Raw genomic sequence first — 140,959 nt, 5'->3', positions numbered from 1 at the left:
TCAGTGAGTTTATCTGAAATGTATCATTCTGTAGCTTTAAGGTTGAATCCAACTCTAGGCCTTCATAATCCAATACTCAAAAATATGAGTTTCCTGTATCTTTCTACACATTTATTTGGACTTATTTTAAAGTTTGAATCTGAAGACTTTAGTAAGGTGATTGATAGGATTTATCATATACTTATTTTATAGGAAATAATGAGATGGAGGGATGACAAATCTCAAATCCTCTTTCAGCAGGAAGGAGGAATGCGTCCCTCTCTTCCACTCAGTCAATCACTTACAGAGGTCATGTGGTTGGAGGCTAAAAGAAGAAGTGAAACCTGTATCACTTCCTTTTCTCTTCTCCGCCTATTAAAAGATGAATACAACAACGCTCTGGTCGGTTCTAACATTTAACACATTCTCCTCAGAGGCGATCCACTAACAGGACACGTTTCAGGCTGTTCAGTAGGATGTGCATGTTTGCTTTTGGGGTAAAAGTAGAAACGTTTGTCTGGATGCTGCTGACTGGGTCATCGGAGGCTGAACACTGAGGAGACATGGACGCTGTGGTCGGACTGTTAGTGATGCTACTTGGAGTCTCTCACGGTGAGCGGTTTAACTTTTAACACCAAGTTGGGATTTTCGGTCAAATACTGTAGAAAGGACCTGTTGGTTCTGCGGAAAAAACTCCTTTATTGATCAACTAAAAGATAAGAGTCTGCTGTTTAAAACTAGAATTTGAGCTCTTTTGGGGTTCAGTAGCTTAAAAAATACATAAATAAATTCGAAGAACAATACCAACTAATCTATCTCAAGTCATTGCGCAAACTTTCTAAATATTAATGTATAAAATACATTTTTCCATGCTTGTGATCTCTGAGTTTTCTCTTAAAGTCACTTGAAAGCGTGATATGACTCATACCACGTCATAGGATTATATCACGCTAAACATAAACTATGGTTTTATGTGAATAACAAAAGATAATATTCTCAATGTTTTTATTTTTTTTTACATTTTCAAATAGAATTAGGTATTTCTTAAAAAAACATGTTGTTAATAACTGGATGGGGTTAACTACAATATGACAAACTGTATTACGGGGAAAATATATTAGCTGAACCTAAAAGGTTTTGCAGTCACCGGCCATGTGTAACACAGCAAACAACAACAAAACGCCTGTTTGCACAATCCTGTCCGATAGAGACACAACCAAACCCACTATTGTTGCTTCAGATTTGCATTTGCCTAAAAGACTTTCATCTTTTTGTTCCGAAATGTCCAGGTGTGGAAACCCACTGTGATGGCAGACAGGACGGAGCTCAGTGTTTTGGAGCTTTGGGAGGAACTGTGTTCCTCCAGCTGATGAACAACGTCTCAGAAATACATAGATACCGATTGTTGAAGGAAACAACAGTAATACTGGATGGGAGAAAGAATACCATTTTGAATGATCTGATAGCAGACAGATACTTCTTTACTCCCAATAATGGAATATTTAGGATCAATCAACTGAGCAGGTTTGATGATGGTGAATATAGACTTGAGACCTATAATTCACGGGGACGTCTATCAGAGCGGTCTCTGCAGTTGACCATTCAAGGTAAATAACTATTTATTACATGCATCTCATATTCTACGTGCTGTATATGTGTATCAATGTCTGGACTGCTCTGTGTTATAAACTCTACAGAATGACTAAGAGTACGTTGATATGAAAAGTCATCTGAGTGTTTCCTGCAGCTCCTGTGTCCTCTGTCCGGCTGGTCCCTGAGTGTCTGTCCCAGGGAGAGATGAAGGTGTCCTGCTCCTCTGAGGGAGCGGACAGTCCTCAGTACAGCTGGACTCTGGATGGAAAAGCTCTGACAGACTCTGAGCTCCTCTCTGGAAACACTGAGACGAACAACATCACTCTGAAACAACACGTCTCAGGACAACTGGTCTGCTCGGTCAGGAATAACATCAGTAGTGACTTAGAGGAAAGGAACATATCTACCTGTGGTGAGTGAGAGAGTGAGTAGACAAAATGATGATGTTAACAATGCTAAGGATTAGCTACAAACACACACACACACACACACACACACACACACACACACACACACACACACACACACACACACACACACACACACAATATTCAGTTATGACGCTCATGCTGATGTTGCTCAGTCACAATTACAACATACTGTTCCACATGAAGTACAAAGTATTCAATAACTAAAAGTACTCACTTTAAGCAGAAGGAAGTTTGTGCACGAGGTCTTTGTGAAATGTTTAGTGGTTACATCTCTATTTTAATGTAGAACATTTTTATGTCCGCATCAAGGAAGTGCAATTCAACCTTACATTCTTCATTTACATTTTTGTTTTTAATGGATTCAAATAATTGTATTTATATTTTTCTCTCCCTTGTTTTTAAAACATTTTATTTAAACTAATTAAATCTAATCAATATTTCACTCATGTTGTTTATAAATCCGGTGAACCTTCATTTCCGAATAAAATGTTTCTGAAAGTTGCTTCAAAGACAAAAAATATGTAATTTATGACATTGTACTGATATTTCTTTGGAGGTAAAAGTGTTTACCTTCAAAGAAAACATTAGGACATCTTGGTTTTATGGCTGCATCATGACTTAAATTCTAAATATTCTAGATGACATCTATGGTGCATCAGTACTTGCTATGTGATATATTTATTTTTGAAACTTTTCCTTTTTATTATTCCCAGGTGTGGAAACCCACTGTGATGGCAGACAGGACGGAGCTCAGTGTTTTGGAGCTTTGGGAGGAACTGTGTTCCTCCAGCTGATGAACAACGTCTCAGAAATACATAGATACCAATTGTTGAAGGAAAAAACAATAATACTGGATGGGAGAAAGAATACCATTTTGAATGATCTGATAGCAGACAGATACTTCTTTACTCCCAATAATGGAACATTTAGGATCAATCAACTGAGCAGGTTTGATGATGGTGAATATAGACTTGAGACCTATAATTCACTGGGACGTCCATCAGTGCGGATTCTACAGTTGAGCATTCAAGGTAAATAACTATTTATTACATGCATCTCATATTCTACGTGCTGTATATGTGTATCAATGTCTGGACTGCTCTGTGTTATAAACTCTACAGAATGACCAAGAGTACGTTGATATGAAAAGTCATCTGAGTGTTTCCTGCAGCTCCTGTGTCCTCTGTCCGGCTGGTCCCTGAGTGTCTGTCCCAGGGAGAGATGAAGGTGTCCTGCTCCTCTGAGGGAGCGGACAGTCCTCAGTACAGCTGGACTCTGGATGGAAAAGCTCTGACAGACTCTGAGCTCCTCTCTGGAAACACTGAGACGAACAACATCACTCTGAAACAACACGTCTCAGGACAACTGGTCTGCTCGGTCAGGAATAACATCAGTAGTGACTTAGAGGAAAGGAACATATCTACCTGTGGTGAGTGAGAGAGTGAGTAGACAAAATGATGATGTTAACAATGCTAAGGATTAGCTACAAACACACACACACGCACGCACACACACACACACACACACACACACACACACACACACACACACACACACACACACAATATTCAGTTATGACGCTCATGCTGATGTTGCTCAGTCACAATTACAACATACTGTTCCACATGAAGTACAAAGTATTCAATAACTAAAAGTACTCACTTTAAAGCAGAAGGAAGTTTGTGCACGAGGTCTTTGTGAAATGTTTAGTGGTTACATCTCTATTTTAATGTAGAACATTTTTATGTCCGCATCAAGGAAGTGCAATTCAACCTTACATTCTTCATTTACATTTTTGTTTTTAATGGATTCAAATAATTGTATTTATATTTTTCTCTCCCTTGTTTTTAAAAACATTTTATTTAAACTAATTAAATCTAATCAATATTTCACTCATGTTGTTTATAAATCCGGTGAACCCTCATTTCCATATAAAATGTTTCTGAAAGTTGCTTCAAAGACAAAAAATATGTAATTTATGACATTGTACTGATATTTCTTTGGAGGTAAAAGTGTTTACCTTCACAGAAAACATTAGGACATCTTGGTTTTATGGCTGCACCGTGACTTGAATTCAAATATTCTAGATGATATCTATGGTGCATCAGTATTTGCTACGCGATATATTTATTTAAAATTTGTTTAAACTTTTCCTTTTTACTATTACCAGGTGTGGAAACCCACTGTGATGGCAGACAGGACAGAGCTCAGTGTTATGGAGCTTTGGGAGGAACTGTGTTCCTCCAGCTGATGAACAACGTCTCAGAAATACATAGATACCGATTGTTGAAGGAAAAAACAATAATACTGGATGGGAGAAAGAATACCATTTTGAATGATCTGATAGCAGACAGATACTTCTTTACTCCCAATAATGGAATATTTAGGATCAATCAACTGAGCAGGTTTGATGATGGTGAATATAGACTTGAGACCTATAATTCACGGGGACGTCTATCAGAGCGGATTCTACAGTTGACCATTCAAGGTAAATAACTATTTATTACATGCATCTCATATTCTACGTGCTGTATATGTGTATCAATGTCTGGACTGCTCTGTGTTATAAACTCTACAGAATGACTAAGAGTACGTTGATATGAAAAGTCATCTGAGTGTTTCCTGCAGCTCCTGTGTCCTCTGTCCGGCTGGTCCCTGAGTGTCTGTCCCAGGGAGAGATGAAGGTGTCCTGCTCCTCTGAGGGAGCGGACAGTCCTCAGTACAGCTGGACTCTGGATGGAAAAGCTCTGACAGACTCTGAGCTCCTCTCTGGAAACACTGAGACGAACAACATCACTCTGAGACAACACGTCTCAGGACAACTGGTCTGCTCGGTCAGGAATAACATCAGTAGTGACTTAGAGGAAAGGAACATATCTAATTGTGGTGAGTGAGAGAGTGAGTAGACAAAATGATGATGTTAACAATGCTAAGGATTAGCTGCACGCACACACACACACACACACACACACACACACACACACACACACACACACACACACACACACACACACACACTCAAGTGATGTCCCCTGTTTACTGTTCCTGCCACAGCTCTAACTTGACAAGTGATTTTTGTGTCTCTTAGTCGGGGCAGATTTCTCCGTGCTCATATGTGGAGTGCGTGCAGCTGTGGTGATTCTTGCGTTGATTGGGATCACCGTCTTTTTTGCTTGGAAGTAAAAGAAAAAAAAGATGGCTGACGGATCTGTTTTCTGTCGACAGATGGACCACCAGGAGAACTCTGTGATGATGGTTGAAATGAGAAGTTCTGCATCTGAACTCTAACTTTGTGAAGACAGTGTCGTCTGACTCTTTTCACTCGGTCGCTGCAGTTGTTGCTTGGTGAAAGAAGGAAGCTTTATTGTGAATTAATTCCCATGAAGAGATGGTCTTGTGAAATGTTCAGTGCGCCGGGGCCTTTGGAGAGTGATGAAGCATCCAGAGGTCCACAGTGCAGTTTAATTGTCATATTAGCTATGCAACTATTTCTGATGACGTTTGGAAATTATTGTACAGTAGATTTCCATATCGTCCCTCTTTGGTGAAAACAATGTATCTATGAATATGGTGACCTCTAATTTTTCAGATAGTTGAAGGATTAAACATTTGTTCAACCCACTTATGAGTGTAAATCAGATATTTAAAACACAATGAATTATCTAAAAAATGCATAAAAATTGATATTTTTCTTCAAAGGTGCAAGTTTACAGATTAAAAGGTACTTGATTTAGAACCTATGCATATTCCAAAAATGTAGACTTCCCGTTCAAAGTGTGTATTAAAGACCAAACCATAAGTTACAGATTCAGTCATAAAGTGTTTATCTCCTAAAGAATGACTTATTTAAATTACAGTTTTGTGTTTTTCTCATCTACTAATGATTACAAACAGAGGTCTGTTTTTCTCACATGTTTATAAAGAGTGTTTTTTCTGCAAGCGCAATGTCAGAAGTCTTTCATGTTTTAGGTATTTGTGGTTAATCAACAGTCGCCAGGAGAGAGCAACAGAGTCTAAAGAGACGTTTTGTGTTTTGATGCTTCTGCAACATTGTTCTTGGTACTTTCATGCTAATAAAGTCAATTTGCAATTAATTTCATTTCATTTAATGAAGTTAAACTGAGATAGGAGGGTAATATCATACATTGTTTAGGTGAGCTCCAAATAACCAGAGATTACAGAGATTACAGCATGACTTTTAGATCACTGTGGCCAGACATCAGTTTGATTGTAAACATATTTGAGCATCTTGGAGTGGCTTATCGTCATATTGTTAACTTTGTATTATACACCTGACAAAACACAGACCACTCTTGTCACAGGAATAAGAAGTAGGGCATTTTGGTTGTTTGTATTTCAAAGACCTTCTGTATGCTGAAAAGACAGCAGCATTAATTGGCCAAAAACAAACTCTAAAGCTGCATAATGCTGCTCTACCATTGAGGCTGACATGTAAAAATGTAATATTGTATTAACTATCATTTCGTTTTAACTATTCAAGATCACATGATAACAATTAATATGATTGTCCACTACATTGATTATATTTGCTTCACTGTATTTTAGTGGATCCTAACTCTTTTTTTCCACATATTTTTCACTATTTAACCTTCAGTGAGTTTATCTGAAATGTATCATTCTGTAGCTTTAAGGTTGAATCCAACTCTAGGCCTTCATAATCCAATACTCAAAAATATGAGTTTCCTGTATCTTTCTACACATTTATTTGGACTTATTTTAAAGTTTGAATCTGAAGACTTTAGTAAGGTGATTGATAGGATTTATCATATACTTCTTTTATAGGAAATAATGAGATGGAGGGATGACAAATCTCAAATCCTCTTTCAGCAGGAAGGAGGAATGCGTCCCTCTCTTCCACTCAGTCAATCACTTACAGAGGTCATGTGGTTGGAGGCTAAAAGAAGAAGTGAAACCTGTATCACTTCCTTTTCTCTTCTCCGCCTATTAAAAGATGAATACAACAACGCTCTGGTCGGTTCTAACATTTAACACATTCTCCTCAGAGGCGATCCACTAACAGGACACGTTTCAGGCTGTTCAGTAGGATGTGCATGTTTGCTTTTGGGGTAAAAGTAGAAACGTTTGTCTGGATGCTGCTGACTGGGTCATCGGAGGCTGAACACTGAGGAGACATGGACGCTGTGGTCGGACTGTTAGTGATGCTACTTGGAGTCTCTCACGGTGAGCGGTTTAACTTTTAACACCAAGTTGGGATTTTTGGTGAAAAACTGTATAAATACTGAAATACATTTTTCATGATTGTGATCCCTGAGTTTTCTCTTAAAGTCACTTGAAAGCGTGATGTGACTCATACCACGTCATAGGATTATATCACGCTCAACATAAACTATGGTTTTATTTGAATAACAATACATTATATTCTCAATGTTAATATTTTTTTGCATTTTCAAATACAATTTGGTATTTCTTAAAAAAATATATTGTTAATAACTGGATGGGGTTAACTACAATATGACAAACTGTATTACGGCGAAAATATGTTACCTAAAAGGTTTTCGCAGTCACCGGCCATGTGTAACACAGCAAACAACAACAAAACGCCTTTTTGCACAATCCTGTCCAATAGAGACACAACCAAACCCATTATTGTTGCTTCAGATTAGCATTTATCTTAAAGACTTTCATCTTTTTGTTCCAAAATGTCCAGGTGTGGAAACCCACTGTGATGGCAGACAGGACAGAGCTCAGTGTTTTGGAGCTTTGGGAGGAACTGTGTTCCTCCAGCTGATGAACAACGTCTCAGAAATACATAGATACCGATTGTTGAAGGAAAAATCAATAATACTGCATGGGAGCAAGAATACCATTTTTAATGATCTGATAGCAGACAGATACTTCTTTACTCCCAATAATGGAACATTTAGGATCAATCAACTGAGCAGGTTTGATGATGGTGAATATAGACTTGAGACCTTTAATTCACGGGGACGTCAATCAGCGTGGTCTCTAAATTTGACCATTCAAGGTAAATAACTATTTATTACATGCATCTCATATTCTACGTGCTGTATATGTGTATCAATGTCTGGACTGCTCTGTGTTATAAACTCTACAGAATGACCAAGAGTACGTTGATATGAAAAGTCATCTGAGTGTTTCCTGCAGCTCCTGTGTCCTCTGTCCGGCTGGTCCCTGAGTGTCTGTCCCAGGGAGAGATGAAGGTGTCCTGCACCTCTGAGGGAGCGGACAGTCCTCAGTACAGCTGGACTCTGGATGGAAAAGCTCTGACAGACTCTGAGCTCCTCTCTGGAAACACTGAGACGAACAACATCACTCTGAAACAACACGTCTCAGGACAACTGGTCTGCTCGGTCAGGAATAACATCAGTAGTGACTTAGAGGAAAGGAACATATCTACCTGTGGTGAGTGAGAGAGTGAGTAGACAAAATGATGATGTTAACGATACTAAGGATTAGCTGTACACCCGTCATTGATCTCTGCCTTTACCACAGGCTTCATATACATTAACTGCACCTCTCCCAATGGGACACACATATCAGAGTGGGGGTTTGCAGCCAATAAGACCAAGCTGTGTATTGAGCCAACACCAGCTTCCACCACAACCACAGCAACCTCTCCTGCTGGTAAGGAGTCTGGCATCACAGTGTCAATTAACCCCTACACTAATATCACATCCTCCAATAACACCGTGACTCAACCCCCCAGTGGTGACTCATGGGACATTATGAGTAAGTGAAAACTAACTCTGCTGCAATTAATTCATTTTGGTCATGTCCTTCATCTTTGTTTTCTAAAGATATGTGTGTCTCTTGTGTCTTTTATTACAGAAAACATCTTGCAAATAACAGCTTATGTACTGGCAGCACTTGTACTTCTGTTGGTGGTCGGGGTGGCTGTAGTCTGTGCTCAGAAGAAAAAGAAAAACATCAAGCCTAAAGGTATGAAACAAAACTTCCTTTTCCCAACCTAAACCTTCCCCAAACCTTTAGTTTTAATAGGAATAAATAAAACTCTATTACAAGTGTTGAAAATATTATACTTAAAAATAAATAATAATCTGGAAAATCTACATGTAGTAGGTCAAAATATTCAATGCAGAAACATGTCGTTATCCCATTTTACCAATAGATTTAGCATTATTATAAAAGCAGGATTTCACTGTTGTAGTTGATTGAATGAAGTCATTGAAAGTGTCATGAAAGATTCCAGTAAAGTACGAGTACCTCAAATGAGTATATCTTAGCATTAAATATATATTTGTACCGCTCTTTCCTTTCGTTCTGCAGAAGAAGGGGACCGGGAATTGATCTATGCGGATGTCAGAATCGAGCAGCGACCGCGGAGGCAGCCGCAGCAAAGAGAAGAGATGGAGGTGGAGTACGGCCAAGTCAAGTTTTCAAAGCGACCTCGACAGACTGCTGAACTGGCAGAAGATGAGTGTATGTACGCCAAGGTTCGTAAAGGAAGATGATTCCCAGCGCTTAAAGACTGCACTACTGAAGGGAAATGGAGATGTGTGTCAAGAGGCCAGAAGGCTTTTCACCTTAAGGCTTTCCCCCTTAATTGAATGCGATTTACAGTTGGAAATATCTCATATCGCTCAGAGATGTTATTTATTCTAACATGTTCACTGTTGTCTTCTACAATTTGGTAACATTTTCTTTAGAAAATATATATTTTTAAATATTCCAATTACAGTATTACATTATATTTTCTTGTATTGCAATTCTCTTTCGATTATGTAATACTTGAATACCTGAATTTCATTGTTAAAACCCTGTAAACTTGCAATAATGCATACATTTTAAAAATGTCTTTAAAATGTATGTCATTCGATTACTCACCTGATCTCAAAGTATTTTAAAGTTTGGGTTTAAAATGTATTCATGGAACAAACGTGGGTGGATTATTTGAGGGTCGAAGTACAAAATATTATTACACGCAAATGTAGTGCGGATTAGTTCAACGTTTGCAGAAGTAAATGTAAAATTAGACAACGCAATCTTCCTTTGGCTGTCTGGCATTGAGTTATGTCTCTCAGGAAGTTTGCAGTAACCGCCTGTTTCTTTTCAGGGTGTAACACTTCTGCTTCTTCTTAAACTTGGCTTGAGTTGCCACGGTGATTATCAAGACAAACTTATTACGATTAATAGGAGTGTGTGGTATACTTTAAAGCATGTCGCCTATTCTAAAAGTTAGTGATGGAATTTTTTTTTTTAGTAGCCTCCGACATACATCATACAGTTGAATTACATTGCATCTCAGAATTGCCAGAACTGCTACATGCAGTTCCTTATTGTTGACTTTTTCTCCTTTTCCGAGAGGGACTAATATTGTGTTAGACACTTATTCAACATGTCCTACTTTCACCAATGCATTTATCGTTCAAGACCATCAAGTTTCTATATTTAGTTCTACATGTTTCCTCCTCTTTGTGGTTTCCAGTTTAGTCAGTTGAGCACATAGAATTAAATATAACCTCATGTAACTTAGGACTAGAACAATATGTAATTTACCGCCTTTTTGTGTGCCATGGGCAGGTGAAAAAGGGATAGATGGTAAAACAAAAGCATGTTAAAGGATAAGGAGTTTTTTTGTTAGAGAAATACAAACATTAGATCTTAAAAGAGGTACAGGCCTGACATTGCTCTAATCACAAACCACAACATCACAGGCTTAAACAAATCTGTAATGGATAATAAGGGTGCTAAATAAATATTGCTGCAAAATAATACAAGAGGCTCTTTCGAGATGAACTACTTTATGTTTAAGTGTTTCACAGGCTGTGAAACACTTTGCTGCCCGCTTTGATATGTGTTGGATGAATATACTTTGTTATTATCACAATATGTTTCCAGAATAAACCTTCATTGCACAACATGGTTAGCCATCAATCGAGCCTTAAGTGTTACAACGACACAGAGAAATCACAATCGGTGATCGATAGGTGATCGGCGCAGGACTAGCTCATCTCGAACGAGCCTGTTAATGCACGAGAAAATCCTAATGAAGTTCTAAAGTCCTTTGCATTCAGTTACTACTTGTTTAAACCCATTTGACATTGTCCGTGAAACTAAAAAATAAAATAAAGAGGCCGTTACATCTATACCAGCCTTTTGCTATGAGCTTGTTATGAGGTCAAGACGTGTAAACCAAACCTTTGATCCACAGGCATTCTAAATTAGTTATACACACACCCACACACACACACACACACACACACACACACACACACACACACACGAACAAACACACGCACACACACACACACACGAACAAACACACGCACACACACACGCACGCACACACACACACACACACACACACACACACACACACACACACACACACACACGCGCGCGCGCGCACACACACACACACACACACACACACACACGCGCGCGCGCACACACACACACACACACACACACACACATATATATATATATATATATATATATATTTATATATATATATATATATATATGTATATATATATATTTACAGCAATGTTGTGCCTTGTGTACAAAAACATATGCATTTGTCGGTATTTTAGCTGTGCATTTAATCAAAGAGAAAGAAAGGTTTGGTTTGATAGCTTGAGGTTAAAAGTTGACAAACATGGACTTCCAATTCAGATGATTCACAGAGCCATAAAATGTGCGTTTATGGTTCATGATAGTTATAGTGTCCTTAAACAACCACCTGAGATCATTTTTTTGTTGAACCCTCTCATTGAAATACAGTTGAACTTCTGACCGACATACTCGAGTGAGCAAATTATTGACAACACAGGAGGAGTGTAATAAAGCTGCTCCAACAATCCAGTAGCATTTCACTACTCTGTTCAAAACAATAGTTCTACGTCCCAAAATGACCAGTATTGCAGCAGCGAGCCTTTTAAAATGTGGATACCGGAAAGCCAAAGAGATTTACTGTTACACCGTAGCTCTTTATAGATTTGGTTGGACCACAATTATACATCTATGTTTTTCCTCATAAAAAAAGGTGATTTAGTCATTGACAGGATACATTCATGTGATGTTACCCAGCCATGCCAAATGTATCTAAGTATAAAACCAAGACTGGTGGCTGATGCCAATTCTTCAATCCTGAGCATGTTAGTTTTTGATTAAATTTTTCCAACAGGTGACTGTTTTAAAAAAAAAAAATTTCATTAATAATTGTTAAATTTTTAGTTGGTATTTTTATACATAATTTGTACAGTATTTGTACAGTACAGTACGTTTCTGTGAAAATGACTCTTGCCTATTTTAATGTAAGATTTATTATAAAGTCAAGGTCCAAAACAGATGTGATCGCGGGTCACACATTTCCTGTATTTATTAACAATGATTTTGTGGGCTGTATGTCTGAGTCTGTGAGTCTGTACACCATTGCTTCACTTCCTCATTGGCTTCACGAACCTATTTAAGAAGCTTTTCTCTGTTGAACTGGTTCAAACGATTGAAAGCCGATGCTCAGTGCCAATTAAAAGAAAATACAAACCAGATCAATATACACCTATGCTTTTTATTTCATGTGCGGGACAACCAACATAAACTTGAAAATAAGTGAACTTTCACATGATGAGTTACACAAAATTAGTGGTACAGTGGTATTTAAAAAAAAAAAAGGTTTTGCAATTTCTGACCGACTCTGCCAGTATACAATTTACATTTCCACATTCGACACTTTTCCTTCCTCTTTTTTAACATGCGAATAGGAACAATGTGAGAGTGTGTTAACATGTACAATGTAGCACATAGATAGATGTAGCAAGTTACAGAGTAAACTACTCAATATAAACTTATATATATACTTTAACATTTCATACATACATATTGTGTTTGTGCATGTCGGCATTTATCTGAACAATGTCGGTGGACTGTGACTCATGGAGCAGCTGTTTTTCAGGATGTGGCTAAACTCTGCTGTCTTAGCATGACACGCTTGCTCTCAGTTCCTTGCTGCTATCAAAATGTTGTAGCTAAAAAAGTTTGAAAAAAGCAAGGCAAAATTAAAAGTGTTTCAACAAAATGTTTTTTATGTCATATTATACATCTGTCCAATGCCAAATGACGACATTTGTTTTCATATCAAGATCATGCTGCTTTTATTTCTTAAAAAAGGAAAGCAATTCTGTTCATCCATAATTTCATTCCACCAAACACAGCTGCCATCCTCCCTAACTGAAAACCATTGGTTTGTACTTTTGAATGATCTATTCTCATGTTAAATCATGTTAGAACTATTTTCCTTCTCATGAAGCAGATACTTGACTATCGATGGACAAACACATTGTCCCTCTTACCCATCAAGATTTCAGACATATTTCAACATGTTCAAGTTCAAGAAAGAAGCACTTCTGAAAGACTTTTTCATTGTGGATTCAAGCAAGTACTTTTAAAGAAGACACTCAAGTTTGACAAATGACAAGTTATCCATTGATTCTTTGTCCTTATTAAAATCAGTATCTTAGTGCTGAAAAGTATCCATATAAACACACTGAAGTCCTGTGATTGGCATCAGTGCAACTGACACGTGTAGTGCCTGCCATTGTGAAAGCAGGAAGTGCAGGATTAAAACAGCATGTTGATGTGAATCATCTTCATTAATTGTGTGGTAAAGTTATAAAAACAAAATAAGGCTATGTACATATTTCACGCTGTATCAGTCTTCCATATGAAATCCACCTAGTACTCCTCTGATATAGTGTTCGACAAAATGTTGTTGCTGGAGCTGGTGGTGATGTGGCCGTCTGCAGGTCCACCCAGAGCTGGCGACGTGGGGGTTGTTGTGGAGGCCTGCTGGGAATTCTGCAGCTTCTTGCGGTTTATCTTCCTCTCTTTGGCACGTCTGTTCTGAAACCAAATCTTCACCTGAGATATCAACGTCAGAAACACATTTATTAAGGGCCTGTTCCAATATGATGGTTATAGGATGTGATAGGAAATAGCAATCATGCATTCTGTTTTTACGTTCACTTTCCTTTGAGTCTTTGTCTGTAATCATGTGTGTTATTTTCAGGCTGCCTCCCCTACTTCTGATTAAGTTTAGTAATTTCCTTTATTCCCAGAATGACTTTGTTGCGTTGAACTGTGCATTCAACAATAAGTAGGCGGGGAAAACAATAATAACAATATTAGCATGATGGGAGAGAGAATGAGGGATTCCCTATTAACAGTACTTATACAAGATAATATACAAGTTTAAAGAGGTTTTGGCTGTTTGTTTTAAAGCTGATTCTCTAAAATGGGGTTGTTGAAAAACGTTCTGCTAATGTGTGCTGTGCTAAAATTAAATATATCAATAGCAATGGGAAAAGGACAGTGCAAAGCAACTGCATGCACCAAAGGTACTGTGCCATTAGTTTTTTTTTAGGAATTGCAATTTTTGATTTTCATTTATATCACAAAAATATCAACAATGATATTAAGAAAATTCAGCTTGTTCTTCTTTCATAACTTCCTCTCATACGACACAGAAACAAGAGGGGTCAAGCTAAATAAGCAAGTGGCTGTCTTAAAACTCAATCTTTAAAAAAAGCCATCTTTCTTTACAGCAGGGGTCTCGCAATGTGCAAAGTTACATAACTTCTAAGAAGAGCTAACACATTAAACCTTTAACAAATTAAAAGCTGTTTTCCTTACTTGGTCTGGTACGAACTCTAGCTATTGAGGCATTAACAAAAAGCTTGTAACGACAACTTGTGGCCACGGTGGCAGCTGTTCAGCAAGAGTTACAGTTGAATAAAGGAAATCTTAAGTTGACTTTTACTGGAGCTTTAAGCTGCATCTCCAGGTATTGCTCAGATGTTTTTAGGATGACCCTAACAGTGTGTCTACACAGGAGGCCTTTGTGGCCCATGAGCCCAATTATCAGTTTGTGGATCTCACCTGGTATCCTCACGCTACATAACAGACCCTTTGTGTAGTTCATCATGCTTCTCAACAATGCTAAAGAGTTTGGTTTGATTTGTATTTTACATTCGCTTCTGCCTTTTTCAGTAAGGCCTCTTGGTTTCTAACCTGTTCTCTCTGCCTCTCACCTTTTCAGTCAAACTTTAATTAGTTCCAAGCTCACCTGTCTCTCAGAGAGGCCCAGTGCCATTGACAGCTCGCTCTTCCTCCTCATGGTGATATATCGGTTGCATTGAAACTCTTTCTCCAGCTCTAGGCGTTGCTGGTCGGTGTACACCACCCTGTACTTGTCTTTAGTGCGTGTCTTCGTTCCTGAATCACACAAAATAATCCTGATTTAGTAAATCAACTAACACCAGATTGGATGATTGACTGAGTTAGTGAATGTAAGTAAAGAGATTATAGAAGTGATTGTAATGCCAGTGAGTCACGTGTGGTGTGAGCTATGTCAAAACAGATGACTAATATGAAGACGTCTGGTGCCACGTTCAAGTTCAGGCGCCACTCAAAGCCTCATTAACTCTATTAATCACGCTAACTATAAGTAATGTAAAGACTCCCCTCTGCATTGCATCAGTGGTTCTCCTTATCACTGTGAGTGGTGTTTACATAGGTGTTTACACAGGCAGCTATTCATTGACACTCACTCACACACTCACTCACACACTCACACACACACACACACACACACACACACACACACACACACACACACACACACACACACACACACACACACACACACACACACACACAGGGTAGTCAAAGTTATTGATCTAAAACCTTACTCATGTGACAACATCGATTGAGGCACACACACACACACACACACACAGTATGGGCCAAAGGTTTGCCTTAAGAGGACATTCGGTTTGACATCTGCAGACTTCCTCTACCCGTGTTATCTAGCAGGTTGTCACCCTTTTGCTCTCACGCAGTGGACAGAGAGGGTGGGGAATGACGTTTCTGCAGACTTCCTGTGGACTGTTAGCTTTGCATTGACATCTCAAACCATGCTGGCGGAAGGGAGAGGTGAAAGGCTTGATGAATGTGTGTGTGCAGCCAGTCTGACTTCTCTCAGTGTACATGTTGAAATTGTTCCTGTCTATAAATATGTGTTTTACCGTATCTGTCATCTGTACACCCACTCAACTCCTGGGGTTTAGCTTATCATCATCTTGTGACTGAACTGGGACTGCATCTAATACAAGTTAAGCTACTTTGAGTATCCTTACCCTGAGGGTAAGTGTTATCAAGATGACACTAAATTCGATGATTAAATTAAATTAAACCGCCCGAGATAGATCAGAAGATGTGTTTTAAAACAACATCAGATAAAACTGTTTATAAAAAACAAACAAATTATAATTATCTAAATGTATCTTCATAACATTAACAATGTATCATAGGCCACTGCGCCACGCAGCCTATAATAAGCCTATAGTGACCTCTTCACCATGAAGTCTTAAAGTCCCACCTGAAAAAGAAGGTCTGAGGAGTTCCTGTGGTCTCCTCCTGGAGCTGAAGGGGTCCTGTCCGGAGATGAAGTTGTACGCTCCTCCAGCGGCGTGAGTAGTGACGCTCAGCTCCGGGGAGGAGAAGCTGACCTGTCCGGTGTTGGGGCTTGACCCCGGGAAGCTGAACGGATACACCTCCGGGGGAGTGTAGACGGAGTTCCAGGCACTTGTCGACGGCTCGCCAACTCCCGGGACATGATGATAACTGGTGAAGTCATACGATGGCGGAAAGTACTGACTGTTCAGTGACAGTGTCTGAGCCGGTTGTGAGTTCGGGTACATACCGGTGCCCTCGACCGACAGGTAGGGGGACTCTCGGGTAGACCTCGGGGAATCAAACTACCTGGAGCATGTCAGATCGCCTTGTTTATTCCCAGCATGCACGAGCGCTCTGTTTTCACTTCAGTCTAAGGTTCGGTTACCTGTGCAGTCGTACTACACACACCTTTATAGATTTACTGCCGTGGAGTTCAAAAGTATCACCATGACGTCACGTTTTGCCTGAGACCCACCTGCCTGCTCGTCTTGACGACGTGAGGACATTGACCCTGATCTACCGAGTCTACCCTGGTGGATCATTTTGATAAGGCCAACACGCAAAGTGTGGGCGAAATGTGTGTACACTTGCACGCACGTAGACGTGCAGTTGTCATGTGATTTCCAGCACAGAGATCGTAAATCAAGATGTTAATTTGCTATGTGGTGGTAGAACTTTATTGGATGTTAAACCACCATGTGAAACACAGTCATAATCTCACCAAAGTGAAAGTACATAAGTATTATTAGCAACAAGACCAAAGAGGCAGGACAGTGGCCAGGAATTAAATTTGCCACACTCATACAAACCAATGTGACCATGTTTTATTTCATGCCATCTTCTAAATAAGTAGTCTCCCACAGTATTAACACATGACATCTATTGCTTATGTCGATCCAGCGAGAGAGATCCTCTTCTGTTGCTCTCCTGAAGGTTTCTTTCTTTTTTCCCAGGGATTTTTTTTTGGTCATTTGTGATTTTGGGCTGTACAAAATCAACTGATTCAAATTGAACCACACAACCATAATTTCAGAAGAAGCTTTAAGAAATCCAACTGTGCATTCATGTAATGGCAGAATATACACTTTATTGGATCACATGTAACCTTCTTGCTGCTATGTATAGGGTTTGCAAGAACATTTGATATCATAGCTTTGTAATATCCCAAACAGTTGGTTTATACACACATACATAAACTCAAAACAACATAAAACAGCCACATGGGGGCAGCAAAATACGGAAAATTGTAATTCATGAATTACCAGGTCTGAAGTCCTGCAGATACACTAACCTTTGCATTATGATCCTTATTTTTCAGATTCAATTGATGTACTCAGTATATCATGGCAAAATACGTATATTGTGTCATCCACATGTTGAGCTTGTCTGTGGGCCTTTCTGCATCTGAGTCCACCAAGCAATCATACAATATTCATATCTCAGTGACAACAGTCAATATAAGCTCTAACAGATAGCAGCTGTACCATGAGGCAGGGACATGTTAATGGAGAGAAAAGGGCAACGACAAACATATATCGCAAAAAGCTTTAATAATAATAGATCACAGCTAACTTGGCTATAAAGTGAAGAAATGTGGTTTTAGCACTTACAGAATACATTAGAGCATGTGTTGATGTACAAACTGTTTAGTTTTGTTGAACAGCGTGTACATGAAAAAGTAGATAAAAAAAAGTGGCACTAAAATGGTTTCAAACAATCAGACCTTTATTCAGATATCCAGAGGAGGTTTAGTTTAAATGTAAAGCCCTTGAGTTTTTTTTTGGCCGTATGCATCTTTAATATTTATCTAAATGACGGGTTACTGTACTGTAATGAAACATGTATATAGATCCAGTTCAAACAGTTGAGCATAAACAATGTTCTCACTGGTCTCCTCGTAGTCGTTCTGACGTTCAAGTGCATCAAGGGGGAACTAATAAGAGGCTTGTCACCAATTCTAAAACTTCACATGTGTTAAAATGAGAGCTGCTATATGTGCCCAAACACACCCAGAGCTTTCATCTTCCACAGTCAGGTCTCTTCTGAGACCTTTTACAGTCCACAAAAAGCCTGCAAACAGTAGTTATCAAGTGTTAAAAACACCTTGAGCATGTTCTGATTTACCGTAAAAAAAATGTAGAAAACTGGATGATGCTTTGAAATGCTGCACAAGAAGCTATGCATCATCATTTATCATGATCAACTGAACAACTAAATCTAAAAACTGTTGTTGATGCACAAAAACATCTTCCGTTTTTTATGAATCTTTCAAAAAGACTCTTAAAGCTGAATCATAATCTGCTTATTCTGAATCCAACCCGACCACTCAGATGATAAATTGAATCAAAAAAGTAGCACATGTGTAGTTAGTGCTTTTGTCCCCTACTTTCTCTTTCCTGCATTTTATTAGACAGTATGCAGTAGAGAGCTGACAGGAAATGAGAGTCAAAGAGAGTAATGACGTGCTACAAAGGTCCTGAGCCAGAAATGTTGCAGTCACATGCTCAGTGTAGGTCACCAGGACATCTTTATCGTCTCTAATTTCTCCTGCTGGACTTTTTAATTTATCTCATGATGTTTTGTATTAAATGGAGTTAAACGGATTAAATGGATTTTCAGTTTGGGTCTGAACATCATCTGAATCGAGTCTTTAAGGGGCTCTGACGTCCCTTTATGCCTACAATGTATCTGACTCCAGATCAATCATTGAATGGCTTCATCCATCTTCATCTATCAGAGGCGTGTTGGGTTCAGCTCAAGGTCTCCTTATCCCCAGAGTTTCCTGGTTCCAACTAATTTTTACTTTGCACCTTTGCTCTTAAGTGTCCTTTACCCAGAACCCCATTAGATACACATAATAGCTCTTCCCCATGATTCTCTGCTCCCACTTGCTTGACAGGTTGCACTAGTTGCACTCCAGCGATGGAAACAACCCAGATTAGTGGCGAGAGAAGCCACTCTTTAGCTGCACTGATCGGCTGAATAGGCTGTGTATTGTTGGAGGAGAATTATTCAGAGTCCAGTTTATTGTGTGGTTTGCGACTTCATCAAGCTGCATTAATAAAGCCATTGCTATATCCCTGTGTGTTCTCATTCTCCACCAACCCATTGTGACAACATGCTGCAATTATAGAAAACAGCAAAATGGCACATTAGACATGTCTTTCTTGGTACTCTTAAACATGTAGAGATGTTACGTGTCCTGTTACAGCTGCAGGTTGTTTAGACAGAGCATGTGTCTTATCTCAAGTTGATAAAGGACTGTGTGCCTTGCCTTATGTTGATTTTTTATTGCTGGATTATTACTTATTATCTATTGTAAACATTTTAATTGACTTTACAAGAACTAAAATGTACTCAAGGGGATTCATGGGGCGGTGAACATGGCGCAGATTTATAGCAAGGTGTTAATTACATAGTTATAAATAGATTGATTTTAAGGTGGCACAGTCCTGTGTGGTGTTGCTCCCCTCCTATCTAATAACTGGGGCTTCACTGGCTCTCTAATTAGTGCGACCAGGGCTTTTAGATTTATACTCACAATTAGAGGAGAACATGGTTACTGTCCAATTTACCCCCTATCCCCTCCTGTCTGCCTGACCCTTTCAAGAGAGAAAAGTCCTTCGTCAGCTGCAGGACTGCGTTGTGAATTTTAAGCCATACACTCATATCCTGTGAAAGGAAGAAATTAGGCTGAGAGCCAATATAGATGTACTCGTGCATGGCGTGTGTCTGATGGGTTTATATAAGAGAGAAAGTAGAGGGTCAGAAAAGTGTCAGGTAAGAAGAAGATGTTGAATTATGTGATGTGGGATGAATGAAAAAAGAGACGAAATAAAAAAGAGACAGAGTATGACATGTCAGAAAAGTGAAGGTATTTAGCTGAGAAACTGAGACTTCCATGTTTGTTTCTTAAGCAGGCCACCCTGGGCTTTGCCAAAACTCTTTTTTTCTCCCTGTTTGGACCCCTCACTCACTCTCCCCCCGTCTCTTCCTTTTTATTGTGTTTGTTGCTTTATGAAAGCGTTAGATGCGATCCAGATTCCTGCTGCCAATAGAGACTGTCTCATTTCACCTCCAGTTGTTCGCAACTCCATTCATAAACAAATCACACCAGCGCGGGACCTCTGAGCCGCTATCGAAGAACAACAAGCAGAACCAAACCTATGTTTTAAACTTTTCTCCCTCTGTCTATTCTCTTTCTCCCTTGACTATTTTTCCCTCTGTTTTTTTCAAACTTCCCTATATTGCTTTCTCCTCAACTCCCACTCACAATTCCCTCCCTCCTCTCTCTCCTCTCCCTCTCCAACTCACTCTTCCTCTAGCCTCAGCAGCTTCTCTGTGTGAATCTGTCAGGGAAGCAGTGTGTATGTGTGTGCGCATGTCTCCATTGAGAACACTTCTTTTTCAACTTAAAGCACTCTTTGGGAACGGTGGACAGGCTTGTTCAGAGTGTGGGAGAGGAGAGGAGACCCCTATGGTGCTGCGATTTGACTAAACAAACAGCCAGGCTCAGAGCGGTACCTCCTCCAGCGGACTCCTGGGACAGCAGAGATTAACCTCAGCCTCTGAACATCTGAGGGATCTATACATCTGAGGCAGCAGTCCCTGTAGACACCCAGCTGGACATCTCTCCTCTGATTTCAGAAGGAGGAACAACTGCTGTACGGCAACATCCTCGGGCAGAGAGGGAAGACTTATCTATGCTTCTAGGATCACCCTAAAGGTAAGAGGTTTTACTTCACTGTCAAGGATTTTACTTTTACTCATGGCTGCTTTGTCAGCTTTTGACAGAAGTGAAGATGAACTATACCAAGCGGTGAATATTCACTTAACCTGCATTGGAAGCCCTCTGTGACAGATTCAATTTCATAGCTGTCAGAGACAAGATGCACTTCATCAGTGCACACTTCAACACTGCACTGTTGGTTTATGTAATTTAAACAGATACAATAATCTGATGTAATGCCTCAAGGCAATGTCTAGTTTTAACACTTGAGTCTTGTTTTGTTGTGTGACGTTAATAGTTGGAGGTAATGTGTCTTTGTTGGTGGTATTTGTTACCCACATACTTGAATGTGTACACACCAGGAATTACAATGTGAAAGAGTGTGAGCAACCTGTTCAAACACCAACATGAGGATGGTTTGCATTTCTGTACATAGACACCTTTTCATTCTTTTCATAGCGCAACTTCAACTATGTTTATCTTTGCACTAAGAGAATACGTTTGACAAGGTATCCCGGGGTCTCACACATACACACATACACACACACACACACACACACACACACACACACACACTGGGCTTTATAGCACAAGCTGTTTGTATACGCTCCACTTTGTGCTTCACTGCTAAAGAGCTTGTTTATGCAGCTCTCTTCAGTCACCCTGAGTGAACCGGTGGTCCTCACTGCGAGACCATCAGTTTCTTTCCTCCCCTGTGACGTCCCTCACAGAATCAATCTTCTCTGCAATGCTACATGGAGAAGCTCATTGATACTGGACCTGGCATCAGTCACTGTCACCAGCATCCTTTAGATCTCCTTTAAGTTATAATACTACCACCGTCAATATAATACTTAATTCCTTTGTCACCCTTTTACATTTAAATTTCTTATAAAGCTGTGATTCAATCTCATCTTAGAAACGCAGAGCCGAGCAGACACAATCGGTTGAAGCATCTCCTCTCATTCATCACAGGAGAATGTTTTAGTATCTGGAATGAGTTACATTATAGCAATGCAAGCTATTTCATGGCAGACACATGTGTCACGCATGTCTTTACATTCTAAGGCGCCATATGTTTTGCACCTGAAAGCCTCCCCATTTCCACGCTATGAAAAGCTGCTGCATTGTTGTTGGATTACTTAACTGCACATCCATCTTCTTTATTTAGATGATCTTTTTGATATGGCGGCTTCTGAATTAGCATACACTGTAATCAGAACAATGTTGGCATATGTTTTGTGTCTGATGCTCTCCTCCTTTACAGTTAGTTTCTTTTGAAAGGTTTGATCTTCACTGGCTCTGTGGATATTTCCGTCCAGGCATGTTCAAGTGACGTTGTTACAGATGAGCTGTTGGAAAATTGCATTCATCATATTTTTACCATCAACGGTAATAGACTGTATTTCATAGTTTCACCATCAGCTGGATGTGTCCTGCTGAACATTTCACAGCACCACAAAGCTTTACAACTAGGATTTGTAAAACATAAGGAAGTTTCATTTGTGTCCTGACCCGTGGGGATGTTCCCCCTGTGCGTCAGGCTGCTGGTATGTACTACAGCAGAGCTCCTCTCCCCGGCCTGATGCAGCGCGGCCCAGTCGGCTGCACTCCCCTGGCCCAGACCTAATCCTTCGTCATCAGCTGTTTCCTGGCTCTCCGGGCTCTCCGCATGCCATTCACTCTGAGAAAATGTGCTTCACATTATGACCATGCAGAAAACATGCCAGGAGTCTGATTTGGCTCACATGTGCCAATATGTAACAGCCTGAGAGTTCGGCAGCAAGTTTTCAAACACATTGATCCCATTTTCTCCTCTTGTGATTTATCCCCCGTGACCTGAACATACAGCTGTTCAGCCATCGTGCTCTGAAGTGAGGCGTTGTTTAGATCGGGATGAAGTATAGTTTGGCGAGTGCAGTCTCGGACTCAGTCACTTATTGGGTGATTCATAATTCATCCTTCATACTTTTGAGCTGAGCTGTTGCTTCTTTGGAAGTCCATCAGTCTCATGCTCTGGCCTATAGACTCTTGCACTTTGACACTCATCATATAGTTTTAATGATAAGAACTAAGTGCTGCTGCGATACAGCATCCTGTACGACTGCCCGTCCATCTGGCCTCCCCCTCGTTCCCTCCTTCTCTCCCTCCCTCCCACTCACACAGAGCTATAAGGCAGCTGCATCTCATCTTCAGCCAGAGAGCCACTCCTACAGGACAACTCCTGGAGAAAATCTTTCTTTTTGAGTTATCCTACCAAAGGGATGGACAGTTAATTCACTCGGGAAATAATGTCCTGTTTACTCCATCGCATGTACTGTGCGGGACCACAACAGTTGCTATTATTGTTCATAAACAAAACCTGCAAAAACAAAGCCCTTTGATATTCACTGTCAAACACATCTGATCGAACCATCGCTGAGTTTTTGAGTGTTAAACTCTTTATAATCGATAACTAATGATGTTGTTTTCCCAACCTTTAACTTTAGTGCTGCTTATTTCATCACACATATGTAATGCCCTGTTTCTAGTCCTTGTGTTAGACTCAGCTAACTGGCTCCAGGTTCATATTCAGAAATCAAACATAAGGGTATAGTTACAAGAAAGCAAGTGTCCAACTATTCCAAATATGTGAAACCAAGTTTAAGTAAAGTTTTTCATTTTGCATGTAACACGTTATTTTTACACTGTTGCATTACAACCTTTACTCAAGTCAAGAATAGGACTACTTTTTCGACCTCTGCGTAACATTAAAGGATACGACAATCTTCTCTCAGAATTTACTGCATCAGGAAAAATCCAGATTTTAAGCAGGAAGTTTTTCTTCCATCATATTTTTTTTAAAGCACCACTCTTTAACTCTGGCATTTGTGCTGTCCTAAGTCCAACAAAAACAGGCTGGAATTGACGATACAGTGCAGTGAGTAAGGAGGATGAAAGAAAAACAGCCTTTGCTTTTACAAGATATAAAGATTCCACAAAATGGAAAATGGAGACTTTATTTGTATTTCTCTCAGTTTATCTCATGGCTTTAGTTGCTTTCAGAGAAGGTCTGAACATCATTGAGCTACAGTGATATTGATTAGTGGCGTTTTTGAAAAACATGTTAATCATGCAAAGAAAACAATACCCACGAGAGCTATTCCAAGATTGTTTTGCTGCAAGTGTCAAAGACAACATAACTTAACTGCACACGTTGCATAAATTATCACCCTGATTGATGCTTCTCTGTCACTCTTTCCCCCTCATTTCCAACATTATCAAATTTAGGGAAACAAGTAGAATTTAAAGCCGGTCCGGCCTAATTGTATTCAGCTGTTTCTGTTTATTTATTTCAGGGGGGTGTGGGTGTGTCACAAGCGGAGGCTAGAAGTGTGTGTAGGCGTCTGCGATTTCTCACGGGGAAGGTTTGGGGGGCTTTACTCTCAAGTGTTAGTGTGACGGCCGGTGTGCAGGAAAAAGGAGGGTGCAGAGGTCTCTGAAGAAAAACGTGGGAGGATGTGGCGCTGCTTATTCGAGTAATATATCTGGTATCCTTGTATTCCCTATGAGCAGTTTGAATTGGGGCAAAGTACCCAGATAATTACAGCCTACTTGTAATCAAAGGTTCACTGCTCAAGAAATTGGAAAAATTACTTTAATGACAACAACTGTTTTAGTTTTTTGACATCTTAATCATTTTCCCCTCATTTAGATTCCCAAATGAGTAGAACATTAGATCATTAAACTGAAATCAAACACTAGCCACATCTAAAGCTGTCATTCTTCTACAACGCTCAGTTTTACCGAGAAGCCATTTACACCCCCCATCACCACTACAAACACCATTTACAACTCTGTTTGAAAGAGAGCACACCAAAATCCCCAGTTTCCCAAACATGTGTTGCTTCAGTATGAGCAGTAGATTCACTTTGATTGCTGAGGTAAGACCACTCACAGTCACTGTGTCTCAATGCTGAACCAATTTAAAGCAAAGGATTCATGAATAATGTTATTTATTGTTTTTGTTTTAAATGCACCAGAACCTGATATCACAAACTTGAGACGGCTTCAGTGCAGCTTCAAGCGCTCAAGTCACAGTGTTTTTGTTCCTGCTAATGCAGAAGTCCTGCTTCTAGCTGTGTAACTACAACTTCTTTTGCAACGTCTGCATTACTGAGCCACAACTATGACATTTTTTGTCAGTCACTACAATATCTATTGAAATAAAAATTTACGACCTATTTTCAAGCTCAATAAGTTCTGCAACCAGCTACTTAATATTGCTCAAACTATTATGACACACATTTTTGGAGAAATATGTGGTGGGTTTCTATTTTGGTGATGTATATTTTTAATTTGTTGACTCTGCAGCTCTGATAATAGAAATGTACAGGAAGCATGTGCCTTAAACGTCAGAGAAGACACAAATAAACAGTCTCCCAAATTAATACATGAAATAAACCAAAATGCCATGTTCCCATCATGTTTTCGACATATTTTTCAACTACTATAGCAATCATTCTCAACTTGTTTTCAGTGGGTCGCGGGCTTTCACCTGGGCAAAAAAATATAATAATTAAAAAAAATTCTCTCTCTCTCTCTCTCTCTCTCTCTCTCTCTCTCTCTCTCTCTCTCTCTCTCTCTCTCTCTCTCTCTCTCTCTCTCTCTCTCTCTCTCTCTCTCTTTTTCTGCAGCCGAGTGTCTTTTTATTGCTGGCTTTAGTTTCAACTTGTTTTGCACTTGTCCCTCCATGTTTATAGCAGCATGTGACAGGTTGGGTTAAACCATCCTGATATGGGGGAGACTCTGGGTTTTTAGGATAATTAAATTAAACAGCCTACTGAATATAAAATTCACAACTGGTGGCGCTGCCTGCATGACAGTAAAAACATAGGGGTCGTGAGGAGAATTCTTGACAAAGCTTCTCAAGACAGTGACTTCTTCCATAGTAAAGTGTTACTCATAGATTCAGTGAGTGTGTATTTTTCTTTAAAGTTAGGTCATTTGTCTTTTTGAAACTACTTTTTAGTTGTTTGTTTGTGCATGAAAGATGTTGAGTCTGTTTAAGAATGGCTGAAGATTTTAAATTGTTATATATGTTATAATACCTCGTGTCCCGGAGATGCACTTTTGGGTTTTTAATTAAAATGCAGCTAACTGGGTGTAAAAGGGAATAGTTCCCTCTCTAGCATTACCACCAGCTTGTTTTGGTTTATCATCAAACTCGTTTTGTGTTGGCATGCACATTCTGAACTATCTTAGGTTCAAACTGCATGATCTTTTCATTAGATCAATTTGAGAAGTTGTCCTCTGTCCTTTTACACTATGAAAGATGGATTATCGAGACACAAACACAGACTCCATAATCAGACTGCACACACTTCCTGTTTACAGTTACTCACATCTTCTGACAGCATGTTGATGACATGTGTGCTCTCCCAGCTGAAAGTGCCTTTTTCTGCATAAGCCTGCAGTTTATCTGTCATTATGACAGCTCAGCTAATGCACAGTGTGGTGGAAGACAACCCTTTTAGTTTCCTTCAGAGAAACAAACATGATGTGAAACACTCAAATGTCTTTAATCATTTATTCGACAGATACTTGGAATAACTCAATTGAATGGATATAGCTCTTTCAGCTCAGATGGTTCACAGGTCTAACCCCAAGAAAAGGTTGAACAGAGTCTTTATACACATTACTTCGTACCCCCCTGCATCAAGATCTTGGCCTTGGTGCATGTCTGGAAGGTGGTTTTATCTACAAGGCTCTGGGGGACAGGGTGAGAACTGGAAGACAGTACAGCACATGAGACAAAACAATAATAAGATACACTTATTATTTGGCCCTGTTAATGGCGCCGACTTGGTGAGATCAGGATGAGCCGTATCTCATGTATGTTCAGGGTTAGGAAACGCAAGTTACATCTCAAAAGATCAACATGATAAATTTCCTCAACACACAGTGCATGTATTAACCATGTTGAGGGACAGTCAGGGCGTCTGGGGTCGGTACAGTGCATTGTGGGTCTTCTTCTAAAGGGACCAGAAGGTTTTCCTCAGGGAGCTTGGGGAAATAAAGTGATAAAAATGGAGGTTTGTTTTAACAAAGACACCCTGGGTCATTTCTTTCCCACAGAGCTCGCCAAAATCTGGCTGTTCAGAGATATGTCAAGAAAACCTGACATCCCTCTTAAAACTAAAAAAGAAGAGTACATTTTTTCTGTCCTGCAGCTATTCTAGTGACGTGATTTAGTACATCTCCTAATGGCGGTCAGCATCAGTCGTAGTCTTGTTTGAGCTATAATTGTGTGCATTGGAAAGAAGCGACCCCTAAATTCAAGATGTTTGTTTTGCAGATCACAGTTTCCTGTGCACTTCAGCAGAGTAAACATCACTGTCTGTGATGCAAGACTCCCTCAGCTGCCTTACTCCATGCTTTTATGTGGCTTTCTCTCTGAATTGCATTCTGTATGTCTACATGCTCCCCTTGTTGTCTTTTCCACTGTCTGGTGCCGTGTGCAGTCTTCTTGTGGTGTGGTGATGGTTTGTCATGCTTTGTCATTGGTCTAATTGGTCTGTTTTTGCATGTTGGTTGTTTTTTCTCTGCCTTTGTTGTTGTTTTTCCTCATTGTGAGTATACACCTTTTTTTGTGCAGCTTGTTATTTAAAGCAGTTTTTCTCTTTGTAGAAGAATCCTTATGTGCAGATTGTCCTCTTCTCATTGTGGCATCTCTTGTTATCTCCATCAGTATTTGGTTAGTGTTTGTGGTGGTCTGCTGTGTCACTGATGAATCACAGCCTTACACCCACACAAGGCCAAGACATTTTCTCATACAGGAAGTCAGAGCTTTCCAGCTGGACATTTTTCTCCCTTTTGTTATAGATTATACTTTCCTCCCCTTCTCTAGATTCAGCCCCCTTGGGACACACTCAAGAAAACAGTTGGCTACAAATTTGGTTCACTAAGCAGTTCCCACCTCATCGAGGAGTCCTTTATCACTGCCAGATGTTTACATAAAACATGCAGCTACATCATATATATAGATAATCCCAGAAGTGGGATTACAAGCTGCTGTGGAGTTGTGCGTGGGCTGTGTGCGTCCTGCTGAGGTCAATTTTGGCATTCTTCCTCATTAGCTGGTGACACTTGGAGTGTAGCAGCATTGTTTATGAAAACCAGCAAGGGTCAATCAGCCACCAAATTCCCAGCATCTGTGGGAATACGTATACAGTGGGATAACAGTTTATCTTTTATGGTGATTACTGCGCCATCACTTACATAAACACTGTTTGTTTTTGACCTCTGCAATCATAGCAGGATTGGAGTATCCCATTTCAAAGAAAACAAAGACAACAATAAACATCTTGGTAAGAAAAATGTTTTCAGATAAATCATCTTTAAGACCCTCCACAAAATCCTCAGAATGAAAGCCACTTTACTTGATTTATGGATATCATTGATGTTTCTTGCTGTAGATTATCTCAAACACAACTGTGTTGTGTCTTTGATTCAAACAAATACCTACTTCTTGTTTTAGTGGTTCTACTGCTACCGAGTACTTTTAATAAGTGGGGAAAAGGTAACGCTGCCAAACCTTCTTGGCAGGTTCACAAGTGTCCTGGCCCTTTTTAACACTTCAATGTATGTTTATTCACTTTCTTGCGCAAAGGCTTCATAAAAGCAAAGCACAAAACAGCCATGTTTTCAAATGTGTTGAGCTGCCCTTAGGTGTCAAGACTATGACTTTGATGTGCTGTGATTTGCATGGTCTTAAATCTTGGAGAAAATCTTGTGATAATGTTCACTCTTCAAACTCTGGCTCCCTTTGGCCCTCTGATCCGAGTCAGCACATCCTATTTTAAGGGTCGGATTCCTTTTCCGTTCAAAGCCCCCTGACAACGATCGGTCAACATAAAACCTCATCGTGTTGCAGAAGCCAAACATTATTTTTCCGACATTTTCAAAGACTTCCAAATAAGATTTGAGCACACTGAGATTCTTGTTCAGTTTTCTGCTGATGTAAACGTATTTCCTGCTGTACCTCCTTTAATGTAGCTCTTTGGCTGGTTGGAGAATAAATAGCACGAGCAGCCAACTACGATAAGATTTGTTAGTCCTCATGCTGTCAAGTGACCCATGCCTTTGGCGTCAACGCATTTGGCTGTTGTTGCTCAAAGTCACTCTCTGACACTGAGGTTACTGGTTCTCATAAGCACTGATGTGTAGTTTCTTCAGAGAACGTTCCTACCGTGCTGGTTGCTCGGGCCCATAGGGATAAGGTGACCCCCTCCCCTGCCGTCATCACCACCAGGGTCCCAAGTGTATCAGCGGTCCTGGGAAAGTTCCAGAGAAGTACTGTGGGAACGTGAACTGTGCATACACCAGTGACAAAAAGAGGAAGAGGGGGAGAGAGATCTGCGTGTGTGGATGTGATGGGTGAAGAAGATGGCGGGGTTAAAGTGTAATAATACAGCGTGCGCCTGAGTGTAGAGTGAGTCTGCTTTAGCCCATGCCAGTAAGGATGTGTCTATGTGCGCATGTCTGTAAACAGAAAGAAAAAAGTCTCTCTCTAGCGTGCACACTTTCTTTCTCTCTCTCTCTCTCTCTCTCTCTCTCTCTCTCTCTCTCTCTCTCTCTCTCTCTCTCTCTCTCTCTCTCTCTCTCTCTCTCTCTCTCTCTCTCCTTTTCTCTCTCTCACCACTTTTTATTAGAACCAGGAGGCCAGGGAGGAAATGGACCAGTCATGTTTTTGGAGCAACTCAAGAGTTTTTCGTTTTGGGAGCGGAAGTGCCAAAGGCAGTTATTAATTAAGAGAGACAACGTGTATCTCTGGTTTGAGGAACTGGCTTTGGGTTAGTCATGGAACATCTTTCTTCTCAGTTATTATGTCTCGAAATAAGAAAAATCTGTAACCCTAATACACTTTTATAGACACGCTCTTCAGGTGGTGTTGCCAGACACGTTGCCTTTATTATTGATAAGCAAAAACTGACAGAAATCTTAAGTGTTGTCAATAATATGGAGAAATCCATAAAACACTTATTACATAATGCATAACTACAGTCTAATTTCTTAAATTGAGATTGTAAAAGGTTATTGGATTATCAAGGACAAATGTTGAAGGGGGTAAGATTTCTCAAGATATATTTCACAATTTTTCCACTACTTCCCTCTCTCACTTGGTCCTCCACCCTCGCTCTTCCCAAGCCTCGCTCTTCCGCCCTCTCTCTCTTTCCCACCCTCTTGCGTACAGGCCTGTGATCCATCCTTAACTGTTTCCAGACGTCTGTTTTCTGCCAGGCTTATCCCCCATCCCAAACATAATAACAAACCATTCCTTCCCTCCTCAAGCTTTCCTTCTGCCTTCTTACTTGCATTGACGAACTTTGGGTAATGTTCAGTATGGGAGGAGAGTACAGTGAGTATTTGTCACCTTTGACCCCAATAGCTCTTGAATAATGGTAATATCACGTTGGTGTACAACTTGATATTAGTGTTACAGAAATCATCCTTTCAAAATCCTGAGTACACTCTCGTGTCAGCAGCTGATGTGAATGCCCTCATTTTCACTTTTGTTTACACCAAAACCAATTAATGGCTCAGCACGGCTCTAGAATAGCTTGGACGCAGCATTGTTGCCAGTGAGCGTGTTGCAAAGCTGCACACAGTGACCCGTTTGTTAGTGGGCTGAATACTGGTGCACCAGGAACAAAAAGAGCCAGACATTGTCGCTCTGTCCTGGTGCAGCGAGGCATCAAATACCTCCAGGGTGAGCTGTATCTGCACCTTCGTGTGCCGGCCAGAAACCATTAAAGAAAGCAGACTGACAGACCACTGAATAAAATGTGTTTCCTTCACGATGAGCAGAGCATTTTCTTTGATTGGAAGCAGATTGTCTTGACGTGCGATGTCAGCTTGAAGCTGACGCGGTGGAGCTTATGAGGCCAGGAATCAATCCATCATGATATTTAAAGGCTTGTGCTAACTGTGGTGGTGTTATGTGTCTCTTGGAGTGAACACAAATCATAATTTCCTGCTGTTTTCTTTCAGTGGACAGGATGATCTGTGTTTTTTTTAGCATGACAGAGGCAATGTGCAATGCATGACATTTCCAAAAAGTGTCGTTATAACTTCTGTTTTGTCAGCAGGATAAAGTCATTGAAGGCTTCCACCATGCGGAGGGTGACGGCATTCACACCCCATTTGACTGTCACAGTTACAGGTGAGGACACAATTTCAATAAGCAAAACTAAAACTAAAAATCTGTAACATATAGGTTCTTGAAGCAAAGAGCATGATGCCAAGCTTAGGGAGATTATTTTATACTTTCTCTTTTTACAGCATATTCCAATGAAACTTTATATGATTGAAAGGGTCATAACTTAAAAAAACAAACAGATTTGCAGTCATGACAAACTTGTGCTTACTGGGGGAGTAGACAATTTCAAAAGTATTTTTTATATTGACAGTAAGACAGTCAACACTTGAAATATCTTAAAAAGAATGGGTTTTTTTTGTGATTATTTATTAGCCGTTCAGCCAATGAGATGACACAAAAACACAATTCTTTGAAGTAAGGACAAGGGATGCATTCAAACTGACCTCTATCATTTAAAGGCATCATTATCCTCCCACAAAGTCACTCCACACAACTCATATCCTTCATCATTCAGAGATTGAACAGGATCTGGCATGTATTGTTGACTTAACCTTTGACCTCATGCTGCTGCCTTTTTGGCCCCCAACCTGATCTTCTTTCTTGTTGTGCCAACCACAGCTCTCCTCTATTTCTGCACCGAGCTGCGTTGTCTGGAGATCACACCCGATGACAAAGAGCACGTCCTGGTTGAGGGCTCCTCTCTCACCCTCACCTGCTCCGGCTCAGAAGACACAAACTGGGAATTCAAGAGGGAAGATGTGCCGTACTTCCAAGCAGAACAACTTCAAAACGATGGTCAAAGCTACCAGATTGTGCAAAGCAACGTCACATCTAGTGTTTTGACCTTGTGGAATATGAGCTGGAAGCACACAGGGGTGTATCAGTGCACCGATCGGACTGGAGAAACTAAAGAGGTGGCTATTTTTGTTCCAGGTGAGGCCTCATTTAACCAGTTCATTATAAAAGCTGTCTGATGTTTAAAGACACATTGAGGTTGACTCACACTGGTAAAGAGACAGAATAATCTACACTTAAAGAAGTCACAAGGCATGTTAAAAAAGTGTGCTGTACATGCAGGTTATTACCCCACGATGCAATGCACGGGAAATAGCTTGGGAAACAGAAGCTAAGTATTCAATGATTAGAAAAAATATTTCGCTCACAGTTCAATTGAGCCAGTTTATATCATCCTCTATCTTTAGAAGACGTGGATGTCATGTAATCTAACTGTAAAAACAGGATACTGTAAAGATGAGTTTCAGAACTGAACACTTTCATTGTTTGATCCACAATTTCGATAATCAAAAGGAGTGGTGTTTCTGCCCATAGACCCTGATGTGTGGTTCATAGAGAGCTCACACGGCATGGTAACAAAGACCAGTGAGGAGAGCACCATCCCCTGTGTGGTCACCAATCCGAACATCACCGTCACCCTGTATGAGAAGGACACGGATCTGCCCATCAGGGGGCTTTATGTTCCTAGTGAGGGGTACAAGGCACCGCTGGAGGACAGGACGTATGTGTGTCGGGGAGAGCTGAACAACGAGGTGAAAGAGTCTCAGGCCTTCTACGTCTTCAGCATCATTGGTAGGTATTTAGGTGAAAGAGTTCGGTTAGAGAAACAACTTTTCCCAAAATATAAATGTGGTCATCATTGATATCACACCTAGATGTGCTGAAAGAGAGAGCTCACAAACACACAGTTGATCCCTACAATTTAATCTCAGGCTACACCCAAACTATTTAAGTCTATTTTGTTAAATCACCAGAAAAACAAGCAGAAAACATCAATCACATTTCTTCAAACAGCTAATTTAACAAAATATGCAAGTTTCGTGACCAAGTCAGTCCAAAAGTGTCATTCTCTAATTATCACATACGCTCTGGTCACATTACAACTCTCTCTTGGAAGATTGGCTACTGGAAGGTGATGCCGTTTTCTATTGTGAAGAGATAATTAGGTACATACTGGACTCTGTGTATCAAAGTGCAATAGTTTGCCTAGAAAAAAAAATCTGTTTTGTTTTCTTTGTATTCCTTTACTTTTGTGGAGCTTTAAAGCGTTTTGTTTTCCCGCTACAGTTTCGTTGTGTTTCGTTTCGACTAATACTGATGAGATAAAGAGAAAAAGAAATCAAATTTCTGGGTTACATTTTAAACAATTCTGTTATTGATTAATAGTGAAGGAGACTTTTCGCCACAATAAACCATCATCATCACTAGCTCTTCCCCCTCCTCTCTCCCACACTCTCTCTTCCCGTCTCAGTCCCCGAGGCCATCGACGCCTACATCAACGCATCAAAGACCATCCTGAAACAGGGCGAACCGCTGACAGTTAACTGCACAGTGTACGGAGTGGAGCTCGTCTTTTTTTCCTGGGATATCCCCAACAGAGAGGTGAGTAGGAGTGGAGTAAAAAAGCGCTTTTGTTCAGCTTTCCCTTCGCGATCACTCTGAGGCCTCATGACCGGGCCCAAAGTGCATCAAGATGTAGAGACACACCTTAATTTCTATCCCCTAGAGAAATGCTACTGATAACATGTGGTGTTGGTATTGTAATAATCTGTTAAACATTTCCTTTTGGGTTAATCTTTGGATCATGTTGAAGATGGAAGTTTCAGCTTTTCAGCTAAAAATGTTATTTTAGAAAGCCTTGTTATGCAGATGTCGTTCCTCTCTCTTTAAGGTCGTTGATGTCGAGCCACTGACAGACTTCCTGCCTGTCATGAACATGCGCTCCTGCCTGATCTTCCCTCGAGCCACGGTGGCCCACAGTGGACAGTACGTCTGCCATGTCCACGAGAGCATCCAAGATCAGAGGGCCTCTGCCAGCGTCAACATCACTGTGCTCGGTTAGACCATACCCAAATATGCACACAAAACTAAAACAAACTGATGCTGGACAGATTATTATTGTGTTTCACGAACACAGAGAAGACTGCTCATTATGTAAACCTTTACAAGTCAAGGTGAAAATGGTGCTTCTTCTAAAGGAAATGAAGATGACTGCTATTTATTTCTGTCTAATGTGTGAAATATACCAATCACATGGTGCGGATGCCCCTGAGGGACGCCTTGAAAAACGGAGCTTCAAACGGGGAGGGGGTTAGGTACAGCAACTCTATATTTAGACTTTTGGGAATAAGCACCAAATAATCAAACATTCGTCATGCTGAACTTCTCCTCCTTTTCTCTCTTGACAGTTACTGAACATGTGTGGGTCTGTTAATGCTTATTCTATCTGCAGCGAGGTGTGCTATGTTTATGAAATCCTTGAATTACTTGAACCGCCACGCTCCATGGAGACTAAAACAGTTTAGTAGTGCTCGCTGGAAAAGACATGATATTGACAAGATATTGTCTGGCCACAGAAGGTCAACAGTGAACAGCAGCAGTACAGAACTGTCGCTGCTGTCCAGTGACGTAACTTGAATATAATAAATTATGTAACTAGGCTATAATCAATGATTTTATATAAACAATGGAGCACATATATACTTATATATGAAAGAGATCCATGCTAAACACAGAATTATATAACAAAGATCTTGAGCAGAAGACATTTACATTAAGTTACTGATGATATGATATTTTCTTTCTTCAGAGCGAGGCTTCGTGGATGTGAAGACTGCTCCGCAAACAAATATTTCGGCCAAGCTGCAAGAGAATGTTGAGTTGAGAGTGGAGGTTGAGGCCTACCCTCCCCCGCAGGTCCGCTGGAGCAAAGACGGCTTCTCAATCAAGGGAGATAAAACTATCACAACCAGACGAGAGCATGGGATCAGGTGAAACATTCAGCCAAACTCAGTGAAATCACCGACAGACCTTAGAGAAATTGTCTCATACAGGTTTATACATTTAGATAATTAGCTCTGAACCTCTGTTCAGGGGGCAGCCTCCGGAGGCATCACCCTCTTCTCAGTCATCGCCAGATAAGGCCTCCGCAGAGAGAAACTCTATACTCTCTGGAGGGCCGGACTCCAATCATTCATCACACGGAAACCATAAACACAAAATACCTGTCACAACTCACAAATGTCTTTCAGTAAAATGCCAAATAGTGTTGTAATTGCAAGACCATGTTTTCACATTTCTGTGCAACACACATCCAAAGTGAAACATCGTCCACGTGTTCGACTCGTATGAACCTTCTGTTAACGAACATGTTATTCCATTTCTTGTTGACATCTTCAGATTTAAACACAAATTTACAATTTGTCCCACTGAGTTCCTTTGATTAAAATAACACTTAGACATTAGTAAGCCCTCCCAGAAGGAGTGGAAACATCTGATCAGTACTTTATTAACAGAGAGAACATAAGCCTGATTGCTCAAGATAAACAGGGTGATAAGCAGCTGTTTGTTGCATGTAAAAGTAAATTTTATCACATCGTTGACCTCTTGAAACCTCTTGATCCCTTTGTAACAAAAAGTTGGCAGCCCATACATGTTGTGGGAAAATAGCATATACTCATATACATTTTATTGTCTCACCTTCTACCTCAGGTATGTCACCCTGCTCACCTTGGTGAGGGTGAGGAAGGAGCAGAAAGGCCGCTACTCTGTCCTTATCACAAACGGAGATGACACAAAGGAAGTGACCTTTGACCTGGAGGTCCAAGGTGAGAGGCTGTTTGCATCCTCACAGTGTACAGGGTGTTCATGTACATTTTAAGTTCCTCGACAATTTGAAAGTGCACACAGAAAAGTCAGGGACAGAAATTGTTTTTATCCACGTCAGAAATGATTAATGTTCGTTGCAACCCATGTGTGTAGTTTCTGCTCAGATTAAAGACCTGACCGACCACCACCTACCTGGGAAAAGACATTTGGTGACCTGTGTCGCCGAGGGGGTCCCAACCCCGACCATCCAGTGGTACAGCTGTGACAGCATGCACCAGTAAGTCACCCATTCATCAGTGAACTGTCACATAACAAACACGGGAGGGCGGATCAATCACAGAAATGTATTTGACTTTCAAATTCTGTACGTCTGCTTTGCCTTCCTTTGACTCCGTCCGCTAATCTCATGTCGTGTTGCAGGTGTAGCAACCAAACAGCGGTGTGGCAGCCGCTGATACCGGAGCTGGAGGTGCTGAGCATCCGGACCAACGTGAGCTACAGCGAGACCCGTAAAACCAGCCAAGCGCGGAGCCAGGTGACCTTCCACAAGCCCCAGCAGGTCACAGTGCGCTGTGAGACCAGCAACCGAGCAGGACTCATCGACAGGAGAGACGTCAAACTGGTGTCCAGCAGTAGGTGTCACAGCAAGAACGTCACGGTTTAGTGTGTTTTATAGTTCAGTACCAAAGGACCAAAGGAAGTGAACATTGTATTGTATCTATGTTTCTCAGTTTCACTGTGTAAATGTGCTGTATACAAGTTAACTATAAGATATCTAAAACATGATAATGATCAAACATACACTTACATCACAGTTGGTTTATCTAAACAAACATAGTGAACAAGAAAAAGTTACATTTTAGAGATACAAGACAAGGTTTCACGAAACAGAAAATAATGTGTATTTGTACTTTGGCTTTTAGTATAAGTATAACTATAGTTTGTTTTACAGAATTATTGCCGACATGTTTATAAAGGGAGGTTTTACGTTTTTATATTTGAGACAACTTGGTTAACTAAATGTTTCTTGTCTTCCTTTAATGCTGTGTCCGTTTTCCTGTTGCAGCACTGTACTCCCAGGTGGCAGTATTGGCTGCTGTTTTAGCTTTAGTGGTTATCATTATCATATCTATCATCATCCTCGTTGCTGTGTGGAGAAAGGTGAGACACAAAGTTACAAACTGAAACATCCATATTTTTTTTTGTTTTTTCACAAATCATTTGTGATTAAAAAGTAGAAGCCTTTTATTTCGGTGTTTCAGTTTCGCTGTTGTGTTTGTCGTGTGTTCTCAGAAACCTCGCTATGAGATCAGATGGAAGGTGATAGAGTCAGTGAGCCAGGACGGTCATGAGTACATCTATGTGGACCCCATCCACCTGCCCTATGACCTGGCCTGGGAAATGCCAAGAGACAATCTGATGCTTGGTGAGTCCTCATGATGCCCATCGAGACACTTTATGTCACATAAGCTGGATGTGCCGTCACTTTATGCAATTAACATTGCTTCAAGAAAAGACAGTTTAATAATAGGTAGATTTAAATAGACAATGTATTTGTGCAAACAAACATTTTAATACTGACAAGACAATTCATAATTTGACAATTATATTTTGTTGATATTACTTTGGCTAAAAAGGGTTTTATTTTAAAAGTATCTGATTAAATAATATCTTTGTTTTTCGTAGCTCCCTTTTAAGTAGTAGTAGTAGTAGTAGTAGTAGTATTAGTAGTAGTCTTGTAGTGGTTGCTAGTTAGAAAACAGAAAATATGTCCATTTCACTTGTTAATCTCAGACTAAACAGACTTAAAGAGCAAAGAAACAAGAGTGTAGCTATCACCGGGTGACTATAGTGCTGTGGGTGGTTTGGGTCGTCTGGGCGTATTTGAGGCTAGAATACTAAGTGAGGTTTGTTAAACTTGTCTTCTTGGCTCTAATCCTGCCTTATTTTTAAAGCTCTTTGTTTTTGACAACGTGTTGTTGGTAGTCAGCTGCCCCGTACAAACAGGACACTTTGCTGGTTAGACTTCTGCTCAGGAATCTGGACCCTCTGTTATGATCTGCTCAAGTTACCAGATAAATGTATTTACAATATTATTTAAATCAACAGAGAAGGATGTCACTTCTGTTTCAGGTCTATCATGTGCTTAGTCCAATTCTATCTAACTGAGCCTTTCTTTGTGTTTTAGGTCGCACTCTTGGATCAGGAGCCTTTGGCAGGGTGGTCGAGGCAACTGCACATGGTCTCACTCATTCCCAGTCCAGCACAAAAGTGGCCGTGAAAATGTTGAAATGTAAGACATACAATGTAAAAACACAGTCTAAAGCCATGTGTGTACTTGTGTGAACAATGTGGAGATCCCAGCCGAGCACACTGCATACCATAGCTGTCAGTTACTGTGAAACCAGTGTCCTATTCCTGCGAGCACTGAGAGAGCAGAAGCCTGCTGAGCTTTAGTTTGGCTGCCAGCCTGGTTGAAGTTTCAGCCAAAGGGTCTTTGAGCAGTTTGACGTCAGTGTCCTGGCCCTCTATGTTGAGTTCTCCTGGACTCATACCTGCCTTATAATGCCCTACTTTGACACATCTTTCTCTCCATCCAGCTACAGCCAGAAGGAGTGAGACTCAGGCTCTGATGTCAGAGTTGAAGATCATGAGTCACCTGGGTCCTCACCTCAACATCGTCAACTTGCTGGGAGCTTGCACCAAACAGGGTGAGCACCGGCACTATGCTGTGCAAACACCTCCCATAATTAGGCCATTTTATAGTCTGTTTGCGCATTAACGGTATCTTATATCAGCAAAACCTTCCTGGTGGTTCTGTAGTCTTTTGTATTTGTCTGTAAATTCATTCAATAAATTAAAAAAAGTACCCTAAAAGGGAATAGCTCACTGAGTGTGAGCTCTGTACAATCGAATAATTACAAATCTAAGGTTATGTATGGTATGAGATGCGTCAAGAAAGACAATTGATATTAACTAATTAACACAATGTTACCAAATAAAAATATATTTCCATATAAATAATAATAGTAATAATGATAAAACATGCAGTGTTTTTTTGCTTGTTTTTCTACATACGATTAAGTTACAGACATCCTATTTGCACTGCGAGCACATCAGAGAATAAAGCGAGACAGTTACAATTTCATGCTAAGGGTTCATGTGGCTTCAGAGGTTGCTGAAGAGAGAAGGAAAAATGTAAACAGACGTAAAAAACATGTTGTGGAAATGCTGCTGTCTACGTTAGTAGTTACTTTTAATGTATGTTTTTGTTGGATTGAAGGTAAATATGCCTTGCCCTATAGGGAAATTAAAGTTTGTTAAATCCCAAATTTTTACTTTTCTTTTTCCACCAATCAGGCCCTCTGTATCTGATTACTGAGTACTGTCGCTATGGCGACCTGGTGGACTACCTGCACAGGAACAAGCACAGCCTCCTGAACCAAGCAGAGAAGAACCAAGACGACGGCTGCCTCATCTCTGGAGGAAGCACTCCGCTCAGCCAGAGGAAAGGGTAAGAAGAACAGATAACATCTTGCATCATGTGTGTGTGTGTGTGTGTGTGTAGTGCTGTCCCATAGACATGTGTGTCTTTCTCATATAAATTAAATTAAATTAAATAATTGTTAAAGTGCCATGAAATTAAATGGGTGCAGGTCTTTTTTTTTTTTTATCACATTGCATTTTCACACTTTGTGCGTCCAGCTACGTGTCCTTTGGAAGTGAGAGTGATGGAGGATATATGGACATGAGTAAAGATGAGCCCACCATCTACGTGCCCATGCAGGAGCATATGGACACCATCAAGTATGTGGACATCCAGCCCTCTCCGTACGAGTCGCCCTACCATCAGGACATCTATCAGGAACAAGGTCTGAGTTGTGTTTCTATGTTGTAAATGCAAACCAGTATTCAGAATTCAGCACACTGAACCCAGGATAGAAGGAAGAATGATATGCAGTATGAGGCCAACCAGTAACCATCATCACCATTGATGTGACCTTGAAAAAGTGCCTTTCATGAACACATGCATTGTTTTCCCCTCATAAATCAATGAATGCAGCTTGAATTTTTTCCGGTCTTTGATCAAAAAAGCACTAACAAATGTTAGAGCATGTGAAGTGCATGCGCTTAATTTCAGGCCATGCAGTCACAGGACAGCCGGAGTTCCCCGAACAAGAAGACAATGTCTTCATTCAGTAGATGCTCATCACCTTCTCTTCTCATTGTTTGTCATCTCACCTTGTCATCGTGTTCAGGTGACAGCAGACTGGACCTGGCCATCAGTGACTCTTCCATTCTCACCTATGACGATCTCTTGGGCTTCAGCTATCAAGTGGCAAAGGGGATGGAGTTTCTCGCCTCCAAGAATGTAGGATATGAGAAATAATTATGCCTAATATGTAATTGATGATATTTGACTGATATATTCCTCTGTATTATGTGACTTTGTTTCCATTTAATTGGATAATTCAACATTTTTACTGGCTGAGGTTTACAAGAGGAGATCAATACCACCCTGCCATATTGATACCATGCCTATACTCCAAATATGAAGCTATAGCAAGCAGCCGTTTAGCTTAGCTTAGCATAGAGACTGGAAACAGGGGGAAACCTCTAAAACTCACTAATTACCACTTTAATTCAATTTAATTGTATTCCACCACAGTGTGTCCATCGTGACCTTGCTGCCAGGAATGTGCTGATCTGCGAGGGCAAACTGGTGAAAATCTGTGACTTTGGATTGGCCAGAGACATCATGCATGATTCCAACTACATCTCTAAGGGCAGCGTAAGTGATAAAATCATGAAGGTTGATAAACAAAATACACGTTATGCCACCTCGCTTTTGTTGCTATCATGTTTAAATGCATTTATAAAACTTCATACCAAAGTACCTACCAAACGAATGTAGTGTAATTGATATAATTTAACTAAGATTAGCGAAATAAAATGCTGCAAATATGATCATCGGTGGGTCTGTTTGACTGTCTAATGTATACATTTTTTTATTCAGACCTTCTTGCCCCTGAAGTGGATGGCACCAGAAAGTATTTTCCATAATTTGTACACCACCCTGAGCGACGTGTGGTCATACGGCATTCTTCTTTGGGAGATTTTCACTCTGGGTCAGTCTAAACGCACACATATTTAACACAAAAAAAGTCATTAACTTAAGTCCAAATCAGAACTGGTACACACACAAGATGGATTCATCTTTTTGAACTGCTTATGTAGGTCACATTTCAAAATTCTCACCTGCTTGACTCCTCGGTAATTATTGAAGCCAAAACAAACATCAGATTTCTGGTAAAACGTAAATTATGAAAACTTGTGTCTAAACTGACAATGAATGTATGCAAGGCAAATTGTCAATGCCATGTCTGATAGAAAGTACATACCATTTAGTTAAAAGACTCTTATGAGGTCTAAACCCTATTAAGCACAGTCAAGCTTTGAAATTACCATTTCCCTCTTCCCACGATTTTGGAAACTACCATGGAAACAAAGGAGACAGTTTATAAAAGTGTTTAAGTGATGGAAAACAAACTCACAATCCAACCTCTGTAAAAAAAATAAATAAAAAAAATGCATTTCCTGGTCTGAATCTGAATTGGACCTTTTTAGATCATTTTCCCTTTCAGACCTGCGTCAGAACAACTAGAATCAATTGGCACAATTCTTCTTCTCAGAAAATAAACGTGCATAACTTCAGATATATGATTTTACTTTCTCAGCCGGTGCATGACTTTATTGATCATCACTTAACTGAATGCCTCATGTTTTCTGCAGCTAAGAAATATTGCAAAAATCAGATGCATTTTGTCCTCGACGGATCTCAAACTAGTGCTCCAAACTTTTCTTTTCTCCCATCCGTCCATGTAATCCCCTCTACACCTGCATCAAGCTGCTCTAAATGCTGACAGCTGGTTCAAAATAAAGCTGCCAGGTTATTAACTAGAACTAGAACTTTGTTTTTGTTCATTCCTTCTGAGACTTCCTGTAACAATCTATGAATAAATGAAACGCTATCTTGTTAATTACAGATAAGGCCCTGCATGACCTTGTCCAGTGTTACATTTCTTATCTCCTTGTTCCAGTTTATTTTTTCCCCGCTTTAACTGCAAAACAAAAGGTGATCACATTGTTGCTGTTTTGCTGTTTCCCTTAGAGATCGTCTGTCAGCGTCGTTGAAAGTTTGGACACTTTATTTATTTATTTTTATAAGGCTTAAAAAAACCTGTCTTTGTAGACAAGCCTTTTCACAGATCTCCCTGACATACATTTGCAATCTATTTTTCACCTACGGTAATTCTTTGATATTTTTCGTGTGTTTTTGTTTTTTGTGAGTGCTTTATAAATACAGCGTTCCTTGCATTTACTTATATTCCTACTTGTGGGATGCTTTCTGCAGGAGGAACCCCTTACCCGGATTTGCCTATGAATGAGTTGTTCTACAGCGCTTTGAAGCGAGGCTACCGAATGGCCAAACCTGCACACGCCTCTGATGAAGTGTGAGTCTCATTGTACCCCGCTTCATTTGTCAGCTCTCCAGTAACCCAGACCTTAACTGCATGTCATCTCTTTTGCAGTTATGACATCATGAAGAGGTGCTGGGACGAGAAGTTTGAGAAAAGGCCTGATTTCTCCTTTCTGGTCCACAGCGTTGGGAACATGCTAGCAGACAGCTACACAAAGGTACATATACAGTTTCTGAACTGGGAGCTTGGACTGTCAACTCTACACCACATACTCCTAATCTTCAAATGTTATTTTACCAATTATTGAATCTCATTAGTCAGCCTATCTGCCTCCCAGTGGCTGGTTAAAGCAATTTGATTTCTCACTGATTCTTAAAGTAGATAGAAAGTGAATAGTGATGTAAAATATTTTGTGTTTAACATCTGCAACCTTTAACCTCAAGCTCATAAACTGTTGACTAATAGATTCAGCGTTGCTTAAATAATAAAGCTGTTGTTCCCCGGCATCAGAAATACAATCAAGTCAATGACAACTTCCTGAAGAGTGACCACCCGGCAGTCACCCGCACCAAACCCAGACTCTCCTCCCCCTTTCCGAGTGCCAACCCATCCTTCGGCACCCCATCCCCCCATTACCTCCCCCCGGACCCCTACACCCAGAGCCTGAGCCCTGGAGAATACCAAGAAGAGGCAGACACACAGGAAGTCATGACGTCATACAACGAATATATCATTCCCATCCCCGACCCTAAGCCAGAGGACGTTTTCACTGATGTGCCGTCAGAAAGCCCTGCAAGGTACGGAGCTACTAAAATATATGCTGCAGATGTATGCCAAATGCTTGTGTCGCAAGAAAGAGCAGTGTTTTTTTTTACACCACACGCCCACCTATCCAGATGTTGAGCTGAGACAATAGCTGCATTATGGTGGCAGACATAAACATCCAGTTTAATAAAGGCCAAATAAACTTCGGACTATAAGAAATCCAGATATATTTACATGTAGAATCAAAGTTTTTTTCCCCCATAACTCTAAACAAACTTGGATTTAATAGTTGTTTAATACGTTTGTTCAAAGAGTCCAACCCTGTCTTTTGGATTTTGAAAGTGATTGTACCTTAAACATTGCGTGAAGCAGTTTTAGTGAGGACGTCATGGACACATCAAGCAGTATTTTAAAATCCAAACAAGAAATACTCACTAAATGGGCCAATCAGTAAAAAAGATTACCAGTCAGCCATCTAATTTTCCTATAAATGTTAAGCTAACATTCATTCTTACAAGAAAGTAATTACCGCCAAATTTATATATAAATCAATTAGATGCAGCCCTATTCAGGGCCTTTCAAAGTTCAAGGGGCTAAAGTATACTTAAAATTCGGAGCATAAATATAGCAGCAAACAACTGCTATCTTTGTCACAATGTAGAGGAATTATGTTTACCTGAACAGAGAATTCTCTCCCTCTGTGTCGTTAGCTGAGCTGGTCCTGGCTTTGTTGACTTAGCCGGGCCAACTTTACATGTTTGTATGCACGTTACTGCACGTTCCTGCGCGTTACTGCTCGTTATGGCACAGGAGCGAGCCCCACTGGTTAGCTCTCCGCCTAATGGCTTTTATCCGATTACACTCGTTTGCTTGTTGATTCTTCACAGTCCCTTCTGTTTGTACGCCCTTTGCCGTTTGGCGTATAATGCAACAAGCAAGACATTAATATGCATGCTCTGAGCTTGAGCGCCATCTGCAGAGCTCGCGCTACGATGCCGAGCACGAGTCAGGCTTTAGTGCCGCGCGCACCGTTAGCGACGAGCGGCCAGCGAAATGTTCAGAGGCGATAGAAACGCTTCCAATCTCGTAGCTCGCATTTTTAAAACATTTCAGTTACAGTTACATCACTTTGAATAGGCCAGATTATCTACTTTCTTCTTGAATGTATTTACAATGTTAGACCATTACTGCTTACCATCCTAAGAAATGAAGTCCTCTCACTTGTATTATTGATTACTCGGAAAAACTAGCGATCAATTTGGCTGCGTATAGGTTCTACCCAGTCGTTAACTTTAGTGCATGTTCAAAACACAGGAAGTACTCATCATTTCTCTATACAAAGAGCTGCATTGGGGTGAACATTTAAATAACCCTTGAAATACGGAAGAACAAAGCATGTAAATGTTCTCTAAATGGGTGAGTATTTTCATTTTTTAGGTGTGACTTGTGGTTGCTGGAAGGAAAATGAAAAAATGAATGATGATATCCGGATTTATTATAAACATTGATAAGTACAGACGCTGTAGTGTATTTCTCTGTCTCCTATGTGACTGAGTGCACAATGTGAAGTTGTGTTTTGTCTTCCCACCCTCAGCTTTCTGGCTGTGGAGGAGGAGGCCGACTCCATTTCGCAGGACACAGCTGACACTCTCCCGGAAGAGGACAGGCTGGAGGAGACCAGTGAGAGAGACGCTCTGCTTGGTTTTTCTGGGACACCTGAGGTAGAAGATAGCTTCTTGTAGCCACACTCGGCGAAAACATCCCCTTTCCTGGTACTTTTTAACCTGACTGAAAAAGGGAATGTGACTAAACTAGAACGTAGCAAAATTAAAACTGAGAAGAAAACATTTGTATTCCCCCTCAAAACGGGTTTCCCTTCTTTTGAGTTTTGTATCAAACTTAGTACCTCTGAAACTAAAATGGTTACAATTGCTGACCCTGATGTTATGATTCAGTCATTTATTAGACACTTGTCATAATATAAATACGGTACTATTCTCACCCTCTGTAGAGAACCAGTTTCCAGTAATATGTTTACTGTATTTTCTATTGTAGCCAGAGACGTATGAGGCCATATGAGACATGTGCTCTTCTAACTGGTTATACACAGTTTAGTTATAGTTTAAATACTGTCCAATCAAGAACAATATGTAATTTCCATATCAGTGGGAATCAATAACATTATATAATAGACCACAATCAGCCATGGAAAGTAGGAAAATGGATTTAAACTTTATGTTGCATTTCTTTTCTTCAGTACGACCTACAGCTGTACTCACTGTATTGTAATTTCTTTGCAACATTTTATTTCTAGGACGTGAAATACAGACATGCACTGTTTTACGATGACAAATACTTTCTTGGCATTGACTTATGCCATAGTGCCAGACATATTCAGTTGTCTTTCTTTTTTTGTGAGAAATATATGAAAAATCTATGTAATTTGTGAATTTTGAATACTTGTTTTGCATACGTTTAATCCATAGCTCTGTGCCAGATTTGCACTTTATTTAGAAATATGCAGATATTCATAATGAAGATCTAAATAAATAAATATACTAAAGTATAGATTCAAAAGTTAAACTTAAAATTGACTTTTGACTTCAACATGTGGCTGTTACAGTAAATCAGTTTCTGTGGTGACAGGTGACTATACAGAGGAAAACACTAAATACAGCATATCACTGCCTTAGCACAAGATGGCACATGAGTGCCTTTGTACAGACTGACAGATTATTGCCTTCCAGCTATTGTTGCTCACTGATTATGAGGGTTTTTTTCTAGAGGGTTTAGCAGATATGAGAGGCCACTGTACTCAAGCAACCTAGATAGACATATGTATACATGTACAACTATTGCTTTTAGTCTTCTACTGCATTGTTAAGCCTTCACTTACACAATGTTTCAACTGTCAGTACTGTAGTATTGACAGTAGTCTGCCATTTAAAACAAACTCCTTTGCCTTTTAAAATGCACAAGATCACTGTATCACAAGCTATGGTACCAAAGCTCTTCGTAACGTTTACAAATGTATTTTTTATATGTGCCATTTTGTAAGTTGTAAATATGACAATAAATGTGTATTATCATAGTAGCACCGGAAGTGTGAGTCTTTTATCAATCATAAGATTTTAACGGCTCTCTTTTAGCTGCTGTACTTCATCTAATATCCCAACAGCTAAAAGATGACTTATGTTATTATAGTTTTGATATTTCTCAGTGCCTTTCTCTGACTCCATATTTCTAAGAGCCCTTTGACTTTCCTTTCCCCTCCCACAAATCCATGCTTGAAAAGCCTGGCAGCCATGGTCCAGCAGTGGTGGAGGTGATTAGTCTCACCTCAACGAATGTCTCGGGAGAATTGTGCCTTTCTGTGGCAAATTGAAACTGGCTCATTAATTTGTTGAGCGTGATGTGCTGATCCGGCCCCAACCCCCACACACACCCACACACACACACACACACAAAGTTCCCTCCACCCTCCACCACTTGCTGTCTGAAAAGAAAAAAAAATCCTGTTTGCTGTGAGACTTCGGTGTTGAAGAGACTGTAAACAAGCAGAAAGGGAGAGGAAGGACAGAGGCAAACAGAAAGAGAAGAGGGGACTCTTGAGTCAGCTCTGGATGCTGGAAACATCCAACCCTGCTGGGGAGCGATCATAGCCCTACCCCTTTGTTCAACTGAAGACATCTGCAGGTGAGTTCTTTGAAAATAAATGACTGATGCCTAATTTGTCTGCTTTATTTGTAGACGCAGTCATCAATTCCCTAATTGTGATCGGGGAATGCTTTTCCGTAGGTTAGTTTGTTCCCTGATTTTAATTTACACTTGTGTTTACGGGCAAAGTCAGAAAAGAGAAGTTGATGAGAGGAATGAGTGATGGTACAACTTCAGAGGAGTTTTTCTCATTTCTCTCCCTAATGCTATAGACTAAAGGGAGTGTATTTGGTAGCACACAAACTTAAACATTGAAACTGCAGGTTTGGAGTTGATCCAGGATGCAGTCCTACCTCGCTCTGCTGCTGGGGATTGTGGCCTCGACTGCTTCAGGTAAGGCCACACAAACACTGCCACATCCACAGCTGCAGTGGATTTAGTGTCCTTTCTTCTCATTATGGTTGTTTTTTGACAGATACGATAGATTTAGACAATCTTGAATAAAACAATGTGATTGAAACAGACATACTCAAAGCATAGCAAAGGGATTCTCTTTATGATTTTAATGTAACTTTGAAAGCTGTTAAGTGTTTGATGTGTAAAAATGGTCCAAAATGTTTGGATACATTTTAAATTTATTCTTTAAAGGACATATTTATTTGCACCACAACTGACCAACTACTTATAAAAACACATACTCTGTAACACAGTAACCTGACTTCTCATATATTACACTCTAATAATTTTATGGTACATTTCATGGCATAAACTCGTGTTCAATACAGAGGAGCTAAGAAACACTGCATGCTTCTTCATCTGAGATCTAACACACACTTTCTTTCTCTTTTTTTCCCATTTTGGTTTGCTTCTGAACATGACATGTGAAAATATCACCCGCCAAGCATCAAATTGCAATTTCATGTATATGCATTTGTGCACACAAAAGCATCTGTTGTTTGGCTTAATTATGGCACAATCAATTAGTTTTGACTTTTGGCGCATTATTGTATGAGGTGTCATTTGGGTCACGTTGACAAAGACATTTACGGAAAGGCAACTGTGTGCACTGACAACCAGGAGGTTCAGAACTGAAATGCTGATTGGTTTAATTCCTAGTTCTCTATGTTATCTACGGGTGAATAGAAAAAATGCTAAACATGGAATCTCAGTTCTGCTTCAAGGTTGAAAACACACTGTTCAAACCTCTAAACCTTGACAACCTTTACCAAGGGTGTTGGCTGAACTTTAAATGAGAGGAGGCTTAAGGTTAACAGGAAAGACATGTCCGTCTCTCCAGTGTTTAAACAAAAGTAGTCCAACCCCCTCAACAGTTTATGAATTATCCAACTTAGTTTCCAGTCATCAAAGAGAGCATTGTTGTTTTTTTTTTATCTCTGAAACTTCAACACCCCCTGAGGGTTTGGGTCTTTTTGAGCTCCCCCAAAGATGACAGAAAAATACGACTCCCCTCCAAATGTTTCAACTGACATCAGTACACAGGAGGGGCGCACTGGGACTGAAATTCAGCCTGGGACCTTGAGGTGGAGTGCAAGCACTGGATGGAGCATTAGAAAAAATGTTGGCAGTAATAGTAACACTAATACAGTTTTTCAGCCCATGCGCATTCCCAGTGCATCAAATACCAACAATTTGTGACACCACTCGGCGCCTGACACTGACGCACAAGGCACGCTAGTGTCTCTGTCAGACTACAAAGTAAATCCATCTGCATCATTATTGAACTATCAGAGAAAATGGTCCAGGAGAGTGATGACGTAGTATAATGACCAAAAGAAAACAACAGAGCCTCAGTAAAAAAATACAGTAACAGATCTAAAAAAAGGAAGTAAGATGGACAGAGGGAGTTTCTCTGGGTCAAAGTGTGACATTTGTTTCCTGAATTCATGCGATTACCAAAATAGATCTGAATCATGGCTCAGGCGAGACAGATCTGCATTCTTATGTTTAACAAATGACCAAAACAGAAACAAAGACTCTACTTATTAAAGAAAAACTGTGTTCACACTATGTTTCCAATGCATGACAAGTTAATTAATTAACTAAATGAATGTTCCTTCTCAGCGGAATGGAGGCGTCCAGTGATCAAGTTCAACTCTAGGGTGGTACAGAGGTCTGAGTTGGTGGTCCGACCTGGGACCCCTCTGAATCTGAGATGTGAGGGCGACGGGCCTGTAAACTGGCAAACGAGGCTCGCCAAACACAGACGCTTTGTGTCTAGAGGCAATGGGAAAGTCCGCACCCTAAAGGTGGAACGGCCCTCCGCAGAATTTACTGGAACATACAAGTGTGTTTACACAGCTGGGTCGCAGAAACTCACCTCCTCAGTGCATGTGTACGTAAAAGGTGAGGATGAATGAATGAGAACAGAACAGTGGGACAAGCTTCCTAATGTTGACTTGTAAGTGCTTGGATGGAACATTGTCCTCACTGGTTATACGTTTCTGTGATCGTTTATTCGATTCCCCTTCCACTGATCTGATGGATCATCACCATGCCTTTCTTTACCAGAACCCAACCGTGCGTTTTGGACCAGCAGCACGTCCCTACGGGTGGTGGAGAAGGAGGGTGAGGACTACCTGCTGCCCTGCCTGCTGACCAATCCGGCAGCCACAGACCTGGGCCTCCGCATGGACAACGGCACCTCCGTGCCACCAGGCATGAACTATACAGTTTACCGGCACCATGGTATTCTCATCCACAGGCTCCACCCAGGCTTCAATGCCGACTATGTCTGCACAGCCAGGGTCAGTGGAGTGGAAATGATCTCCAAAGCCTTTTCCATCTACGTCATTCAGAGTGAGGCTACTTGGTTGTCACAGAGTAATGTTACGTGATCTATGCATCAAGTTTGATACTCACTTATAATTTCCTCTGGTTCTAGAGCTTCGTTTCCCTCCATACGTACTGTTGGAGACAGATGAATATGTGCGCATTGTTGGGGAGGAACTCAAGATTCGTTGCACAACACACAACCCCAACTTCAACTACAATGTCACCTGGAAATACACCACCACGTCGGTCCGTATTATGCATTCGGAGGGCCTTCTTTATTGTTGTGGTAATCGTAATTTTAACTCAGACTTATATTTCAGAAACCAACAATAGAGGAGAGGGTTCGCTCCAGTGGAGAAAATCGCCTGGACATAGAAAGCATACTGACCATTCATGCTGTGGACCTTACAGATACAGGAAACATTTCCTGTATTGGCACTAATGAAGCAGGGGTGAACAGTTCAACGACATACCTGCTGGTTGTAGGTAAGCTACAGAAACAATCCCTCCTGCTATACCTCATGTCAAAAAGCCTGGAGTATTGATCGACCACTAAAAACAAACTATTTGGATTATTCTAAACAGACAAGGCCTACATCAGACTGCTGCCCCAGCTATCCCCTAAACTCGCCCATCAGGGTCTTTCTGTGGAAGTGAATGAGGGAGAAGACCTGGAGCTGACCGTGGTCATTGAAGCATACCCACACATTACAGCGCACAGATGGCACACTCCGACATCTCCCAACGCGTCCACACAGGAGCAAAAGTTCATCAGATACAACAACAGGTACAACAGGAGACAATGGAGAGCCTACCCCCTATGGCAAAAAGTGGTTTCCAAAATCTTCAATATGTTAGCGCAGTTTAAATGTAAACACCTGATAATAAAGAGTACCGTAGGCATATTTTAAAATAGGCTGTCTTGCAGTTTTAGGGTGAATTTAACACCAAGGTCATTATATTTTCTTGGGTCATGCTAGAGGGAAGAGTGGTGTTGACCCACTCAGCAGGTGATTCATTGGAAATGTTTGAAATGTCCGCAGAATTAGTCACTTCAGATTCCTCTTTTTCAGACTTAAAATATCCTTTTTTCTTTCTTTTTTTATTTAGATACCATGCTACGCTACAGCTTAAGAGAATGAATGCACAGGAGCAGGGGATATACACCTTCTATGCCGAGAGTGACTTGACCAATGCATCCATCACATTCCAAGTCCAAATGTATCGTAAGTGACGCTGTGAACACAAATCAAATAAGTCAACACATTCATGCTGTTTAGTTCTCTGGTTAAATCTGCTGATTGGTGTTGGTTACATCTACTTTCTTCTCACTGACAGAGAGACCTGTTGCTGTGGTGAGATGGGAGAACATAACCACGCTCACTTGCACCTCATTTGGCTATCCCGCCCCCAAAATCTTCTGGTACAAGTGCTTTGGAATACGGCCTACGTAAGTATCCCTGCACAAGGAGCAATACTCACCGAAAATGTAATTAAGTTTCAACCATGAAGTTTCAACCTCTGCAGTTGGTCCTTTGCCTGACTGTATGTGTTTTGCTATGAGGCAGGTGCAATGAAAACACCTCAGGGCTGCAGCTGGCGATCCCCATCCAGGCTCCCACCGTGGAGGTCCAGAGGGAGGAGTACGGGGCCGTGGAGGTGGAGAGCGTCCTCACCGTGTGGCCATCCAGCCAGAGGATGACGGTCGAGTGTGTGGCCTTCAACCTCGTCGGGGCCAGCAGCGACACTTTTGCCATGGAGGTTTCTGGTGAGTTTTGGAGCATTTCATTTTTATTTGTTATTATTATTATCATCAATTTGCTTTTGTGGAGTCACATGGTGCTCAAACTAAAGCTAACGTCTTTGTTTGTGAAACTGTGTCGACATGGTCTCTAGATTCCTTATTAGATGTTATGAAACTGCATAGTTCTTTTGTTTCAATTTGTGTCGCTCAAGATTTTATAAAACAATACATATGCAAACAGTACACAACATCCACAGGGGTGTGCTTGTATGACCCGCAATCAGTACATGCAAGTTAAATAGTGAGTTCATGATCTTTCTCTGATTGTGCAGACAAACTCTTCACTTCCACCTTGACTGGAGCAGCAAGCATTCTGGCAATTCTCCTTGTGCTACTGGTTTTTCTGTTGTACAAATATAAGCAGGTAAGGTGTACTAACATCCATTAAATCATAATCATAAATCATTCATTAAATCTAAGTTGTAAATGATTGTGTGGACGTTCCACTATTCCCATAGGATAGAGCTACTATGTTGCTGTGTTTCTGTTGGTGTGGTTTACTACCATTTGCCCCTGTTTTCATCTTCAGAAACCCAGGTATGAGATCCGCTGGCAGATCATTGAGGCAAGAGATGGAAACAACTACACCTTCATTGACCCCACTCAGCTGCCTTATAATGAGAAGTGGGAGTTCCCAAGAGACAAGCTGAAGCTAGGTCTGCATCATGTAACGATTCAGTGAATATAAACATAATAGGATTAGAAAAAAACATATCTGTAATTTGATTGTGAATCACAGACAGGTGGGTTATACTTATAATGCTTTCTCGTTGTATTTTCTGTCCAACCAGGGAAGATCCTTGGTGCAGGAGCTTTTGGAAAGGTCGTTGAGGCCACGGCCTACGGTCTGGGAATAGAAGACAATGCATTGCGTGTAGCTGTGAAAATGTTAAAAGGTGAGCCGATCTAAAGGCCTTTGAGATCACACAGAAAGATTGTTATTGATGTACATAAGCGAAAATCCTCCAGAGTAAATATCACTGTGTGAAATATCTTGTTACTCATGATCAAATATGATCACAATGACAAAACTGTATTTCTGCAGCCAGTGCCCATTCAGATGAAAGAGAAGCTCTGATGTCTGAGCTGAAGATCCTGAGTCACCTGGGACACCACAAGAACATCGTCAATCTACTGGGAGCCTGCACCTATGGAGGTTAGACAGCAGCCTGTGTTTGTTCTGTATCATGTTGGATGACATCAGAATACAGTAAAAACATGTTTATGAAAGTCATCCTGGTCACAAAAAAGCCAGTATGTTGAAATATTTTGCGTTCTTCCTTTTTGAGAGGATCATACCATGGTGTGTCTCTTCATCAGGACCAGTGCTTGTGATCACAGAGTACTGCAGCCTCGGCGACCTTCTGAACTTCCTCCGCCAGAAGGCAGAGACGTTTGAGAACTTTGTTATGAACGTCCCCGACGTTATGGAGGGCTCTAATGACTACAAGAACGTCAGCAGGGAGAGACACTTTATCAGAAGGTACGTCACCATACATGTACAGTATGATGATGAATGGTTTGTGAAAAACATTCACATTTCTGACACCACTCTGTCTTTCTTCTCTGGTTTTCTCCATCCAACAGTGACAGTGGGATCTCCAGTACATTTTCAAGCAGTTACTTAGAGATGAGACCCAGCCAGGTGCCCAATATGGAATCATCTCCAGGTAAAAAAGAGCCCTCTCACCATCCTACATCAAACAAAACACAAATGCATCAATTTTGAAGCCTCTTTACTTCCTGACCCTGTGTGTTACTAACATTATTATTGTGTGATTATTGCCAAGACTGTGTGTGTGAGGAGACAGGTGACTGGCCGCTGGACATTGACGACTTGCTGAGGTTTTCCTTTCAAGTGGCTCAAGGCCTTGACTTTTTGGCTGCCAAAAACGTAAGTAATTTATCCAATAAAAAGCATCTAATGAACACACAACGACGGCAGAAAACATTACATGAACATTTACAGCAGCAGCTGCTGTGCTGGCCCCCAAAAGCAGTTAAATCAACAAGCTAAATCTTCAGGAAAAATGAAAGAAACAGTATCTCCTTTTATAGAATGTGAAGAATGAGTTGTGAGTTCATCCGTGAGGGCCTACAGGGGGTATTTCCCATTACATTCTTCATATTTACTACTCGTCACAGTGACAATGTGTAGCCATCTGTAATCCCTGTCACCGACACAAACATATAGATTGTAATTCTTCATGCTGCCTTGAGATACAATGTTCAGTGATCTTCTTGTCTTTAAATGTGTGAGACTACAGCCCGAGACCAACTGTGTGTGCATATGTTTGCAGTGTATTCACAGGGACGTGGCTGCGAGGAATGTCCTCTTGACCAATCACAGAGTGGCCAAGATATGTGACTTTGGCCTGGCACGTGACATCATGAATGACTCCAACTACGTGGTGAAGGGCAATGTAAGACCCTGAATACATTAGCGCTAAAGTGTTAATCTAAAGTGTTAATCACATTGTAGTAAAATAAACGCTTGCCGTGCTTCTACGTTGTTCATGAAGGCCCGTCTGCCGGTCAAGTGGATGGCTCCAGAGAGCATCTTCGACTGTGTCTACACCATCCAGAGTGACGTCTGGTCCTACGGGATCCTCCTGTGGGAGATCTTCTCTTTAGGTCAGAACATGTGCATATGTATCCTACATTAACACAAATGTCTGTCATGGTTTGATTGCTAAACTTACTGTGTATGATTCTCGATCAGGCAAGAGCCCTTACCCCAGCGTGGTTGTGGACTCCAGGTTCTACAAGATGGTGAAGCACGGCTACCAGATGTGCCAACCAAACTTTGCCCCGGCTGAGATGTAAGCTTGGTCCATTAGCAACATAAAGCCTGGTTCATAAAAAAAAAATGAATGACTGCTTTTTTCCCCCCCTTTTCAATATTTTACTTTGTCAGATAAATGTCACCTGATTATCAGTTGAGTTTTAGTAATAGTAGCCTTTTTATCCACTGGTAAAACATTATAACATTGCTTCAGACTCTGACGAACACGGGGGCAACTGGTGACAATTGAGTTGATATAAGCTTCAACTATGACAGATTTAAAATAAATAGGTGATCTAAAGTTGTGCGTCTCAAATGTTGATCATGACAAAGAACAAAGAGCCCTTATTTCATGTCTTCTGCTCTAACATCTGGAATAACTTACACATGAAGTAACCTCATGAAGTACTTTCAATTTCCCTAATTTTAATTCATTTGCTTCGAGTTGTTTCCTGAGCCCAAAAACTTAACAAGCAAAAAATAAATAAATAAAAATAGTTCTTTCTATTAGCTCAGAGGGCCCAAACGTCTGTGTGTGGTGATTTTGCGTGGATGTCACAAATCCCGAAATAATTGAGAAAACAGAGGGGACTGAATCTGAGTTGGGGCCTAATCATCTGTTGTTCTGCTGTGTGTCAGTTCTACGTTCTGCTTGTTAGCCACATGATCTCAAACTAGGACGCCATGTAACTGATATTTCATGGCAGCAAAATGAGACTGGAGGGTCAGGGGTTCTTATGAAGGAGTCTCTTATCAAACTGCGTCACCACCTCCCTAAGCCTCTTCTTGAATTGAACAGTGCACAGTTTGGGTCATAAACCCCCTTTAAAATGTGTACCATCAATGTTTTTTTGTCCAGGGAACTCCTCTGAAATCTGTTTTGTAAGAATGGTTCTCTTTGTTTCAGCTACATGATCATGAAGATGTGCTGGAATCTGGTGCCCACAGAGCGTCCAACGTTTAGCAAGATCAGTCAGATGATCGAAAGACTACTCATGGAACAGCCTGAGCAGGGACAGGTGAGTTAGTGTGGCGCAGAGTTCAGCTTTGGCAAAACTATGCATGTGACGCTACGGTCAATATGTCACCATTCTTTTTTAAATTCAATCCTCCCTCTGAAACAAATTTAGCTGAACTGTGAAACTAATTAAACCATTTAAATTTTTGGTGATATCATTTGGAATTTGCTCCCTTATCACATCATAATGTTCAGATGAAGCTGAGATTTTTTGCTTTATTCAAGCTAGTCTCACCCTCCTGATGCTGCCTCCCCACAGCTAATCTACCAGAATTTGCAGCAGCAGGTCACAGAAGGTGAAGTGAGTGAAGTGAGTGAGGAGCCCAAATGCTGCGACGGCCCCTGTGACCAGTCTTGTGACCACCAGGAAGAGGAGCAGCCTCTGATGAAGACCAACAACTACCAGTTTTGTTGAATGCCCGAGCATCAACAAGCATCAGGAAAGTGGGATCAGCTGTAGTTCGTGGCCAGAGAACCACAGTTGTTTATAGCCGCCAGGCAGTCGCAGAGAGTCGCCTTCACAGCTATTTTTTGCCTGCTGTGTCTGCTCGCCAGTCAGACAAGCAGCTGCAGCAAGCATGTGACTTGCTTCTTTGCGGACCATGACTAGTAATTACCACGTCTAGGAGGAAGAGGAGGAAACATGTCAACAAACTGCACAAGCATCCAAAGCTGTACCTTATCCTAAACATAGTTCCTTCTGATATGTATTTGAGGTATAATCTGTTATCTAAAGGAGAATTTGTGCGTCCTTTCTTCTGAGAGTGTTTTATATATTGTGTAGTGCGTTTATTCCTATTTTATATTACTTCCCCATGACGCTGATTGTCTTTGTAGAGATTTCAGTCACATTTGTCAGTAGGTTCATGTAGGATTTCTCATAACAATCACAAACACTATGTGACCACTCACCTTCATGTACTTCAGACAAGTTAGGTTTCATTCTCTGGTTACCTTACAGTTATGAAACTTATAAACAGAGCTAGTGGTTTTCCCGGTTTTAACATGCTAAATCCACCATAGAGAAGGCAAAGAATGACCATGTTGTTTTCCTCGTGCTTTGGTCATAGCTGTATTTCTTGTGACACTTACAGCAGATGTCAGTTGGTGGAAACATGTGATTGTTCCACTTCAACCTAATTCATTAAGCAGGGCTCGGTGTAATTCAGGAGCAAAGAAGACAACTGAACTGAGCAGGGAAATCTGTGATTCTCTTATGGATCAGACAAATACTGCACATGACAATGTGAAATCCTTTTTTTTCTTCTTTTTTTTGAGTAGCACAACTTAATCTTAATTTGCTGTAGAATGAGACGAGTGTTTGGATGTAAACTTCACTGATATATGTAGCAGTCAGCCTACACTGCCAACTGTTTGAAGACTTTAGATAAATATACAAAAAAAAAGTCGCCACCAAAAAAAAGGTCACACACACTAATATTTTGTTGGACCGCTTTTAGCTTTACGGCACGCATTCTCTGTGGCATTGTTTCGATGAGCTTCTGCAATGTAACAAGATTTATTTCCATCCAGTGTTGCACTAATTTCTCACCAAGATCTTGTATTGATGATGGTAGAGTCTGACCGCTGCGCAAAGCCTTCTCCAGCAAATTCCAGAGATTCTCAATGGGGTTAAGGTCTGGACTCCATGTGTGAAAATGGTATCTCATGCTCCCTGAACTACTCTTTCACAATTTGAGCCCAATGAATTCTGGCATTGTCATCTTGGAATATGCCCGGGCCATCAGGGAAGAAAACAATCCATTGATGGAATAACCAGGTCATTGCTGAACCTGGTCGTTGCTGAACCTAGACCTGAGCAACTGCAGCAACCCCAGATCATAGCACTGCCCCCACAGGCTCGTACAGTAGGCAGCAGTAGTTAAATCCAGGTGGCGACTTTTTTTTGGGCCAGGCAATGTATAAGCTATGTGAGAGATACACAATGCAGATCTGGGTAACTACGAGCTTCAATCTGAGTGAATCATGAGTGAGATGTCAGATAATGTATATATCTCATGATGTAAATGAAGAATTATCTTTATATTCGCTGGAATGTTTTACAGTAGATGGTAGTTCATCAGTATGTCACATATGTGTTTTGTGTTTTTTTGTGTGCAAATGAATCAATGCAAAAGCTGCAAATAAAATCATTAAAAAAACTGCAGAGGCTCTGAATGAAGCTTTACCATTAAAACTTCAAAATGTAAGGTTTTTATATACTGCAAGATTATGATGTGGTGTCAGATATTTCAGGTTTTTCTTTGTTGTACCTCACTGAGCTGTCTCTATGTTTACCTGTCCTTACTTCCCTTTTTGAATTGGATAACGTCCAATCTGCATAATAGGGGGGTATTCATCCCATCGCAAAAGACTACAGAACGTCTAAATGCTTTTTCTCGGTTGTGTGGTTTCAGATAAAACCATATTTCTATTTTGAAGGAGTCCACCACTTTTGGACACTTTATGGGGTGCCAGTATGGAGACAAAGCCAGGTCAATAGTTTTGATCATTTGAAAAAAGTTTTGAACCAGAAAAAATATGATTTGAGACTGTAAAAAAAATGACATTGAAAGTTGAAAATATAAGACTGAAAAATTAAAACATATATTGTATTTCCCCCCAAAAAACAGAACTAAATAAAAATAATCAACACAAAAAAGTTTTGAGTCGAATACATTGTTGAATTTGTCAAAGTTCAAGACTAAGACTAAGATCTTCAGCTTCAAATCTTTTTTGAAATGATTAAAACTATTGCAATGATTTGGCTCTTTATTCCAGACTTCCTAGAGTACATTTTGAATAACAAAACGGTGTTCAGGTCTCCATCAAGAGACTGAGATGTTCCGTTGCCTCAGAATTAATTATTTCTAATAACTGTGGCATTTTGTCGTCATCATTCAAATGATCTTGTCAGCAACAGCACAAACACATATTCCTGGGCTTAATGTTGACGTTTCTTCTCAGAATTCTGTTTTTCAGGAAATGTAAAGCACAAATCATGAACTCAATTGTACTGCGATACAAAAGTAAAGAATTAAAGTGTAAAATGTATGTGTTTTGTTGGTTGTTCACTTTAATTAGAATGATAAAAATTAAAACAAGCCGATCTGTTAAAGTAGTTTTTCCTTACTTTGAGTAAATATAAAGATGTATTGGCAGAAGAAAAAAGTACTTGAGTATTTAAAACAACTTAGTTAGAGTATGAAATGGACAGCACAGCTGGTTATAGTGGAGCTAACTATAGCACTGAATCATATTTAAAGCAGATTTTGGATACAAAACATTATTCAGCAAAGAACAGCCATATTATTGAATAAAAAAGACACAATATTTCTTTTTGAACCTTAGAGGAGTCAAAGTCCCCCAAAGCACGTTATACAGAAGTCCAGTGTATCCTGACGAGGCTGCGTGAGGGAAACATTAAAAAAGAAATCAAAGCGTGTGCTGTTAAAAAAAAAAGGCCGTTATTCAGGAAATCCAAGTATAAAAATGTTTACAAAAATAATAATTTATGAAATCTCTCTTACTCTTAGCACAATTTGGGTCTTTGACTTGGATGACGTCTGAAGACTCTATTCATACCACATGACTGGAATGAGAATCATAGTTATTCAAGCAGGTAGTGTTGATGAAGGCACATGGATGCAAACTCTCATGTAGTGTTTGATGTTCACTGTCCACGACCTCTAACTAGTTATGAAAGAGTATTTGTGTTCAACGCCTTGCTCAGAGAAGTCTGAGGCCTGTTAAATCACATATTGCTCCTCTTAGTCTAAATGTTATGTGTTTTAGTAATGCTACACACAATTATTTCTTATTATCTGTAAACATGATTTATTTCATTATTTATTGTTACATCAGCAGTTTCATTTACAAGATGATTGTTTTAGACTATTGTCTTTATCTACATGATATACGTGGCTGCTGTGATGTCTTCAACTGTCCTCTCATGAACACATTAAGTCCGACAGATTCACTCATTTTAATTCACTTAAGCAAAGCATCGGTGACAAATGGAACGTTCTTTAAAGCATCTCATGCAGGCAGATCTACTAAAACATCTTCGGTTCATTCTCAAAGGCTGACTGCCGATTGGTTGACAGAAAGGAAGACAATCAATTGTATGCATCTTTGAATGGATTTCCATTGAGAAGAATATATAATATGTAGGTCCATCACCACATTGTGATTCAGTATGCACATTGATCATCACTTCTCAAAAGCAAACGTCAGTCCAAAACACAACCAGTAGCAGGGAAGAGGTAAAAGATTAAATGCTTCTGGAAATAAAAGCAGAAATAAATACAACGTACTCCAGTCATGGTTAAATAATAAATACATTCAGGCTTGAATTAGAAGAGTTATTAAAATCAAGATTACATTATTTGACTTTTAAACTTCTTGGCACCCTAATGGTAAAAAAAAAAAAAAAAAAAAAAAAAGACAAGCTATTGTTACATTCCTTTAATCTTTTGAAATAATAATTTTGACATTCAGTCTCATCTTGACTTATATTACCTCTCACCCTCACTGATACTGTAGTTTGAGATGGTTAAGTATATGACCTACCACAGTAAACACCAGTGATTATTCCTCTCAGCATGTTTTCTCACATCAGAACCACTGTAAAGCTAATTAACTGGGCTGCTGTACAGGTTACTTCAAGAGAATGTCATCTCCAACACTGAAATGCAGATAGCACTGTGTCACCTCCAAATAATTTGCTCCTTCTGGTAGCACTTGTTTCTCTCTTCATTTGTCCTCATGTCTCTGTTATTATCTGCACCCCTGTCTTTGCATGCAGCCATCTTTACATTCAGGCCATCCATGTTGATTGTCCAACCTGAACATTTCTATTCAGGAAGCTCAACCTCATATATCTCTGTCCCTACCTCTTGTGTCTGTCCCTCCACTCCACTTCCTTCATTTTCCACTTTTTCTGTGTCGATCTGTGCCACTCCCAGTCGGTACAGAGCATCCCTGATCACGACCTCTCCCGGTTGGCAGGCCTTCACCACTTGGTTGATCTGCTGGCTCACAATGTCTCTGCTGGTGAGGAAATCTACTAGACGATTGTAAAGGTAGTAATACGCTGTGTTGTTAAACATTACAGGTTGCCGTCGTGCACGACTGACCGAGTAACAGTCCTCTGAGTTCAAGGCGGAGGAGTCATCCTCCGCTTTTGGTTCTTCACCTTGGTCATCCTCCTCTTTCTCCAGCTCACCCATCAGGTGGACGTAAGGCTCCAGATCTCGGCAGAGGGCCATTGAGTGGTGCTCTGACGGAGCAGGAGGCTCCTGGGCCGCTTCAGGAGGATGAACTAGCCAGCAACTGGATGATTTAGTGATGGGGTTGACCTGCTGGTTCTCTGCCACCAACGAAAGGTCAGCGCTGTACGGCTGCTCTTGTAACTCAGCACATGACACAAACTAAAGACAGAAACACAGTATTGGCCTTTATGAAAGAAGCAATTATGTGCACACAGTATGATACAGTTTTCCTAATGAAGAGATGGACTGTATTAGAGGCCTAATCTGTGATTTCTCAAACTGCATGTAAAAGAAAATTCAGAAAACTAAATGTAATCCTGCTTTTACTAGAGCTGAATGGGCAGGTTTAACTCTAAACATTAATGTTAAACTAATGTTTATAAATACAGAGACGATTAAGAAATAAATGTATACGTACATATACCTGTTTTTACATTACAATAAAAATGATCAGGTTGCTTTTAGTTTTTAATTCTAACGATCACACATGGGATAATCGGGTCGAATTTCAATCACTCACCTCTGGCTTTTCAAAAGGGTCAGAGAAGCAGCCTTGGTTCCTGCCCCACATCTGGGTTGCCTGTTCTGGGTACTGCATGTCAGCACAAAGCGCCACCTGACGGGCACAGTCACTAACATAGACTGGGGGCCAGTAGCGAGAGGACAGTAGCAGGTCTACGTGGTCTCGAGCAGTCTCTCCTCTCACCAAGTACTTAGAGCCGCACACCACCTGGAGACAGGTATGGGAGGAGAAAAGATGAGTAGCACGAGTCATTTGAAATCACACGGGACAATTTGAGTTTTCAATTTTTGCTGTTTTTACCTTGTGGGGGCAGACCTTGGACAGCTTGCCAGCGGTGAGGTGTGGAGGAGGTTGTGGGGCCGTGGAGAGGCCACCATGAACAAGTGTGTACAAGGAGATCAGGGACCCCAGCAGCTCATTCTAACTCAGAAGGAGAAAGAAAGGAGGCTTTTCATTAAGCAAGCTCTCAGACAAATAGGAGTACACCAGGGTAAGCGGAACTACAATTAACACATTCACAGGGTAAGAAATAAGGAAATCATCTTTCAATTATCATATCAAGCAAACCAACATGCTGAAATATCCTTGAGCAAGACATAAAGGGGGTTTACTGTTCCTTTCACCAAGAACTTATCACATGACTAGTGCATTTGTACTTGTATTCTCGCTAGTATTTTACATTCAACATGTTGACTTCCAGTCATCTTAAGCCAGGAATTTCTGTCTGTCTATACAAGGACCTATGGGAGTGATTTGTCAAGTGTGGTGCAATTTGGACAAGTGACAAAAAAGAACAAGGGACCCGTGGAGCAGCGGCTTCAAGACTCCTCAGTCTGGATATAGCACGCTAACTTTTCTTTACATCTCTGGAGTCAACAAGCACGAGCGGATAGCCTACTAATTTATAACGACCATAACGTTGGTGCTGGCCAAATAACTCGACGAAGCCGGGCCCGGCCGCCTGTGTGCAAAGTATTGTTTTACTAGAAGACTTTTCCCACCATGGGTTTACTGAATCATGCAAAGGTACGACAGGGCTGATTGCACTGCACTAGGTAACATGCAACCCATTTCTCAATCTCTCTCTCACCTTAGTGGAATCTGGGGTGATACTCGCTGCACAGCGGTCAAGTATTGTCCTCAGCTCGTTCTCACTGTGCTCTTCAAGCTTGTCGAGTCTGAGCTGACCATCATGAATGAGACGCACCAAAACTGAAGGATCTCCTAAAACAAATGAAGAACCACTCTGTTTTTTTTTTAAATGGTCCATATAAGCAACTTGTATTACTCACAGAAACATGGGAGAATAATTAAAGTAACACATAACATACGATACGTTGAAACTGTAACGATTGCATATATCTGCCTCTGTTTACAGCACAGGTAAAAGAGAAAACATGTTTGTTTATTTTCTTTTACACTTTAAGTGCTGTATTGGCAATGTTGTCAGCGACCTGAAGGAACACGTTTAAATGGGATTGTTTATTATTGCTGCTCGCGCAGACTTTGGTGAGGTAGCGCAAGGCAGGGGAACGCGACATCTCGCCGCGTTTCCGCCCGTCGCGGAGCTTTGCATGTCAACTTCATGGGGCAATGAGGGTGTGATCATCATCACACTCTCATTCTCTATGAAGCCACATCTCCATTATTTCAGACTCCAAAACAATTTACTGCACATTCAGCGGCAGCTTAAAGGAATCCTGTACCTGAGGGCGGCTGTGTATGGGACAGGACTTTGTCCTTCTCTGTGTTGATGACAGTCGGACTCCTCATCAGCGGGGGAATGAAGGGAGCGATGATGGAAGCATCTACTCGCGTGACGGGGATGTCCGTGGGGAAAGTTGCTTGCTCGATAGCCTCACTTTCCATGGTCACCCAAAAGTCGTCCATGTGTACCTCATCCGAGACTGAAAACTCAGGCCAAGTAAACTGTGCAAAGAACAACATGTGTGTAAGACAGAGAAGAGGTCACTACATGTTCCATACTGTAGTGACCTCTTCTCTGTCTTACACACATGTTGTTCTTTGCACAGTTTACTTGGCACACAGCTAACATCTGTGATAGCTTACTTTCTGTAGATTTTACATGTGGATACTGTTTCTCAAAATATCTTATTTCCACCTAATTTTCTGACATTAATCTCTCACCTCCACATTCTTTAGCTCCAGTACGTTGCTTGTGTATCGCTGTGCAATCTCCAGTTTGGGGGCAACCCCACAAATGCCGCAGATCATGTCGTTGTAATCCCGCACCGTCAGACACTCGAAGGCCCAGTAGCCACTAAGGAGAAGCTCCTGAATTTGAGACATCTCCTCTGCACTCAGAGAGTGAACTGAGTGACAAAAGGTAGACACAGACTATATAAGACGGCAACCTTTTCAAATTAAGACATTAAGACATGAAACTAACACAGTTGCAGAATTCCTGATGTAGCGTTGAATCCAGTGTTTACCAGGATGATTAGGGGTGTGGTTTAGTATGTTCCTGGCTGCCTGAGGGGGGGCTTGGCCCTGTTTGATGCTGGTCCTGATCTTCAGAAACAGGTCAATACTTACGAGCAGTCTGTTCCCGATGTTGAACAAACCTGTCAGAAAAAGAATCAACTGAGAAAGCTGACCTCTGGCCATGCCACAGTTAAGTGTTGATACAGTGTTGATACACTGCGACTTGCATTGCTTTTACCATGAATACAAGAGCAAAACATATACTGAGGTGCACAAATAAAAGACAACATTGTGGAAAGCTGCAGCCAATATTTACAGAGTCTCACAACAGAAATTTTCTGTTAAAACACTTGTGATAAATGATGATACTAATAGCGGTTTTGCATATAAGTTTGTATTTTGATGTCAAAATGTGTCGTAATGATGGTTCTAAATTATATGTACTTGCCATTGTAAGCAGATAAATATTGCAGTATGTTGGCATCTTAATCTTAAATTCACAATCATTTGGCACTCTCAAAAAAACATTATGAAAACATGTTCCTAAAAATGAAAACAAAAGAGTGGACACGTGTGACAAAAGACTATTGCAAGAAAAAGGGGTCAAGAAGTTTTTTTAGTCAAATGTTACTTCATACACATAGTTCATAGGTGCCCCCTTTTGGCCAATCAGCAAAATACTGAGCGTAAATGTTTAAAAGTTTCAGCAGCAATTTCGTATATGCAGAAGCTTCAACCATGAACCAATCAGTGTACTTCTGAAAGTTATGAAACAAAAAGTTATATAATATTCGTAATTCCCAGAAGGACAAGCATATTTTGATTTGAGAAATTCTGAACAAATTGCTTCAAACACGATGGAGGACAATGAACCAAGTGTAAGCTAACTATGAGGCTTCAGTACTCTTCACTTGATGAAAAATAGTTGTTGGAAGTGGTGCTGTTTACCTGGATGTAGGTCAGTGAAGCTGTGCAGAGCCAGACACTGAACGTTGAGACACACCTTGAGCTGAAGATTGGCTGTCTGGATCAGAGTCTCAGTCAGCAGCCAGCAGTCCTCTTGTCCTGCAACAGTACTAAGGTGCACAACCACACACATATGAGGATACATTAGGGGAGAGAACATCAACACAACATGATAGTACCAGATGCAGGATGGTCAGAATACAGACACCTATCTTCTCACCTCTGACCTCCTTTGAAGAGAGGATAGCTACACAAGCCACAGTGAGTTGCTGCCGACTCATAGAACTGAGGCCACCCAGACTCCACCAGCGTCTCTGTCTCCACACTTTCCCCGTGCTCCTGTCCACATGGTTGAACCAAGACGATCTGGAGACTGTTGAGCTCCTGGATGAGGGTCAACGTTTCCTGAAGCTCAGTTTCACTCTCAGGAATCTGCAGGGAACGGTGCAATAACTGCAGGGTGTTTTGGCGCTGGATGTCCTTTTGAGCAGGACTCAGGGCCTGGTACGGATCGAGCAGAGTCTCAGACTGAGAAAAGTAAAAAAAAAAGAAATCTTCATTAACCACGACATCCGCGGAAAGGATGACATTACTATCTTCAAGAGGTTGTAATGAGCCCAGTCTTAAAGCTAGAGATAATATATTGGTATCATATGAAAATAGATGACCCAAGGAATCCTGTGTGAAATTACTTGTTGTTCCCTCTAGGATCACAGCTTCATGGAGCTTTACAACAAGAGACGTAGGGGACTCGGAAGATGTATGGTTCCCAGCTTTTAGTTGATATACACCATGTCTATGGGACCACCTAGTACTACCACCACTACTACTACCACCACCACCACCACCACCACCACCACCACCACCACCACCACTACTACTACTACGAGGCAAGTGCTCCGGGATCCACGATTGTTCTCAGATTCATAAACGGGTTCAAGTGCAAGAGGAACAGCTAAAAGCTCATCCAATACTTCTGGACGATCTGAAGGAAGTAAGCGTTCACCTTTGTTCCCTTGTCATTCCTCTGGGTCAGCTCACAGCCACATTTAGGGCACAATGCAGGTTTGTGTCTGTTCTTGTACATATAGTCACAGGATGTGTTTTTACAGCGACCTCTTCCTCGAGCTGTCGACAGTCCCAAATCCTAAGAGAACGAAGAAGAGCAAGAATTACCCACAAATAAAGGAAAAAAGGGGATATCCAGAAACAAATATACATTAGGGAGGACCATTTAGTGTAATTGAATAAAATATAGAGAAATGAGAATAGTAGTATACTGACAAAGCTGGAAACAGTGTGTTGTTTGAAAGGCACGAATGACACGATATTCAATCCCTTATCAACCATGGAACACATCGGCTGGCTTCCACCTGCCGGGAAAGAAGAGTCCTACGAAAGACGTACAGGAAAAGACAATATTGGACCAAATCTGAACATTTACTATCTGTCATTGTGCATTTCTAGTTGTGTCAGTGTCTGTGCGAGCTAACCTGCTTTGCTATGGTTGTTGGGACCGTCTGGCCGAGCTGCTTTAAAGTGCTGGGTTTGAGACATGAGAAACTCTCTCGAGGCACTGCGGCTAGACAACGACCACATAAACCTCAGTAAGTGCTGTCACCTATATCACTTCCTCTCTATATAATATGTTATATTATGCCAATGACAAGCACTGACTGAACATAGAATAAACTGTATCCAAACTACAAACTAAAAAATTACATTTAATCAAGTATACGGTAATACAAATGAAATAAAATGATGCACAGTACCAGTTGATGATTTATTGTCGTTTGCACACTTTTCTTTGTCAGGTGGGACAGTTATTATCTGGAACAAAGCCCGGCCTAGTAACACAAACACAAGCCAATATGTAAATCGATATGATAACAGCTTAACAGTATTGCCTGTGTGTCGTATATGTTTAGTTGCACCTGTGTTGTAGTAGGCAGGAAGTATGGGTCTCACAGGCCTCTTCTGACTAGCAGCATTTCTTCTGTCTTGCCCTTGGACAGTCGTGCTCAGAAGACTACCTTTCATGCGTCTACTCAATGACAAAATGAAAGTACAGCAAGTGAGACACACACAATCATCCAAACCTGCAATGGAAACAGCTGCAAGATACTTTAGGAATACATAAATGTTTGTTTAAAATACTTTTGGCTGCAGGTAAGAAAACCATCACAAAAGAATGTTTCTGGTTTGAACTGCCGATTACAAGACTTAATTGAAAATATAAATAAAAACCTATGTAATAGAGAAATAACCTTTTCTGTAACGCTGCAACAAAGCAGATTTCAGTCATATAAGCTGTGCTGATATATTTGCAACAATATATGAAAGAGGGTGTAAAACAAAAGGCTTTGTTGAAATACTCTCAATAAGATTAAAAAAAAACAGCTGCAATAACAACACATACAAGTCTCATAATTGTATTCCCATATTTTCAGGCTAACTTAATGTTTCAATCCCACAGTTATATACAGTTAAGCAATTAAAATAAACAATAATTAAAAACCTGCATCACACATATAGCAAGTAACGTATGTATTAGCACTGATCAGCAAATACAGTCCACATGGTCAACATGCTATCAGGATCCATGTGGCAAACAAAACACAATTTAAAAACTGGCATTACAATTTCATGCTTGCTTGCTTGTTTTTTGCCTGCTCCTTGGTGCTGCTGCCCTCAGGTGGCTTTTCAGCTGGAACTGCACACTTGTTTTTGGAGCGCCGTTGAACTTGCCCTACTTTTTTGCTCCCAGTGATGTTTGTTTCACTGGCATCTACATTCCCCTCCTGAGCCGGGGGAGGTGTGGCTTGGCAGCTTTCATTAGTCTTGCTTTCAGCATTCTGTGGCAATTGCTTGGACGCAGGTTCTTTTTCTTGTGTCTTCTTTGTCTAACATATAAATGCAAACAAAGTTAACTGACTTAAGTTGCAAGTAAAAACTGGATAATGAATCTTTGTACAACTCCTAGATGTTTGTATAAGATCGAGCATCCCAAACTGTTTGTGCACATGTTGTTTGATACTTACAGTAGGGATCCATTTTCCACCCAAGTGGCTCCCACATTCAGGACACTTTGGTGGCTTATGGCGAGTGACGTAAACAAATGAACATCCAGGATTTAGACACCTTCCTCGACCTCTACGGGTGTATGTCTTAACAGACTGCAAAAAAAAGAGCAAATCATGAAGGGTTCAGGCCACCACGATCATCCTAAATCTAAATAATTACATTATTAAACTCTATGCTTGCCAATTTCAGTATTGACATTTGTAAGGTGGATGAATAATGTGGGTGCTTACCATTTTATAGGAAGGTTTGGCACTTTGTTCTGTGCTGGCTCCAACTGAGACCATCATCACCGGGCCCACAGAGCTGACACCTGGCAAAGACTTGGCCTCTAGCAGGTTCTAAAGTGATGGACAAATCATTTCACTGCATAAGTTAAAACACTTTCTGTGATTAAAATGAACAATAATTATTGAGTAAATTAAGCTCATTCTGCTAAGTGGTAGAAAGACATTCGAGTCTCACCTGTGTGGGTACGATGGAAACCACATGTGTCATTTCCCCCTGTATCTGCTGCACTATTGCCCCACCATAACCACAAGCAGCCACTCTTGTCTCATTTACTTTCAGACTGACCCCATTTGCTGTAAGGCCACCAGAGCCCTGTGAGACTTGGGTGTCTATAGAGGACTGAGCTTTGCATGAAAAAGAGGATGAGCAACGAGGGATGCCTTGGGGGTCTGTGGGATTTAACGCCATTTCCGTTTCCTCTGCTATGTTGTCGACAACAATGGACTGCTCAGAAAGCTCCACCTCACTGTCCAACTCAAGAGGTGTGAACTGTGGATCTTGGGGGTGAGGGATGGAAGGCAGGCCTCCCTCCACTGGAGAATCCAGAGCTTCCAAGCTCACCTCTGACTGAGAGCCTGTCAACTGCTGATTTAAGGGGCATCCTTTGGACAGGAGAAAGTAACTGGCTCTGGGGAGGATTTTGCGGAAGCCTGGCAAGTCTTTGGAGGGGCTGAGAGACGACTGAGGAAAAAGCACAATTGAGAATATTGTTCATAGCTATCCATAGATTCATTCCTTTGACTTTACTTTGACACCAGCAAGTTAGACCATTGTTAGGACAAAGCAGAAAAAAATCTGCTTTATCTGTGCTGTAGCTCTTGATATGAATTGTATACTTCTTCCTGACTTCCTCTGCTGTTACATGAGGCAAATGTATTCATTACAAATTGAATCAAGCCAATTGACTTGATGAGTGCTCTGCAGTACTTAATAATACAGACAGACTTTAATATCCTCAGCAGCCAATACAAAATCAAGCACTCCATTGTGGAAAAACGATTAGCATTGATTGTTTGCTTGGCACTATTATTAATTTACTGCCACAGGTTATACTGATGCAACAGCAGGTCTCAGAACGTATTAAACAGGAAAAAGTAGTTTAATTTCTGATATATTTAGATTATCATCAACCATCATACACATCAACACAAGATATGCGGACCATTGAAAGTTATTAAAATATACACTTTTTTTACACTTGTCAGAACAGACAAGTTTATTCTGATGTTATTAAATGGAGTTTGCATCTTACAGTGTCTATGCCCTCTTTCTCAGACTTGGCCTTCTCCAGATAGTAGCCTTTCTCAGCTACGCTGAGCCTTTTCCAGCTCTCACTGATTCTCTTGTTGATCTCTGACTGTGGTAGATTTGGGATTTCCTTTTGCATAATCTGATGAACATCAAAGTAGTATAGCAGGTAGGCAGACCTAAAACAGAAACACGGATAAACACATTCCACATCTTCAATCAGTACATTATAACGGGAGAGACATTTTATTTTTAGAGGTCCAATCCCTGTTTAAGACAGGACCATAATTTGCATTATGACATTGTAAGAGCTGTGAGTGAAGGTCCTTTTGGTCTATGTACATTACCTAGGCTTTTTAGGTTTCTCAACACTGTCTTCTTGAGTTTTGCTCTTCCTCTTTTTTGGAATAGCCACCTCCATTTGGCTGTAGTAACTCTCCACCTCCTCAGTCACTTTGACAACCTCAAACACCTCCACTTTCTCCATGATCCCCAAAGATCTCAGGCAAACTTGAAAAATATTACTAGAAAAGTCTGTTATTTATGTTTGAGCCTTCATGAAAGTATAGTCAATTGCAGGGATGTTGAATCAGACTGCATACATTTTAGCTAAATACAGGTTCATTAAATATAAATTGCTTTGCATAATACTATACTTTTTGCTTGAGTCGCATTAATCATCTAGAATATACACTTCAGAAATCCAGTTCTGTTATAACAGAACTGGATTCTGTCATAACAGAACTGGATTTCTGAAGTGTATTGTGGCTATATTTCACACGATAAGAGACAAACAGAGATACAATGTCAAGTAAAAGCCACATAAGGGCATTTTGACTACGGGCTGTAACTTCATGCAGAGAGAATATAGCTAGCACAAAAGTGTCTTAGTCAAAATTAAATACCATTGAAACGTGGCATTCATGGTGCTCTTGGGAGACTAATAAAGCACAAACATGTGAAATACACCTCCTTCCCTGCTTCAAAAGTAGGTTTAATAGCGTTTGCTCATACTGCCTGCACAGTCAGAGAGTTATCCAATGAAATGCCTTCTTATTGAAGCCTTACCTACGATGACCCGACGCGCTACAAACTGCTCTGAACGACCTTTACAAGTCGCTGACAAAGTCAGGCATCGGGCCGACGGAAAGTAAAGCTGGAATCCACCTGGGCTTCATATTAAATCAATGAGTTACGAAGCATAAATGCCTGTAAAGTAGCCTCCTTTCTCGTCGATTTGTAAAAAAGATGGCGGTTTGTTGCCATGGCCTTCAACCAATGAAATGTCGGAATAAACCAGTAAGGGCCAATCACGGAGGACGTTTTTGACACGTGAAAGTAACGCGTCCGTGCGTCCAGTAGGCGTTTATTCCCCCCACCGGTTTTTACGTTAGCGTTCCATTTGCTGACGCTTTTATCCAAAAGCCTCTTTCATAAAGTTACTTCAACATGTCCGGGGTAGGCAACAAGTCACAGTTGAGGGAGCACCTTTCCTGGGATGAATACATTTATATGTTATCCGACTGACACTAGAACCCAGGCCGACTTAATCGATCTTAAGGAACAATAGATCTCCCAGGCTTATGAGTCGAACGTCGACCATCACACTGAGTAAAGATGGCGAATGACAAAGTGAGTGAGTTATGTTGTGTTTTTCAAATGTTTTAACTTCATGTTTCGTCAGATGAGGGCAACTGCTAGAGGAGGGCGAACAACGGGTCCCCTTGCAAGCAGTCGGCAATACAACTATAAAAAAACAAAAAACAATGATCGTTTCTATATGAATCGATCACTGAGCCGGTTAAGTAATGCTGCAATTAGAAAACCAGCAAACTTCGAAAAAGTCAGTGATCCGTTTTTGGTTTTTTTGCAGAAGCTCTTCAGTGGCTGACTTTAGGATATGTTGCACAGGGACCCTCGCTATCCTCGGTTTGATCCATGGTGGCATTGGTACAATGTTTCTTCATTCTTATGCGAGTCTTTGCTTTCATTATAGGATCCTCTAAAACAGCTAAAAGACCTAACGAAGCTCAAAAACCAGTTGGAGGAGATCCAGAGGCGCGTAGAGAACGAGGTTTCTGTGGGAATCCCTCAGGTAAGTTGTTAGAGGTGCCCCTGCTAATCAGTGGGGAGATGGGTGTAAATTGTTGTCAACTGTTGTGAAAAGAGTGGATGGTTTCAAATATATTTTAAATTACAATTTATTTCCCCCACACTGAAGGTGATTGAGTTTATTTGTCCCCACATGATTATTTTTGTGTTGTTACATTGTTAACTGTTTCGATTGGGATACATGCTCCCCTATTTGTGCTGTACATATGTTAGATATTGTTCACCCATCTGTTTGTCCTTTTTCTGTGCTGGGACTGTGCTTAACATTCTTCTGCCCATCCCTTAATCTTAAAGGGAGCCTCAGTGTTGGGATCTCCATTTCTGAAGGGCTTTCTAGCCGGCTATATGGTGGCTAAGCTACGCTCCTCTGCCTTCCTGGGAGTGCTGCTGGGAATGATCACAGGCATTTACGCGGCACAGAACTACCCAGTGCCCAACATTGAAAGGACGGTAAAAGAATATATAAACAGCATTAAAAAAGGACCAAAATGATTCGGGCTGACTGCTCGTCTGGTCAGTGACTGAAAGGGACACAAGAGAAAGAAATACTGCTGCTGTTGCTGCTGCTGCTGCTGCTGCTGTTTTGTCAGTGGCTTATGACGGACCACCCTAAAGAATGGACAATAAATATAACAATACAACTGGATTGTCATTGAGAATTTAAAGTAAAAGCCTGATGTTTTTTATTTGCATACTTTTTCCCAGGTTCTGTACAATACTGCTGTTTAATTTCAGCTTGTGTCTATGTGACCTTAAAGTGTTTGATGCGTCAGATTTCATAACTTGCTTGCTGCCTGGAGCAGTTACCTCGGCGTGTTTGATTATGAATTAGCCGTGTGTAAAACTGGCAATAATTCTGGCAAATGTCTCCTATACCTTGTATTGTCCTGTTCAAAATATACAGTCAAAGTTATTGAGATAATAATGCATAAGTATTTCAAGATAGATATTTAAATGTTTGATATTCATTTATTTTACAAAAGTTAGTTGTTTTTTTGCATTATAACTACTATTAATATTGTGAGAAATTGTATATTTTTAATCATTTAGGATGATTGTGATCCAGAATGTGAATCCAAGTTCCCCAGCAAGGATTAGGAGACAGTGGAGGAAAAGGATTCTGTGGGGTATCCTGTTTGGGCTGATGGTCCTTATCTATGGCTCTCATGCACCACTCATCGCTCTCACTAAGGTAGACGGCCAAGTCCCTTTCAACCCATCCTCCTGTGTTGTAATGATTGAGTTATCCAAACTCCTGATTTCTCTGGTGACTCTCGTGTCAACCGGGAGTACATCTGCCTTACATGCCGCGCCACCTCTAGTCCGTGTGGCTCCCTACGCAGTCCCTGCGATACTCTACGCCCTCAACAACAACCTGGTAGTTCTCATGCAGGCCTACATGGACCCAAGCTCATACCAAGTCCTCTCTAACCTGAAAATTGCTTCCACGGCCCTGTTATACTCCCTCTGTCTGGGCAAGAGGCTCCGGCCTTCTCAGTGGTTGGCCCTGGGGCTCCTCATGGGGGCAGGGGTGTGTCACAGCTACAGCAGCCTGGATTTAGGGGACCTTGACAGGGCTGAAGCCGAGGAAGGCCCCAGGCTTCATATCACAGCGTGGGGGCTTTTTCTTGTGCTGGTGTACTGCTGTGTTTCAGGGCTTGCAGCAGTTTACACAGAGAAGGTGCTGAAAAGCCAGAAGCTGCCTCTCAGCTTGCAGAATCTCTACCTCTATGTGTTTGGTGTGGCTATAAATGGGATCTCCTCCTCCTCCTTTGGAGCGAGTGAAAAGAGCTTTCTGGAGGGATTCTCTGGGGTTGTTTGGATCATCATAGCAGGGCAGGCAGCTAACGGACTTCTGATGTCCGTGGTGCTCAAGCACGGCAGTGGGATCACCAGATTGTTTGTCATTTCTTTCTCCATGTTAGTTAACGCTCTGTTGTCTTGGGCCATCTTGGGGCTGCAGCTCACACCTTTTTTCCTCGTCCCAGTTTCTATGATTGGACTGGCAGCTTTCATCTACTACAGATAGGCAATAACTGAACCACAAGGCCCATTGAACTCATTAGTCTGTGCATTTGTTTTCTTGTTTTTTCAGATGTGATTTGTTTTCTGCCTTATATCTGCCTTCTGGAATCCAATGCAGAATTTTATTTGTACCAATCATATCGTCTGAACATTTGTCAGCTAAACACTACTTTTGACAAATATTATCTATCAAAAAATGTAATTCACAAATTCTTCCCACTGATGCAAGTAAAATAAATCAGGATTATGATCTTCATTTAAACATTTCTGAAAAATGCTGCTAGTGTAATTGTGTTTGTATTTCATTCTTTGCCAAGAACAATGTCAAAGTGTGTTAATTATAACCAATAAACTGTCAAAACTAGTTTATTTCTAATGATTTACATTAAGCACACAGTATGATGAACATATTTCAGTCATACATTCAATGTTGTTGGGATAACAGTTCAGCCATAGGATCACCCCGCACAGTTAGAGTATCCTTTAACTCTCCCAATGCTGTAAAAGAAAAACACAGTATGTTTGAATGCAGGGAAGAAAACTCATGTCTAGAGGTCAGGGTAAAGCTCTATCTCCAACATGACCAGTCTGGTTGAGTTTAAGGAACAAACACGGACCTTTACGGAGTTGTTTGTTGTCAGCCTGCAGCTCCTGGTTCTGGGCAGAGAGGTAGACTGCATCCTGCACAGCTTCCAGCAACACACTTCTGTATCTGCTCTCTGACATCCTCCTCTGATCCTCACTTACCTGACGAAACACTCTGAACACCTGCAGAAGAACAGAAAATGAAGTATACTGGTGAAGGAGACCAGAAAATTAGTAATACACAAACTAACTGGAAAAGAGGACATTTGAATCTGTGACAGTAAAACTGTGTACTCTCACAACCTGCAGGCTCTCCTCTCTCAGACAATGCAGCTCTGTTTGGTGGTGTTGATATTGATTCTGCAGGTCTCGCTCAGCCTGCTGGGCCTCAGCGCGCAGGGCCTCTATCTGCAGCACTAGGACCCGCCTCTCTCCGGTCAGCACCAGCAGCTCTCTCTGGGGGCCTTCTGTCTAGCAGGGGAATGGATGTAACCATAAAAAATGCAAGGGAATAACTATTGCAAATGCAGTAGTTTCCACTGCCCACTATAAATCCAACCTTGAATTAATTCAAACTGACTCAGCATCCTCTGCTAAGATAGATCACAAACTGAATAATGTTAAACAACAGCGTATCTCATTATCTCACCAGTAGCTGTTCCTGTGCCAAGTCTCTCTCCATCTTCTCCACCTCCTCCTGAATTAATCGCCAGTGGTCCTCCTTAAGTCGCCTCCTCTGTTCTTGTGCTTTGCTGTATTCCAACTGAGACTTAAATTGGCAAAATAAATGACGAAGTGTGGGTAACGCACACATACATCTTGTTAACATGTTTAATGGGGTATCCAGAAAGCCGTGTAAACACAGTATCCAATCAGATATACAGACATACAACATGTTTAATTGATAGAGAGCATTACTTGTTGGCAGAGGTCAGTATGCTCGGTAGCAGCTCCACTCTTGAGTGTCTCCTCTCTGAGAGCATCCCTCAACTGCTGGATTCTTCCTACTCTCTCCTGCACTTTCTCGACATCCCCTTTACCCTCTGTGGATATATGAGAAACACACTCAATATCTTGGATGCCCATATATATATATATATATATATATATATATATATATATATATATATATATATATATATATATATATATATATATATATATATAACTACCTCTGATATGTTCTTCCATTTCTTGTTTCAGTTGGGCTTGTAAGTGTGTCATTGGGTCTGTTCCGTCTCTGTGATCACAGATGAGCAAATTGCCATTTGGAGTCAGACAACTCTGCCAAATCAATGCAAAATGTGTTATTCATTTCAAAATGTTGGGAACACACAGAATCCGTTATTATTTTGTCAAACTTTGTGGAAATGTGTAAGACATGGCTAGGAACCTGTATTTTGCCTTTTATCTTCTTTGACTCGTCCCTCCTCTTCTCCCAAGACTGATTTTTCACAATCTGTTCATAAGAAGGCAGAATGCGTTTCAACTATGATCTCATTTAGTGTCGACAGATTACGGTTAGAAAGTCCCATTTCTTTATAGGTTTATTTAATGAATTACCTGCAGGTTTTGGGTCAGCTCTGCTAGCCTGAAGGTGCTGTGAACGTCGCTTCCTCCCTGCGACATCATCAGGTTTCTTTGGTCCACGATGCTATCTCTTATCTTTTGCTCGCTTGCTCTTGGACACCAGCGATAAACAGTGGCCTTGGTGACCAAACCCCTCGCTTTCTGTGCCAGATCTAAAGCGGAGGGGGTCTCGTCATCTAGAAGACCTGGTGGGTAAAGACAAGTCGTTTCTACGCTCAAGGGATTATGGGTAAATTGGTGTGTCTTGGCTCAAAGGAACACTTACCTTGAGGGTTAACACAATAAATGAGTGTCGTCCTGCTGTTGCCTGTTAAGGCATCATTTAGGAGGAAAGGGAGGATCTTGTCTGTTGTGGCTTCACGTTGGGTTTGGTCCATAACTTTCACCAGTGGGCTGACTCTGGAAAGTGTTTGTGGTAGAACATTTTAAAAGGTGTTGTCTTGGTTCGTTAACATAAAGATGAAGCCCCTGGAGATGTTCAGATTCCCATGATAAATAGTCTTGATGCACATTGTTTGGCCATCTCCTGGTGTGATTTAACATGATCGTGTTTGACAGAGGGCATGCTTTATAAAGCTGAGCAGGTGTAAGGCTACTGTTGTGTATGACTGTGTCCAGGCACACTCTCTGTACCGAAATCTTAATCAGGTTTGTGTTAGAATAAACTTATATTAAAGTCTGGACATGTGAAGCTTATGAAGTGTGTTCTATCATTCTTTATATGTATATTCAATATACATATAAAGAATGTACAATGAATCAATGTACAATAAATCAATACACAGGAAAAATTGCGATATATGCACAGTGCAAAGGCCCCTGCCAATGAAACTTCACAAAACAGTCAGCAAATAGGTTTTCCGTAACCTCAAACATTTTAGTTTTTTGAGGTGTTATTCAAGCTTTTTTTCACCACCATCATCACCTATCAAGCTGCAAGGCTCCTTTAAGTGACTAGTAAACTATAAATGTGATCCAATGTATATGAAATCTGGCTGTAATAAAGTCTCAATGGCAGATGATTTTGCATACTTTTGATAATAACGTTGTTTACATGGAAAGCAAATATCGACTTGATTAATACTTATTTTTTACTGTCGACATTTTTGACTTGTTGTAAATTAACGTTGGCTCTGAGTCAGCATACACAAAATCAAACTCTAAAACATATTTACACCCAGGCTTTTCCGACTGTGATATGTTAAAAAGGCCTGTTGTTGTTTCTTTTGAAAGGGTATACTGAAGAAAAAGAGTTATTAGGTTTAAACCAAGGCTTCGGTTCCATTTAAAAGCGTTTCTTCCTCCAGCATCATTTATTGTACCTATTTAATTCACCAAGAAAATCTCCAGTCTGTCAGAATAGTGATTAAACATTTAGCTGAACATCAGCATATTGTTTTCACTTCTTCCGGCCCATGTAATAGATAGCTGGCTGTAGAGTGGAGTACATGACTGACCCTCTGAGGTCGGTCCTGCTGGCTCCTCCTGCCAGGCTGAACAGCTGTAGTCTGCTGCGGCAGACCTCCGACTCCACCTCCTCTGGATAAAGTTTCCACTCAACAGCCACTGAGAACAGGAAACTGCATCTGAGGGAGGCAAATGTGCGACAATGGACATATAGAGACAATGACAAATCAACTCATTCATGAAGCAACGGACTTGAATGACAACATCAGTGCAATGTCCCAATGACAAAACACAAAGACAAATTTGCTCTGTAAGACAAATAGTTTTCTTTTGGAACTGCCCTTAGTAATTAAACCATTAATTTAAAGTATGTGAATTTAGTTAATGTATTACATTGCCAGAGAGTATTTGACCTTTTTATTTTTTTTTATTCTTAATTTTAATTCTTATTTTTACCTTAAGTCTTAAGTTATTGTAATTCTGTGTGGAATGAGGTCCTAGCAAAAGTATGTTTTTAATTGTACACATGACAATACAAATAATTTGAATCTTGAATCTTTACCTGCTTGAGATGGATCCTCCATCGGCCTTCAGGGTTTTCCTGCATGTTTCATACAGAGTATAGGCTTCTTCCGCTGAGCACACACACACCTCACATAAACCTCCTACAAGACTGAGAAAATAAAAAAAAGACTAATCCTTTGGTTTACAATTCATACTAGGTAAATGTACAAGTGGGGTGTATGTAGTATGTGTTTGTTGTAGTTTGATATATCAATGGTCATCAGCTGCACTCACTTCCCAAGGACGGGGTGATCTACAATCTTTAGGCTCTGTCTACTGGGGCTCAGGAGATCCAGAGCATTGTCATCTGGGTAAAACTGACATTGACAAATATCAGTTATCATGCACTTTGTTGTGTCTAATATGATTAATGGTGATGCTACGAAATACAAGGACAAACCTGAATGAACGACACAGAGATGAACAACTCCTCTTCCCCTCGTGACAAGATATGACGAAACAGATCTGCTAAGACCTATGACGGAATCAGCGGTAAGATAAAATATTTGAGATCAAATCTGCCAATATTAGGAGTAGTTATGTTTTGAGCTCCACCTGTTTGATGATAGTTTGATCAATCAGAGCGCTAATCTTCTCTGTCAAGGCTCCACATATCAGCAGTGATCCATTGACACCACCTGATATGGACTCGGTGAGAGGCTGCAGGAACTCTGGGTGGAAAATCTGTAGATTTATTCAGGCGTTTAGTTTCCAGACGTTCCAAAAAGTTTGCTAATAAAAAGCTGTAAAGAGTGAAGCTCAAACTGATTTAAATTAGAGGTCAGAAGCCCTTCTATACCTGTATGTTGTCAACAGTCACAACTTTGTCAAAAGAGAAGGATTTTTCCTCCTGGTTGAAACACACAGTAAGACAGTGAGACATCACAGAGGTTGCAGAAAGCAAAAAGCTAAATGTTGATTGAAGCAAATCCAAATGTTTTACCTTTTTCTTTACCGACTTGTAGTACAAATCATGTCCTTTCTCATCAATAACTACATAGTCTTTACCCAAACACAAAAAAACAAACATGTAATCACACATTTCCAACGACTGTGTTGCAAATTTACAGATTTTATATTTTTTGTCTTTGCTTTACCTGTGAGTGCAGTCAGAACTACTCCCACTCTCACCGTTTCTCGTCCCTCACACAACTGTAGAAACATCGAAATTGGTCTAAAGTGATCAAATCAAATTCCTTTGTGGGCTTTCCCATCTTTACGCATAAGATTGATAAAACAAGGTACTTACAGGTGCGTTTATGTTCTCAGTGGCCATCCCATGCATATGTGTACCGCGGCCACTGGGTCAACTGGATTTCATTTCACTGCACTGAAATATTTAGGAGCCAGAATCTACTTCCATTGGTCTGGGTGATCATGGTGTAGTCCCCAGACAGACAAAGGGCACAATTGACGTTAACAATGAGAAGCATGGAATATTTACCGTAAAACACTTTTTACAATTTATTTTTGAAATAACAGACTGAGATCAGACTTGTGTATTAATGACATGCATGAATTCATCAGATTCACTTGATCTGTTTTGAATCATTTACACATACGAAATATTGCAAACAATCAATGATCAGTTATATGATGACATTTTTAAAAAAAGCTGTATCGCGTATTCATTTTACATTTTATCACTCACAAGGTTGGCACTTTCCATCAACTATCAATACGAGCTAATTATGACTTGCCAGGTTGTGAAAACCCCTTTGCCTGTTGAACCAGTGTTGGAAATAGCAATATATAACCGTCAAAGCAGCATCAAACAACGATTTGCTCAGTGTCTACCTGAGCAGAGAATGAAGTCGCTCTCCCTCTTTATGGTCGTCATTCATGCGTGTCCTTGCTTTAATGACACAGACGGGTCGGCCGAACATAAGCACCCTTGTTAGCTTGCGGCCCTTTTGTTTCACCAGCTCAGGTAAACAACATTCGCTTTGTTGGCTACGAGCTAACGCGCTGGGAGGCAATAGAATGGGAACCCTATCGTATATCTTGTACGTGTAATAAATGATCAACTAATTGATTTAGCTCAAGATCCTTTGGGAAGGTAATTCATCCAATCAGCCAGATGGATTTTCACAACCTGGCAACCCAAAAGCTGTTGTCATTAATGTCATATAATTGATTAATACATTTATACTAAATAGTATGTTAGCCAACATCCAAACTATTGTTAAATCATATATTGCCATATTAGAAAGTGGTCCAATTTCACAAAGATGCTGTTAGCAATTAATCAACACACAAAAAAACATGTATGACACAAAACCCACAAAGAGTGTCAGGCAGAGAGGAGAGTCATTGCGTTGTGTCCCACTGGTCGGCTTCACGCATGTTCCAAGAGACAAATTCATTATCAGAGTTCCCTGCTGGTCCACTGGTGAGGCACAGAGAAGCCCTTCAGAGAAGTCCACCAGAGACCCGCTGTCTGTGCTGTTCGGGACGGCGCCCGTCTCATTCATCAAGATGCTAAATTGGTTACTGTCCAGGTTTAGGTCCAGGAGCTGAGACAGGTGACCCAGAGAGGGGTGACTTATGAGGTGGTTATGAGACAAATTTAGCTTTTTCAGGGTCAGCGGAGGGTTGTTGAATACCTCCAGAGAATTATAACTTAAATCTAGTTCTTCTAGAGAAGAAGAGTTTAGCAAGTGAATCTCTGTGATCCCGGAGTGGGACAGATTGAGCATCCTGAGCGGCTTCAACTGGAGGCATTGCGGATAGTGAACGGTTGAGAAATTGTTCCTGCTGACATCAAGTACGGTGAGAACCGGGGTGAGGCTCAGGCGCGTGCAGAGGGACTGGAGGGAGGTGAGGTTGCTGCGTCTCAGATGAAGAGATTTCAGATAGTTGAATTGAAGAGGGGGGCAATGCAAGATGTTCTGCAGGTTGGTGAAAGAGATGAGGTTCTCTGACAGATCGAGCTGTATCAGGTTTGCTAATGTTTGAGCCCTGCTGCAGTCAATCTCAACTAGGCCACAACGGACAAGGACAAGAGATCTGAGAGAGCCAAACAGCCACTGCTGTAATGAGGGCTGTAAGAAAACGGGGTCCACTCTAATGTCTTCTAGCAGAAGGGTTATTATGTTCGATGGTGACTCTGGATACTTTAAGGGCTGGACTCCTTTCAGAGTAGATGAAATTATGTGAATTTTGCTCAATTTTGTCCAGGGCAGAAAACTAATCACTGCATTGATGAATGAAGAGGAGATAGTGACGTTATTAAAAATGAGTTTATTCATCCTGATTAACGAAAGAACATTTGGATGCATTCCTGTATCAATCTCAAAGCTGACATCCAGTTTGCCATCTCTCAGCTCCAGCTCCAAAGCCTTGAAACAATTTAGATCTTGTGGGTTGTAAATAGCCATAACGTTGCACACACATCGAGTTTTATCCAATACACAAAGAGAAGTGACCGCTTCTGTAGAGACAGTGAGTCCCAACAGCAGGAACAGAATCAATATCATTGTAGGCAGGACGACTGTCAGCGACACCTGAAAATGTAAAGATCCAGAGTGGAGATCATTTTATAAATTAATGTTTTTGAAGTCCTGACTTTTTTTTTTTAATTTGACCAAACATACCCTTTGTTGAAAAAAACATACCCATGTAATATTAAACAGATTATAAAAAATGTTAAATTTGACCCCTTTTAACTTAAATAAATTCTGCTTATAATTTTAGGGCGAACATCATTTTATTGTAATTAGTTTTTTCCTTAAATATAGTTTGTATTGTTTTCTCGATAGAAATTGCAAAACTGTTAAAACTCCCTGTTTTGTCAGTGCTTCCGTCCATCTCAAGCAGTGTTAAACGGTGCTAAAAAAACATCTCTTTGGTTCAAAATATAAAAGTTCTATGATCTCCAATGATCTACAACTGGACCTCAAAATGCATTGAAAGAACAAAGTCAACAAGTCAAGCACTTACCCTCTGGACAGTTCTCTGTGGGTGTTGAACACCAAATGGTGTCTGCGTCCGTGCCTTTATTCTCACCTAACTTCTGTTTTTCTTTCTTAAAAAAATAAATAAATAAGGAAGGCTTGTGTTCTCGGACATACAGCGCTTCCTCAGAGAAGGAATAAATACCCCAAATTAATCCTACCATTGTGGTTTTTTCAACAACAGAATGGTTTTCTTCTTTGCCCAGCAGATCCTGTTAATTTAATTGCATTGATTTGCTGCTAAGCACTGCCTCATTTAAACTGGCCAATTTGTATATTTTGTACAGTACAGAGAATTTAGGGGATCCAGTTAATTATAGGAAGGACATATGAGGAAGTAGGAACAGGAAGAAAAGGACATGTTTAAAGTGTGGTAGGCCTCTTTGTCTGTCACCTCTTGTTTAAGGAACACATTAAGTTGTAGAGTATGGCTTGTACATATATATAATGTCAGTCTGCCAACGTGACACTATATTTGATGATTATATACAGAAATGTATTTCCTGCTAATGTATGCCATGAAAAGGTCAGACTATATTAATTACTGGTTGATTGTTCCATTTGTGTTGTGACCAATAAACCCACACTGTCTTTATTTCCAGCCAGTGGGTGAGACGTTTATTTTAAGTATGTTTTTAGTTCGTGAACAGCAAATGTCTAAAACATTTATGTTTTTTAAATAGTCTAGTGTGCATCAATGAAAAGTGAAACTTTAAACTAAGAACGGTTGAAAAAAGTAAGTGAACAGTGTGACTGAATCTTATCTGGGCCCTATTCCACGTACGTGGTTTACTGATATAGCTGGATAACTTCCGGGATAAGATGACGTAAATCTGGATTTTCGGTTCCACGAAGCCAGTTTAGATCAGTCACCATAGCAACACATCGAAATAGCCTAACCTGGTCGGGAGCAGGTTTACTGAAAGTTCACTGGATAAGTTGGCCACTCCCACCGGACAAAGCGCAGCTCTCTTCCTCATTGTTGATATTAGTTTCATATTAGTTTTATAGGGAGAGAGTTCTTCCAGATGGCCAAGATCCGTTCTCGCAACATGATGACGTCATATGAGCGCTTTCTGGACCCGTACATTGAACACCGGCGCAGCCGAGCGCTGTCCGTCTCACATGCTGTACACAAAACATACTGTACACAATACATACTGTACACAAAACATACTGTACAAGCAGACTGGATCACAGAAGGATTGTGTAAAAAAAAAAAAAAAAAAAAAAGAGCGCAAGGCACAGCTCGCTTTTTTGCGAGTGCGACACGTTTGTTTCCGCGATGCGGAGAACATCGTTAAAGCCGCTGCGTGCCGCTCATAACGTTTATTTAGCGCTTAAGAAACTTATGGATGTGTTGAGAGCACTCAGACTCATATGACAGTCACGCGCAGTTATCCTGTGAACTGACGTCTGGTTAGAATAAGCGAGACCGTTTGTGGGCGGATCCACCTTCGTGGAACCGACACATCCTGTAGTCAATCATCTCGTTAGGTTAAGCTGGATAATAGGACTTTTGATCGGATTTGTTGAACCACGTACGTGGAATAGGGCCCAGGTATAAAATAACATTGCAAATATTGTGTGTAGGAAAACTTTATTGAAACATCTCATAACGAACATCCTTCCAAGTCGCTATTGCATACTTTCCCAATCTTGTTAAACGCCCACCCAAATTACAAAGAACATATTCTCACTAAATCCGTAGCCATGCAGATCGTTTTAGTTGTATTTATCTGGGGTTAATTTGTGGTGTTCACAGCATTGAAAAACATTTATGTTGAGAATTGGTGTGTTTTTTATTGAAACTACTTTCTATCAAAGAAATTGTTTGAATAAAAACTGTTCAGTGCGGTCTGTAGATTATCAAAGTAGCAATGGAACAAAGATTCGGGCTGTTCACATTTTTTGTTGAATAATTTTAATGCTGTATACTACATAAAATGTGATTTGCCTCCATTGTTGTCGGGTGCAGGCAGACAGCTTCAAAACTGAACTACCTACATGTCTACATGGTAGCGGTCAGAAAGGAATATGTGATTATATATCAAGATTAAAATGTCAAGAAGACTTCCAAACTCTGTTATAAAAGACAAAAACATTGAAGTTTAAAAGCAATACACTGTAACAGGATTGTATTCATTTGATTTCAAGCAGCCAACAAAATTGTTAAAATTAAAAATGACATGCAAGCGCACTAACTGATTAGCTAATCAAACATTAACTGTAGGCGGGTTTGCATCCCGCTTTTTCCATGTCCTTGGAGCTTGATTAAAAGAAACTGCAAATCTTCTACTTCATTTGTTTCACTAATCTGGGGAGGAAAAAAAAGAGAACAACATGTGATGAGGTGTAGTAACAAAAGCTTGTGGTTGAACATCTACACAGTTTTTTTGCAATTGCTAAAATCATTTCTCTAACTGGGACCCGTTTGTCAATATTGTAAACCTGAAAACAAACCCAAAATGTCTAATATTTCATGCAAAACAAATACAATGTGTTTAATTGAGTACGTTTAACTGAAGATCTGTCTAGTACTGTAAACCAAATACAGTATATTGCAGTTCCAGTCCTCCAAGTCTCTCGGAAATTGGCCCGAGCTTGAACTCTTGTTCCTAATTGATGTAATTGGTTTCAGGTGTATTCTGGGTGCAGGTAATTGATGATTAAGTGTGGTATTCAATAGTTGCATTTTGCACACACATGCTTTTAGTTTGAAAATGATGTATTCGATGTAGATAACTGCCTGTAGTTATATAAAAAAAAAAGATGAACTTCAGACGTAGTGTAAGGCAGACAATTGGCTCGCATACCTGGTCAATAGAATTGTTGAGTTAGTGGTGTCAATAATTGTAAAAAAAAAAAAAAAACACTAATATGAGGCACTCACCATCAACGCTGATGGTCTTCTGCATCAGCATGGGGGCACGCATCCTGTGACTTGGAGCTGAAGCAAAGAAAACGGGGTATTTAACATTAACATTAACATTCACAACAGCCTCGTATGAAAACTGTTGAATCAAAAGTCCTTTCATCTGTGTCTTCTACCTCTCTGACAGTCGGGGCGACCGCGGATGCTGGTGCCCTCGATGGGGGTGCCAGACTGGTCCACACACCAGCAGTAGCCGGTGGGGGACCAGCACTGCATGGGCTTGTAGCGGCCCTGCTCGTCACACTGGGGCTTGTAAGAACCGATCTTGGAGGCTCCATGGTCTGCCTCCGTCTGGCATTTGGTCTTGATCACAGAGGCTGAGTGATGGAATTAGTAGAGGACACTAAATATTTTAGACAGCTATGGTAACAAAATACAAAAGTTTAATTCAGACAATTGAATGTTTTTTTAATTGATGTGCACAGTACGAGGATCTTGTTTTCTTTGGACTCAGCCAGGCTAGCTGTTTCCAGTGTTTTATGCGAACCGGTTGCAACAGACATATAGAAGAGTTGGATTGATCTTCTCATGTAACTCTCTTTCAGAGAGCACATAAGCATTCATAAGCATCAAACTGTTCCTTGAAGGCAAAGCTAAATCTTTGCTTTAAGTTTCACCATGAGCAGCGCAGGAAATAACGTTATTATTGTTACTTCTTATTGCAGGATTTAACAACCTCTCCACCTAGAAAATCAGTAGCAAAATTTATATCTGGTATGCAATTGTAACCTTTTTGCACCCAAATAATTAAGATTATAGTACATTTTATCTTAATCAAGCCACTGATATGCATTATGTCAACTACTGAATAAAAAATAAATTGCTCATAACTGTAACTATGACAGAAATGATGTATTATATATACTTGCGTCAATGAAATGTTCTGCGTGTTTATTGTAAATGTTTGTTTGAATGTTGTTCAGGATTGCTGTTTGTGTTTATAATTATATTAACAGATTTTAAACTGTAACATAGAATTTGAATGATTACTTAAACCATCAATGCCCATCAAAGGACTGGGGTTGGAAATTAGCTTCAGCTATATGGAGAGTACATTGGCAACTGTTTCTCTGTACTTGACCCTTACACATAAACATTAATATTGCCACACTGATATAGTACAGCCGCAGGCCTTAAAAGGGGAAAACCCATCATCCACTGTCACAGCATGTGTCTGGATAGGGACATCAACAAAACACTAAAATGTAAATGAAAGGAAGTTGCAGTAACCTGACTCAGGTGTTGGGGTTGCAGGTTTCTGCTGGGCCATCTGGAAGATCAGCCAGTAACGCATCCAGGACTCAAAACTCTGCAGAGTGCAACATGTATGAATGCATGCATGTCAATTTACTCAGGGTAATCTTTGTCTAAGTGGTCTCCCTGTAAGTGTGTGCGTGATGCGTTACCTTCCACTCGCTTTCATTCACGTGCTGCTTCAGGCTCTGCAGGTTGGCAAGGAAGGTCTCGTTGAACTGCGGCAGCTGGGATTCCTGCGCAGAGCACAACCAAAGCTCAGTGACAACATCAGCAACGCAAGGACACAGAAGACACGAGTGCAACATACCTGCATGAGATCCTTCAGCTGGGTCTCCACGCTGACGACGGTGTCCTGCAGTTTCTGATGGGAGGGAAGAAAGGAGTCAAATAATGTTTGAATTCATGTTGAAACATATTCATTCATGATACATCCAGTTCAATATATTTAACAAGCTGGTTGCCACATAGATAGAGTTACATTTATTTGGTAGGAAGCTGGTGTAAACCTACAGTCAGAGGTGTCTTGGCATCCTCATCTAATGTGAAGTCCATCAGCAAAGGACTCTGCATGGGCATCTGCATCCTCCTCATTGGAGCTATAAACAAACACATTAATTAATTAGCAAAGAAAACCAAAACCCCCTCAAAAATATGTCATTGCAAAAAAAAAAAAAATACTTTAGATAGATTCTCTTTGTTTTTTACTGAACACTAATTAACTGTTTTGTTGTTTGTGTTATTAACCACAAACACAAATACTTGATCTAAAATGACAATACACAAGATTAAAGCGCCACAGAATAAATAAATTCCCCGAACTAAAACATATAAACAGAAAAGTTCAAACTGAATAAAATGCAGGCAACACAGAATCAATGCTCTAGTCTAAAGGAATGCGTTTCTTCACAGCAACAGCAGATAAGTATGGTAACTCCACATGATGCTGCTCAAAATGATAAGATATAGTGCGCAGCTATTACTGCCCTCCCACCATGAATTAGAAGCAAATGTTAAATGTTACTTTCATGCTTCTTATTACCTTGGGATGAGCGGGTCAGCTGTCTGCCCAATCTTTCTGCGTGAGTCCGCAGTGCGTGGATCTCCTGCTTCTGGCCAAACAACATGTAGGCAGCAAAAACCTGGCTGGCCAGCAGCAAACATGCAAGTGTTGTCAGGCCTGCCACCTTAAAGGCTCGGCGGTTGGAGACCCTGATACAATAGAATGGAAAACGGTGTGAGGATAAAACAGCAGGGTAGAGGGTAGGACATCAACACAGCCTAATCAAAATTAAAATAATTGCCCCAAAAAAAGATTCCTAAGTATTAAATATATACGCTGATCATAATCAGACATTACAATGAGAGCGTCACTTGTTAACAGGCAGACACATTCTTGGTGTTATAAGGAAGTGCATATACTACGAGTACAAACTAGTATATACTACAAGTTAACGCCTAATAAAAATAATAAAGTGGTGTAAAATATATTTGTTCTCATAAAAAGGTCACAACTGTATATTTTGTAAAGTAGTTGCTACATTAAAACAAAACAAAAAATGAAACTACAAGCTCATTGAACAGAAGTATATGAATATCAAACCGGATGTTGTTATTAGGATGTTGGTCTGTTATCTTCAGATAATATTATTAAAACTGAATACATAAGAAGTTACGCGAGGGAAATGATACGCCTCGTTTATCCCTCACAAATAACAAACATTTGTCAAACATCATTAACACTATTATTTTTGTTATACTCATACATCATATTTATTTCTAAGTTGAAATGTATAACGTTGACCAATGTTTTTTCGCTGCTGTTAATTATGAACCAATAGCAAGACGGCATCACCAGTTACCAGGCAGATGGCTTTTGTGAAGTGGCCGCTGTTCATTTTAAAGTTAGAAGACTGACGATGTTTTCAAAAACGTTTGGTGAATGACAACAGCTTGTTGGGAAGCAACAACTAAATCCACTTATTGTTTCATCAACTAATCTGATGCAAAGCAAATATACGGTTTAATATCACTCCATTTAGGGGGGGAAAAACAGAACATGTAAAAATAATAATAAAGATAGTAAGATAATTCATACGTAATTACTGTAAACTAAATTAGCAGGGCTTAGAGTGTAAAGTGCAATACTTAATATTTAGTTAATATTTGAATTCAGCTACACAAAGAGTAACAAGTACTTTAGTAGCAAAGGTGTGAAGTGTCTGCTACTGCTGAGGAGCAGCTGTTATACGAGTTCATCCGACCACTCACCGCGTGGGCCCCGCAGGGGCAACAAGGACCTCTTCACTGCCCGCCAGACTCCCTCTGGACAGGGGAGCTTCTTCTGCAGACTCGGCCATCTGTTTTGGGAGTTTGTCTCAACGTCTTCACTTCAGAGCAAGAAACTGGTGAAAGTCCGACGAGTCCAGTGGATAAATGGTGTTGGAAATGAGGAAGGAGCACAGGCTTGTTCTTCAGAAAAGGTGAGAGGAGGTGGAAAGTCCCTCCCGGCTCGGTGAAGCAGCGAGCGCGTGCGAGCTGTGATTGGTCAATTCACATCTGGCATCACTTGTTGGTAGAGGCAGACAACAGGGATGAAGTATATTTCACTCAACTTGTCCTTCTGGATATTATCTATCGTTTGCACTAATTCTGTACATTTAAAACAATATATAATAGTGATCCTTATGTTAGTACTTAGATATATTTTACTCGTCAATAGGCTACTTATCAAACCCTTTATCATCTAGAACTTTTCCTTTTAGCAAAGTTACAAAGTGCTATACGGGAAAATGAAATAAACAAACAATGAAGGCAAAAATCTGATTAAAGTACAACTACTACCTTCAATACCAACAATAGAGCAACAATAAATTTACGAAAACTTAATATGCACTTGCATCAGTAGTGACCATGCAAACAGGCATTTCAGTTATGTACTTTACCTTGAATCCATTATTCTTATAAAATGCACCAATTCATGTTACCATATGTTGGACAATGAACATAAGTTGCATAATAATCTACCCAGGGTTATTGTAAACATTAGAAGGACAATACAAAAGTGTATTTTGCTGATGAACTGGCCTTTTCCTGTAATTTTGAGAGATTCAGGTTCTTTATTGTCTCGAAAGCGCCGCAACATGAAGTGAAACCGAAAGACAAACCAAACTTTTTATTCCAGAAATCTCTGCACAACAGCAGACATCATCATCCTGCTTGAACTGAATTGAGAGCTCAATTAAATAAAAGTGTGTTGACAAAGAGGTAGGAATTCAACTGAGAAATGAGGTGAAAACAGATCAAACTATTGAAAAATACAGTGGTGTTTTATTTGCAAATTAAAAAGCACCGACAATATTAGTTACAATGTAAAAATTATTGACAACAATTACAAATCTTTATCATACAGTCCAGGAGATTAGTACCATCATTGCTGTTATGTGTTATCACTTAATACTTTATATGGAGAGACTCAGTACCTGTGTACAATAGTTGGCAGTGAGAGGAATGAGAGGAAACAATCTCAGCGACACACCTCTGCACGATGAAGTAATCCAAACTCCCCTCAGCACGGCACTGACATTTCACACCGGGAATGGGCTGATGACGAGTGTAAACCCAAACACATTCAATAATTTAGGTCTACCGAGGGTTGCGTATTATGTACATTACAAAGTCGGGAAATGAAAGGACCAACATGTGCATTGATATTACATCAGAACATTGTACAAAACTATTGCAATAAGAGCAGCTTTTTTATTATCTATGCTTGACATCTAGTTGCAGTGGTAACACCTTAACCGACAACCAAATGTCTGTATGGTCTCAATGGGCATACTGTTGTTCTGCCCGGCAACTTTAAACGTTTTTCCCAGAGACAGTTTCTCCCCCCCCCCCCCAAACTTAAAATGATCTAATGAATGAAATAAAATATACAGTTCTGACAACAACAAAACAAAAAGAATCCAATGCTAAAAACAGATTTGAAATGCCCAATCTTGATCTGTACACTATCTGAATCTCTGACCACAATGTGTAATTAAACATACAGTAGCTAGCTTATGATCTTCTTCACAGACTGCAGTAGGATCCATTTTGTTAGTGTGCTTTCCAGTAACCTGTATGTTCAGAAGCGATGTTTACTTGAGTGCCTTAAATATTGTGCTTTCAACATATATATTCTACTGCTCCTGCTTGAGCCAATTTATTGGTCTAAACTGACTCCACAGGAGGCTGAGCCGAACAGTTTAACAAACCTTCTGTACATCCGGCCTGCATGAGAAAACTGAGCTAAAATGTTTAGTTTTGGTACATTCTACAATAATGCATTGCCTTTCGCATTATAGACAGGTTAAAACAAAAATCTGAGGAAAGTAAAGAAAACGTGTAACTTTAAAAAAAAAAAGAAAAAAAAAAGGAACCCCTTAAAAGTCCACGTGGTAATATGTCAATGAAGATTCTGTCCTGGCACTTGTAAATGCGATAACTAGATACTACCAAGGCCTATCGAATAAGGCTACAACATGCAGCCTGAGTCAGGACTCCAGATGTCTCATTCTCCTCTCATACAAACACTTATCAACACATACTTATGTCAAAGGCCTTTGCCACCATTGTCTCTCTGTCGATCAGGCCGTCATCCATTTAAGTCAAAGTTGCCTGTTTCCATGTGCTCCAAACACAACAACTCTTTGCTGGAGACACAGGTGAGGTTGTGTCCATCTCTTCCACCTGTTTTCCAGAGCTGAAAGACGGTTTCTTTTTTTTTTCCTTCCTTAGATTTTTAAGATGAAGTCCATGCGAAGAAGAGATGTTTGATTAAAGAGAGCAGGGATGTGATTATCAAACACAGAGGTCCCTCCCATGCACCACTGAGCCTTTCCTTCTTCTGCAGGACACAGCGGAGGCCATCGCGAGGACAACCATGGTCCGGGTTTGTCCTGCAGGGGAGTAACAGCATCTGGAAGCTCAGGGAGGGAGGAGAGCGCTAACAGCTGCTCAAAGCAACTACGCTCTCGCCTTGATCATCATCCTCTGCTGACCTGTTCATTTGGGAAGATCCTAGTTAAGTTTTGAGTTCTGGTTGGGCATCCCATCCTCAATTTTAAATATATATCAGTCCCTTTCAAGACTATTTGAGATCTTCAACATTTCAGGCCCCCCCGGCAGGGCGGAGTTCAGTGTGTGGAGCTGTGGTCTCCCCCCTGTGGTGCTGCTACCTAGTGTGGACAAGCTCTTCTCTGAGCCAGCTGGGCAGCGGCTGACCCATCCTATAGAGCAGCTTGGACAGCTCAATGTTGTGATCTCTGTAGTACTCCCTGAGGACGCCCTGGGACTGAAGGAGACAAGGAGACAAGATTAAATCACCTCTAAAAGCTATTAGCAAAAAAATGTTAAAGGGTTAAACATTAACAGCTGGTAAATGTATTTCTTAGAGCAAAGGCCTCATACCTCAGGGTCCATGTCAGGGTACCTGCGCCCTTTACTCTTCCCCAAACACTTGGTCTTCCCTCCCTCCAGCAGCTGACACCAGAACCCTTTCTTCGGGTCAAACCTGTACATAATACAGGCATAAAAGAATTGTTTACTACAGACTACTTTATTTGGAGTTACCATAACAACCTCCTTATAGTGACAGACACACACACACAAAAGATATTTGTTGAAAAGTGACAAATAACAACTAAGTGAATGCTGTGTCTGAGCCTAAAGCTATTATTCGATCTGTAAATTAATTTGTAAACAAGGCAGTTGAAGAAATGACTTTGCAAGTGATTTAAAGTGAAAGGCGATACTCACGCAAGGATCTTGTGGTAGTTGATGACGTTGACCAGGGCCAGATACTTCTGGATTTTATCCATGATTGAAGCCGGCTCAGTCTTCAGCATCTGTCCATCCAAGACTAACAACTGGGTGAAACACACAAACCGCAACCAAACAGTCAGAACAGGAGCTGGACAGTCTCATCAATACTGCAATCGTTTTATCAATGAAAACATTTTTTCCTGGTTCAAAAATACAGGTGTTCTTTCCTTTACCACAAATGTCACCTGAAAACCTAAAGACTACATTTAATGACCGGCTAATCGGTCGTCTGCCACAACTTTCTTTGTTACAGGAATGAGAACAGGTCATTGTATTATAGAATTCGGGGGCAACAAGAGCTAGTATTTCTGAGACGGGCAGCTTTCCCCCAAAGTTTTGAGGGAAAAAACTTAATACCTGCCAGCCACCTTTAAGGATTGTAACCACATGCTGCCCTCTACTATGTGCAGGAATACACCAACGGTACCTGGCTGGAGTGGTAGAAGTTGAGCCAGCGCTCCAGGTGGATGGCGTACCAGCCTGGCACCAGACAGCGGTTCTGCAGGACCCGTAATCTGACCGGAGCATCGTGGCCTGCGGTGATGACGTCACGGAAGGAGTACTTCAGCGCTACCGGGTCATCGTGGGCTCTTTGGTGCTGTGGGCAGACAGAGGAGTGAGTCAAATAAATCTAATTATATCAGGGTGTTTTTCTTGTGTTATTAGTTTTGGGTTGCCTGTGACAGACCTGGTACCAAGAGTAAGCTCTGTCCGCTGGGTTGATGAGGATGGTGATGATCTTGGCTTTGGGCAGGAGAGCTGCAGCCCTCTGAGCAGCCACCTCAGAGTCAAAGTAGTTGGCACTCTTCTCAAAGTAGTAGTCGGAACTGGTGTTGGAGGGCAGGGGGAAGTACTCCATATACCTAACAGGCAACCGCAACACACACAAAGCGTTACAAGCAGCCGCAGTTGATCTGGTCCAATTTGCTCTCCGTAGATAAGAATAATTTCTCTGTATGCTACGTGGGTAATCGGGCCATGTGCATCAGCTTGTCGCCTTGTATACAGGAAAAATCCATCAAGCAGCACTTATGATATTATTATTATTTGGGCCGCCTGCTCAAAAGCCCACAAGTGAATTTTGTGTTGGACTCTTTTTTGCTGTGCTGCATGAAGCTTCTTGTTGATGCAGGTTTCAAATCAATTAAACCTACAGTGAAGGTCCAACTAAATAGGTGTTGATTGTGCAGCTGGTCGCGCTCTTAGGAATTTCACTAATGAGTATATTTGTTGTTGAGTGGGGTCTTGGCATGATTAGCATTTTGATTCTTGATTTAATTTGCATTAACTTGAAACACCCCTACCACCTTGGGGTTTTAAATGAAATGAGAAAGTCAGAATTAAATCTAATGTTTTTTTAACTGTTCTTTCATGTTTTTCATGTCTGCACAACAATTTCACCTGCAGTCCTTCAGAGATTTAATATTATGAAGTGTCCTGAATATTTTAAGGTTTAGTATTGCATCTGTAACTTGCTACAGAGTTTTACTCCCTCAAGCCACAACAAATCTGTGCTCAAACTAAACTCACTCAATGTCAAAAACAAGCAAACACCCAAACCAAAAAGAAAAAATGCACATAAAACTGTGAAGCTAGTTGAATGTGTTTGGTAGCTAGTGACTGGTGTCATGCACGGCGACATTTCAGAAGTCTGTGAGCTTTCTTACCAGTCAATGCCTCTGTGGTAGTTGTGCCCATTGAAGAACTGGATCTCCTCAAAGGTCTCCTTGCTCGGGTAGTTACTGGTCAGGTCAGGGTGCATGCCAAGAAACAGGTAGAGCGCTGTCGTCCCTGAGAGGAGAATGACAGAATGTGACAAAGACAAAGAGGGCAAGAAAAGAGAAAGGGGGTTTAAGGGAGTGGAGATCCCATTACAAAATGAACACGCAATGTAAACAACAGCAGCATTCAAACCACTCTGAAGATGGCTCGACTTCTGCTTCAAACTCAATGATGCGCTTCTTATCAAATAACTTCTAGATTCCTCCTGCAGGTGGTGCTGAAGCACTGTTTCTCACCTGTCTTCTGGGGCCCGATGACGAGCAGTTTGGGGAAGCGGTCACATGTTTTCTCTTTGGACCAGATGTCCTTGTGCCTTTTGTCCTCACAAGGATCCTGTAGCCACAAAGAGATAAACAATCGTTTTGTTTTATATCTGGTTTCTACAGTTTTTTCACAAATGCATCAATACAAGAAAAAGCAGGTTAATCTTTGTTCGTCAGGGACTAGTTAACAAATGAGACGCATTTAATAAAATATGCGATGAGTAACGACATTGCTCTCCTTCCATCCATTAAACAACGTATTACTCATTACCAAAGTCATTATTGCTAAGGATTCAAGCTATTACCGTTTAATGTCATATTTTAAGGGATACAATGTGTTTTATACAGTACCCTCGTCTGCTACATTGTGTCATTATTGCAGCATTTGACTGAAAGCTGTCAAAAAATGACTACTGGATGCAAATTTAATATGCAATAAATATATAAATAAATGATAACACCATCACCTGCCAGAGTGGATCTCTCTCAGAGGGGAAGAGGCTGAAGTATTTCTGAGCCAGCTGAACAGGTGGCAGGGTCTGCATCTTCAGGTTGGTCCACGTCTGGAGGAACATTACCAGGCTTTTGAAGGTGTACAGGCCGAGGCGATCGTTTCCATAGTTGGACAGATGGGTCATGAAGATACTGATCTGTGGTGGGAAGGACAAGCAGAGAAAGGCTTGGATGAGTGGATATAGGAAAACTCAATATGCTACATGTCGGGGATGGGTGGAATGCATTGTGTCAATGGCTCATTGTCAGAAAAAGCAATTGAAGATGTCACATTGAGATCGAGGCAATCATACTTCATATTTGTTTGCTATGTTATGACAAACTTAACAATGAACGGATTTATCAAGGAAATACTAAGAAGATTAAATCGATAATGACAACAATAAATTGTTAAGAGTCCCACCTAAAGGTGACTGAATTGTCTAATTGTCATCAGAATAAGGACAGCACACCTGCTAAAGGTTAAGATAACACACTTTTAAGTCTGTCTGAAACAATAGTCTGGGGCTCATATGAACATTGCATCAAGAGATCCTTTTGGTGGATGTTGTCCCCATCACAGACAAGGAAATTGCTTTAGAAACAGATCCTGAAGGGCCAGTATGAACAGGAGGAAGTCTGCAGCAGGCAATGTTTATATCCGACTATTGTTTTAAGAAAATCTAGAACCTATAATTTAACTGAGGCAGTGTTACTGACAGGACACTAAAAATACAAGAGTAATTGCTTCCCTTTCACGCTTATACAAATGCTCTTCAAAATAAAGTGGTGGAGAAATTGATGGCAGGAACAGACCAAACAATAATGAAATTGTTTAAACAAAGGGTTCTTATTTCATAGTTTAGTGTAAAAAAGTAATTGAGATGAATACAATTATCTGCAGACTATTCAAGGTGACATTTGTGGCAGATAATGTAATACAAGTAACCTTTTTTTTTTAATCATCTCAAAAGTGCAGCTCCAATAAAAGAAGCTTTCACAGCAGTGTAAAAAGAAAAAGCATGATGCAGACATCACTGCGTGAGTCACTGCAGAGTCATTGTCCCGTCTCTCATTTAGATTTCAATTTACACCGCCAGTTGAATGGGTTTCCAAGTGTGCAAGACAAAAGCTGTGGCTTGTGGATGTGCATTTGACTCACAGGGTTCAGCAAAACAGTGAGGAAGAGTTCTCCTCCATTGATGAGCTTGTCCAGTTCATTCGGACTGCCCGGGTAGTCTTTATAGAAGATGGTGTGTGTGAAGAGACCACACGTCTGCCTGGGCAGCACCTGTGATATAAACACAAAGTCACCAAAAATGACCAAAGAAATCACAAACACATCGATAAAGGAAATCACAAAGAAATGCATTCACACAAATAAAACACAAACACTATCAGCCCTCCGCTGAGAGCAGAGCTGTCAGGACTCCAGGCGGTTACCCCACACATTGTTTGCTCTCAATAACATTCATATTATGCAGCTCACTCTAGCCAAAGCAAACCCCTTATTCACTCCGAGTCTATATGGAAATACATGGAAATGCGTTTACAGTTTGGAGAGTCAAGGGAACTGAATATCAATCATCAGTAAGCAGCGGAGACTGTCCATTCAGACTGCGGCGCTATCTGAAGGACGGTTGTGGAGCTCTGAGACCACACAGGCCGACTGAATGCCAACGCTACAAAGGAACTGGATGGAGGCTGCACTGTTTCCTATCGTCGCTGAAGGTCAACCTGGGAAAGACATACCGGTAGATAAGATTTCTTCTTCGTTTGTTGAACCTCTTGAATGATATCTATTCAACTTTAATTCCGCTCTCATGACTATATTATTCAGCACCGGCTGGCTCTGTGAAGTTAAATGGAGTTAAGTTTGTTTTTTTTGTGATCAGGCATTTGCTATGTCGTGGTGCTGAGGCCTGCTGGGCAGAATGTCTCCGAAATGTGTCTCACGCAAGACTGGTCCACTCGACCTTTCGACACCATCATCTCAAACTTAGTTGAAGAACACAACGACCCAGCTCGACTAATGACATGATTGCCCTATTGATGTACCGTAATGACAATAAGATTCTGCTCAGTATCTTTGGGGGAAAAGACTTAAGAAAAGCAGAGGCGGAGAGAAAAGGAGGATGATGGAAAACAAAAAATCGGGATAGAGAGTAGCCGCTGGCCATGAAAGAAGAATAAGTACAAAAGAACTGGGGGAGGTTGAGATGGCGAGAATTAATGAATGAAGGATAGCATATGTTGATGGAGAAAGAAAACCCTGAAATGGGTTTATTAGCTGAAAAGACAATGGATGCAGAGAAGACAAATGGAGGAAAAGCCACGGGCCAGAAGTAACAAGATAATGAGGCCTTATGGATGTTCGAGGAGGATGAGAAGTTGTCTTACGCTGATGCCGCTGTGGATGAAACCTCGACGGAAGCGGGCAGGCTTCAGGTGTGGGTATTCCTCTGTACTTGTCACCTTAATGCCCCACACCTTCTTCCAGGCGTCGTACAGCTGCATGTGGACAGGGTAGACGCCAGAGTGGTGGGGCGCCACCGCATAACCCATGTTAGTGGGGATCCCATGCTCCTAGAGGTTGAAGACATGAGAATGAAACGTGCAACCCATCGTGTTCTCAACATATGAAAGCTACAATACTATTCTTAAGATTTTCATGAAATCAAACCCCAAAATTATTTATGGTTAGCAATGTATTTTCATACATTGAATGCATTAGTTTTTATTGTTGGTGGTGGTGGTGGAGTCCACTACTCCCACAATGGACTCAGACTGCTTACATTCACAGGAGGGATTCACAAGAAAACCACAATTTCCACACTCTGTTACGGCCATTGCTAATGCTAATTCTGGCAAAACAAAAAAGCCAATGTCACTGTCTGTTATTTTTACAATAAAGATATGAAAGAGGAAGGAGATGCTACAGCGAGCGGTTAGACTGCCCATCTCCAACCTAACAGACCCCACTGGGACTTCCTGTTATGTGCGGCACAAAATCTGACAGCAGTTGCAAATATTTTTGGCCAGAAAAATAAACAGCGTGACTTTGTTTGTCTTCACAGCAAACCGATACACAAGTTGCTCTTTCTGTATTCTTGAGTGTTTACTGTAGCATTCAACTATCTGTTGCCTTGGTAACCAAAGGTTTTGTCAAATCAACGAGGACTCAAATCTTACAGATTTTAGCTTGTATTCACAGCTCGGCTAAGACCGCTATTTGAACAAGGAAGATGATTTATGCCAAGTACAGCTTTGATCGGGCGCTGGCCCAGAGCTGTGATCTGACCTTCGCCACCCGTGACTCACCATGGCAAATTTCTTGTTGAGCAACATCTGCTCGGCCAGCACGGACTGGTTGTGGAATAGATGGGGCTGCATGTGGCTCCACATGTGAGGGAACCACCAAAACTCCTTCACGTAGGACAGCAGCAGGTCGTCTCCCAGGTCCTCCTCATCAGATCCTGGACACGACAGAGGGAGTGTAAAGGACGGAGGAGGTGGAGAGCGACGACAGAGGTTAACAGAAACACAAGAGGAGATGGGTGAGAAGGATATGGAGGATTAAAAAAAAAGAAGAAAAGAACAATGACAAAGAGGCAGAGGTGAAATGGGATCATGGAGGAAATGAAAGGCAGAGAGGCAGAGGGAGACGTTCAAACATTAGAGAGAAGAATGTGGGAGATTAATAACAGAATAAATAAAGCCATGGCATGAAGGAGAATAAGGGCAGTAGAGATATTAAAACATTGTGAATCAAAACATAGGTGTTATCTCTTTTGGTTTAGTTCACTGCTTGAATTAACAGTAGCAAAGGCTTTCTTCACGGGCTGCATCTTACCAGCGTGAAAGAATTTCCCTGAGAAACCCAGATTGAAGGTGAAGTTGGGCACATGGGTGCGCAGCTCCCTTTGCGTCTCCAGCAGGGCCTGAAACGGTGGGAGGAAAAGCAGAGTGAGTCACTACACGTTTTGCTCACAAGTGCATTAATGAGGAAGTGTGAACACCCGCGTGCCCACATACATATTTCATTCTGCAAGTTTCTCTCGGTAAACATCCAACATCCAGTCCCGGTTGCCTCACTCCTCTCCTTCATTCTGTTTGATATTTTTCTCTCCTCTGATTCGGGTGTTTGTTCCATTTGATCTCCACGCTGGAGGAGACTCCCAGCACACACCCTCTCTCACGCTCACTGATTTCTTCCATCTTGTCAGGGTGTGATTTGTTCCTAAAAGCTCGCTGTTGCTCTGCCAGTGAGACTGCTTGATGCTTCATATATATATATATATATATATATATATATATATATATATATATATATATATATATATATATATATATATATATATATATATATATATATATATATTTTTTTTTTTTACACCCTCGGCCTCCAGATGTGAGGGGGTCTGTTCTGCTCTGAGGGGGCACAAACAAGGAGCTTTTCAACATTCTTTGTATATCTCTGGGCCCCTGAAATATTCATTGCTGTGGAGCTTCTATGACAGTGTGAGCAGTGGGGCCTGTCAGCTTTGAGCGGCCTACTGGGACGAACGCATTCAAAGGGAGAAGAGGAGCGGGAGACGGCGTTCTCTGTATGACTGGCACAGGGTACCACAGGGTACCACATGCTACGTGTGAGGCAATTTTTATATTTGAGCAAAGAGCTGTTGGAAAATACATAAATGAGTTCAGTTTTGATTCTGATAAAGTTTTTATTTCACTCTGAATCTCATGCACAAACTCACCTTTACGTCAGGCACCTTCATGCGGGTGCCCTCTTTGCCCACGAAGATGTCGTCGATATCCACCAGGATGTAGCGCTCCAGAGACAATGACAGCCTCTTCCCTGTCAGAAAGGCCACGGCGTCCACAAACACCAGCTTGTGCAACCAGAAGGCCAAGTTGTTGCCGAACAGGACCCTCTGGATACCATCATGGAGCCCCAGGTCCTGCACCACCGACGGGAGCAGAGCAGCGTTCTGCCCCATCGATGCAACGCTCTCAGCTGACTGGGTCTTGGCCAGCAACACAGGCTCGTACGTTGAGTGGTTGGACTGGAAAACGGTCCAGTCATCCCCGGGGAGGGGACCTGGCAAGGGCTGCCCGGATCGAGTGATGAAGAGCAAGGGGGACTTGGGGTTGACAGTGCAGTCCTTCAGACCCAAGTTAGAGTGCAGAAAGAGAGGGAAGCCTTTCAGCTGTGCACTGAGCAGACTGTTTTCATTGGCCTGATCAACAGAGAGATGGAGACAAGAGAGAGAGAGATCACATGGATTTATCATACAGAGTGATGAAGATATAAATGTATTGGATATAATTCCATAATTTCTCCATTCATGTGTGAAATGAAGAATGTCAGGGCTACTCAAACGTAGCAGCATGAAGCAGCTTCTACCTGCTATGCTGAATATGCTGTGCTCCGAGATTGAAGTCAAAATGAATGACCTCCTGCGGTGTCCTCTAAAATTCAAAGTCTAAGGGGTTCAGTGATTATTCATTGAAATTTCTCCTTTATAATGTGTCATTCTCCAAATCTCTCACATCTCCACTGCCACAGATAGACAAGGACTACTTTCTTCAGCACTTTTACTTAAGTCTTAAAACTTCACCATGACGCATATGTGGTGGGTGGAAGATAAAAGGATCACCACACATTGACATACTGTGTAGTGTTACATCAAATAATCTCACTGATATCTGAACAATACTATAACAATAGATCAGATATTCTTCAATCAGGCCCCACAGAGCGGATCGCTGTATGTGTAATAGGGTTGTCACGATTCCAAAATTATGACTTCGATATGATACCTGCCATTAATATCACGATACCGATACTTAGGATATATGTGCAAAATATATTTTTTTGCTGCTGGCCCTCTCCGCCCGTGCACGTCTCTGCAGTGCCGTGGACGTGCTGGGGCCAGATCAATTTGGCCCAAGACAGACAGGTCTAATAAGCAGTTTAGCCAACCACTGATTAAATATTTAAATGAGTGACATACAACTTATGGCCCTAAAAGAGATCCACGGAGGGGCCACTCTCATTTGGCCCAAGTGCACGTTCCCTTCTCTCGTTTCCCTCAGGGCTGGTCTCTCGAGGCGCCATTATAACAACATGACAGCTAAGCTAGCTGCTGAATGCAGTTGCGCTAACGCCGTATTTTACTTTTTATGCTTGCTTTTCAAATCAACGTGGACCGATCCAGCATGGACAGCTACAGGAGTGAGAGACATGGAGCTCAAAGACGGAACAAAACGAGCTGTTGGAAGGCATTTTGTACACAGGTCTTACGTTAGTTTGGGGAATTTATCAATACGTTTCAAATCAGTCAAGTGCAGGACTATGTTTCAGAGGTATGCGACATGAGAAAGATAGATTGGAATTAATGTTAAATATTTAACTGCAAAGTATTATTGTGTGATACCTTTTTTTGTATTGAATCATTCTCGGATGTTTGCTGGAATTGATTAGATGGCCTTAACAGAAAAAATTGCCTCCAGCTACCACTGGAGACCAAGCTGTATATCAAAGGCAACATTTTACTGTTGAAAAGCTAGACTTTCACTGTCTCTTAATTACATCAAAATAATCTTTGTATTTTCAAGTTACTTATCGCTCAAGTCTCTTATCAACAAGCATGTCGATGCATATTTGTAGTATGCCAAAATTGTGTATGCAGACATCAGTTGGGCTCTACTGCAAACAGATCGGTTCAGATAGCAGGCAGCAGCGTTGTGTGTCCAGTTCATCGGGATGCACACCCTTCCTCCTCTCCCAATAGCTGGTAAATCCCACCGGGCTTTCATTCCTAACCTTCACCTATAACCCTGATATCACTGCACCACCATCCATCCCTCCACATTTATTTTCTATATTCTTTCCATGGCTCAGAGACAGTGATCAAAACCATAAGACCAGGCTCAGCTAGGGATTACTGGGAGAGAGAGAGAGCAAAGGAGGGAGAGAAAGTAAGACAGATAAAGAGGAACAAAGAGGTTTAGAGCACTTTAGAGAAACTAAAAACAAAAAGGACAAGAAAAGAGAAACAAGAGACTGGGAAAGAAGAGTGAAGGAGAGCAGATAGCAGAATAAAGATGAACAAGAAATAGATGGAGCATCTAAGATAAAAAAAAAAAAGTGCAACAGAACAGTGATACTGAACCAGCCAGGTCTTTCCAACCCTGTGAATACCATCTCCTTAGAGACGGAGGAGCCAGATGGACAGGGCAGAAGGTGTGAGTGAGAGAAGGGAGGGAGGGGGTAGAGGGAGAGAGTGCGGTGTGGTCCTAACCTTGAAGAAGCCAATGATGCCCACTCCATATTCCACACAGTATTTGTCCAGCAGCTCTCGGTTCCAGGCGTCCAAGTTAACATACTTGAGAATGTTCTCATAAATCACCAGTGTGAAACGCCCCCTGTCTTTGTCTGTCAATGTGGGCATGTCCCCTTTACCGGGAGAGATCTCAGTCCGGTACTTGAACCGGCCCGACTCCAAGATGGCCACAATCTCCTGACCCAGTTGAGAATACTGGCTTTCCACAAACACCAGAACCACAGGATCTGTCCTGGCCCCTCCGGGATCCATCCCTGGGCCCCCTGAGACGCCCCGCAGCGGTAGCAGCCGGGACGGAGAAACCCTCGAGTCATCGGAGTCTGCGGACGCGCCATCGGCCCCGGACACGCCCCCTCCCGATGGCTCCAGCTCTCGCTTGACGCCATAGAGGAAGTAGGCAGAGATGAAGACGCTGACGGTGCAGAAGAGGAAGAGGAGGAGGAGGGAGGTCTGCAGGGGGAGGAGACGGACCAGCCGACGGAGGCGTGTCACGCATCCCAGCATCGTCTCACGCCACACCGCTCCGCCCCAGCAGCCCAGCAACACGGGGACCGTCTCTTTTGGCGTGGGTAGAAAACGGCGAGCAGGGACTATTCACAACAGAGTCAGTCTTGTTATCGAGCTAAACACAAAGGGCGTTAAAGTAGCAGCTGCAGCAGCTACTGGAGAAAGAAATGAGACGGTCTCACGTTGGCTCTCCCTCATATTGCAGCACTGCTTATGTCACCATGGCAGAGAAATAGGGGGCCTTGGACCGCTGGTACACACTTATGCCTCAAAGGGAGGGCTGGCAGGCCGAGTCACTGGTGGAGAAAGATGATGGAAGACTCCATCACCTGTCCATCATGTGAACCTGCCAACCATGTCCCTGTTAGATTCTGCCCCGCTTTCTTGATTGGAGAATGATCTCTTGAGAAAAGCAATGTCACGTAGGTCATCTCAGCAGCACCATTCCCTCGGGATCAAATTTCCTGTCCGAGAAAAAACAGCAAGAAAGAAGAAAATATCAAAAATCTGAAAGAACAGCAGCAGCACCTATAGAACAAACAACATATTGCTAACAACATATTGCTTTCTTTTGTGGTGTGGGTTCAGCGGTGTGTGGGAGAAGCGTGCATGCTGCCAGTGCCAACACTCCAAAAGTTCATTCTAAAGTAGTCCTTGTATTCACCTACACAGAGTAAGAGCTGCCAACCCCCACCCTCCCCCCTCAAAACACACACACACACACACACACACACACACACACACACACACACACACACACACACACACACACACACAAGCTATGTGCACAAACATCCACACACAAACACATAAATAAATAAAAAAAGACACTTGCTCACGCAGCCTCCACACAATCAATAGGCAGAAAGTGAGTGACGACAAAGCCTCGAGGCAAGCCAATCCCCACTTCAGTCCAGTCGGACTGTGTGACTGCATACAAGTGAAGCCATCACCCGCGGGGACACTCGCCTCCTATTTTCCTCAAATTCTCAACAGTATCCAGACCAAAATGGAGTGCAGGAGAAGGGAGAAATACAAGCTGATGGAAGGGAAGCGATCCAAGAGCAGAGGAGTTGATGACAGTGACAGACAGACCTGGCAGTAGGATCCATTACTCCAGGAGAAGAGCCCTTATCACACTCAATATACATCCCCTTACCCTCTGCAGACCCATCATAATACAGCAGCACTTTAGCCAATCTCTATCAAGCAGAGTGAGAAAAGCACACAATGCGGCATGAGAACGGTGTGAACTTGTCTCTTACAAATACATCATTTCTCCATTTAGAGGCCTGGTGGAGAAGCGGCACAGAGCATCATTACCTTTGCATGGAAATGCTCTGTCCATTAAGCTGGAGAGCTCTCGAGGTGCACACGCACACACAACCCTTTATAAAACCCTAGATACCACATTAGAGTCGAGTCACAACCCTCTCAACCCAGAGGCATTAAACAGTGACCACCAAACCCATCAAGACTCATCGGACACAAATCAGACATAAAATGGATTTGATAATGCCATCAAAAGGGTTTATTGGTAACACTATAAACCAAGGTTTAATTAAAAGGTAACATTAAAAATACAAGAATGTGCTAAGCACAGTGGATCCTGGCCGGCAACCATCCGTTTTCACAAAGGAGATCAACTTCAGATCGTTTCATATATTGTTTCTAAAAGATTTTCTCATTAAATGATCCTAAGTTATTGAAGTTAACGTTCATATAAACACAGTATTACTTTGTGAAAAATGCAGTTTGTTTAGTGTCTCTTTAATCTTATCAGGGTCAACCTCTTGGCAAGTAGTTCTGTCCCCTCTAGCCTTCCAGCAAAGCTTAACACAACGCCTTAAATCTCCCTGCGAGTACAGTGGAAGAAATCACCCTTTTCTCTGAATTGTTTCCAAGTTTCCTCTTTACAGGGAGTTAATGTAAGGAGAGGCCGTGAAAAAACAGTGGGCGTTCAGAGAATGTATCGCAACCGAGCAGACAAAAACCAACAGCCCTGCTTGCTTGAAGGTCCTCCCGATGCCTTGTTTGTTGGTTTCTGAGGGAGCCAGGGGTTGTGTCATTGCATATCAAAGAATGATTAGCCACAGGAAGTGTCTGCTGCCGGAAACAGAGAAACAGAAGACGGGACAACTTTAAACATGACACAGAGGACAAATGATATTGTCTGGTCTTAAGAAAAGTTTGGCAAACAAGAAAATATTGAAATAAATGAAAACTTCCAATGATGAGATTTCTCATCACCACATTCTGTTATGAGGGCGGGGCTATACATCTACATAATCTGTAATTTGTTCCAAGGAGTTGTAAAGTCACAGGTTTCCAAAAGTGCCCTGTGGCATTCTCTTATACAGTTTGTTATTCAGGGTTTTTTTAATTTTTTTTACCACAGCACAGTTTGCATCTTTGACATATTAGTTTTTTTAACACTGCACAGCCTGTGTTGTTCATTTGCTAGCTAAATTATTTTCTTCATCTTTGCTGGTGCATTGCTACATTTCTTTGCACACCACGACCTCACCCTGCACATCAGTGAAATGGTGTGAAACCATCCCAACATGAATAAGTAACGTCTCCCTTGTGCACATGTATGAGATGTGTTGTATATTGACAAAGGAAAATAACGTTATTAATAATTCAACAATGATTTCAAACGCATATCGCCCAGCTCCAGGAAAAAGGCAATCTTTAAAGCTATTTTGGGTTAATGATTAATCCGAATGAAGACGCGTTATCTCTGTCTGGAGCGAGACAATGAGCTCTGCCGTGACTTTAAATGGCACCGCTGAAAAGGGCTTGAGTAGATTAAATGGTTACACACCACAAACACGGTAGAGGCACAGAAAACCTCACTTCTTGCCCAATTTGCAAAGGTGGTGGCCCCCTTCTAACGTTGACCTTCAGACTGAGACACAGAGAGCTACAACCGAAGGAAGGAAGAGAGAGAACGTGACAGCCTAAGAGGGGGAGTAAGAGAGCCGCTGACACAAATAGATGGAAAGCTCAAGGCCTCAAGTGTGAAACTACAGCTTTGAGATCGAGCCAGCTAAATAGAGCACAATACATTAGACTATAACGGAGATGGGGATATAGCACTGACGTAGAAGAATAACGGCTAATGGATCTTAAATGTCTGCAACATCTTACCTAATGTGTCTTTTACTTTCTGTGTCATGTATACCTTAGAAGCCAAGATACAACCGCAAACATCTCACTCCGCCTTCCTCCACAGTAATTGATGCAAAAATGTAGAGGAAGAAAGGAGAACATGAATATTTCATGTTTAGCTGATGAGAGGTGTAGCCAGCAGACATATACGCAAGGGGCAGAGCAGCCAAAAGGTGCGTAGAGACCCAAGTCTGCCAAAGAGAGTCAGTGTCTTAACTCATGCATAAAGGGAGAGGCAGATGGAGACTAATGCGTACCTGATAGCCAATTTTTTCATTCTCAAAGATGGAAAGAGCTCAAACTAAATATGAGCTCAGTATCTGCACATGTGGACTAAATAGAGGTGGCATGCCAACCAATAGAACGAAAAAAGAGCAGTAACATAAGTGGAAAGGGAGAAACAAGCCTCGGGGAAAGACAAGATCAACTACCAAACCTGGAGGGAAAAAAAACTGATTGGGGGGGGGAAATGAGCAAAAAATTCCCCAAGGCAACCATCAATCTCAAGGCTTTGAAAACATCAATTAAAATAGTCCCCTCGTTATTTTATAACAGCTGAAAGATGGTGACAGAATGAAGTGGGGGAATAAACAATGGCAGGTGATGGTCGAGAGGACAGGCTAATGCTTTTCCTCGGGGTGGGTGGTCACTAAAACCTGCTCCCTCTACATCATGGGAAGCAAGCCAGAACCATGCTGCTAGATTAATGAGACACGATGAGGAACAGGGGGATGGAGCCTGGTGCTCAGCTGTAAGAACTCTCTGGATAAACAGCGCTAAGGCTGGCCATATGTAGCCTCACACATCCTGCTCACTCCCTCCCCTCCCTTCCGTCCCTCCCTGACACTCCTGCCCTTCTTTTAAAGTGTTAATATGACCAAGTGTCCCAGGGATTTGAGGAGAGTCAGTACATTAACACCGTTGGCCAGAGTCAGACTAGCCGTGGGTGATCCCTTCAACAAATAAACTTTTAAAAAGGAGAGCTGGACCCTCAAGCCCCTCAGGACCCAACAGTTCCCCCCGCTGCCTCCTCTCTGCCCAATCCTGCCCCTTGCCACTGACTGACGGGAATAAATGATGACCCTCTGTGTTCAATCACCGCGAACCATGGCAACCACACGTTCTCCGTGGAAACGCTGGAGAAACTGTGCAACAGGAAATGGAGGGAGGGCAGTAATCCATAGGACGCTCATCAAAAGGCTACCGTTGTTGTCACTTCTCTGTCTATGGCTATGTATTGATGTGCATTTACCACAGGGGCTCCATCACAGCGGAGACAGACCCGAGAGACTCATTAGACAAGTCCAAATTATCCAACAAAAAAGCATGTGTGCGTTTCCTTTTATTCCTGAACAAATATTCCTGATCTTTTGTGCAAACACTCAAGCCTCACAAAAGACAAAAACAACTTTGGTCTGACGGTTTGAATTGAACACAGGACCATGGGTCAAGGTTAGGAATGGGTAAGAATGACGCCAGCGTAATCCCCAATCTGTAATCCTGTTAAATCATGACACTGCAAACAGTAACCAATGTGCTTATGCCAGCTCTGTTACTGTGTGAGATCCCTTGAAAGGATTAAGAAACTAGACACAATGGAGAGATGAAGGCGAAGGGTGAACGTCGTATTGAGAGAGGAGGTCGATGGATCTCGACTCCTCACGTTGCATAATGGTGCTACAAGATCACTCTGCTGCAATTCTCCAAGACATGCAGCTAGAAGCAAAGCCGAAGCAAATTTCTGCATTTGCATTCAGCCTCCTACCCTTTCATGCCAGAGATTAAACTTAAAAAAAAGAAGAAAAAAAAGCGAAAATTTTCATTTTTCTTTTGAAGCACATCTAAAAGCAACAAACAGGCCCATGAGAGGAAGCAAGGACTCGCCTTCTTGAAAAGGTTACATTTAAAGTCACAGTTGCAGGGTTTTTTTTCTTTCTTCCTATAAGCCAGCCTTGGCATTCATCAATATAGAATCAATCAATCACAATTTTGAATTCCATTTTATGCATCCATTGTGGCTGCCGCTGCGATTAAAGGCTTAGGCCATGAAATGGCGTGGAGCACGGTGCCGTATTTTTACTCCAGCTTGAGCCTCCCACCCCTCAGACAATCTGAATGCACAAGCAGGCAGCTTCATTTTAGCTGCAAACATTTACACCGACACTTCCCTCTGCCTCCGTCTCATCAATTCATTTCATGCCACTGTGTGAAGGACAGAGGACTCGGGAGGGGAATGTAGTTTTGCCTTTCAATTCTCTAGAAAGTGACTTTCAGAACATTCCCTCGACCAAACCATGCGGCTGAATTATCACATCATTTTTCACTGCCTCAATTTACTGTCCCCAAGACTGAGGCAATTTCAGAGAAGAAAAATGCCTTTCCTCAATTCGCCCATGCCCCTCCAATTACATCTCAAGGCCCTACTTGGAGACCTCGGCTCCAGTGCTGTCATAATTGAAATGATTGCAATGCTATTCGTTGACACAGTAATGGGACAAAGAGGCACAGACTCATCTTCAAATCCAGACAAGGGACTGCAATCTTTTCCTTTAGAGTAATTATGAACAGAATGGGACGACAGCTAAAGTGTGTTCAGTGACAATTAAAGAGAATTTCGGCATTTCTGTACCACTGTACTTTATATTGACAGAGCAAGATCCCACATTCAGACATCCATTAGAGAAGATCATGTCAGATGCCATCAACACTGATATCCTCCTCCATATATGAAAAGGCACACATTCATATTACGTACTGACGATTAGGACCAAGATGAATAAAAACACAAGGCAGAGAGTGACTAAAATATACATGGCTCTTTCAGTCTTTTTCATCTTAAAACAGGCTCCTAAACCTCCCGTCCTTTTTATATAGAGGATCTCAAGCAGGAGCTTTCTGAGTGCGGCAGAACTGTAAAATGGATTACCTTGCAGTGTGAAAAGCAGTGTGGATGAGCTGTGGGAGGGAGCCATGGGGAAACGGTGGCGGGGCGGGGACAAAGCAAGGAAGGGTCATTAGGGAACGGTGCAGATATGTGAAATGGAGACTTTCCTGAATGGTATTGTTCCTCTGGGTGGTGGGGTAGGGTGGCGAGCACGGAACCTACACCTTCATCAATAGCCTCGATCACCTCAACGCAGCACATAAAAAGCCCTGCATGCACAAATACCCCCCTACCACCACCCACCCCACCCAACCCTGCTGATAACCACCGGCAGCTCGCTACCACAGTATATCTATTTATAGACATTGTGTGTCCCATTTACAAGCATGGAATCTGTACAATAACAAATAAAAAAAATCATTTGTATACTGCAGACTTGAACAGAAAATACCGCAGGAAGCTGAAACTCCATTAGGACGGACAGTCAAATCGTTCTCATTCACAAATCACGACAGATTTCAAACGAGAACGATGTCATGTCTAAATTAACTGCAATCTAATTCGTGCGACTACAAAGTGGACGGATTAATCAGAGAAAGAGAAATAATTGACCCCACTCTGAAGGCTCCGCATACGATTTCATCTTTGAGTGGCATCGCAGACTATTAGCCAGAAGCCACAGGAGAGGAGATTCTACGGTGTGCACAATCGAAATGCATAATCATTTCCTTCACTGGTCTTCTTTGATGGTTTGACAATGTGCATATGAATGTCGTGAATGCTTGAAATTACGGCAGTGGCATGTTTATGTGTAGAAATTATAGAAAAGACCCAAGGCAATGAATATCCCCCACCCTCTACCAACAAAATAGATATAAATGCTACACTTCGAAGGAAAGGGAGCCCCTCAGTCTATTGGCTCTCCGAGAGAAGCAATAGGCTTGTAGTGCCTCGGACAGCCAACGCGAGGCACAGGGAGGTGGTGGCAGAGGGAGGAAGGAGTTGGTCATTTATCATTTTTGTCAGTCCTGGAAGACAAGGGAGGTGGGGCAAAGGGGCTTTCATATAAATTGAGTGTAGGTGGAATCAATGTGGCGTTGTTGGTGAGAGGAGGGAGGGGGGCGAGGGAGCCAGATCAATGCTGGTGGGAGTGACTGTTTGTTCACATTGTTTATCTACTGTCATCTCAGGACGCTGCTGAAGGACAAGGGAGCATGGCGGGCAGCACAATGTCTCCATTGGGACTCAGGATTCGTAATGGGCCTCTCCTTATACGGACAATGGGCATCACTCAGAGGTGAAAGCCATAGTGCTTGTGGATAAGGCACGTCTGTGTGTGTTTGTGTGTGAGTGAATGTGTGAGTTTGGAGGGGAAGGGACAAGTAGAGATAACAGTACTTGTCAGTGTGGTTTCATACTTCAGGGTCTGCTGATCAAATTAACTGCGTATTCAGCCGAGAAAACCCCATTGTGAGCTGCACAGGATCTCTGACTGAAGCACAACAGTTTTATTAAGACTTTTACACCTGCAGCGGAACAGCAATAACAAATTTGCTGACCTGTCTTGAACCAGAAATGCTATCAAAACGACAGCAACAATGGCGCTTGTGATGACCGCAGACAAATAAGAAAAATCAAACTAATCATAAAATCCCTAGGCATGCTGTAACACGGGCTGTGGCACACACATAAACAATATAACTGTCTAATCTGCTCAATCAATCTGGGAGAGGCCGAGCGGAAACTGCCGAGCAGAGCATGTATCTCGGAGTGTAATAGGGATAAGTACAATACCTGCTCATGAAATGATGATGAGCTAGATTCAGATGCTGCCCAGTGAATTTCAGGTATTATCATTCCCAGGGGAGCCCTGCCTCTCGCCTCCTCTTCTTACCCCTCCCTCCTTTTTTTAACACCTCCCTCTTCCATCTTCCCTTCTTTCATGTCCAGATAAGAACCGGCCCGCACTGATCTGACTGATTCGCGCCGCAGAAATGCGTTCCCATGGGAATATCACGGTGCAGAAGAATAGCTGACACAAGAGATGAGATTGTGTTGTGTAGCCCATATTTTTGCCTGCGAGATAATTTGGACAGGATTGTTCCTCCTGCAGGAAAACGTGCTCCTAATCAGCAGCTTGCTTTCAAAGACCAATCAAGAATAACAGATAAATGGATCACAGAAGACATTTGCCTGGCGGGTTGTATATTGTATGTTTTACATAAACAAACAGTGCACACTTGACACGTGGCCCCAACACGGTAATTGCAATAAATGTGTGAAAACTCCAATTGCAGAGAAATACCCAGCCTCATGATTGGTTTATCGCAATAACAATAATTACACTCCAAATTGTAGCCCCGGTCATGAATCCTATTACAAACGTGTGTGTGTGTTTTGAAACCTCTCTGTGTCTGTGTGTGTGTGAAACACCGCTACACTCATGCCAGAACTTTGTCAACAATTATAAGATGCTAAACACAGGTGTGATTCCATGAGAAACAATGGGAAGGTATATGTTTTGGACGGTTTTAGCTCTAAATTCGGTTTAAATGTTAATAATAGAACATCGTCAAAATTATGATTTTAACAACCAGCGCATCTAGTTTTCAGAAGGAGCATGATAAGTTGCAGAGCTGTGTGTAACTAAGGTGTGAACATGATAACTACACCTGTATCTGCATAATTTAACAGCTGACATTATCCGGTCAAAAAACACTAAAATAAATATAAGGAAATAGATGTTCAATCATCCCGTGTAGTACAGTAAGGTCAGGCATTACAAAAGGACTGAATCTGGCACAGCTGTTCTTTTTTCCAAGTGAAGGCCGTCCTGTAAAAAAAGAACTGAGCATCTCTCTGCATTAAAGGACACGAGTGTGAAGGCCACCGAGAGGCCACTGTGCTTTCAAAAAACTGCTGCCTGAGGGGGATTCGGCAGTCACCGTTTCATTGCACTTTGGTAAAGAGAAAGCCACTGTTAAAAATAACTCACATGACACCTCAGCTCATGTTTACCAGAAGGCAAGTGGGAGAACACAAAATTGAAGTAGGTCTAGTGCAATGAGACAAAAATGCAATCCATGCTTTGGAGAGGCTTCTCTGCAATACGACCTGGAAGAGGGTAAAATACAATACAGCGCAAACCAATCGGATAAACTTGCAAAGGTTTGACAGAAGACAGACTCCAGAGAAGATTTATGTCTTAGCAAGACATCAATCCCAAATAAAAAGGCCAAAAGCTACAAAGGAAAGACTTAAAACACAACACTGTTTATGTCCTGAAGTGACAGGGTCCAGACCCTCAATCCAACACGGAATTAGCTGCAGGACTTTAAACCTGCAGTTCATGAAATGTGACAGCGCCTGCTAATATACGTGTTGATACAGACCTATCCCCACTGCCATAAGCCTGTAATTGACTTTAGACGGACAATCCACTTATTATTAACTGGAGATTGATAAAAGAAACTTAAGCAATCCCTATTTAGCATTTTATCTTCGTCTGTTGATCAGTTTAATAGAAGAAGCTTTTTCCAATATTATAAAAAGTCAAAGCCCGGGGACTACTTAGGAATAATTAGGCATTATAGCTTCCAGGTCTCCTATCCGCTTTTCCTCAAGTCCCCCAGCGCACCTCCAAATAAACACAGCCCCACACACCGTTATTCCTTTCCCTGCTTGAGTCCCGACTCGGCAGCTGGTCAACACTCCGTGTCTATTTCAGCCCTTTCGCCCAAGCGCTCTACCTGTCGCCATCCAAGCTGCTTTCCCTTCCTCCGCTCTTGTCCTGGACCAGAGGGTGAGGCATGTGTGGGTGTCACGGAGCTGACAGGTCTATCTGGGCTCTGTCTACTGCGCTGGCTCTTCCCATTTCCTCTCTTCACTGCCGCCTCTACAGCTGCTGTGTATCCTACCGTGTCGCCACACACGCGTATCAGTTTACAGGAGGGGGTAGCTGTGGCCTGTGCACAGGGTCAAGCCTCGGCAGTGCTGCATGCATAGAGTGTGTGTCGATGAAACACAACACTTTCAGATGAAACCAATAATACATTATTTTCAGCAGGAGAGAGAGAGGGTTGTATTTATGTGGCAAGAGGCTATGTGTTTCCCTGTCAGTTCAAGGAAAGCCTGTCAGAGTTATGGATTAAATATCACGGTGCAGCATTGTGGACACACACACACCTGACAGTTTAATGGTGCACAGTCGTGCACATTCACGTGTTGCTGGATGCATACGCCTCGGCGGTGGGCTACGGGTCCAAACACCTAAACTGAAAAGCAGACTGTCATGTTGTGCGTTAGCCATTTACAACATAAAATCTGTCTCCCGCCACCCATCCATAACCAGTCGGCAGCTGCCAAAGTCAATGCGGTTCAGCCACACGCCGTCACCATAAACCCTATGCAACACATTTCTCATTTGCTACGCCTCTCAGCCATTTGCTCTCCTGAGCACACAAAGTCTCTCTTTCCCTCTCTCTCGCTCCCTCTCTCTCTCAATTCTAAGACACGGTGAGATACACACTTCCACACACAGATTGGCGGGCTGTTCCCCCCCCCCCCCATTGGCAGTAACAGGTGTGTGGGGGTAGGCAGAAGTAAGCTGATCCAGCCATGAAGACCCACTCCTACTCTCCTGCCAAAACATCCCCAGTCCCACCGCTATCCCTCATCTCCTGAAGGGAAACTTCCAATCAGTCCAGCAGATCAATACACCCTGGCCTCAGGATATAGGGCTCTAAAGCTAACTAGAAGCACTTAAGGAGAGGGAAATCTGTATTGATTACAAAGGGTTAATGAGACCTTGTGTGCTGGCTACGTTATTTTTTTTTTTTTTTAGATTGAAAATGCACGACTTGGAGCTTTTAATTGATAACACATGCACAAACTTGACTGTTGAGGATTTAATAGGACTATTCTACAGTCCACTGCTTTGTGTTTTGACACTTCGCAGTGTACACACAGGTGAATTAAGGATAATAGCTCCTTTGTCAGGGGAAAGCTCTCTGTGTCACAATGAATCAGTGCAGACTGAACAAGGTGACCAGAAAGAACGCAAACTAGTAAATCCTTTATCTGCACTGCAGGTAAAAATACTGAGTATACAATAAAGTTCAGGATGCCACAACATCTTTGCTCCAATATCAATTATTCAGCATCTCCTTTTCTAACCCTTTAATTATACATAAGTGTTAGAATAACAAAGGATAGCGACGCTCACTGCGAGCCTGCTTCCAAGGCCGTGACAATGGGACCGGATGGGGAACTTTAGCCTTTAGGTAGAGGTTGGAGCAAGACGGAAGCTAAAAGGCCCTCGGGCTGCTTCGCCCTGCTGTCGAGCTGTCATTTATGACGCGTCCGCCTCGCCCACCGTCTGATCAGAGATCAAAGGGTTAACTGGAACTCTGGCCTATAGCCCTGCGCTGCTTACATTATTCAACAGCTTGTTACAACAGCCTGCTCCCTGATCTCACACACAGGGAGACAGAACTGGAAACTCCAGGGAGGGGAACACTCGGGACGAATAGCCGGATTAAGAAAGAGGGATGACAGAGGCTCTGGGAGGCTGGAAAGAAGAAAGATAAGAGAGAATGAGAGGTGGAACTGAGGGATGTGGCTGGGAAAATAAGGATTCAATAGGATGAAAAGAAGTACTGAGAAAAGGGAAGGATGAGAAAGTGGTGAAAGATAGTGAGAGAGCACAGGTGGTGAAAAAAAGGAGGCCTGTCCATCCAAATCTGCCTGTTGCCACGGGAAACTGATCAGAATCACTGAATATGGACGATTAACCTTTGACCACGGCACAGAGACGAAATGTGCAGCAGAGCTAACAAATAAGCTGAGGGAGGCAGAGGTTTAGTTTCCAGCCTTTTCACAACACAGTGGCAGAAAATGCTACAGTCCATTTACTCACATTTCAATTACCATGAAACATAATGATTACATTTTTTCAAATCCATCTTTTTTTACTGTTTATTATCTTTTCTGAGTGTGCGTGTGCGTGTGTGTGTGTGTGTGTGTGTGTCACCCAAAGCAAAAAAAAACAAAAAAACAATCCCTCTCAGTTGGGAGCCATAACCAAAGAATAAGAAAGGGCTTTTCTCATAGCCAAAGAAACCCAAATCAAAATGAAATAATATAAATTAAAGATCAAACAAGGGACTTGTGACAGTGTCCAAAATGGTCCTCCGGGACCTTTTCCAAGTCTTCTAACAGGCCGGCTGCCCGTTCCATGTTCAGTTCTTTCACGACTGAGTCTCCATAAGAGACACCTGCATATTGGCTGGTCGTGCATTTGAACAGGTATCGTAGCAGTATCCACCGGCTTTAGGCGCTTCTGAAAGTGTAGACAAGCGCAAAACAACAAAGCAAAACAACATCCATCAGATGAGCACTGAACTGACAGCAACCATGTTTTGGGAGCGCCCCGTTTATAGTCCCAGACTCGCGCCGCTTCTCAGTGAGCGGGCTCCTTTGTTCATTAATTGATTGGCCTTCCCTGCTGGGCCTCAGTAACTAGGTTACACAGATCCATGAAAAGAAGAGCATCCCCCCCCCCTCCAGTGAAAGACGGGGGATAGAGAGACGACACAGGGGCAGGAATCTGAGTGTTAATATAACTAATGGAGTGAGGACGACAGTAACTTTATTGAAATCACCCTCATCTAATTAAAGAAGCAGCTGATGAGAGCAAAGAGGGACGGGGAGGAAGGTTGGATCCCATTATGAAAGAGTGAAGTCACCGTCGTATCAACCGACTGGGCGAGGCTGTGGAAAGGTAAAGTGCTGGCCGAGAGAGACGCTGTGATGTGCATTACCCAGCTGTCACAAGACAGATCTCACACAGACAGGAACTTGTAACCTCCCATTACTTTGCTCACTGTCACGGGCTAACATAATGGAAGCAGGTGAGGGAAAGTGCAGAGGCGGTTGCGAACATCACGCTGAGGTCATCGAGACGGTCGCTCCATCTGATGCACGAGTCATCTAGTACCACAACACTTGATGAGAGCATGTGACCTCTGAGAAGAGGCGAAAAGCTCAGCAGCTATAGAAACACACTGTATAGCTCTGCCGTCATGAAAGGATATAAAGACGTAAAGGCAACCCTTTTTACTCACTTTTTTATTGCTAATGATGTAGGTTCTTCATTTGATCCGTTTATTTTATAAAGTAGAGTTGTTACACAGTTTGTTGAAGAACAGTATGCATTTGATTACTGCGACTCCTGGGAGCTCATTGTTGGCTAATTTTGTACGATGCATGTGGGCACAAAAAAAAAAAAAATCTAATTAGTTTTTGGCCCTAAAAACGAGTGTGTTGTTTTGAGAGCTGCTTTTAGCAATAGAACAAAAATTGGCACCCTGCTGCCCGTAGTTCAAGTGGGCTGAGCTGAAGCCGCCATGTCCAACAAAACCAGAACCACCAACCAGCGTCATGATAAATATGTCATACAAGAGGTTAGAAGCTTACTGTTTGGTAAGAACATGTTACACAACATAACGTCCTCGAGGTTGAAATTAGATGGTATAAGTAACACAAAAGGAATTAAAGTGACCTCTGCAAAAGGACCACCCTCACTCTAAATTCTGATTTTAAGAGGCATGAAAACCTCACAGCAAAGCAAACCATAAATATCTCACAGCTCTACAGCGCCTCCGACAACAGAGACAGAGAGCCGCTGGGGCCTCGCTGTCGGCACATGGCACAACAGCTGAACCAACGGAGGGCCTGCATCTGCCCAGCATACCTCAGAGGATACAAGTTTCCACCATACACTTTATCCCTCAGGTGACAGGACTGAGCTCCCTCCTCTAACGGAGATGGACCGGACGGTGGGCAATGTGGCAAACAGTGTCACCATCAGCCTGACAGATAGGGGTACTGTGTGTGCTAACGGTCAATACGGGGCATGAGCGGTGTGGATGTCATTGGCAAAAGGTTGAAATACAAAACTAAATCAAACAAGGCCGCGGGCGTTCTTTGGAAAGGAAAAAAAAAATAATCACAATATGACTTTGTAAAAAATGTGCTGGCACAGTACTTCTCAACACAAGTGAGGTGTGACAGCCGGCAACATCGTCTTAATATATTATTGGCTCCTCCCACCCAGAGCGATGGAATCATAGCGCATATCGAGCTCCACTGAGACCCCGAGAGGCAGAACAGTCGACCACTCCTCACAAGATGACTTCTAGGTCACACAAGGACAGTGCAGTGGAGATAAGGTTAGTATCACTGTCATTGGTAGCCAGAGGGAGAGAGGAAAAGAAGCAGAGCAGTAACTGAGAGAAAATGAAAAAGAAATCTTAAGCATTTCACTTGTATTCCTTTAGACTGCAAATGACCTGCTCTGCAAATTGCAAGGAAAAGAAGTCCACCTCCTCCCGACAGACCCTTTAATGGTGTTGCCTTTAATACCTTTATCACTAATTCATTGCTCCTGATTTTCCAGAAGCAAGGGTTGAAGCTTTGTCTTCGGTTTCATTGAGAGCCGGTGGCTTCGGGCACTAATCAGTCAAAACTACTAACAGCTTTTCACGGGGGAGAGGGAGGCCAAAAACAGCATTATTGTACCAGTAGGCCATTTGCTCTGCGTGCAACTTCGAATGACTTTAATTTCAGACTGTCCGTGATGGTGGTTTGTCGAGTGGGTAAAATGTCAGGCTGTAATGAATGTTGAGGTTTCCCCCAGCTGTCTCTCGCCTGAAAGACGATGCTGTCATTAAGCGGCATGACATTCAAAGATTTAACACAAATGCAAGACCTTCAGTGCCCAATCAAATTAGTAAATAAATAAAAACATTGAAAAAAAAAGATGACTAAGCCATTTTCTTTTCTCACTCCATCCCACCTCTCTCCTCACACATGGAAGCGTACACAAGTCTAATTAGCTGCATCGTATCCCTTGATGGCTCCGCCATTTCCTCTCACTGGGCAGATTAACCGCCGTTGCACTAATATCAGCCTCCACACTGACACACTTAGGTGAAGAGTGAAAAGTGAGGCATGTCGTCACATCTCCCCGGCTTTATTAGGCCACACAAAAGACAACTTGACGACAGACAAGCCGCTGCGTCTGCAGGTTGTGGAGGCACCGAGCAGGTGTTCTTGGCAACCCAGACCGCCGCTGTGAGATGTTGTTAGAACCCGTCCTAGATTAGACAATACAGCCATGTTTAGCGGTTAAACAAAAAGAGCTCAAAGGCCATTTCAAATTAACGACACTTGGCTTATCTGTTGATTAGGGCTAGCAGTGACCAGCTAGCAGTAAAAGAAAAAGCCTGCCTTCATGTGTCAATTTTATGAACATATTGTTTATTGAATTTAGCCTTTATGGGTGGTATATGAATCTTTCAGATATGAGTTAGTCCTTTATTACTGTATGCAAGTGATATCATTTAGTGAGAATCCCATATCATCAAGCCAAGGCTATCCACAGTTGACATGACTGGAAAGAGAATATGATTTTACCCTCATTCTGCCATTCCACCAAACGTTTTTGAGTATGTACAAGGTTCAGTGTTGAGTTTTAAAATGAATATCAAATCAAAGAATGCCAAGTAACTCTCTCTCTGTCATATAACTCCTTTCCAATTTTGTCTCAAGAGACCAAAACTCAAGGAAGTCAGGAAGGAGAAGCATCCATACAGTTTGACATGGACTCTGCTTAAGACAATCCATTGTTTCAGATTGTTTCCAGATGCTACATACTTTAAACTGTTGCATATTCTGGCAAAGATTTGTCATTCTTTCAGTTAATTGTTGGGCTTCCTATTAGTTCTCGTCAGCCGAGCCACCACCCAATGCATCCTTCGCGAGCAAGTGAACTTTTGGGCCCTCTGGGGGCGTTCTGTTCTGTTACAAGAATTCCTTCAGCAACTACTGGAAATCCTATCAATCATATTAAACATTTTGTACAAGAACAGTGAGTATTTGTAATATTTTTGTTTTTGGCAGGTTAAATCCGGTCAAAAAGAAAATTCTGCTGCATAATATTTCACCATAATCAGCTTGATAAGTTACAAAATATGACCAGTTGTACTAATGATGTAATTTATTGAAGGCAGAATTGGTCATCCAAAAGTAAACCAAAGACCAGCAGCCCATCATTAAACATCTAAACACACAGCTGGAGCCTATAACTCATCAAGTAACAAGGCGTACACTTAACAGCCCCTCAATATTTACTGATACCTTTCATGTTAACATCATAAAGAATAGTATATTACATATTGTGTTTTTTATTAGGTCCGTTTAAGTAAATTCTCAACAGTTCATAGTTCCAGCTTCTTAAATGTTTCACATATGAAACATTTGAAAGTTTTGAACTAGTGATTGGAAATAGTTGAAGACCTGAACTTAGGTAAGGGAACACATGATATGCATTTTTTTTACCAAACAAAAATATTTGATCAAATTTGGATCAGATTTATTAATAATTAAAATTGTGTTTTAATCATACAAAATCACAATCACAAGAGAAACAAAAACTATTTGTTTTTATCAAAATGTTCATTTATTTTTAATTGTGTACCTGCTGATTATAGCCATCATGTATATTATCCAAAATAAAATACTCACTGGGTCTTGTAAGCAGACTTAATATAAAGTTTGTTCCTTTGTACCAAATAGTTACATATAAATAAATGCAGCAAGGTGCTACAAGATGAGATCAGAGCATCCTGCATCTATAAAGGGAGGACCGATGCAATCTCTCATCTATTGTTTTTTAGGAGCGATGCCTCCATGACAACATAAACGTCCCGCCATGTCCTATGATGTTAACACTGGACCATCTTCACAGTTGATGTTGCTGGATCCTTGCATGATGTTTTCATTTCGGCCTTCAGACCATCTCAAAGGTTTCCTGGCAGGGAAAACTCTTGTCACTACATGAAGAATAGCCAGGCACAAAAAGACAGAGATATCCTTATCATCGGATACGCTGTCAACTGACATTAAGAGCACACAGCAGATATTTTCAGCTTTCTGTAAACATCTGTAGAATCATAGACGACTGTCAGGCAGGCCGGGTAAATAACATGCTTACTAGAATCTCACACCCCCATGCTAACCAGGCCTGTCAATCACAAGAATCAAGCTCGCGGCTGCGATTTTAGAAAAGGGACGAAAGAAGACGGCTGTGCAATGGATGGTAAGCGGCAAGCCGCTACACCACACGTCCAAAAGACCGTGGCAAAAATTGCAAAAGACAAAAGAGAAAGTTTAAGACCCAAAGAAACAAAACACACAACAAATGCTCAGCTAATTGAGATGTTTTGCTCAGAGAACTGACGCAGATCCTCTAGCGATAGCTTGAGCAGCAAGTTCAAAAATATGGAAGAGAAGAAAAAGAGGAAATCTGCCACTGCGCACACAATCAGAGCAGAGAGAGAAACAAGAGAGGTAGAACAGAGGAAATATAACAAAAGACAACAGAACATAGTCAGGAACACAGTGGAGCTGAGCACAACACACCAGAACAGGCTGTAATTGTGTTGTGCGGGACTGACCCCAGCGCATCCCAGCAGGCATTGCATGATGAATGGGCCTGGCGATGACTACATCCCACATCCCTCCTCCTCCTCCTCACATGCTCTTTTCTCTCCCTCTCCTCTCTGTCGCCACTATTAGCCCTCCTTCTGTCCCTCCGTGTGCTCCCCTCCTTTCCCCAAAACCACACTCTATTCAGCTGCTGCCATCCCACAAGATTAATTTGCATTCAGTGCACTTAGTCCTCGTATTGTGCTCTGACACAATGACATATTACAGTGCATGGCACACCTATTAAACATATAGTCTAGCTTCAGGGTCGATGCTTTTTTTTTGCAAGATGGTTATGATAGAGTACAAATGTGGAGAACGAGAAACACGAGGCTTGATCGGTTATGAATGCATAGAAGCTCCCTGACACACAAGTCACAGTGGAATCATTACAGGAACAGTTAGATAACCTCAATTAATGATTCACTAGACCCAAACTAATAAACTGGGTCAGATTGTGTTAGCAGTAGTAGCAAGAGCAGAGAGACCTTCAGGTTAGGCTGCCTGAGAAGGAACAGCAGCAGCGAGAGCGAGGCGGGAGCAAGAAAAAGAAAATTAAAGACGAAAAAAGCGATAGAGGTGTTGGTGTTACTCTACTATAGCCCCTCAGGATAAAGACAGTAATGCATGGGAAATAGGCTTTTTCCTCCGGATTTCTTTGCTCCTGTTCTCCTGCGACTGTTCCATCATGCCCACGTCCAAGGGGAGCATAAGAGGGAGACCAAATTTAATTTGCTACACCGTCTCTAGCCTTCACCCGTTGTGCCTGGGGACAAAAGAAATGGATTCTGGAATTTAAAAAGATGAGTGAAATGAAGAAATAAAACAGGGTACTCAGGAGAAGGCATAAGAGACAATAGCACAGAGGGTGGCAGCGAGAAATGAGAGCAGCAGAGTCTGTGGGGAGGGGGGGAAGCTGGGAGCGCGTTATGTGGGCTAGATATTAACTGTATGGTTATCATAAACCAGCAAAGAGGCCAGGCCATCTGGAGAGGCCACAGGTTTAGTCAAACAATCAGATCAGTGTCGTGATAGTGGCCACTGCTGATGGCACGACATCCAAACATGGAGGTTACTAAGGGGTTAACAACCCATTACCTCACCCTGCTGCGCTCCCCTGAGAGGCACAGCATGGGGTTATGGTGGTGGTGTGTATGTGTGCGCGTCTCCTTCATAACCCGTGGCACACCTTTAGGCTGGTAGTCAACAAAGGGGAACTCAGTACAGTGACATCACCACAGAGCCTGTGTGCAGGAGTGGGAGACGAGGGCATTGAGGATGGAGACAGTGGAGTCTGTGGACTATGTGGGAGTCACATTACTCCCCTCCAGCTCTTCTCTACCTGTCACACAAGCACTTTGAGGACTCAACAGTAAAGCCAGAGTCTTGACAACTTCAAACGCCTACTTTGCTGGAGTAGATCAGAGGCAACGAAGGGATAAAGGGGAAGACTAAAAGAAGAGAGGAATCTAAAAAATCACCAGTCTTGCTCAGTGTGTAGCCTCAGCATTGTGTTGTGGGATGTCTTGAATTTCATTAGCAAACTGGTGACTCAAGTTCATCCACTGCTCGGTCCCACCGTGGAAGGAGGGGGGAAAACTGAGGGGGCCTCCAAAAGAAATGCGGGGGCCTCCACCCCGGCCCATTGAGAGCCAATGAGCTCTGATGGCGCTGCAGTACGGAGAGAAAACAAACACGGACCTCTGGCTAGGCACACACAGCGTGGCCCAGACACCTGTGTCCCATTCAACCAACATATCCGGCCACTTAACACTTCACAGAGGGGGTGAGGTGGTGTTTGTGTTTGCAGGCTTGCACGCCTCACTTTGGCTCCTTCAGTTTAGCTTCTTTACCCAAACAGCCTCTGAGCCCCGCTGTAAGGACCAAACGCTTGCGGCTGTAGCACGTCCCGCTGAGAGCTCCCAATCGTTACACCACCTGACAATCACAACTGACCCCATTCGAAGCTGCACACTCTGAATAAAACTGGCCAAAACAAAGCTCATTCATCCTGCTGTCATTTGCAGTCTCCAGCCGCTCTCCTGTCTCTGTGCCCCAGCTGCATCTGGACTGACCTCAGGGTTGCCAACACCTGTCCTGCATCGACAGTGAGAGGAGTGCACGCACACAAACACACAGTCACACACACAAACAGTCACACACAAACACACAGTGACACACACACACCTCCCACCCAGGATGGATGAGAGACAGCAGGATGGGCAGACACGGCACCGCTTCGGATCAGTGGAGGGGTACGCTTGGAGCTGCCAGTAGCTAAACCTCGGGTCGGCACCATTACAATTCTTTCCACCTCAGCAATCCAAAATGGAGAGGTATGCCATCAGCTGTGGTCAGTTTGTCACGGTGGATTCTCAATGCCTCGATGCAAATTAATGAATTGAAATGGAGATGACCCATAACCCTGGCAATGCACTCATAGTTTCCACCCAAAGATCGAGCTCGATAGCAGGGCTGAGTTGTTTAGAAGTAGCGGAGGCCGCTTGCATGCGATGCTTTGTTTGCAGTGAAGCCAAATGCACTCACAGATGGGAGCCGACTGAACACCAGATGACTTGATGTGGTGTGGTGGCTTGGTCTGCTTTGAGGCTAAGAGACAGGGTAGAGAGGTACAGGGGCACTGGGCACCAGATGTCATGCTAAAGTTTACTCAGTCCTGCTGTCCTGTGGGACTCCACGAAGCTCCAGCCTGGTCTGAGCTCAAGGCCGTGTCACAGGCGTGTTTCTATGTTGTACTGGCCAACAACACATTATATTATCATAGCAGGCAAACAAAAGAAAACTGAAACCTCTACTTTGACCTTGTGTAGGTGTTCACTCCCTTTCCAGCAATATCCCCGCTTACCGTGACATCACTGTAAACACAAACTCTGGTATGCAAACACCGAACACGGTCTTCCGGAGAACATTGGGCTGTGGATGTGGTCTTGAATAAGCTTCAGGAAAAATGGTCAAATAGTAGAGGCAAAGACAGCAACACTTGTTAAGGAGTGAGCTGTCAGTTAATACGTACGTATGTACGTACCTAACTAACATATCTATTGGTTTTGTATGAAAGTGTTTTTACATCCATTTTAGCATTTATTAAGTTATGATACTAATATGATAGTAATAATAAAAACACATTTTGCCTTTTACATCATACATGTGCATGTTAGTCAAATGTTTTTTCAGCAAGGTACTATGTATAATTTTATGATAAAGAATTACTGAAAATGTAGTATTTTGGTATGTCTCAAGACATTGGCTTTAATGTTACACGAAGAAGCCTGATTTAATAGAGCGCTTTTCTCAATGGAAAACTAAACTGTTTCCACTTTCCACTTATATACTATATGAATGGTAAACAACCTGAAGCATGCATGACTGTGGGCGTGCACACATAAGCTTTGAAGGAGGTGAGAGAATGTGTGTGAGATCTGTGGTGCAGCCAGACCCGACGAGGCCACCAGACAACTGGGTAAACACACAGACACCCCTCCCCTCCACCTGTCTGCCCTCCGTGCTCACATCAGTGAGCCTTTAGAACAAAGCCATAGGTCCAATGATGTATGGCTAATGTCGAACATTTACACAGCACAGTCTTCATCGCAGATTTCCTGTTCTCCTAGTAATAGTACAAAACCTTGACCCCAATACAGCATGCTCAAAGTTCTTCAATATAAATGATAAGCATGCCTCAATGCAAAGCTATGGCAACACAAACACACGTCTCTGAAAATTAGCCTTCCGACAGGCTATACGGACAGAGACGAAAACTAATCTTATCGTATCTGATGACTGATAGCACTTATGATGAGCACAGGGTTAGAATATCCCGCAGTGAAGAGGTGCGTTCCCATTACTGAATCTCTTCAGCTCTGAAAGCGGCTTCATTAACAGGCCGGTGCCAAGAGCTCCTTCGTCGAGTGCATGAACGCGCCGTACCCCGAGGGTCCACCGGAATGGCTGAGGTGAAGTCCATTAACACCCGACAGCTTGTTTTTTTGACCACTAAATAAAACTGGGTATTTTTCTGTGTCTGCAATATAAATAGCCTTTAGCTTAGGAGCTGGTAAGAAATACATTTCTGTATTTGACGTGAAGAGCAATGTTACACAATTCTTCGTTTGTAACTTGTCGAGAGAGTTGCTGAGCTGGAGCTAATAACTTTTTGATCAGAAGTAATTTAACGACGAGGTTAGCGACCTCTACGGCCTAATCAGAATATAACAGAGTACAAAAGACGATGAGTTTTTCTACGGTGCCTTTCATTGTAATTTTTTGCATAAATGCCTTAAATTATGAAACGGTCTAAAACTAAATGGTGGCGAGTGGGCGTGGGTGTGATAACTAGAGAAGCTATAAAAAAAATAAACATGCTGTCCTGTGCTGGGGATGAATCCATATCTCACACAACCTGTCCTGTTCTTCTGGCGTATTTCCCGATCCCTCAGGCAACCAGAGCTGGCTTCTTCTCAGCCTATGACATAGCTCTTACTTTCCCAGCACTTACGCTCCTCATCTGATGAAACGCTACACCCCAGTCACCATTATTCGTCTGGATACAGGAACCTCTGGAATGTATCGGATTCCTGCCCCGGGGGGTAGGCACCTTGGAAACATGGTCTTACCTCCCCCAGCTAGCCTCTCCCACTTCTCTTCCCTCTCTCTTCGTCTTTCTTTCCATTCACCAAAGTTCCACTAGAGGCCTTCTTGATTTACACTGCCTCATCGCCCATCTGACAAGCGCTCACATTTTTGACACACATCTCACAATAGAAGGACGTGTGAGGGACAGTTTACAGTTTTGGAACTGGTTTTTCAGCTGTCTGCTGCCTCCTTCCCGCTTCAGGCCCAACCAAACGGTAAAGATCCCAATAACGTTTATACTTCGCTCCGCATTTGATGCTGGGTCACCCTACTCGCCATGCTTTATCACAACTAGAAATTCCAATTAGATAACAATTTTGACCTTGAGTGCAACAACAGTGCAACCACATCTCCCCTCTCCAGAGAGCAACAGTTATGCAGAGCAGTACTCGGGCCTGTAGAATTGAGTATCTCTGAGTCACTGGCCTGCGTAATTCAGTCTAGGGAATTATGACAGTGGAAAATCATTTCCCTGGGCCGGGGATAGGAGGCCATGGCTAATCGTTCAGTAATCTGATCTGCCTGCATACTGTAGCGTTCAGCCGCGCCGCTAGCCTAGCCAGCCAGTCACACATGTGGACACCCCCAGTGCCTGCCAACTATCTGATAGAGGCTAACACTATTCAAAAACAACTCTCCAGGTTTTCCCGAGGATTACAGATGCTATCGGATCATTTGCTAATACTCGGTTGTGCTGTGCCGTTTGAAATGTATTTACTCTGGTCCTGCTCTCCAATACCCCTCACGATAGCACAGCCTAAGCCAACAAATGCCGCAGCCACATTCCAGGCAGAAACAGGCATTTCAATACAAACTTACAGGCTACAATAGTACAATCTTCCTTCTGCATTGTGGTGTATTAATCCAAAAGCTTGACTTAATGAGGAAACATCTGAGTTGGTCTGTCAAACAGCAGGCTATTTTGGGTACACTTCCAATTGTAGATTCCAGTATCTAGTGGAGCCAGTCGTGTTGTAGTACTAAATGAATAAGAACCATAGGGAGCAGTGCTGTGGCACAAAGCAGTGCTTATACCCAGCAGAGAGGGTTGGGGGGACTTGAGTTTTGGAAAGATGCCTGGCTTTAGCCCCACTCTAAAGAGAGATCTGCCCCCCACACACACTGAGTGTGGACACAAGGGGCACTGACATGGAAAAATACAAGAGATGGCAAGTTGTCGGGCACCAAAGTTCCCAACAGTTAGCTTGTGTAAAGCATTAAATGTGATGGCATAGTTACTTCACTACAAATAAACCCACATCTTCCTCAGTGTGGAGATGCACAGCAGCAAAGCAGTCAGAGCGATGGCTGACAACAATATTCTTCTTACTCTTCCCCATTCAAGCCTAATATCTAAAATGACAAATTGTCTGTGATCATGTCTCCTTCCGATATGTCCAAACACCGTTTGGTGACGCGATCCGTCACATACTGTCAGGCCTACAGCATTTTATCAACCTCTGTGTGTAGGCATTGTAACTCAGTTGCAGCATTTCACAGGCATATCTAAGTGAAGAGATGCTGATATACGATCAAATGGCTGCGGCAGCAGTGGCAGCCTTCATCAACTGAAAGCGCTAGATCGCAGCATGTTTGGCAGCCAGTGAGAGCAGTCAGATGGAGGGTTAGAACAACCAGACAAACAGTTGGCACTGATAAATAGAGCGCAACTTAAGATTCAGCTCTCCATAAATTTGACAAACAAATGACGGGCACCACACTTTTTTTATTTTTTTTATCTAATCTGCTAATGGAATAAGCTCTACGCTTTTTTTTTCAAATTATGGGTGGAACATGTGATAAACAACACATGGCTTGGGAATAGAAAAAATGTGAAGCACTGGTTGAATAAATCTCATGATACATAAAACCAGAAGGACTGCACTTTTCAGTTCCAAGGATGTCTCCAGCTGAGGCAAAACACAGGGAAAGTCCTCATGACTTTGCCAAATACACTCTAAACGTGAGTCATTCTCCTTTAGTAATCTCTTACTCACAGAGGTGCACGCTTGCACGTGCACAAACCCCAAGGCAACAGATTTCAGGCAGGTCTGGACTGCCCCTTTTTGCTACAGACAAGTCAAGTGTTTTTAGTATTTATGCAGATTTGACTGTGAGATGCTCAATACAGGGTAAGAAAGCAGCCTCACGCAGTAAAAAAAAGAGAGGAAGGATTCTATTCGAGAACAGAAACAGTCTTATCATGAAACAGACATATCCACTGAGAAACAACATATCAAAACACACTTACAACTGGCTGCGTATTTGTGGACAGTGCATCCCAAATTGCCCTACTTTTCTTTAGGAAGCTAAAACTAGAGAATGATATGGCAAAGTCAGCATTATCTCTCACACACATACAACAACAGTTTAGAAATGTGGCTGAGGAGCAATATTAGTAGCAATCAGCCTGCGTGATTCCTACAGGTAGCTACATAATAGCCTGATGCATCATCTGTCATAACACAGAGGCTGTAATCACTGCTGATAATGAACCCAAGTTCCCCCAAATCAGTTGGACAAATTGAATAATGTCAAAGCGGTGGCCGCATTCCCGTGGTTATCTTCTATCCACCTTTGTCATGTGCAGCGCTATTAGATTAGGTGGAAGACAGTCGTATCGACCTTTAATTATAATTTGCACACACAATCAGTTGGCCTTTTCCGTTGCACGGGACACGCTAGACTGTAACGTTTGGGTTTACATTGCCACATTGACGCCAAGTAGTAAAAGCTAACTTGAGGCGAACGTTGGTAAATGCTCTATACATTGCAGCTGCTGCAAAGTTACACAAACAAGTTCCTCGCGTAGCTGCTGCCCGGACTGTATTACGGTATCCGGCTGGATAAAGGAATTCAGATATTAAATCACAGACCAGAGCAGCCGGACGCGGCTCTCTCCGGAGCACAAACTTCGACCCGAGCCGCATCAAGAAGATAGCGTCCTTTCTCTGCCGTCGTGCGGGCGGGATGAGAGCTGAAAGCTGAGCCCAGCCTCCACTATATCGCCGGGGCTTCACGTTTCCAGACGGGAAAGGGAGTCGGGCCGAAAAACTGGCCTCATTCTCCGTCTGCGCCAGACAATGTTCACTAGCCTGGCCTGGGAGACCGAGCGGCGGGGCTCTCGGTCGTGCACGTTAGCCATACCGAAATGTGTGCGAAAACACCGCGCCGTGGCTCGCGTGGCGCCCATGTACTCACCTTGTTTGAGGTTAGGTGGATTTGGGGACTACGCCGTCCACTTGGGGTGATTGCAGGAGTGAAGCGCGCGCGTGTCGTCGTCGTCGTCTTGGTTTGCTGTCGGCCGTGATGTGGAAGCGGCACAGCGGACTCGGCTCGGCTGGGAGAAATCGGGAAATCTGAGAATGCCCCTCTCTTTTTGCAGCTCAGTGCACCGGCAGTGGCCCATAAGTGTCGACAGGAGGCGCCAGCGCAGCACTTTTTTGTTCTCTGATATGCGCACACATGTATGCACTATGGAGTGACTACACACCTCCTCAAAGAAAATATCAGTGCGGTCATATTCATGTCGCGTGTTTTCTCTGGGTTCGTGCTCTCGAGTAGTGAGATTATAGCCCTGCGAAATGTGTCTGAGTGACAGTTCTTTATTTGGAATTAAATCGTGCCGTACATGATACTGAAATAATCCTGAAAGTTGAGATTCCTATTTTTTCTTCTTTTTCTATTCCTGTCTTTCCGTTTTCTTAGTCGGTGATGGTTTTGATTCGTTACGTTGTAGATTAAACAACGATGTAAACAATATGTGTACATTTTACAATATGTGTTGCATCAATAATAACTACATTTAGGTTATAATAATAACACATACAAAACATGTCACTCTAATATCCCTATGTTTCAAGCATATATTTCTCAGTCATATAATGACTCAGGATAAATTAACTACTTTTATTTAATATTTTCATTATATTTTGAGGGGAATACCTTCACTTATGGCACATATCTTTGCTACAAAGATTACATTGAAAAGTAATAGCTAGCTTTTTACAAAACAGTTTATGGACAACAAAGGAAGTACAAATGAATATAAGTGAACACCTAAATTGTGCACAAATCAGAGCTAATTTCCTTGTGTACCACATAGAAACGTAGCATCAACAGAAGCAAATGTTCTCAGAAGAATATAATGTGTTGAATGGAGCTAAAAAAAAACTGCAGCTGTGAGGTAATAGGACACCAATATGTCCCTTGACCTTGTGACTCGGATGGTGATTTTGATTACAGAATGACTAAATCTAAAACAAAGCTGACCGCTTTGCCTGTCTCTTCCACAACACATGATAGAGGAGACAGGGTCATACAACTCATTAAAACAAAGAGGGCGATGACTTCACCTCGGCGTCCCCTACACACAAAGCAAGACACAAACTCTGCAACTGGATAAAAGGGAAACATGCAGAGAAGGATTTCAGTTGAAGCCTTTCTCTTGAATTATGATCACATGAACATGTGTTGATCAATAATCAGTATTATTCAGAATTCAGCCACTGATACTACCTTGAAGTCACAGAATCTAACTCAAGAAGAGAAGATTTTCATTTGGAAGTAGAGTAAAAGTACAGAATGACCTTCTGAATGGAAGCTGCACTATGACAGATCTAATCCCTGTCCTTTGACTCCTCCAAAACCTCACCCTGACCTTAAATAAACAGTAGGGGCTTAATACCCAACCGTAATCTCAAGCATTCTATACCCCGCTAATTGGAGTTTGACACAGCAAAGACACTCTGACCTGAACTGGAACAGGTGGATAGATAAACGCTAAGTGGTGCACACATTTGGCTTATACAAGCTCACACACACCAGCACTCAGTCTTCTGTCTCTCTTTTTCACTTCATTCACTTCACTCACTCGCTCACTCGCCCACTCGCTCACTCGCTCACTCACACACACACACACACACACACACACACACACACACACACACACACACACACACACACACACACACACACACACAAAAGAAGTACTTGCATCCCTATTACAAGCCCTTAAAATCAAATAAAAGTACACAAGCATTATCAGCAAAATATACAGCCCATTTTGTCAACTGACCTAGATTTTGTGTAAAATCTACAAAGTAACTAAAACTACCAGATTATTTTATTGGTGTACAATGTACAATCCCTACTTATGAAAGGTAGTGAAGTAAAAATGTGTGGCATAAATTGGAAAATGTTACTATATTGTAAAGGCCTTCCATATCTCTGTGTATTGTGAGATGTAAAGTTAACACAGCAAAACATATTATATAGGAACTAATGCATCTCGAAAATGTAAGCGGTTGGTGCCAGAGTTACTTGTGATACACAAAGTATTTCTAGCAATATTTATATTTGCTTCTTAGAATGGATTATGTCTGATAGTTTATTGAAATAGGGCGACACCCTAAGGTGAAACGTGGCTGTCTGCTGCGGTGCATTGTGGTCCGACACCTCTTACGGCGGCGTTTGGCTAACATTCTGCAAAATGGCGACGTCCCTAGGATCCAACACCTACAATAGACAGAACTGGGAAGACGCGGTACGTTAAATTAGCGTTATAGTTCACTGTACAGAGCGTTTAAGCAAAACACGACAATTCCCAGTTACTTTATGGGACGTAACGGGACCAATACATCTCCCAGTTTGACACAAATACGCTCGGTCTGCTTATTAGCTAACTAGCTACCTGCTGTTAGCTCACGCTAGCGAGTAAAAGCGTGGCTGATGACTTCCGACCGGATCTTTTACTTGCGACAGTTTAAACGTAGATTTATAAAACATTGTATTTTATCTTAGCCCAACTGTGTACGAGCTACAGAAGATGGACTACAAGCCTCCAAACAAGCACTAGGTTAATTCGACCGTAACATGTTTTGTGCTAAAGTTAGCTACTGAGCTAATGAAAGCCAGCACTATCAGGCTAAACAATAATAGCGGTAATAAGCTAGCAAGTCGCATTCACCCTCGAGACAATCCGACACACCAAGATGTTTGTCGATGTGCTCGTTCATCTGCAGTTGTGAACTATTAAGTTGAAACTGTCAACACACCGAGCAACACAGGAAAGGACCGAATCCGACGTTATATTACGACTCATGGAATCACGAGAAACATTGTGGTTTTTGTTACAAACGGCTCTATACATTGCTCTTCATGCAGAGTCACATTTTAGCCATGTTTGCTGCGAGTAATTGTTGTGGTAAACGGTATAACCTCGCATGAGCAACAATCTACCAAAACATAACCATTTATTTTATTTGTGCATTAATCCTCTTAAAATGTCTAAAACCTATACAAGGCTACACATCCGTTTCCTCTCTCGAGCCATGACACAACAGAACCTTTCGTCAATGTTGGTTTTATTAACACACCAGAATATAAACTTTGAAACACTAGACTTTAGTTGACGTTTGAGCCACATGAGCTGCTTATATTTAGGTGTTTGACTTATGCTGTCAGTGGGATGGATTAAGACGAGGTCATTTTCAGCAGCTAGCTCTTGGATTGAAACGACATCCTTTGACAGATGGCAAAGTAGAAGCATTGCCAACATAATTGTAACAGGACTGTTTGATAAATAAATGTTTTCCTTGTTTCTTTCAGGATTTCCCAATTCTGTGTCAGACATGTTTAGGAGAAAACCCTTACATCCGCATGGTGGGTTTGCCTTATTGTGCATCATAATGATTTGAAGGTTATTTACTTGTAGAGTTGATGAGTGTGCAATCTCAAATGTGTTCATTCTTTGTTTTATAGACCAAAGAGAAGTATGGTAAAGAATGCAAGGTATGTTTTGCATTAATATATTCACCTTTTGTTATGCTGCACAAAGCAACGTTTAGATTAAAACTGTCAGCCACTATATTCCATATTAATATGTTTTATTCTTTGCCCATCAGATTTGTGCGCGACCGTTTACTGTGTTCCGATGGTGTCCTGGGACACGAATGCGTTTCAAGAAAACAGAGGTCTGTCAGACTTGCAGTAAAATGAAGAATGTTTGTCAGACATGTCTGCTGGACTTGGAGTATGGTGAGCCTGCAACTAACTCCTTGTAATTGTCACCCGGCTTGTGTAATTCTTTTTTTTTTTTTTTTTTCAATTACAGAATGAGTTTATTTGACTTTCTTGTCGCACCTTGTTTTACAGGTTTGCCTATTCAGGTTAGAGATACTGGGCTATCAGTAAAAGATGAGGTTCCTAAGTCAGATGTGAACAAGGAGTACTACACACAGAACATGGAGAGAGAGGTACAATTGCTTTCTGAAGCAGACACAAATGTATGTTCTGTTTATTGTGATACAGCTACAAAGGCTAAAATTAGCTTGAAGGGATCTCCTGAACACTTTTCTGTCATGTAATGTAAATGAAATGCCCTTAATTTTCAAGCCCTTAAATAGTGAGTATCTGGTCCATTTCCTGTATTTTAAGAATAGTGTTTCTTACAAAATTTGAATAGTTTGGACAGGATTGAGCTTGTAAGCAATGAATAAAACACTCAAAGTGTGGCTATGAACCATCATTAGCACTTTGTTTGGGTCACCTTTTAAGATTTCATAAAAACGGGACTAAACGGGACATTCTTAAGTTTTTTTTTTTTTTCTAAAGTAGTAGTTTCTTTGTCAATCATTTTTGCCTATTTGTTCCTCTGTGTTACTAGATAGCAAATACTGATGGTACTCGGCCAGTCGGCCAGTTGGGTAAAGCACCCAGCTCTAGTGATATGTTGCTTAAACTGGCGAGGACCACTCCATACTACAAGAGGAACCGGCCGCACATCTGCTCCTTCTGGGTGAAGGGAGAGTGTAAGAGAGGGGAGGAGTGTCCCTATAGGTGAGCAGCACTTCATGAAAACGGCTGCATATGCTGTTCCTTGTTTTCTATGTCTGAGCTTTATATTAATCTGGAGTACCTATCACCATAGATGAAATAGAAATTAATTTGTTCTTGAGGTTCAGTTAGTGCAGCATTTTATAATTGTGGTTGTCCTTTTCACACAGGCACGAGAAGCCCACAGATCCCGATGACCCTCTTGCCGACCAGAACATTAAAGACCGTTACTACGGCATCAATGACCCGGTTGCAGACAAGCTGCTGAAACGGGCCTCAACCATGCCCCGGCTGGACCCACCAGACGACAAGTCCATCTCCACCCTCTACATAGGGGGTCTAGGAGATACTGTCACTGATGGAGAGCTCAAGTAAGGATTTTTTTTTCTTTCTTAAAATACAACATACAACTCCTTGATGCCACTGAGAGTGGGGTTTACTATTTTTTTGTGAATATTGTAGAATGTTCATTGTCATAAAAGGACTGGTAACAACTTCCAACTTCCAGTGTTTATCTATTGGACATTTATCTGTTTTATTCCAGGAGTCACTTTTACCAGTTTGGTGAAATTCGCACCATTACCATCGTCCAGAGGCAGCAGTGTGCCTTCATCCAGTTTGCTACTCGGCAGTCAGCTGAAATGGCTGCTGAGAAGTCCTTCAACAAACTCATCATTAATGGACGCAGGCTCACTGTCAAGTGGGGAAGGTAAGAATCAAGGGTGTAAAAGTTAATCATATGGGTGTCCATCCTCAACTAGACCCCCAGCCACTTGCTTCATGCGTTCTGTGGATAAGACACGAACAAGCTCCTCTTTTCATCTGATTTCTTGGCTTTCATACACTTTCTGGAGCAGCATGGGAGGATATGTGAAACTGTGTAGTGCTAGTTTGCTTATGAAATGCTTGATGGTGAATCGATCCCAGTTACTTTTAAAACCCACATGACCGCAATGCTTTTTAATATATTTTTAGACATTTCTGTAAAAGAGCCAAACCACAGCAAAGAATGTGTGCAGGGCGGGACACCTTACTTTTTATTCACACTATTGAGTGGTGTCAAACAAAGTAAGGGACGTGAATATAATTTACAGTCTAACTTGTATTGTTTGTCGTTTTAGGTCTCAGGCAGCAAGAGGGAAGGAGGGCATCAAAGAAGGCACTAGTGAGATGGGCACCAGACTGGATCCTGTTCCTGGATTGCCTGGAGGTAAGTCGGCAAACTTTAAAGTCGTCTTCAATGTCAACATAGTTTCACTAGTTTTTGTTTCCTGTTCTTTCTCGGCATATACACTTGGAAATAATTGAGATTGACAGTGGCAAAAAATAGTGCTACAATGTATTGGTTCGTCATTTAGTTTTTTAAATTCTATTTTTCTTTGTGCTGTAGCTCTTCCTCCACCACCAACTTTAGATGAAGAAGCTCCTGCAAACTACTTTAACCTGGACCCTAGCTCCTCTCCTGCAGTCCTGAATATTGCTCTGCCTCCACCTCCAGGCATCAACCCTCCTCCTCCAGGTAAAATCCCTACTCTGATCTCATAGATGTAGCTTTTCTCTCATGCATAGTAAATTATTCAAACACTGAGAAAATATAGATGTTTAATGCTAAATTCCTTTCCTTTTTTCTTTTCCATCTGCTCAAACAGGGTTTGGCCCTCCAATGTTTCACCCCATGGGTCACATGGCTCCACCTATGCCCCCTCCAATGAGCATGAGACCACCTGGTCAAATCCACTACCCCTCTCAGGATCCTCAGCGCATGGGTGCCCATGCTGCACATGGCTCTCGTCATGGTGATTAGCTGCTAGAGTGAAGTTATACTGTGATTGGGTGTCACTGTGCCTGATCAGATGCTGTCAGTGGGCCTGAAACCTGCAGATCATTCGAGGGAGAAAAATGTCTTCCTGGACAACATTGATTTATTATGAGACCTACAGCTAATGAAATGAACCGGCACCGGCTCCAGTTTCTGGAGAGACGTCAACTAAAATATTGCAAGATGACTTTGTCACAGTTAAATGAACCAGAGTGGCATCAGCAGACTTGAGAGTACTGGCCAATGTGATCAGAGCCATAAAGTTTTTAAAGGCTCCTGTGGCTGGAGCGTTGTACATATAGAAATGCATACTGTCAGTTAAACTTATGTTTGTCACATTGTGCAACATGGATATTAATCCTGAGCATCATTTTTAAACTTGTTAATTTTCGGTTACTTTTTTATTTGACACAATCTTAATATCCTACAGCATAAAAACTCTGTTTATTGTAAGGCTTTCTTTGAATGTTCTTTTCACTTGTCATTAAAATGACCCAATTTTGTCATTGATCCTCACAGAGTACATATTTTTATTTGTTTTAACTTTTCTCAGGGCAGAGGTTTCTCCTATGTCTCTCACATTTAATCATACGAGACAAATGGGGGAAAAAATATGTAAAGTCACAGTGTGAGACTTATCAAATGAAGACTAGGAATTGGAAAAGGATGTCAGACATTGACATGATCAGGTACTGCGAAGGATACCAAAAGAAAACCACTGTTCAACCCCTGATAGCATACTTCTGGGGCTTCTACTTTGAAAATGAAGTGATTCAGCAGTCTTTAGAGTTTAGCGCATCTGGTCAAACCTCAGCAGTAGCAAAGCACTTTAAATATCATGCAGGAGTGTTTTTCGTTCTCCTGCAGTGCCCACTGATTAACAGAGGGATCATCTTTGTAGGACGAGAGCACCAAGCATAGCTCGGTGCTTCAGTCTTTAGCTGGGCAGCCGCTCTTCATAGTTCATTAGATTCAGGCTTGTAATCAATACCCCATCCCCTGGGTGCCCTGTTGAAGTTGGGCCGTCGACACATGCGGTCCAGAGCGATGCCGGGCAAGTTCTGGGATTCCATTGCCTCAAAGCCAATCACTGGGATCACCCTCTCGCTGGCTGTAGCTCCACCGAACGGCAAGGCAGATCTGAGAGACAGAGGAATTGTTACTTAGCAAGCTGAATGCATTGTGTTACATGGTGTTTGCCCACGGTATCGTATTGTTAAGGTGGGCTTTCAAACGATAGCCAGTCTGGTCATCTGATTTTAATAGAAGTCACCAGTAATTCAGCGATATTCGTAATGGCTGTATGCTATTTCTACTTGTGTAGCTGCTCTGACAGTTAGAGTTCAGATTTAATCAAGGCTTCACAATTTCTTAATTATGTGTGTAAACAGATCACTCCACAGGTTCAGACTGGCTGGCAGAAAACGGTGACTGACAGCCGTAATTGAGTAAAGTCTGAGTTTGTCTTTCATCTATTCTCCATCTGCCCAAGCTTAACCTTTGTACTCCCTCGCTTGTGTGATGCAATTCCTTGTGTGCCACAGGAAAATTGATTCCCTTTCGTGCGCAATATGTCTGAGGGGTATTAAAAGCTAGCATCCCCAAGTGGATCATCTTTCAAGAACCAGTGTTCAAAATAGCCATCACGCAACCACACTCCAAGGAGGTGCAAGCCAGATATTAATTTTCACTGTGGAAACATGGAGCGGAGCCGAGGGAAGTGGTGATTGTGATGTATTTCGCTGTTAGGTCATTTGTGGGTCTATTTGAAGATGGGTCACCTGTGCTTCCAGCTCAGCAGGATTTAATAAATCTGGATTTATTTGGGTGGAGTGAGCAGCAGCAGATTTACCTGTTGAAGCACCTGTAGCTAGAAAGCTGGTGTCTTTGTGGGAGCTGAGGCAACTGGCTATTGAGGGCTTCTAGGAGATCCGTGTTGTCTCCCAAAGCTTGGCTCCACGGGGAGCTGTAGGATTTGGGGATGACTGTTGTGTTAAACTTTTCATGAGGAATCTCCTTCAGGGGGCCAGAATATCCTGACAGGAACAAGTCCAACATTATTGATTAATAGTGACATACAGCTCAAACTGTAAAGTGAAAGCTTTGTTACTTTAATTTAGAAGGCTTTTCCATTTTTAAATTCAGTGTAAACTAAAAAAAAATGATAGTCTTTTATTCCCGGAAACTATAATGACAAAACCCACGAGATAATTAAAAAAAAAAATCAGGCCCAAGCAGAGCACAAACAGATCAAATATTCATCTAAATCTCTTTGATGTCACTCCTGTCAACAATGTAACTTACAGTAATTGGATCTCAGTGTGACTCCACAGTAATAAACAGAGATTAGCTCACTGTCAGATCGTAAGCAGTGCCTTCTGTCAGGACTAACACACAACAGCACTTGGAAAAGATGGTCACACAACCACTTTCTCCAAACTGCCAACTTTCCTGGCATAGACACTATGAAAACTAATTTATTTGCTCAATACATTTCCATATGAAAAGTAAATGCTGTCAGATAAGTGCATTAATTTTGTGGTGGGCTAGTCCTTTAGCTTGTGGCAATCTTCACCATCTATTGAGATTTACCTGGAGCGAGGACGTTTGGGCTGCCCTTCTTTGCTACAGTTTTCTGGAGGTTCATCACCAGGCTGTGCTTACCAGCGACGGGGAACGACCGGTTCTCTTTTCCTCCCTGTATCTCAGCGTTGATCTGTGGGGGAGGAAGGGCCTCAGGGTGGACCTGGGGAATGTTCAGATTTAGTTATGTCTAGATTTAACAATGTATTTACCACATGATTAGAATAAATACACATAATAGATACAGTTTGTATAATGAAGATACATGTATTACAATGTTACATATTTTTGGTATAGGACAAGTGTAAAAATAATTATAAAGAAAAGTCCTGTTAATTCTCACAAAAAAAGGTACTTGTGGCTCAATTATTAAACAACTAACTTATGTAACCTATATCTATTGGCAAGGTTTGTTTAGCTATATTAACAAAGCTAAAGGTATGTGTGTGTTATTTGCCATTAAACAATTGCCAAACTCAATTGTCAACCACCTGCACCTTCGACGCACCTGTGAAAACACCTGAAATGTGTTAGATCACTTAGTAATCACAGCTGGAACACTATAAATAGGACTCGGGGTTGCTCTCGGGTGCTCCGTAATGAGAGAAAGAGTTAGAAAACTGGAATGGCGATATACTGTAGTTTGTTTACAGTACTATAGCTATGTCATCTTCACCTAAAGTAATTGTTCCAAATACTGTTATGAATATGAGCGATGAAATTGCATTTGTGTTAATAAACCACATTTAAAGCATGCTACAAATTTAAATTCCTCTAATAGTGTTATACTAAAAGCACGTCATTGTTTTCATTTGGAAAGAGGTACAGCAAAAATACTATTTCAAGAAAAGTTCATATGGATTTGTATTCAGTGTGATTTTGCGTGAGATATACAATATTATGTGTAGAATTCGGACAAAAGGTTGATTTAAAAAAACTGTGTTTCATCAATTGCAAAATAAATACAGTAAGGTCAATGGATAAGAGGCATTGTGTGCTTTCTCTTTCTTACAGTGATGGTGTTGTAGGCATCATTCGCAAGGTTCTCCAGGGTGAACCTCTCGACCCTCTTCTGTCTCTCCTGAAACATGCGAGAGCCTCGATTAGATGGCAGGTTGAGCTCCTCCATCATCACATCCTTTGGAACGCTGCTCTTCTTCCCGAGGTTCAGACCTTCTGGCACAATACCACACACAAATGGAGGCGCTTTAATAAGTCATTACATTTAGCCTCATGCATTTTCAAAATGGCAGGATCAGAAGAGAGGAAACTGTTTGCCGCAGGTTCCTAAGCTGTGTGGCATGACATCAAGTTAGGTGGTTCCAACCCCGCATAAATACATCATGATGTTTAGTTGTTAGTGCAAAGGCAATATCTGTGATAACAGCAACTTCCAGACATTTGGAAAGGAAGGAAAAAAAAAAACACAGACTAATAAGGACCCTTGGCAAATCATAATGTCTCCTCTGATCTTCTTGTTTCTGTCGACTTTAAACAGCTGAGGGGCACTGATTAAAAAAAACGTGTGCAGCATCACTGAGTTGCTATCCGTACAGCTCGGGGTCTCTTCTGGTGTTGTATCATGGCACGGTGGAGTGTCTGAAATAGCCTCGAGATGATGTCAAGGGGTGTGTAATGTTTGTTGTGGTCCAGCGTTGCATGGGTAACGCGGCATAAAAATAAAATCTTTTGATGAAAGGATGGATGGCCCTCTTTTTCACACATGAAAAGTGTAAGGAGAAGTCTCGGCACCCTTGAGGAGCTGCCTTTGATCGGCCTGCGTAAAATTCAGTGGTGGGAGTCACATTCTGCTGAGTTTAGGGGACTTGGTTTCAAAGCGTAGCTGGAGGACAGCGCTAGAAAACAAACCGGGATGGGTCCCTGCACAAATGTTTGGAAAATCTCAACAGCACACTGGCACTCCTGAGATTTGCAGCGTGGTATGTGTGCCCAGACGTTTGATGTTTGGCTCATCCGACAGCCTCGGCTTGTAATCACACACTATTGCAGTTTGAAGACATTCAGACAGAAGCATAGCAATTGGTTAAAGATACACTAGTATGTAAACTAATGTTTGTTAGCTAACTTCCAAATATTATGTGTATGTGAGTTCTGTACCGAGAATCTAATATCAAATCAATGCATCTCAACCCATCCGCACTTACCTCCCCTGGCCTCCTTGCACAGAGCCTTAGCCTGCAACCTCCTCTGCTGAGTTACATCGTCCAGGCCTGACTGCATCATCTGCATCATCTTCCTCTGATGGACATGCGCATAATCATTGTTCAGAATTTTGTTTTGTTTTATTCTCTTAGTTTAATATGTAATTCTTTGCTGCAAATCTCTTTTAGTGGGACTTCTTATTTAGTGACATTTGCGGAAAAACACATTTCAATATCATGAAATATAAGTCCTAAATTATAAGTTATAATTAGGGCAAGGCATCATGTCGTCATTTGACGTTAAGAGCCCAGAAAATATTTCAACGGTTAAGTTTCTAAAATTAGCTGCGGTCAGGTTCCTTAACAAAGCCCGGGACCCCCACTGACTGATTGTGACTCTGGCATCTCAGGACGATGTCACACACTCATGCACATCTTTTCTTCTCTTATTAAAATACACTTGCCACTTTTATTTTTTGAAAATATACATGTTTTAAAGTACTGTTATTTAACATACGTATCTATTATTGCACTACATTTAATGTTTTTATTGTTCTATTTTTATTGTTCTATTGTTTTATTCTATGTGTATTGTTACGCACCTTTCCCCGAATCAAACAAATTCCTCGTATCTTAACGTAATTGGCAAATAAACAATTCTGATTCTGAATTCTGATTCTGATTAAAAGTAATTATTTGCTACTGATGTGAATTGCCTTTTTTTTTTGCATTAGTTTCATGATTAACTATACACATCTGAAGTGTCATATAAGTCAAACCACAATGCATGTTTACATTTTAAAGCAGTCTTCACTGTCTCTACAGCATCATATACATGTATATACAGTTGTTTAAAGGACCTTGAAGCTTCACTTTACACTTTATACTCTGTTCAGTAACATTGGAAGCACTGCTTATTTTGTCTGTTTTTAAAGGTGTACATGCCCATCACCTCGGCCCTTACCTGTGTTTCTGGTCGGCCTGTTTGTTGAGTGTTGGATCTGGTCTGGATGGTCGTATATTTTATCCCGTACTGGAGCTGGGATGCCTTCACGCTCCACTCGGACTCTCCTTAACACAGAAGGAGCAGCCGGTATAAAACCCATCTCGGGATGCCTCGGGTGCTTACCTCACTGGGTTATTTTAGCAAAGGGATATGAGAGTGAGGATGGATGGAGGGAGTGTTATGGAGGGCTATAAAGGGCGATTAAGGGGAAGGGGCAAGTATAAAGATTTACATCCTGACCTCAAACCTCTTTGATAATAAAACTTGATCCCCTCTATGTGTGTATACGTGTGCGTGTGTGTGTGTGTGTGTGTGTGTGTGTGTGTGTGTGTGTGTGTGTGTGTATGTGTGATAACAGCTGCTGTCCAGACAGTGACACTGAGCTCTCAGAGAGGCTAAGAGTCCAAGCTCTCGAGTGTAAACATAGACACACAAACACAATGTCTGCTTCCCCCTTCTGTAAAGCACTTTGTAACTACTCGGCCACACACGGCTAGTTGCTTTCAAACACACCCGCCATGTGTTTTCCATATAGTTTTACAAGTGCTGCTGTAAAATTGATGAGGTCACTGCGATCAGAGGATGTCATTCTGTTTAGCAGGATCAACGGTTAAACCTTTGATGCCCTTTTCCTGCACACTGCTGAGAGTTTTAGGCATTATAGATACCTTAGTTATTCAGCAGTCTTAAATATGGCAATATGAACTCAGTGTTTGCTATTGTGTTGTCATGTATCGCTTGGGTTACCAACAGCTAAGAGTTGTGAATTCTGCAAGAACTCACAGTTTGCATGACACTAGAAAAATGCCCTTTAACTTTATATTTAGTTGGCCTTTTTGAAGTCAGGTTAGTCTTTATTGAGCAGCTTTTTCCCCTCACAAATTGATTCATAGAGCTCAGCAAGAGCCTGGAGGGTGAAAAAAAACATTTTCCTTATCCCTGCTGAGATTGGATATTGATTTTGCACCTGCACTGCTCCACAGCACCACCTCTATCCCTCCCAGTGGGAAGCCTCCCGGCATCTGAAAGAAAATGCGGAGTCATCCTGAGCTACATAAAACAATCTTCAGACACACGGTAGAAGTTATATATAGTTGCTGACCATTAAGAGTTTATTTAATAGTGTTGGTTAAGTATAAAAAAAAGCAAATTTGCTTCATAAAAAGAAACCACAGGAGCTGAGCAGCCCCCTTTGAGCGCTTTTGTGTGGCGCTGCATCGAACTGAGCCCTAGTGTTTGGAATCAATGCGTCGCTTCCATTTCATTCCAACCTATTTCTTATTGCGATCTGTTAAAATTAGGTTTTTATGACAGTTGTGTATTGATAATTCTGTGATTTAAAAAGCAATTTTCTTTAAAAGGACAATAACAAGATTATGAAAATGGAAAAAAATTCTCGTGACTGGTGTCATCTGTGTTTGAGAGGTGCAGTGTGTTCATGTCACCTAGAGAGAGGTGCACAGCCACCAGGCACTGACAGCTAACACAAGAA

General features: G+C 41.6%; 13 protein-coding genes across 17 annotated transcripts; 7 read left to right on the top strand and 6 right to left on the bottom strand.

Annotated features, from left to right (window-relative positions):
- The first annotated feature begins 423 nt into the window (after positions 1–423).
- Positions 424–5,186, top strand: LOC137794276 (immunoglobulin superfamily member 10-like). The gene is made up of 8 exons (XM_068591009.1): positions 424–591; positions 1,269–1,586; positions 1,727–1,984; positions 2,717–3,034; positions 3,175–3,432; positions 4,174–4,491; positions 4,632–4,889; positions 5,092–5,186. The coding sequence occupies exons 1-8, from the start codon at positions 543–545 to the stop codon at positions 5,184–5,186; spliced, it is 1,872 nt and encodes a 623-aa protein (XP_068447110.1). The 5' UTR covers positions 424–542.
- A 2,926-nt stretch (positions 5,187–8,112) lies between these two features.
- On the top strand, positions 8,113–9,692 carry LOC137798245 (uncharacterized). Its single transcript, XM_068595426.1, has 4 exons — positions 8,113–8,408; positions 8,499–8,630; positions 8,835–8,945; positions 9,294–9,692. The coding sequence occupies exons 1-4, from the start codon at positions 8,201–8,203 to the stop codon at positions 9,476–9,478; spliced, it is 636 nt and encodes a 211-aa protein (XP_068451527.1). The 5' UTR covers positions 8,113–8,200; the 3' UTR covers positions 9,479–9,692.
- Positions 9,693–13,703: 4,011 nt separating this feature from the next.
- On the bottom strand, positions 13,704–16,729 carry cdx1a (caudal type homeobox 1a). The gene is made up of 3 exons (XM_068595760.1): positions 16,408–16,729; positions 15,094–15,242; positions 13,704–13,889 (listed from the first exon to the last, which is right to left on the bottom strand). Exons 1-3 carry the CDS (start codon positions 16,727–16,729, stop codon positions 13,704–13,706), a joined length of 657 nt encoding a protein of 218 aa, XP_068451861.1.
- A 4,112-nt stretch (positions 16,730–20,841) lies between these two features.
- Positions 20,842–46,302, top strand: pdgfrb (platelet-derived growth factor receptor, beta polypeptide). Of its 2 annotated transcripts, none has more exons than XM_068594340.1 (23): positions 20,842–21,210; positions 31,344–31,417; positions 31,973–32,287; positions 32,684–32,941; positions 33,621–33,751; positions 34,041–34,206; positions 34,959–35,139; positions 35,861–35,976; positions 36,131–36,254; positions 36,398–36,609; positions 37,044–37,138; positions 37,271–37,403; positions 38,166–38,270; positions 38,578–38,688; positions 39,338–39,491; positions 39,683–39,849; positions 40,237–40,349; positions 40,647–40,769; positions 40,995–41,106; positions 42,393–42,492; positions 42,571–42,676; positions 42,970–43,256; positions 44,819–46,302. In XM_068594340.1, exons 2-23 carry the CDS (start codon positions 31,369–31,371, stop codon positions 44,964–44,966), a joined length of 3,306 nt encoding a protein of 1,101 aa, XP_068450441.1. In that variant the 5' UTR covers positions 20,842–21,210; positions 31,344–31,368; the 3' UTR covers positions 44,967–46,302. The 2 variants fall into 2 exon arrangements, with proteins under 2 accessions (XP_068450441.1, XP_068450449.1); XM_068594348.1 differs by having other exon boundaries at positions 31,341–31,417.
- Positions 46,303–46,788: 486 nt separating this feature from the next.
- LOC137792881 (macrophage colony-stimulating factor 1 receptor 1-like) lies at positions 46,789–57,403 on the top strand. Its single transcript, XM_068588678.1, has 22 exons — positions 46,789–46,920; positions 47,205–47,274; positions 48,964–49,245; positions 49,411–49,698; positions 49,784–49,920; positions 49,995–50,160; positions 50,260–50,461; positions 50,785–50,900; positions 51,013–51,124; positions 51,243–51,442; positions 51,751–51,842; positions 52,008–52,134; positions 52,270–52,374; positions 52,524–52,634; positions 52,799–52,961; positions 53,066–53,148; positions 53,269–53,372; positions 53,779–53,901; positions 54,001–54,112; positions 54,201–54,300; positions 55,171–55,282; positions 55,541–57,403. Exons 2-22 carry the CDS (start codon positions 47,223–47,225, stop codon positions 55,694–55,696), a joined length of 2,943 nt encoding a protein of 980 aa, XP_068444779.1. The 5' UTR covers positions 46,789–46,920; positions 47,205–47,222; the 3' UTR covers positions 55,697–57,403.
- A 1,847-nt stretch (positions 57,404–59,250) lies between these two features.
- Positions 59,251–70,462, bottom strand: hmgxb3 (HMG box domain containing 3). 2 transcript variants are annotated; one of them, XM_068586359.1, is made up of 21 exons: positions 70,177–70,461; positions 69,456–69,618; positions 69,113–69,287; positions 68,035–68,541; positions 67,803–67,910; positions 67,530–67,664; positions 67,129–67,391; positions 66,423–66,532; positions 66,261–66,335; positions 65,982–66,070; positions 65,773–65,880; positions 65,495–65,635; positions 64,709–65,016; positions 64,471–64,598; positions 63,531–63,662; positions 63,226–63,410; positions 62,784–63,006; positions 62,168–62,301; positions 61,378–61,497; positions 61,075–61,284; positions 59,251–60,713 (listed from the first exon to the last, which is right to left on the bottom strand). In XM_068586359.1, the coding sequence occupies exons 2-21, from the start codon at positions 69,593–69,595 to the stop codon at positions 60,138–60,140; spliced, it is 3,867 nt and encodes a 1,288-aa protein (XP_068442460.1). In that variant the 5' UTR covers positions 69,596–69,618; positions 70,177–70,461; the 3' UTR covers positions 59,251–60,137. The 2 variants fall into 2 exon arrangements, with proteins under 2 accessions (XP_068442460.1, XP_068442452.1); XM_068586351.1 differs by having other exon boundaries at positions 66,261–66,532; positions 70,177–70,462.
- Positions 70,463–70,486: 24 nt separating this feature from the next.
- On the top strand, positions 70,487–71,712 carry LOC137791429 (SLC35A4 upstream open reading frame protein-like). The gene is made up of 3 exons (XM_068586386.1): positions 70,487–70,740; positions 71,105–71,203; positions 71,515–71,712. The coding sequence occupies exons 1-3, from the start codon at positions 70,726–70,728 to the stop codon at positions 71,710–71,712; spliced, it is 312 nt and encodes a 103-aa protein (XP_068442487.1). The 5' UTR covers positions 70,487–70,725.
- A 544-nt stretch (positions 71,713–72,256) lies between these two features.
- Positions 72,257–73,592, top strand: LOC137791424 (probable UDP-sugar transporter protein SLC35A4). Its single transcript, XM_068586373.1, has one exon. It carries the CDS (start codon positions 72,272–72,274, stop codon positions 73,247–73,249), a length of 978 nt encoding a protein of 325 aa, XP_068442474.1. The 5' UTR covers positions 72,257–72,271; the 3' UTR covers positions 73,250–73,592.
- A 41-nt stretch (positions 73,593–73,633) lies between these two features.
- On the bottom strand, positions 73,634–81,012 carry golga6l9 (golgin A6 family like 9). The gene is made up of 17 exons (XM_068590997.1): positions 81,009–81,012; positions 79,677–80,371; positions 78,191–78,241; positions 77,947–78,075; positions 77,792–77,866; positions 77,626–77,708; positions 77,390–77,500; positions 76,878–77,006; positions 75,686–75,819; positions 75,394–75,605; positions 75,224–75,289; positions 75,003–75,114; positions 74,749–74,873; positions 74,480–74,599; positions 74,134–74,301; positions 73,863–74,013; positions 73,634–73,743 (listed from the first exon to the last, which is right to left on the bottom strand). Exons 1-17 carry the CDS (start codon positions 81,010–81,012, stop codon positions 73,670–73,672), a joined length of 2,439 nt encoding a protein of 812 aa, XP_068447098.1. The 3' UTR covers positions 73,634–73,669.
- Positions 81,013–83,109: 2,097 nt separating this feature from the next.
- cd74a (CD74 molecule, major histocompatibility complex, class II invariant chain a) lies at positions 83,110–88,019 on the bottom strand. Its single transcript, XM_068594596.1, has 9 exons — positions 87,808–88,019; positions 86,579–86,748; positions 86,050–86,135; positions 85,847–85,900; positions 85,689–85,772; positions 85,513–85,591; positions 84,399–84,599; positions 84,241–84,297; positions 83,110–83,664 (listed from the first exon to the last, which is right to left on the bottom strand). The coding sequence occupies exons 1-9, from the start codon at positions 87,894–87,896 to the stop codon at positions 83,660–83,662; spliced, it is 825 nt and encodes a 274-aa protein (XP_068450697.1). The 5' UTR covers positions 87,897–88,019; the 3' UTR covers positions 83,110–83,659.
- Positions 88,020–88,702: 683 nt separating this feature from the next.
- Positions 88,703–127,427, bottom strand: ndst1b (N-deacetylase/N-sulfotransferase (heparan glucosaminyl) 1b). The gene is made up of 15 exons (XM_068586303.1): positions 127,263–127,427; positions 101,252–102,264; positions 98,702–99,184; positions 97,795–97,882; positions 97,263–97,417; positions 96,342–96,527; positions 95,104–95,232; positions 93,917–94,099; positions 93,423–93,519; positions 93,072–93,195; positions 92,093–92,267; positions 91,832–92,002; positions 91,339–91,448; positions 90,991–91,093; positions 88,703–90,874 (listed from the first exon to the last, which is right to left on the bottom strand). Exons 2-15 carry the CDS (start codon positions 101,795–101,797, stop codon positions 90,755–90,757), a joined length of 2,670 nt encoding a protein of 889 aa, XP_068442404.1. The 5' UTR covers positions 101,798–102,264; positions 127,263–127,427; the 3' UTR covers positions 88,703–90,754.
- Positions 127,428–129,521: 2,094 nt separating this feature from the next.
- Positions 129,522–134,226, top strand: rbm22 (RNA binding motif protein 22). Its single transcript, XM_068586260.1, has 11 exons — positions 129,522–129,606; positions 130,671–130,724; positions 130,824–130,853; positions 130,967–131,099; positions 131,217–131,317; positions 131,728–131,900; positions 132,068–132,268; positions 132,442–132,606; positions 133,019–133,107; positions 133,288–133,416; positions 133,547–134,226. The coding sequence occupies exons 1-11, from the start codon at positions 129,553–129,555 to the stop codon at positions 133,699–133,701; spliced, it is 1,284 nt and encodes a 427-aa protein (XP_068442361.1). The 5' UTR covers positions 129,522–129,552; the 3' UTR covers positions 133,702–134,226.
- A 3-nt stretch (positions 134,227–134,229) lies between these two features.
- Positions 134,230–139,509, bottom strand: LOC137791372 (myozenin-2-like). Of its 3 annotated transcripts, none has more exons than XM_068586273.1 (6): positions 139,426–139,509; positions 138,465–138,558; positions 137,312–137,475; positions 136,309–136,462; positions 135,569–135,752; positions 134,230–134,856 (listed from the first exon to the last, which is right to left on the bottom strand). In XM_068586273.1, the coding sequence occupies exons 2-6, from the start codon at positions 138,550–138,552 to the stop codon at positions 134,673–134,675; spliced, it is 774 nt and encodes a 257-aa protein (XP_068442374.1). In that variant the 5' UTR covers positions 138,553–138,558; positions 139,426–139,509; the 3' UTR covers positions 134,230–134,672. The 3 variants fall into 3 exon arrangements, with proteins under 3 accessions (XP_068442374.1, XP_068442390.1, XP_068442382.1); XM_068586289.1 differs by having other exon boundaries at positions 136,381–136,462; XM_068586281.1 differs by having other exon boundaries at positions 137,312–137,472.
- Between the last annotated feature and the right edge of the window lie 1,450 nt (positions 139,510–140,959).

This window comes from Clinocottus analis, unplaced genomic scaffold, assembly GCF_023055335.1.
Source record: "Clinocottus analis isolate CAN_PGR_092001 unplaced genomic scaffold, fCliAna1.0.p SCAF_10, whole genome shotgun sequence".
NCBI lineage: Eukaryota > Metazoa > Chordata > Actinopteri > Perciformes > Cottidae > Clinocottus > Clinocottus analis.
This window is presented reverse-complemented; position numbering and strand designations above follow the sequence as displayed.

Bases quoted from the DNA above. Each gene is read 5' to 3' on its own strand.
- LOC137794276 (XM_068591009.1), top strand. From the start codon at position 543: ATGGACGCTGTGGTCGGACTGTTAGTGATGCTACTTGGAGTCTCTCAC. The intron at 592-1,268 runs GTGAGCGGTTTA...CGAAATGTCCAG, and splicing joins GCTACTTGGAGTCTCTCACG to GTGTGGAAACCCACTGTGAT. The intron at 1,587-1,726 runs GTAAATAACTAT...TGTTTCCTGCAG, and splicing joins TCTGCAGTTGACCATTCAAG to CTCCTGTGTCCTCTGTCCGG.
- LOC137798245 (XM_068595426.1), top strand. From the start codon at position 8,201: ATGAAGGTGTCCTGCACCTCTGAGGGAGCGGACAGTCCTCAGTACAGC. The intron at 8,631-8,834 runs GTAAGGAGTCTG...CTTTTATTACAG, and splicing joins CACAGCAACCTCTCCTGCTG to AAAACATCTTGCAAATAACA. The intron at 8,946-9,293 runs GTATGAAACAAA...TTCGTTCTGCAG, and splicing joins GAAAAACATCAAGCCTAAAG to AAGAAGGGGACCGGGAATTG.
- cdx1a (XM_068595760.1), bottom strand. From the start codon at position 16,729: ATGTACCCGAACTCACAACCGGCTCAGACACTGTCACTGAACAGTCAG. The intron at 15,243-16,407 runs GTGGGACTTTAA...TGTGTGATTCAG, and splicing joins CCTCAGACCTTCTTTTTCAG to GAACGAAGACACGCACTAAA. The intron at 13,890-15,093 runs GTGAGCTTGGAA...TTGATATCTCAG, and splicing joins TGGGCCTCTCTGAGAGACAG to GTGAAGATTTGGTTTCAGAA.
- pdgfrb (XM_068594340.1), top strand. From the start codon at position 31,369: ATGCGGAGGGTGACGGCATTCACACCCCATTTGACTGTCACAGTTACA. The intron at 36,255-36,397 runs GTAAGTCACCCA...GTCGTGTTGCAG, and splicing joins AGCTGTGACAGCATGCACCA to GTGTAGCAACCAAACAGCGG. The intron at 38,689-39,337 runs GTGAGCACCGGC...TCCACCAATCAG, and splicing joins GGGAGCTTGCACCAAACAGG to GCCCTCTGTATCTGATTACT.
- LOC137792881 (XM_068588678.1), top strand. From the start codon at position 47,223: ATGCAGTCCTACCTCGCTCTGCTGCTGGGGATTGTGGCCTCGACTGCT. The intron at 52,635-52,798 runs GTTAGACAGCAG...TCTCTTCATCAG, and splicing joins GGGAGCCTGCACCTATGGAG to GACCAGTGCTTGTGATCACA. The intron at 54,301-55,170 runs GTAAGCTTGGTC...TCTTTGTTTCAG, and splicing joins AACTTTGCCCCGGCTGAGAT to CTACATGATCATGAAGATGT.
- hmgxb3 (XM_068586351.1), bottom strand. From the start codon at position 69,595: ATGGAGAAAGTGGAGGTGTTTGAGGTTGTCAAAGTGACTGAGGAGGTG. The intron at 63,007-63,225 runs GTGAGAGATTAA...TTCTTTGCACAG, and splicing joins TGGAGCTAAAGAATGTGGAG to TTTACTTGGCCTGAGTTTTC. The intron at 60,714-61,074 runs GTGAGTGATTGA...TTCTGTCTTTAG, and splicing joins ACCCTTTTGAAAAGCCAGAG to TTTGTGTCATGTGCTGAGTT.
- LOC137791429 (XM_068586386.1), top strand. The intron at 71,204-71,514 runs GTAAGTTGTTAG...TTAATCTTAAAG, and splicing joins TTTCTGTGGGAATCCCTCAG to GGAGCCTCAGTGTTGGGATC.
- LOC137791424 (XM_068586373.1), top strand. From the start codon at position 72,272: ATGATTGTGATCCAGAATGTGAATCCAAGTTCCCCAGCAAGGATTAGG.
- golga6l9 (XM_068590997.1), bottom strand. The intron at 75,290-75,393 runs GTAATTCATTAA...TCTTATGAACAG, and splicing joins AGCTGACCCAAAACCTGCAG to ATTGTGAAAAATCAGTCTTG. The intron at 74,014-74,133 runs GTTGTGAGAGTA...GTTCTTCTGCAG, and splicing joins TGAGAGAGGAGAGCCTGCAG to GTGTTCAGAGTGTTTCGTCA.
- cd74a (XM_068594596.1), bottom strand. From the start codon at position 87,896: ATGGCCGAGTCTGCAGAAGAAGCTCCCCTGTCCAGAGGGAGTCTGGCG. The intron at 85,901-86,049 runs GTAGGTTTACAC...CCCTCCCATCAG, and splicing joins ATGCCAAGACACCTCTGACT to AAACTGCAGGACACCGTCGT. The intron at 84,600-85,512 runs GTTACTGCAACT...TCCATCACTCAG, and splicing joins AACCCCAACACCTGAGTCAG to CCTCTGTGATCAAGACCAAA.
- ndst1b (XM_068586303.1), bottom strand. From the start codon at position 101,797: ATGCTGGGATGCGTGACACGCCTCCGTCGGCTGGTCCGTCTCCTCCCC. The intron at 95,233-96,341 runs GTAAGACAACTT...TTTATATCACAG, and splicing joins TCATCCACAGCGGCATCAGC to GTGCTGCCCAGGCAGACGTG. The intron at 91,449-91,831 runs GTACCGTTGGTG...TGTTTCACCCAG, and splicing joins ACTTCTACCACTCCAGCCAG to TTGTTAGTCTTGGATGGACA.
- rbm22 (XM_068586260.1), top strand. From the start codon at position 129,553: ATGGCGACGTCCCTAGGATCCAACACCTACAATAGACAGAACTGGGAA. The intron at 132,269-132,441 runs GTAAGGATTTTT...GTTTTATTCCAG, and splicing joins GTCACTGATGGAGAGCTCAA to GAGTCACTTTTACCAGTTTG. The intron at 132,607-133,018 runs GTAAGAATCAAG...TTGTCGTTTTAG, and splicing joins CTCACTGTCAAGTGGGGAAG to GTCTCAGGCAGCAAGAGGGA.
- LOC137791372 (XM_068586273.1), bottom strand. From the start codon at position 138,552: ATGATGCAGATGATGCAGTCAGGCCTGGACGATGTAACTCAGCAGAGG. The intron at 137,476-138,464 runs GTAAGTGCGGAT...GTATTGTGCCAG, and splicing joins GTGCAAGGAGGCCAGGGGAG to AAGGTCTGAACCTCGGGAAG. The intron at 135,753-136,308 runs GTAAATCTCAAT...TGTTCCTGTCAG, and splicing joins CCCAAACGTCCTCGCTCCAG to GATATTCTGGCCCCCTGAAG.